The sequence below is a fragment of the Ostrea edulis genome, chromosome 10, assembly GCF_947568905.1.
Source record: "Ostrea edulis chromosome 10, xbOstEdul1.1, whole genome shotgun sequence".
Taxonomy (NCBI): domain Eukaryota; kingdom Metazoa; phylum Mollusca; class Bivalvia; order Ostreida; family Ostreidae; genus Ostrea; species Ostrea edulis.
In genome coordinates this window covers 33,989,543-34,126,269 of record NC_079173.1, presented here as the reverse complement: position 1 = coordinate 34,126,269, position 136,727 = coordinate 33,989,543, and the positions used below count along the sequence as shown (strand labels likewise).

Genomic DNA, 136,727 nt, shown 5'->3' with positions numbered 1-136,727 from the left:
GTTTAAGCCTATCTGATTTCGTATTCCTGCTGTTTTTTATGAAGGTGTCTCACTACATCAAGACTTATGAATTTTATAACACTGCGTCACAAGATGACGATTCAAATGTTTTGTAAAATTGATTATGTGGGCCGATTTCCTTGTGTATCTGCGAAGCTCATTTGATAAACAAGTATAAGAGAGAAATATATCGTGTTATTGATCCGCAGATCCCGAATTCAAATCCTCCACTGTCTTTTGTTTATAATTTCACCATCGAAAGAGTGATACAAGCTCTCGAGTATTTTATATAATTTTTTTGTGATTTATCCCGGAAGGATCAAAAAGGTGGTTTCTTTGCAAATAAGATAGGCCATGTCTGAAAGTTTGATTTTTTATGGTTATGAAACCAGAGCGCTGTTTGTTGGAACATTTCGATGGTCCCTAATTTTTTATTTATATACAAATGAATAAGTAGCGGTTTGTATCGCGGTGGTTCAGCGGCAAGAACATTCATTGGCTTTGTGACCGGAACCGTGCTTGTGCTTGTGCTTTGGCCGTATCAAACTCATGACCTAGTAATAACTGCTTCTTCACCAAACGCTCGGAATTTGGAAGTGAATGTCGCAGGTATTTTGGATTATACCTATAAAAAAACCCACAAAAAAACCAAGGTCCCATGTCACAACCGGCGGTGGTACAGTAAATAACTCACTACACTACGGCCTTGAACGCTACGCTAAAGTAGCGCTTTACCTACAGCTGATGACGTCTTGATATCGGTGAAAAATTCTGGACGGGGCGTAAAGCAAACAAACAAATTAAAACAAACAAGAAATCATTAGAACAAATATTTCCAATGCAGTTTTGACACTGGTTTCGTCTTACACCATTGAAAACTTAAAAAAAAAAATATGTACGTATATCTAAAAAAAATAATAGAACAATACTAGAAACCGGAAATGTTTTAATCTTTTGTTAAATTATCTAAGATTATAGCGATATTTTATTTCTATTTATAACAAATATACCCTTTTAGAATAAAATCGTGCTAGTTCCGTGTCTGTCCAAAAGAAGAAGAAAAATAACTCATTGATATCTCAACCAAGCAGATATAGGACATATTTCTTCTGTTTAGCCGTGAATGTAATAATAACGGTTTTAAAAAAAAGAAACATTACCCAGCTTTTTAAATATTATATCCGACACCGTATCTGAACTCTTTAAAGAAACAAGTTAATTTGTTTCCTTCGCTAGCGGTTTATGTTGGCAGTTTATAGCTATAAGAATACCTCGGACTAGCAGGACAGTTTACTTTGTGGGGATTTAATTAAAACAAAGACCCGAGATCTTGTCAGTCCAAGCGACACCTGAATTGACAAGAGTCATAAGACAGCTAGTATTGTGAGGATCGCGACAGGGGAATATAGTTTATTAATCAATACATGATTAAAAAAAAGTATATTTATAGGATTTTGTATGGGAAAACATGACGATCGAGGTTTTTGGCGCATAGACGGACCAAGCTTGCGACTGACCTAATTAGAGATGCTGGATATAAATCACTACCCTTCTGGAAACCTTGATTTTTATTTTTTTTTTTGTCTTTTAATAAATCTTCTCAAACTTGTCAATAACGACCTGAAAAACAGGAAATTGAACGTAAAACCACATCTTCATTAGCGGAGTACAATAATTATTTGGTCAGAGTGCCATGTATTGAGCGAACGGATTTTACATTCATGACTTGGAGAAGTGAAATTCTTGGGATAATTGTTTTGTGCTTCATTTTGCAAGGTAGGTCATTGTTTATACAGAATACTTATTCGTTAAAAACCTACGTGGTGTTACGACGAAATAATTGCCAAAGAAAATTATATATGGAATGGTAAACTCGATGCGTATTTTAAACTTGAATATGAAAGCAGAATAGTAATTATTTAATAAACACGATGAAAGATAGTATTACATTTGTATTTGTATGTTTAGGAAAATGATCTTGGCATCGCAACTATCTTTAAAATCTAATTCTAAATCCCTTCTTGTCCTCGTATTGTCAATTATGAATCATTAGTTTTCCAAATATAGAAATGGGGTCTCATTTCACTACAGAGAAAGATTAAAATCACACGATCGTTCGTTTCTTTACACATTAATATTGATTATATATTTTCATTATTTTAGAAATCGCATCCATTGACATGTACATGTAAGTACTTTTTGAAAATCCCGACTCCAGTACACAAATATACTGTAACGTACTACAGCGAAAATCCCAATGATTTCTTTCGTATAAAATACAAAATATTTGTTTTACGCACCATCGAGGAATTTTCACTCATATTTAGGTGAAGTACCACCACTACTTTAGACCTATGCTTAGCGCTCAGGGCCGTAGCAGTGCGGGTTCTTTAATATACATGTACCAAAGCCTGCTCCAATACGGGACTCTCATTTCTAAGGTCTTATGCGAAAGACCCGTGATCCTCACTTATACATGCCAAGCTTTCGGCGAAGGAACAATCATTAATTAGGTTAATTGACGAATACTCGACCATTTTAGTTTCCTTTAAACAGTCTTGGCTTATGATGAATATAGTGAAAATTAATCCTGATTGAAATATGACGGTATACAGCATCAATTTGATTTTCTAGATTTTCGATTGACACACGGTCTAGAATGTTGGAAATGTATCCAGCAGGACTGTCACGTGGACCCTAGCACCAATCAAAGAGCTGAAAAAGTCACGTGTGCTGCTGGTGAACACTGTTTGGTAAATGTCCATTAGATTTATGTCAAGTTTAAAGACTACCTGTAAAGTGCGAAACGAAACGAAATCTAACGAAACGAAACAAAAGGAAATCTAACGAAATAGAAGGGAATTACTTTATTATTACAAAATGCAGAACTCCTTTCAACATACCATTACATAAAATATATTCCGCGTTCCCTTCCGTTGCCCATTGTGCAACACCACAAATATATAGATGTTGTCTCTAGACTTGCTGCATATCAATAATGATTTCTAACCGAATTGTAATCATATAATCAGTGGCGGATTTAAGGGCTGGACGCACCCGGCGACCCCCCCCCCCCCTCACCCCCCCCCCCCCCCATTTTTCAAATTTAATTAAGGTCAATCATGACCTCTTGTTCAGAGAAAAAAAAATGGATAAAAGAAGCAATATTTTTCCCACTCTCAGAGAAATAAATGACAAGATCTTTTACTTTATTGAGTTAATTTCATTGGGGGAACTTGTATTTTTTCATATAAAAAAAACCCTTATAATTTGTGTCATTTTTAAAATTTCACATAATTAAAAATGTCAGAAAATGACTACACAGGGGACATATTTCAAGTCCTATAAAATCTGTAAAATCCTGGAGCTTACGGGAGCTTCACCCCCTGGACCCACAGAGAGTCGTATTGCTTAGGTTCAAATTACATGTACTCTTTAATAGTAATTCGAACCAAAAGCGATATAATTGCCTGTGCCTGGACCAACTGGGGACCTTAAGGGTGTCTTATGCCTTATGAAGTTGTGCCCCCTAAACTCAATTGCTGGATCCGCCCCGATAATATGGTACTATATAATTTTTTCCATAATTGAAAGTACTCGTACCGAAGCAGTTAAATATAAAAATAAGATGCTACATGTCTCCCAGCTTTTAAACTTTCTCAGATACCAGCTTCTTCAAACAATGTTTGATGCTAACAGATGGACCGCTTAAAATGTATCAGTCGATCCCAACAGATCACATAATAAATATATGTGATAACTTTTACAAGAACCACTTTTATTACAATTAACGAGTTCGGTTATACAGTTTCGTTTCCTTCTGTTTCGTTAAATTTCCTTTTGTTTCGTTTCGACAGGTTTAGTTTCGGTAGATTTCGTTTAGTTTAGTTTCGCACTTTACAGGTACCCCAAGTTTAAAATGTACTGAATAGTTTTATTTTAAACGTCACATTTATCATAACTCTTCAATTATGATACCCCTTTGAAAAATAATACAACAAATTTTCAAGCATGTTTTAAGAAATGTGCCCTTTGTTTCGACCCCACCCTTGTGTGTGTGTGTTTGTGTGTGTGATCAGCTCACTTTGAATTCTGCATCGTTAATCGATCAGTTCTGTCGGAGTTATAAGAACCTGACGTACACGTATTTGCAATGTTATGAGTTGAAGTGTCTGAGACAGACGTCCGTGTTTGTGACAGACGCAGATCTCAGTGCTTTCGTAATAAACGAAAGGCGTTCGATGTTATACATGAAAACACTGATTTCTTATTACTGAATCTTTCTAAGTAAAAGTGAATTACTTTTTCATTTACACTGTATGTCATAGCAAATATTTACAACGCTAAACGTCTTCCATACAAAAGAAGGAGGGTGGTTCAGTTCTCTTAGCTAGTTTAGTTTATTTCAGGGAATTTAAAACCTGACTATGAATACATTAACAAAATTGAAAAGTCATTTTAGTATTAAACAAACAAAACATCTATATAGTGACATTGTGATTTATACATTATTTATTTATCAAACTTTGCCCTGCACAATATAAAAAGCTTCCATCACGTTACAGAATTACTTCTAGAGAGCGAAACAACGGTCCGTCTACACACCCCAGTAGCGGGGCTTTACATTGCTTTAATAAGAACATTTGTCTTCGGTGCGGGAATCGATGAAGTCGTCAAAATTGTTCAGAAAATCACGAGGTTACCATAACGGGAAGTCATACACCAGTTTTACAATGTGTAATTACAACCACTTAGTTAAATGACAGGAAGTTACCAAAATACCATCATCATTATTGCTTGGTGTGGTTATTTTACGGGATCTTTGTTACTGAAGTGGGTTAATGAAATATCAAATACAGTACTTCAAGGTGTAAATTATATCGCGATATTTCATTGATTGTAAAAGAAAGAAACAAAATCTTTAAAGAGGTTCGCATCTGACGTTTGGAGTGATGTAAAAAAAATTTTGGGAAGTGTATTTTTAATTTCTACTTTGAAGGAGAATTGGGAAACTGAAAAGAAAAATTGGAGTCGCAACGCTTGTTATTGAGCTATAGTGTTTTAAACATGACCTTTTTGCACTTAAAATTCATTCAATTAAACTTGATTTGTCTGTTTGTGTCAACACAATATAGGCAACAGAAATCAATTATTGCATCAAATAGATATCAGGTCTTCTAACAATACAGATAAAAAAAAGTTTAGTACAAGTAATAGAAATAAATAATGACCTTTTTGCACTTAATATACAAAAAAATTCTTGAAGTTTAAAAAGACATATTAGGAGTAATGTCCATTTCTAAAATTTCACATAATTTTCAAGGTCTTGTCTTAAAATTTATAAATGGAACTTTAAAAAGTGGAAGTTCAAGACCACATTTTTTATTTATTGGCGAAAATATTGAATTTTTATACAAAATTTCGAGTAAATTGATTTAAACTATTAAGAATCGGTGTTCTATATCGAAAAAAATATCAACCAAATTAATAAATTCAAACATTTGATCTAGTTTCAAGTTTCTACTTGTATCATAAATCATAAAACTGAAATACACGTATAGGAGTATAAAAATAGAAGATATATTAGATGAACCAGAAACTGTAATATAACGCAGATTTAGAACTTTTTGATTAATGAATCCTTCCACCACAAAATATAGTCCCTGCCAAACCCTTTCAAAATTTGAATTGACACAAATTTTTTCAACTGGATATGTTTGCACCAATGGGATCAGTATTGAACCAGTAAATACTTATTTGCAGCATCCGGCGCAGTTGCGCTCAAAAGCTCAGGAGCTAACTTCCTTAATATTGACTGAAGCTTTATTTTGTTTTTGCAGAAAGTGCGTTATCAGATGTTTCACAATGATTCCAACACACGATACGACTCCGTTATACGCACGTGCTCGTCCTACAAATGTCCGCAGGTCACGGAGAAGGACTACGAAAGCTGTCTCGGCAACATGAGAAAATACATGTTTCAGGGCTGTTCACTTCGCAGCTGCTGCAATGATAGGGACTTCTGCAATACGGGAACCACTCCCGTGTCCTGGAGCTCTGCCACTGTGATCTTCCCACTGATCCTCCACAGCGTTATTCTACATTGTTGGCTTGATCTTGCCAATGAAAATATTTGATTTTGTGGGGGTTAGATGCAACTTTTCTGGAGATATATAATATATATAATATATATATATATATATATATATATTACTATTTTAAAATGTAACGCCTGAGGATTATGAAATGTAAGCGCTTGCGTTAAAATTTCAACTTTGTGTACTGTTTATTTTATTTCTTTTAATATATATATATATATATGACCTCGTATCTACTATTAGATCCGACACTTGGATGTTGAGTGTTGTTGGATTTTAGTGCTTTATATATGTATTATATAAAGGACTAAAATCCAACAACACTCAACATTCAAAGTGTCGGATCTAATATCAAATATTTTTCAAATCAAATATAAAAGGATATAAAAAGCACTAAAAATGACCAATAAACATAATCCAAATAGAAAGAGTTGATATCACACATTCAAAATAATCAAATCTTACAAATATTTCTATTCATCTGAAGATGGATGTTAACATCCAGAAAGTGTTAGAGATTTGAATATATTTTGAACTGCATATTCCTGCTCTTTTTTTTATTTCATTATATATATATATATATATATATATATATATATATATATATATATATTCACCTTGCATATATATTGGTGTCGGAAACAAATTGAAGGGGGGGGGGGACCCCAACAAAAAAGTTTCTACGTCGAACACACACACAAGCTACTTTCCTATTGTCTATTGAATTCATATACCAAATTATAACTGAAACTACAGTACTTGAGTGAGCTGCAGGAATTGGCTTATCAAAATGTCACAACTTCTCAGTTCTTTCATTACAATTTTCCAAAAACGGATAGTGTGTGTTCATTCTCACTAACAAATTCATTGCTACGCCCCGTAGATCCAGATTCCCCGTCTCTTCTTGATATACGTGAAGGGTCATCAGGTTATTTAGTCTAACTTGGGTCTTAGTTGATCGCAGATACGATTTGATGCGGCGCAGTGTGCTGAACATTCTTTCGTTGGTAGCATTTGTTGCTGGCATTACAAGGAGAAGTTCAATCTAAACTGCAATTTCGCTATGCAGTTTCTGTTTTGATGAATTCAGTTATTGTCTGAATGGAAAGAGTGATGTCTTTGGGGAGATTGCACCTGAGTGTTTGAAATTGAATTCTCAAATTTTTAGCATTGATGTCTGTACCGTAAAAGTTAGTGACCAACTCAAATTCTTTATCAAAATTTTCTCCTCTGGCCCCCTTCAACAATAACAATTCCAGCTGCATATATTTGGCATATCTTGGCTGATCAAAACGATTTCTAATGCCATTCACAAGTAAATCAATTGCATCAAAATATTTAACTCTGTACAAATCTTCGCAAGTGTCGTGGTGATACAGAGATCCTTCGTCAATTTTTTTCGGAGGACGTCTTCGACGAGGCACTGCAGGGCCATCAATATCAAAATCTGCGGCGCATTTCTTGGCATCCTCACAGAATGAGAGAAAAGCTTCGTCTGTTCTAAGAGACTCCAGAGTTTCCATCGTACTGAGAGCCATTTTCTGACCTTCTGTAGCAGACAAAGTGTTTGTCTGAAGGGTTTTTCTAAGAATATTGCTATGACGTAGCAACTATTCACCCAACAGACAACCATTCATTGTTCATGTAGGTCATAACCCCTCTTATTCTGCATCTCATGTCTGAAACTTTCACTTACTCTATCGATTCCTCCCATATCCCAATAATACTTTGTAGTTAAGTATTACACTCTGAAGAGCATCTGCTCGAACTGTCCACCTTGTTGGACACAAAACTCTTATTCCAGGTGATGAAGTCTCTAAATTCTCAGATTCTTTCAATGCTTCTCTTCCTGACGACTCTTTGATCAATGTTGTTATTTCAAGCGTTACTTCAAGGACATCTCTCATAATTGTTGATGATTGAACAACATCAGAGCATGTTAAGTTTAGAGCATGATTGCATAACCGTGCGAATAATGGTAATTGTAAAAATAATAGCCGAAAACTGGGAAAAAAACCTCTTCAGACCCGATATAGATGTCATTGACATTTGCAAACAAGTATTTTGTGAACGTAGATATCCCTTTGATTATATATCAAGTTGTTTAACATAAATATGTAGGGGTATTTACGAGATTTGGGGTTAAAACAGGATGTTTTTTCGTAAAAAAAAAAAAAAAAATCGCTGAAATTGGAAAACTTCTTCAGATCCTATATAGATACATGTAATATGGACCTTTGAAAACAATTATTTTCTGGCATAATAAAAATCCTTCCCTGCAAAAAGGCCGTAAGCACATATTATTTTACCAGTATAGAATATAATTCATTCATCTAATAATTTATAAATTAGTTCATTGTTTGTAATATGTCCGATTCTCAATAGTTGAGCCATTATTTATCAGGGGTTCCTCCATTTTTGCAGGTATACTCAAAAGTAACCCGTTAAACAATATTCAATCAATCAATTATCGTGCCACACCTGCTGTGACACGGGGCTTCAGTTTTTCCGGTCTCATGCTCCATAAGATACTTCTTACAACACGCAAGGGGATGCCGAAGACCTATTGTAGCCCGGATTCCCACGGGCCCCATTAAGTTGCCTCTTAGTTACGACACGCATAAGGATGCTGAGGACATATTCTAACCCAGTTCCTTACGGGCCGCACAATTTGAATGTTATACACTGGATATAAGAAATTGATTAATAACGGTCAACAATATTATCAACTTTATTTTCATACAGTTTAAATGAAATGGCTAATTCAACGAACAGTGATCAATGTCATAACTGAATACAAAATGAAATCAGAGAATTGGGCTAACTCTCTGCCAAAAATATTTGGGGGATAAGCCCCAATTTTCAATGCCTATATTATGTCTATCTTTGCAAAAAAGTTCCGACGGTTCCGATGCCTCTGATATATTGTTGACTACTTTTCATTAGTAATTTAGAAGTATACTAAAGTACATGTATATATGGACTATAATAATTTTCATCCACTGGTGAATGAGGTCTCTCTAAGTGGTTGCCTAAAGGTCTTTGTAACTGACGACACTTGCTATGTACAAAGAAACGTTTTTCTAAATAATGATGAAAATGAAATCCAAAATTTGAGGTCTTTTAAAAAGTAAAATGAATACAATTGACCACAATTTATTTTCATAATTTCTAAATAAAGTCCAAAAAGTGGGGAAAATTTGTACAGTTTTAATACAACCAATCGTAGAAGATATATGCAACTTCTAAGTCTATAGTCCCGTGGGGATCCGGGTTGTAGAATAGGTCCTCAGTATCCTTTGCTTGTCGTAATCTTCGGATAAGATCGCAAAAACAGCAGGTGTGGCACGATAAAGATCGCTCCCCTCCGTAAGCGCCGAGCAATAGGCCTAAATTTTGTAGCCCTTCACCGGCACTGGTGATGTCTCCATATGAGTGAAATATTCTCGAGAGGGACGTTAAACAATATTTGATCAATCAATCCAAGTATATATATATTGGTGATTTTCATTTCTTCGAAGCGCTATTCTGTGATGTCATCCGTGTGTGTCCTTCACTGTAAGGCAGTGCTGCACCAGATACGTGTAATTATATTTCACAGTAAAATATCAACATTTCCAATGTGTTTGCCTAAAGTTGATATCTTTACAAATTGTAACGCTAGCCATATCTTCATTAATGCGACGCAGTTGTAAACAATACGCGTATGAATATTGATCAATATAGTTCGTCCAATGTGAAAAAATAAATTTCAGTTTTGACAAGATTGCTATACGTAGCCGTGGGGAAAAAAAAGAAGCACAAAAGTCCTATAACTCCTGTGAAATTTGTGGAGAAATGGCGGCGCAATATGATCAACTGCATATGGTGACTAGCAATAAGATAAAATTTGAACAAAATCCGTTGAGCGGTTTCTAAGGAGTTTCGTTGCTTTTACATAATGTCCCTAAAGTGTATGGAGTGCAAAATTAACATAAACTCAAATAATTGAAGATATCTTCAATTATTTGAAGATATCAATTCATTTGATGCGCGCAACAATTCAATTAAAGGTCTCTTCAAATAATTAATGATATCTTCAATTCTGAATTATTGCGCGCATTAATTAATTGAATTGATGATAGCATTAATTCTTAAGCTGAATTGATGTGCGCTTTAATTGAATTAATGATATCTTCAAATGAATTAATGATATCAACAATCGAATTAATGCGCACTACAATTCAATTGAAGAGAGCAGTACTTGATATAATGCGCGCATTAAATGAATTGATGAGAGCAAGAGTTAAATTGATGCACGCATTAATTCATTTCATGAGAGCAATAATTGATTTAATGCGCGCATTAATTCAAGTATTGCTCTCTTCAATTGAATTAATGATATCTTTAATTCATTTGAAGAGAGCAATAATTCTTTTAGAGAGAGCAACTATATAATTAAAGATATCTTCAATTCAACATATCCACAATTGAATTATCTCTTAAATTGGATTGTTGCTCTCTTTAAAAGAATTGATGAGCTGTTACGGCACGTTTGGTTGCCTTGGCACGTTCGGTCGCCCGGCGACGATACGTGCGGTACATTTGGTCGCCGACGACCATTTGTGCCGCACATTTCGTCGCCAGCAACCAAACATGCCGCACGTATCGTCGCCCGAATGTGCCGTGAGGGTGAACACGAATGGTTGTCAATTTTAGACCATACCCGAGCACGAATAGTCGCCACCCAAGCCCCCTGTCCAAAACCCCAAATTTGCTTTTGTTTTGCAAAAACGGTGTGTGTGTTCGTTCGTGCGTGTCTGCGTGTATTTGAATGACGGTGTGAGTGTGTGCGCGCGGGTATGTGTGCATGCATGTACGTATATGTGCATGTGTGTATATATGTACGTGCGTATGTGTGTGCATTCATGTGTAATAAAGTTTGTTTTGCCATACACACACATACGTGCACACATCTGTGACACAAGCCAAGTACGATACAAAGCCAACAAACAAAAAACTTGGACATTTCTGGATGGAATTTGATGTGAATTTATTTTGCTAACACAGGAGTCGCAACATTTTAGCAACACAATACTCTTATATACCATCCTTATGGCACGACGTTTTTATATTTAATCCTCTTCAAAGATATCTCATAAATCTTATAGGACATCTAATAAAAGATATAAAATAGCCTAATATATACATGTGTATATATTACACGAGATATCTTATATAGTATACAATATATCTCATAAACATTATAAGATGTGTTATTAAGGTTTTTGATTTAAGATATCTCACTAACTCTTATAAGATGTTTTATAATTTTTTAATTTTAATTTTATAAAAGAAATTGTATAATATACCTCATATATTTTATGAGATATCTTGTAGAACATATAAGATCTTATGTGTTTTATAAGCTATTTCTTAAACTTTATAAGATATCTCATAAATGAATTTTTACAAGATACCTTATAAACCATATAAAGTATCATATTGTTGTGTAATACTTGCACTTGAGTGACACCTGTGACCTAGATTGTTCTAGAGTTCGATGTTTATCAGTAGATAGTCGAAATATGACGAACTGTGTGTTTCAAAAATGTACCAGAACATTTATTCTGATTATGAATACAATGTGAATTTAGCCGATGTTAAGTTCTGGTTAAACAAGCGCTTTAGGCATTTTTTATTATTCTATAACTGGGACTAGGATTTAGGAGTTTCGTTGGAAATTAACATCCGATTTATGATTCGTTTTGTATACAGATTCAGCTCGACACGGACACTGTTTATTGTTCACCTATTGTAAGCTAGTACTTTGTTAATATTATAATTTTTCTTTCAAGAATTGCAAATAAATGTTATTACTTGTTTGACTGCCGTTGTTAGTAAATTCTGCTGCTGGGTAATTCTGACCAATAATAACATGTATAAGATATCCCATAAAGTTGATGAGATATCTTATAAAAATTCATTTATGAGATATCTTCTTTAAAACATTAGGATAATTATATGATATATGTATATTTTATCATTTATAAGATATCTCATAAACTTTATAAGATATCTCGTTTGATATACAAGATATTTTATAAAGTTTATGATATATCTTATATAGTTTAAAAACATCTTATATATTTTATGAGATATATTATCATCTGTAAATTATATGAGACATCTTATGAAATTTATTAGATATCTGATTTAAAATAGAAGATATCTCATAGATGACATAAGATACCTTTATAAAGGAGTAAATATAAATATGTCGCGACATACATCCTGATAAGTAAGAGTGCGCAAACACGCATACAAATATTATATACATGAGCACACAGAGTGAAATACAAAGCAACTACTACCAATTGTCATGGTTTGACAAGAAAATAAAATCTTTGAATTCGACATAGACAACACTGCGTGTACAGTTTTAATTTTAGTGAACATAATATTCATAAACAACACTTTACCACTTACCATGTTAACATTGTAAAAAAAAAAATCCATTAGTACTATCATGATGAACAAAAAAAAAAGTCTACTACTGTACTAGCAATAAGCATGAAAGTAAAAGGTACGAAATATACTACTCAAAATTTGATAAGGATCATTAGGTTATATGTGTGTAATTTACCACTAACATAACAAAAGACATGAATTTGACTCAGAAACGTGTTTACTCAGGTTATGAATGAAAATTCATGAACGGCATGAACTTTTATCAATACGGAATGCTTGAAATCTGATAACAACACCAAAAGGCATTTCATTACAAAAGGTTAACAGCAAACCAGAGAAAGAATTACACAGTTTTTGGGGATAGTCCATCATTACACTTGGTCGATGAAGTGTCAATGCCGGGTATGGCCTCCCCTTGCATCAATGACGGCTTGACAACGTCGAGCCATGCTGTCAATAAGCACCCGGATGTTTCCAATGGGAAGGTTGTTCAACTCTTCCACGAGGGCGTTTCCGAGCTCTGCCAAAGTCGTGGGTTGTGCTCTACGGCGTGAAAGGGCAACCTGCAGCATGTTCCATACATGCTCAATCGGGTTCAAGTCCGGCGAGCGCGCTGGCCAGTCCATACGGACAATTGTCTCCTGCTGAAGGTACTGCTCCACCACCCTGGCGTGATGAGGACGGGTGTTATCATCCATCAGGATGAACTCAGGGCCAACAGCACCAGCGTAGGGTCTGACGTAAACATCGATGATCTCATCCTGGTACCGCACCCCCGTCATTGTTCCTCTCTCCAGGACATGAAGATCTGTTCTTCCATCCCTGCTGATTCCACCCCAGACCATGATCGAACCACCACCATAACGGTCATGTTCACTGATGTTGGCATCATGGAAACGTTCACGTTGTCGTCGCCACACTCGGTGCCTCCTGTCTGTAAAGTCCAAACAATACCTGGACTCATCAGGGAACAGAACTTGAACCCAATCGTTCTGTGTCCAAGTGACATGATCTTCAGCCCAGTCCAATCGCTCCCGCCGGTGTCGAACAATCAGAAGGACTCGAACACATGCCCTTCTCGAGTTGAGACCTGCATTGTGAAGCCGATTCCGTATCGTCTGAGTGGACATATTCACCCCCGAGGCGTTCAGGAGGTCGTTACGTAGGCTGGTTGCTGTCCAGAAGGGATGGCGTCGTGCCTGAAGAGCCACAAAATGGTCTTGGCGTTGGGTTGTCGACCTCTGACGACCACCCCCATGTCGGTGTGCTGTTGTACCAAAAGTTTGCTGTCGGTTCCAGGCCCTGTTTACAACGCTCTGACTGACGTTTAGTGCATTTGCAACGTGACGTTGTGAATAGCCAGCGTCAAGCATTCCAATACATCTGCCCAGTTGTTCTGTCGTCAGGCGACGCCTTACACGTTGAGGGGGCATTGTGTTGATAAACGTAGTGTAAACACTCAAGTGAGTTTTAGAAAATTTTAGAAAGAATCAGACACCGATGCCTGAGTGAAAATCGTGCAATGGTAGCAAAAGCATAAACTGTGATGAGAAACGCATTTCCCATGGCATGAAATGCACGTGCAAGTTGGTTGAAGACGTTTTTGATTTCACTTGTACACAATATTGCCAGTTATGCAGTTATTAATTTTTTAAACAGAAAAATATCTATGATCCTTATCAAATTTTGAGTAGTATAGTTACAAAATTGGTACTTTTACAAAGTACGCATCAAATTGAACAGGTGGAGTAAGCAAACATATAAATTGAAACTTCATAGGTATGAAGATCTTTTCATACATGAAATTGGCTGTTTTAAAATAGAGCCATTATTTGTTAAAGTATTTAGCATAAACACAGTTGTCTTTCTCTCTGTTATTGAATTTGGCGTGGGAGAGAGAGAGAGAGAGAGAGAGAGAGAGATTACATGGAGATGATTGGAGGGCAGCGCGGAGATAGCTGTGACTTGTTAAAGAGTAGGCGTCTATGGAGGAATACTACATTTTGTGGGTATATCCATGCCATGTTTTGTGCAATTCTCTTCTCTTGTAGACCTACCTTTTCACGCCCCATTGATTAGGCCTATTCTCTGCATACTTGAAACATGTCGAAGGTTTGAAGAGCTGTTTCGAATCGGAATAAGATGTGCTGTGATTCTTATGGGGGGGGGGGGGGGGGGGGGGGCGGTCGGTCCATTAGCATCCGATTGTTAATTGAAGGCTTCTAGAAAACGCCACATCTCCCTTAGCTATTACCCGCCAATTCAAAAGCGTTGTTCGGTTTGATCAAACCGGAAGAAATTGAAGAATTTGGAGAAGGGGGAGGATTAGAAGGGACAAAAAGAATGGAGGGGAGTAGGTGCTGGAGGAGAAGGAGAAAGCAAAGTTGGGAGTGGGAGGTTGGGTGACGACCATTCGTGCTCGGGTATAACCTAAATTTGGCGAACAATCGGGTCCACCCTCGCGGCACGTTCGGTCGCCCGGCGACGATACGTGTGGAACAAATGGTCGCCGGCGACCAAACGTTAAATTCTGAAACGACCAAACGTGCCGTAACAATGCGCGCATTAATTCCTTGTACAATAGCATTGTAAATAATTAAAGATATCTTCAATTGAATTAAAGAGACCATCAAATTATTTATACCGAGCTCTAAATTAATTATTGCGAGCAATATTTCTACGAAATTGATGCTCTCAATTGAATTGAAGAGAGCAAAAATTGAATTAATGCGCGCGTCAAATCTATTATTGCTCTCATCAATTCAATTGATGCTCTCAGATGTTTTAGCCTGATTACTTCGAGTTCTCATAAAATTGGTGGAATTGTGTGCATCGGGGAAATGCAACAGTGATTCACGTTACCCAGAAAGGATACTATAGAAGTAATGTTTATCCCATTTCCAAACCCAAAATCACATAAAGATTAATGTTTACGTTGGATAAAGGCGTGCGGTAGGCCCACAGTAAGAGCAGAATGGACCGGCACACAAAGTAAGTTAGTCTTAGCAGACAATTATGCATTAGTTAATAGTAATAGTTAAATCAGGGACTGATAATAATACATGCCCATGTCATGTGTATACATGTACTAAGAGCTACAGGTGCTTGGGTTAAGACACCCCCCCCCCCCATTCTCCCGAATTGGCCGAATAACCTGCACGACTTGATTTAAATTATTTCTTGTTGAAAATCCTACTAATGGATGTCAACAATGTCATGCATACCCAAAAATAGCTCTTTTTAAGAATTTCCCCCATTGAATATAACAATTCGTGTAGCTAGGTTATTCAAGGGAGGGGGAGGGGGTGTCATGAACCCAAGCACCTGTGCTAAGAGCTACACAATACTATTTTTTTTTTACTATAATATTATCTATTAAAAAGAATCCCATATCTAAACTAGTTTCATATCTAGGGTCAATTCATTTAATGTTTACACCAATAAATATGCAGTTTCTGGTCTGGTGTCTTAAATTTTCCCTGCTCAGCCATACATATCATAACATGACTGTAAGAGCGCCATATTCAAAGTTTTCGTTCCATGATTCCTACAATAGATCATACCAGGGGATAAAGTTCTAAAGTTTCAGTAATCAGACTAATTCCGTGGTCAAAGTTTTTAAATATCAATAGAATTTATGTCCATATATATTTGTAATAAATGGTTTTAAATTCGAATTTAGATTTCATAATAATTCGAGCAAACTGAAATTTTATAAGTAGCTAATAAATTGTTGGGTGTAATATATGCATAGGATCTTTCATGTAATAGGTCAGGTCACCTTTTAACATTCCATGGCCCCTCTCAGCAACTATGTTTTACTTCCAAATGCTAAAAAAATTGTTTTTGTTTCTTTATAGATTCATTGGATATACTTGTAACAGCAGCACAAGTTAGAGAATTTACAAGCAGGGCCGTAAATTAACCTTCAATTTGGAGGAGGCAGGAAATTAGGCGGGGGTCTGGGGGCCGCCCATGTGACGTTCGTTGTCATCGGTGGGCGGGGCGTGGAATAGTGAATTGAATGGAAGCGCGCATTAAATCATTTGATTAGAGCAATAATTGATTTAATGCGCGCATTAATTCAATTAAAGAGGGCAATAATTGAATTGATGGTATCTTCAATTAATTGAAGATATCTTCAATTATTTGAGTTTATGTTAATTTGGCGCTCCATAAAAGTGTAGCATGTATAAATTCAACAAAGCTCCATAACTCTTGTGAAATTTGTCGAATCAAAATGGCGGCGCAAAATGATCAGCTACATAATTATGGCGACTAATCATCCTACAAAATGTGAACAAAGCCGTTGAGCAGTTTCCGAGTTGCGTCCACAGTGTTCATATAGTGAAGCATATACAAATTCAACAAAGTCCCATAACTCCTGTAAAATTTGTCCAATCAAATGGCGGCGCAATATGATTTACTTATAGTGACATACAATCCTACAAAAATCCGTCGAGCTTTCTCGTCGGAGTTGCGTCCACATAGTGTTCCTATAGTGTAGCATGTACAAATTCAACAAAGCCCTATAATTCATGTAAAATTTGACCGCCGCGGTGGTGGTCTTGGGGTTAGATCGTTCGCCACGCATGCGGAAGGCCAGGCTTCGAATCCCGGCCGCAACACACCTACATATGTAAGTCGTTAAAACAGGTAGTGACAGTTCCATCGCCAAACGCTCGGCATCAGGTGTGAATATCACGGGTCCTCAGAGATGACCTTTAAAACGGATGTTCCGTGTCACAGTAGGTGTGGCACGCTAAAGAACCCCCACTGCTCAATGCCGTAAGCGCCGAGCAAAGGCCTAAGTTTGAAGTCTTGATGACGTTTCCATCTCGAGAGAGACGTTAAGCAAGATACAATCAATCAATCAACAATCAAATCAAAATGGCGATGCACTATAATCAACTACATTATGGTGACTAACAAACCTACAAATTTGAACAAAATCCACCGAGCAGTTTCGTCGGAGTTGGGTCCACAAAGTCAAGTGGGAGAGACGACCACCGCTATTGTTATGTCCCCTTCCGCGTTGCGGCGGGGGACAAAAATACACTGCAACACTTAATGAAGTATGGCGGCGTGATGCTTCACAGTCCATACCCTCATGCATTTTCAAACATGAATCTTTTTCTTACATAAAACTATTTGCTAAACATTCAACGTCATCAATGTACCAAAATGCTTGAGGGCATTTACTGATAAGCTTTGTACAACGTAACTGGAATTTTCTTTTATGACGACAACCAATTCGCAGCAAAGATTCTTTATTTCAAAACGCAATGTCTAATCAAATAACAAAAAAAAAAAAAAATTAATTAAAATCACATTACGTGCAAATATCGATTACTTGTTTTATAATGCCACAATGAATAACTCAACGATTTCGTGGCCTAAAAAACTCTGATGAAAACATTAAAGTGTTTTTTTTTTGTGGTTTTTTTTTGAGTGAACTGGATTACATTTCCATGTTTCCGGTAGATATAATTATCAAATCAAAGAAACCAAAATTTTTGGATTTGTACACTATACAATCATTGCATGTCATTTGTTATCGACTGTGCTTAACCACTAGAATTCACACAAATAGGATTTTAAAATTCGATGCGCCCATCAAACTGGTTGCCAAACCACTTAAACATTATTTGGATACACATATATATACACAAGTGTACTACGACTTTTCTTGGTACAGGTATGTTGGTAGACAGGTATTAACTCTAAGGGTTCTTGTTTAAAGTCCATAATGAGATGAACATTTAGAACTGAAATCGAATTCTGACTGTATAACCATAATTGATTATATGCACATATTGATTAAGTGATCATTCTATCCCCTCAATGAGTTTGGCAATTTCCTTTTGTTCCTCTGACAGTTTCGGTTCCTTTGGTAGGACTGGTTGACTTTTTTTGACCTCAGAGCTAGAAATTCTTTTGTTTCGCAGGTTGTAACCTTTCTTGTGCTTCACCGTGAAATGATCACGCAGTTGCATCAATGATCCCAATGACTTTCCGCATTCTTTACATACAAACTGCTTCTTTTCTTCCTCGTCACCTTCATGTTCAGACTTCAAGTCTTTATTTTCATCAAGCGGTTTCTCCACAACCCACGTCGCGTTTTCTATTGGATTTTCGGATGACGATTTTTTAATGTCCTCTTCCATTGGAATGTCAAATATTGGCAGGTCTTTTTGAACCGTTTCATACGACACGTCATTAGATTTGTCGTCTTCTTCTTTATCCCATATCTCATCTTTAACAATCATCTTCGCACTGATTTTCCTTTCCCATTCGGTTTCGTCATCATCTCCATCAACATCATTAGAGGGACTGTCCTGTGCATTTGACGAGCTGTTGTTAAGTCTATCATGTTCCATATTTCCCGACTCATCTTTCGCATACTTGTCTACCGAATCAACGTATCCACGATCTTTACAATGGCTGCCATAATCACGGTCATTGTCATTAGACATCGATCTTCGTTTCCTGTCGTACTCTTTTTCTCGAGATCGGGATCGACTTCTCTTGTCGTTGTGGTATCGCCGAGACGAGGATTTATCACGTGATCCGCCTTTCTCACTACGAGATGACCTACGATCTCGAGCATCATGGGATCTTGATCGAGATCTGTGATAATCGTTTGACCTGTCCCTTTGTCTTGAACGGTGATGATCATCTCTTGAATCGCGCCTTCCGAGTGGAGATCGAGATGAAGAGTGTCCCTCATCTCGACTTGTGTTTTCATCTTCAACAGGCGCTGCTTCTTTAATGTCGATATTTTGTTTTGGCGATGATTGTCTGTAGTTCTCGTCTCCAGGTGGATATATATCCTCCTCTTCATCCCTTGTGGGAGTAGCGCCGCTACTTGATGGAATGCTCGAATCATCTTGAGATCTGGACCTCTCAATTTCTTTGCTTGTTTGCCTCTCTACTTCCTTTCTGGTAGGAGAATCGTCAGGGACCGACTTCTCCTTTTTACGTTGTTCATCTCTGGTTGAACTTTTTCGAGATTTGGAAGAACTTCTTCTTGACCTTGATGAACTTCTACGAGATCTTCGCCGAGATGATCGACGATCTGGGGATCTTGAAGAAGAACGATAGCGATGGCGTTTCTTGTGGTCATTTCTTATGTGTTTATCCAAATGATAACTATCTTTGAAAACATCTCCACAGTAGTCACATTTACGCATTTCTAATTTGTGCATTTCACAATGTTCCTTAAAAATTAGTTCATCAATCTGTTTTTCACATCTGTAGCACGTAATTTTTTTGGAGTGTTTTATCAAGCGATGAGTTTGAAGCTTTTCACTCGATTCAAATGCCCGCTGACAAATATCACAATGATATTTAGGTGGAGCATGAACATCATCAGCGTGGCGGTCTAGATCCCGTTGATGCCAGAAAGGCTCTCCACACAATGGGCAAGGATACTGAGCTGAGTGAATAAGATGCACATACTTGATGTGGCGCATGGCGTCCTCATCTGTCTGTGATATAATATAGCAGCCTTTACATCTCCAACCATGTTGAACCGGAAAAGCCGGTGATGGTGGTAAAACCGTGCATGGTTTCGGCATGTTTATACTTCCCATAAAGCCATGAGAAGGAGCATACGCCATGTGCATTTTCCACTCCTGCTTGCTCCGAAACATTTCATGACAGGGTGGACATCGGTATGGATCAAGATGAAACTCTCGACCATGCTTAGTGTCCAAAATATGTTCCGTCCATTTTGTTAGATTTTCAAATGTTTTGTCACAGATGAGGCACCGATGGCTATAATTCCACTCCATTAAATCATCGAAATACTTACTGATATTATCAACATTCAATTTTGGATTATCGTATGGATTAATCAAAACTGGTTGCGCTGGTTCCAATATACGCGGTTCTTGGCGAGGTGGAGAGAGATTTGAAACTTTCTCGTCTTTCCTCTTTTCCTTAGCATCATGACTAGATGAAGAATCATTCCTTGTCCTGCTTGGACTTCTCTTCTTAACTAAGTTTACCTCAACATCTCTGTCTTCACTTTGTTCATCCCGACGAATGGGAGAAAGGCTTTCATCAGACCAATTTGAATCGTCCTTTTTCTCCACTGTTATTGATCGAGCCCATGTTTCGCCATTATCTTCGAACTCATGGTCCACATGTTTATACAAGTGATTTTCGGTTTTGTCATCAGGCTCAGCATGATACTGAGGGCAGTCATTAAACCTCTTTTCCGTCAACATGTGATCCTCTGATCTGAAATTCTGAGATGATACTGAATCATGTGCATTCCGAGATTTATCGAAACTCCCTTCGTGAAAAATCGGGTAGTGATCTTTTCCTCTGTCGCATTTTTCGTTTACGGTTTCTCCTAAAAAGGCTTTTCCCTCTTCTAGGACTTTTCTGGATTGCATTAGAACGTCTTCGTATAGAAAGTCATCGTTAAAATCATCTGTTTTTTCCGTGCTTTTCTTACTCTCTGCAAGATTTCCACTCAATATATCATCAAACAAATCATCATTTTTCTCCTCGGATTTCGGAGCGTGTTCAAGAAGGGAGCTATCAGTGACGGGATCATCGTCTTTGTATTTCCACCAAAAGTCATTCCCTCTAGGTTTTTCTTCGGTACAAGCTTCTTCCATCTCCTGAGAATTCGAATATATATCTATTTTCGATTTCGGTGTTTTTCTATTGTACTTATCTTCATCGTCAGAAGAGTCACTCGCCCGTGTCCAGTGAGATGTGTTCCATTTGTTTTCGGATTTTAACTTCTTCCAACCCGATTCTGCGCTCTGATACTTATCCGGTTTTGAAATCTCTGCGGCCTTCTCTGATTTGTACTGTTTCCACCTTGCCCCAGCACTCTCGTATGAATTAGCGCGAGATGCATGATCAATCTCTCTTCCGATGTCCCGAACTTTACGATTATACACCGGTTCGTAGTGGATACTTGCTTCGTCAGTTTGTGGCAATGCTCTGAATTCTCGATTTTCTACGTTTCTTGAGTGAAGTCTAGGGTCCCTTGACTCATTAGTTTTGGGTTGCAGTCTTGGATCCCTATTTCTGCTTTCTAGCCTCGGGTCTCTCGGATGCCCGGCTATCTTTCCTACTTTATTTTTATATACTGGCGTATACTGCACATTGTCCTGTTTTGGTCGTGACTTTTTGATGTAGTGTAACGGATCGTTGTCATCATCCGAGTCTGGATAGCTTACAATTGACGAACTCTTCCAGGCCATCTTTAGATCTTTGTGCTGTTTGTGTTTTGTTACTTTCCAACACGTTTACCCATTCTAGAAAATAAAATATAACAACATAAAAAGTATATCACACCATCGCCAACTGAACAAGTAAGCCGGTTCATTACACCCAAAATTTATTTCATGACTTGTTGAAGCACCTTATATGAAGTATGATTTCATCATCGAAAGAGTGATACAAGCTCTCAGTTATCTTATATGATTTTTTTTTCTCTCTCTCTGTTTTGCACGATCAACGCACATGATATGCCTGTCAGATGTTTATTATGAGTAAGCATGGGATAAAATCATGTTAACATTGGTAAAACAATTGACTTCTCAATATATCTCTTGAATTCTTCAAATAACTACAATTCAAAATATACTTCATTTTATTGCATATATTTAGATTTCTTTCATTCGGTATCCATGTACTTACTAAACAATTTTGGGTTGTAAAAGAAATGCTCCATAATTAATAATTATATATAGTAGTATTTGAGTTATGAGCCGGACACGCAAAAGCTAACGGACAGACGGAAGGACACGATCGCCATACCATAATTAGACGGACGTAAAAAGGGTGATTTGTTTCCGAGATTTTAGAGTTCAAAAGTTGCTATGATTTGATTAATCTAATATATGAATAGCTAATAAAACATGCCTAAAAGTCTCAGACGTTCTGAATTTTTAATTGGTTCTTGGATATTTTAGCCATAGATTTAAGAAATATTAACAAATGACTGTCGTAATTCTCATAAATAGTTTTATTTAACGATCAGAACATCTACATCTGTCATTTTGACAGGTTTTATTAAATATCCATATCATCCGTCGCGAAGTTTGGATTTTAAAATCTTGTATTTGCAAAAACATTTTGAAAACAAAGGAATCATACATAATAATCAGAGCTTGTATCACTCTTTCGGTGGTGACATCATACTTTATACATGTATACGCACGGTGCTTTAACAAGTCAAAGAATAAAATTTTGGTGTAATGAGTCACCTTAAGGAGCATGCACTACCAAATTTAAGTTTAATTCTTTCAACCACAGACACAAGTGGCCCACAGGCCTTATCGGTCACCTTATCGGAGTATTAGTTAGAAGTACCACTTGCCCCAAGAGCTGTGAAATCTTTAAAAATTCCTGTTCTGCATTTAACATATCAATTGTTAGACTGTTCTTTACACACTGATTTTCACTACGGATTATTCCGTTTATCCGATCAAGATATAGGCTCTCGGTGGGTGTGACCGGTCGACAGGGGATGCTTACTCCAAGACACCTGATCTCTGGTATGTCATGGGATCTGTGTTTGCCCAACTCTTAATTTTGTATTCCCTTCTAGGAGTCATGAGATTGATCACTATTCATTATCTTCACTTTTTCATTCAAAAGCACAAATACAGTACCCACGAAAGTTACCACACTGATGAATGACTTTACATAACATATGTTATACTAAAGGGGCATGGGCACGATTGAGCTGAAAATTTTATTTTTCCATTTCTATTGTTTACACTGCTTAACTAAAGTATTTCTAATGGTCAACCAAAATTTGAATATCAATTTTTGAGTTACAAGTGATAAGCAGTAGAATCTACTCCATATTTTTGTTTTTATATATGTTGCTGAATAGAAAATAACATGTTTAAAACAACAAGAAATGTTTGTAAAACAAAATTGGAAAGGGTTATACACACATATCATTGAATTGATAGTGTTATCATCAATTCAAAATATTGAGCAGACAATATCTTCCCATGTCAATAGTGAATTGACCATGTGACCTAAAAATCAATAGGGATCATCTACTCCTCATGCTGTACCAGTGAACCAAAATTAGTGTCAATCAAGCAAATAATTCTTAAAATATATGAGACAATATATTACTATGTCCAGTTCAACCACTGACCTTTGACCATGTGACCTTAAATCAACAGGGGTAATCTTTTCCTGAAGATGTACCAGTCTACTAAGTTTGATATCTGTTAAGCAAAGGGTTCTCAAGATATTGAGTGGACAATATATCACTATGTCCAGTTTGTCCTTTGATCATGTGACCTCAAAATCAAGTGTGTTCTCAAGATATTGAGCTGACAGTATATTCCTATGTTCAGTTTGACCCTTGACCTTTGACCATGTGACCTCAAAATGAATAGAGGACATCTTCATCTGAAGATGTACCAGTGTACTAAGTTTGATGTCTGTCAAGCAAAGGGTTCTCAAGATATATTGACCCTTGACATTTGAATCAATAGGGGTTATCTTCTCCTGAAGGGTTGTCTAGATATTCTTATGTCCAGTTTGACCCTTGACCATGCAACCTCAAAATCAATAGGCGTCATCTACTCCTTAGCATATTACAGTGTACCAAGTTTGATGTCTGTCAAGCAAAGGGTTCTCAAGATATTGAGCGGACAGTATATTTCTATGTCCAGAGTAGATTAACCCTTAACCTTTGACATGAAAAACAATAGGGGTCCTCTTCTACTCATAACCAACCCACATATGATATATCATTATGATCAAGTGAGTGGTTCTCAAGATATTGAGCGGACATGTGGTCTACCGACCGACCGACAGGTGCAAAGCAATATGCCCCTCTTCTTTGAAAAGGGGGGGGGGGCATAAAAATGATATGTGCTAAACACTAGAAACTATTTAGAATTAACTTGAAAGTTGAAAAAAAAATCTGCTTCAAACGAACTTTAGCTAGTATATTTAACCTATGTATAAAAAAAAAAAAAAAAAAAAGACACGAGCCTTGTTTACATAACAAAGAATTGTGTGCTCTGCATCTCCCTTACACCGCGACAACTAACATTCAAATTTTTGATGACCATTAGAAATACCTTAGTTAAGCAATCTGAACATTAAAAAATGGCAATTTAAAATTTAAAAATGTTCAGCTCAAATTGTGTCCATGCCCCTTTAACACTATATGCTTATTTTTGACATGAAGTCCGCAATTTTGGTACATCCCTTTCTAGAAAGTAAAATTAACGAAGTCATTCAAATGATAAAAGCAAAGTCACAATGACTATTTTGGCACTACCTGAAACCAAAATCCCTACCCCGAGGATCATGAAATTTACAATTTGCTAGAGGGCTACTTACTCAATTTAGTATCAATAGCATTAAAGATTGATTGTATCTTGTTTAACGTCTCTCCCGAGAATTTTCAATCACGTGGAGAATTCATCAATACCGGTGAAGGGCTTCAAATTTAGGCCTATGGTCGGCGCTTACGGCCATTGAGCAGTGAGGGTTCTTTAGTGTACCACACCTACTGTGACACGGGACATCCGTTTTTAAGGTCATCTCCGAGAACCCGTGACATTCACACCTGATGCTGAGCATTCGGTGATGGAACTGTCACTACCTGTTTTAATGACTTAGGTCTGTCGCGGCCAGGATTCGAACCATACACCTTCCGCATGCGGGCCGAACGCTCTACCTTTAGACAACTGCAATGGTTCATAAAATTAAAGAAGATGTTATCTAAATGTTTTACACATGAACATTATCTGCAAAATTCGAAGATAACGAACAGTGATCAATCTCATAACTCCTATAAGCAATACAAAATAGAGAGTCGGGCAAACACGGACCCCTGGATATACCAGAGGTGGAATCAGGTGCCTAGGAGAAGTAAGCATCCCCTGTAGACCGGTCACATCCGCCATGAGCCCTGTATCTTGATCAGGCAAACGGAGTTAAATCAGTGTGCCAAGAACGGCCTAACAATCGGTATGAAACACGTCAGAGAGCATTTGACCTGAAGATAGGTTGTACTGGCATACTAGATCGTTATAACGTCAACAGAATTTGAAAAATGCTGATTTTAAACGAGACTGTTGGCACCCCTGCACCATCAATTTGTTTGTCAGTAGCCTGCTTCGATTAAAAAACTGACCATACACAGAACAAACTCTTGCGTATCAAATCAGTTGAGAGATGTAAACACCATATGCATGTGATAATGGAATATCGCTACAAAAATATGGGAAGTTGACGATGGAGAAGTTGGTCATAAAGTTGAGTTGTTAGTTTGCCGTTAATATCTACTTTCAATAAAATATCTAAGTATGAAGACGAAGTGGACGACTCTGTGGTATCTTTTATTTCGAGTTCACAGGGATATATTGAATCGACATATGAATGAAAATCATTATTGTTAATAGATAATACATCGTCGATATATCTAAATGTCGAATGGAAGGCCACAGCAAGATATTTTTTCTTCTTGTGTAGAAGCTTCTGAATAAATTCTGCTCATAGGAATATAAAAACAGGTAAGCTAACAAAGGAGCACAATTCATGCCCACGTTTGAAGTTTCTCCTTCACAGCTGTTAACATGTTCGTGAGGAGCAACGATAGGGGCTTGGTAGAACATTTACTGGATCCAGCAATGTATCTTTGTTTGTAAGGGTTTTTATGAAGTTTAGGAATTCAGTATAAGTACGGTAACTCATACTCATCCGACCCATTGACTGGGATATTAAATGTGTCTAAAACTGAAGCATGGTTTTGAAGAATTTCGTCTTTCGATAGGGCAGTTGGAGTATAGGCACGATTACCAAAAGTGGAAGTAATGCAAAGTTCGTTTAAAATACAGTTGTAATAATGAGCCTTACAAACAAAGGCGATATTTACAAGCTTTGTCACCTGGAACCAAAACATATTCCTCATGTAACCTATCTAATTCTTTTATCACTTCTGGTTTACTAAACACAGAAGGATAGATGGTATTTACTTTTGTTTTCATATGTCTAATGCGGGATTTTAATATTCCTCTTATACTTTTAGTCCCGTGGGGATCCGGGTTAGAATAGGTCCTCAGTACCCCTTGCTTGTCGCTGAAGGCGAATAAATGGGGCGGACCTTATGATAAGATCGCAGAAACCGAGGTCCCGTATCACGTGTGTGGCACGATAAAGATCCCTCCCTGCTCAAAGGCCATAAGCGCCGAGCATAGGCCCAAATTTTGCAGCCCTTCCCCGACAGTGGTGACGTCTCCATATGAGTGAAATATTCTCGTGAGCGACGTAAAACAATATTCAATCAATCAATCAATAATCCTCCACAGAATTCATGATAGAAATGAAGTTCTGTACATATAAAATACAAAACATTCCTATACCCGTTCTATATTATACTACTTATACGCATGTAACTACATGTTGATGACACTACTCAATTCATATGTAATATTGTTTAAAAATATGAATTGTGTAAAATATCAAAACAGAAATATTTTGATAACAGTAACGAGCCAAAGTGGCCCCCATGTTTTATCCCGAAACACCAAAACTTTATTATCCACCAAATTAAAACAATCTAACACAGATCTCCAGAAATCCATAACTCGGTCAGACAAACCTCATTAATTACCACGGACCTCGCTATCCTTATCTATCTTGGAAGCTTTCATTGACAGAAATATGTTGGAGATAAACCATTAGAAGATATTTCACGAGCAGATCTCAACAAATCATTTGTTTCCCGGTGTTGATGAAAAATTCCTATCAAAGTAATTTTTGTAAAGCATCATTAATTCAACTTCCTATTATCATGGGGACCTTGAGGCCGTAATATCAGATTTCTTAAACTGCCAAGTCCTGATTAGAGGTTGTGTTATTGTTTGTATGTATGTACATGCATGTTGATATACGTTCCATTCGAAAATTGCTACTCGCATAGATCCGTCACCAACGTTTTAAATGAAGTGCCACAACATCTGATATATGCATAGAGCCGTATATTTTTAAAGATTTCCCCCATCTTACCCCTGATTTCAACCACTTTGAATCTGCACTACCTGATATTTGACTATTAACATGACTATTCATGGCCTAGCTGTTCAAAAGAAGAAACAACTTTAAAGACAATTTACTATATATATATATATATATATATATATATATAGAAAGAGAGAGAAAAGTTTGAGTATTGGATTTTATTTTTTGACTTTATATATATATATATATATATATATATATATATATATATATATATATAAATGCTTCAACTCTTTACACGACCATTCCTCACGATAAATTAAAGACTAAACTTTTTGGTATCACAGGTGAGCTAAAACAATAACTTTCTTCCTCAAATTTATCAAGCTTGAAGCATTTATGAAATATGTTTTATCTGACTCAGACAGACCACTGACAGATTAACACCCATTATGTTTAATTATGTGTATCAGGCTTGATTATAATAACCCTATTAGTACTCCTTTCATCTCTGTCCTGTAAATATGACCTTGATAACAAAAGGCTAAAAATATTCACGTAGTACTACGTTTGGTGACCATTGCCTTATAAGTACTGTTTTATCTGATCCACAATGTGCTTACAGACATATAAGGAATAAAATCTGTTTATATCATGAGGTATGAAAATGAAGCAGGAGGCAATTTGCAGCATTGGCTGCTCATAACAAACTGTATCTTTGAAAACGAATTTGACAATATAACAGAAATCACGGCAAACAAGAATGAGTTCTGGGCATAATTGTAGAAACCCATATCTTAGTTTGAAATTAAGAATATCAGTAAAACTGATGGATACTCCCCGAACAGCATCTAACCGATGAACTACTTCACAAGACGAATGACTCGCACAATGATCAATAAGTGCTGAACTATTGTTGAAATGAAAGCTTTTCTAAATATATCAATATAACTAAAAGGTGTATGTTCTGAGTGACCTTGACTTTTCAAAATGACCTTGGTCCAAAAGTCCCTAATTAAAACGCGACATGTTCGTGCATGGTTCACTTGATTTTCTGCATAAAAATTAGTTAATTTACATTATGTAGTTAAAGGCATAAAATGTGTATTTAAATGAATTTGTAAAATTTCGATGCGAGCCTTACATTATCCACTGGTATCTTCCCGATATAGCAGTCCTAAAACGCTGCTTGTTTTACGTCGCGTCGAAAATATATCACTCATATTGAGAGGTCATCAGCTGTAGGTAAATAAAAGTACCACAAATTTAGACCTATACTTAACACTCAGGTCCGTAGCAATGGGTTCTTTAACGTGTCAACACCTGCCGCGTCTTAAGGTCATATCCGAAAGATCCGCGATTCTCACTCTAAATATCGAGAGTTTGACGAAGGAGCAATCACTACATGTACCTATGTATGATACGGCCATCATGGCACGAGCGGGGCTAGAACTCATGACCTCACGGTTACGAAGCGAACGCTCTACCACTAGGTAACCGCGACCAGTGTTTAAGGACAAGAGATCACTTTTTCATTACTATTTAATTGTTTTACATCCAATTTGAGAATTTTTCACTCGTATCGAGACGTGAAGTGCCAATTTTTTTTTTAACCACCTAAGCCGTAGCAGTGGGGGTCCCTTATCGTGACACGGACACTCAGTTTTCTGGTCATTTCTGAAAGACCTGTGACTTTCAGTTCTAAGTTGAGCACTTGGCAAAGGAATGGACACTATCTACGTTAAACTTCGTACATATCAGCTAAGACCGATTGTATTTCATCTGAAGTTGACATTCTACTGGACTGAATAGCTTGGGTCAAGGCTCCTACAGTACTATCATAACTGTATGTATCTAAGTTTTGGAACTTGTATCCAATCCTTTGTTTAATTGGCGATGCAACATCGTAAAATCAATCAATGTAGCAATGTAAAGTTCGCTAATGATGGAAGATGACAATAATAACAGTCGCACACCGTCTAATTACGATAGATCAACACGCCAGATAGAAAATAATAAAGTGCACCGCCACAGAAAATAGTACGCCCGTCAGATGTCTATTTATCATGAATATAGATGAGTGTGCATGTGACGAAATCAAGTTAACCTTGGTACAAAGAATTAAACTAAAACCTATTTAACATGTTAAGCTCCTAGCTAGTTAGATGTGAAAGTCGCAGATCTTTCCGATAGAAATTAACGAGGGTACCGTAAACAGTGCATAATACACCCATGATATAGTTAGAATGAGAAAGTTATTAGTTATAGTGAGAAAGTGGCATAGTTAGAGTGAGAAAGTTATTAGTTATAGTGAGAAAGTGTCATAGTTATAGTGAGAAAGTTATTAGTTATAGTGAGAAAGTGGCATAGTTAGAGTGAGAAAGTTATTAGTTATAGTGAGAAAGTGGCATAGTTATAGTGAGAAAGTTATTAGTTATAGTGAGAAAGTGGCATAGTTATAGTGAGAAAGTTATTAGTTATAGTGAGAAAGTGGCATAGTTAGAGTGAGAAAGTTATTAGTTATAGTGAGAAAGTTATTAGTTATAGCGAGAAAGTTATTAGTTATAGTGAGAAAGTGGCATAGTTATAGGAGGAAGTTATTAGTTATAGTGAGAAAGTGGCATAGTTATAGTGAGAAAGTGGCATAGTTATAGTGAGGAAGTTATTAGTTATAGTGAGAAAGTTATTAGTTATAGCGAGAAAGTGGCATAGTTATAGCGAGAAAGTTATTAGTTATAGTGAGAAAGTGGCATAGTTATAGTGAGAAAGTTATTAGTTATAGTGAGAAAGTTATTAGTTATAGCGAGAAAGTGGCATAGTTATAGTGAGAAAGTTATTAGTTATAGTGAGAAAGTTATTAGTTATAGCGAGAAAGTTATTAGTTATAGTGAGAAAGTGGCATAGTTATAGGAGGAAGTTATTAGTTATAGTGAGAAAGTGGCATAGTTATAGTGAGAAAGTGGCATAGTTATAGTGAGGAAGTTATTAGTTATAGTGAGAAAGTTATTAGTTATAGCGAGAAAGTGGCATAGTTATAGTGAGAAAGTTATTAGTTATAGCGAGAAAGTGGCATAGTTATAGTGAGAAAGTTATTAGTTATAGTGAGAAAGTTATTAGTTATAGCGAGAAAGTGGCATAGTTATAGTGAGAAAGTTATTAGTTATAGTGAGAAAGTTATTAGTTATAGTGAGGACGTTATTAGTTATAGTGAGGAAGTTATTAGTTATAGTGAGGACGTTATTAGTTATAGTGAGAAAGTTATTAGTTATAGTGAGAAAGTGGCATAGTTATAGCGAGGAGGTTATTAGTTATAGTGAGAAAGTTATTAGTTATAGCGAGAAAGTGGCATAGTTATAGTGAGAAAGTTATTAGTTATAGTGAGATAGTGAGAAAGTTATTAGTTATAGTGAGGAAGTTATTAGTTATAGTGAGAAAGTTATTAGTTATAGCGAGAAAGTGGCATAGTTATAGTGAGGAAGTTATTAGTTACAGTGAGAAAGTTATTAGTTATAGGGAGAAAGTGGCATAGTTATAGCGAGGAAGTTATTAGTTATAGCGAGAAAGTGGCATAGTTATAGTGAGGAAGTTATTAGTTATAGTGAGAAAGTTATTAGTTATAGTGAGGACGTTATTAGTTATAGTGAGAAAGTTATTAGTTATAGTGAGGAAGTTATTAGTTGTAGTGAGAAAGTGGCATAGTTATAGTGAGGAAGTTATTAGTTATAGTGAGAAAGTTATTAGTTATAGCGAGAAAGTGGCATAGTTATAGTGAGAAAGTTATTAGTTATAGTGAGAAAGTGGCATAGTTATAGTGAGGAAGTTATTAGTTACAGTGAGAAAGTTATTAGTTATAGGGAGAAAGTGGCATAGTTATAGCGAGGAAGTTATTAGTTATAGCGAGAAAGTGGCATAGTTATAGTGAGGAAGTTATTAGTTATAGTGAGAAAGTTATTAGTTATAGTGAGGACGTTATTAGTTATAGTGAGAAAGTTATTAGTTATAGTGAGGAAGTTATTAGTTGTAGTGAGAAAGTGGCATAGTTATAGCGAGGAAGTTATTAGTTATAGTGAGAAAGTTATTAGTTATAGTGAGAAAGTTATTAGTTGTAGTGAGAAAGTGGCATAGTTATAGCGAGGAAGTTATTAGTTATAGTGAGAAAGTTATTAGTTATAGTGAGAAAGTTATTAGTTATAGGGAGAAAGTGGAATAGTTATAGTGAGGAAGTTATTAGTTATAGTGAGGAAGTTATTAGTTGTAGTGAGAAAGTGGCATAGTTATAGCGAGGAAGTTATTAGTTATAGTGAGAAAGTTATTAGTTATAGGGAGAAAGTGGCATAGCTATAGTGAGAAAGTTATTAGTTATAGTGAGGACGTTATTAGTTATAGTGAGGAAGTTATTAGTTATAGTGAGAAAGTGACATAGTTATAGCGAGGAAGTTATTAGTTATAATGAGAAAGTTTTAAGTTAAAGGGAGAAAGTGGCATAGTTATAGTGAGGACGTTATTAGTTATAATGAGAAAGTGGCATAGTTATAGTGAGAAAGTTATTAGTTATAGTGAGGAAGTTATTAGTTATAGCGAGAAAGTGGCATAGTTATAGTGAGGAAGTTATTAGTTATAGTGAGAAAGTTATTAGTTATAGTGAGAAAGTGGCATAGTTATAGTGAGGAAGTTATTAGTTATAGTGAGAAAGTGGCATAGTTATAGTGAGAAAGTTATTAGTTATAGTGAGAAAGTTATTAGTTATAGTTAAAAAGTTATTAGTTATAGTGAGAAAGTGGCACAGTTATAGTGAGAAAGTTATTAGTTATAGTGAGAAAGTGGCATAGTTATAGTGAGAAAGTTATTAGTTATAGTTAAAAAGTTATTAGTTATAGTGAGAAAGTGGCACAGTTATAGTGAGAAAGTTATTAGTTATAGTGAGGAAGTTATTAGTTATAGTGAGGAAGTGGCATAGTTATAGTGAGGAAGTTATTAGTTATAGTGAGAAAATTACATAGTTATAGTGAGAACGTTATTAGTTAGAGCGAGAAAGTTCTTGGTAATAGTGAGGAGGTGACATAGTTATAGTGAAAAAGTTGTATAGGGTATTATAAGATGTTTGCTTAGTGATATCGATTAACAAATATGACAAAAATGCTTATGGTAGTATCAGCCATCATCAAGCTGGGACATAGGGTCAGCAATCAGCTCGTCTTGCAATCTGATTCAGATCATTTGATCCGCTGACGTTGATAAAAAGGTTCTTGGATAGAAAATTGAAATTGACCGACGAAAGAAAACAGATGATTAGCATCACTCTAAACCTCAGCATCGTTGAAGGTACCGGTAAAGATGTGTGCCAGAAATGCTTTAGGTCGATACAAAAGATTCAAGAATCCTCAAGAGTTAAAAGACAGGGTGAAAAGGTGTCTTTATCCATTGGCATCAATACCTGGTGAGGAAAAGATTTTGCAAACACCACATCAGTCTTCTTGACAACTATTCAAATCGCACCCATTATTATTCATACATGAATCGTAATTAAAAATTAACAAAATTTTGTTGTATTTTATCTCGTGCATTTTGTTGTTTATGTGAACCGAATAAATTGAGCATTATTGCGAAAGTTTTGAAAATCCTTAAGCGAGTACATCCAGTTTGATAGTGCAAAATAAACACTACGAATTAATTGGGACGTCATTATCGGTATGGCGCAATCTGACTGACTAGTTCTCATTAATATTCCAAAACGAAAGGTCATACGAACGTGACCCTTTATTGGGTTACTTCAGATCCCTGTATAACGATCCACATGACCGGATCAACGGATTTTAATCAGATTTCTGGTCTTTTAAATTTTCATATTTATTCAGGGTAGCTTATTCGATATATGGATTAACCTATAAATCTGTTGATTACAAGTTTGAATCTTGCAGAATTTGATATTTCTTTAAATTTAACAATAAAATGTACTTTTGCAAGAAATTTTACAAAATCTATTACCATGCATCAGCTCAATATGATATGAATTAATACGTTCCTTTTATTACAGACTATGGAATTTTGGGGTTCTCATTCTTTATTGCACAATAAAGAACCCTCACTGCTTCGGCCCAGTGTAGGTCGAAATTTTAAAAACCTTGGCGAGGTCAACATACGGTCAAGTAAAAGTTTCGCATACTAGTAATCATTTCACGTTTATATCCTGGTCAATTAGAGCTGTTCTAATGAGACTTAGTACACACACACACTCTTCCCTAATGAACTCGCGACATGTGAATCTACAAGTACAACTAATTTGGAAATGCTGCAGTTTTTAAACTTTAGTCCCGTTGGGATCCGGGTTAGAATAGGTCCTCAGTACCCCCTTGCTTGTCGTAAAAGGCGACTAAATTGGACGGTCTTTTGGATGAGACCGCAAAAACCGAGGTCCCGTGTCACGGCAGGTGTGGCACGATAAAGATCCCTCCCTGCTCAATGGCCATAAGCGCCGAGCATAGGCCTAAATTTTGAATTCCTTCACCGGCAGTGGTGACGTCTCCATATGAGTGAAATATTCTCGAGAGGGACGTAAAACAATATTCAATCAATCAAGCATCCAATCATTTGATAACCTTGATGGCTCCCTGTGTATAGCATCTTTTTAATAGACAGACTTGGGCGACATATTTTTAAAAATATTTCTCCGAGCTTCCTCGATATCGACGTTGTAAGTTTAAGATCTTCTAAGGCGCACCTGCTGATTTTAAAACGATTTATTTCATGTTATGCAATTTTAAGCGAACACATTCAATGTTTAAACCCCAAATATTAGTATTTTACATAAATGATAGTATATTAATGGGTTTTTTAAATACTGAAATTAAAATGTCTCTTGATTTTGTTTCCTCATATTTTAAATAAGTTTCATATTGCAATTTATGTGCGTTTCTTTGAAACTAATTTCGAATATCTAAATTTTAGCGGCATCGACTCGATGCTTTGGATCAAAATTATCTTAATTTTATATTTTTATGTCCCCGAGATCGAAGATGGGGGGGTTGGGGGGGGGGGGGGGTTATTGTTTGTGTCCTGTCTGTCTGAAAGTTTAAAGTAGACCTATACTCGGCCTACGTCACCATCAAATGTAAATGCGGAACCACGCTTCCGTTTTCCGAAATGTGATATTTTAACGATATCCATTTGCTTTTTACATGGCGATACGAGATATGAATATCCGATATCAATTACTTCCTGGTTGTTCTTATCATCTTATCAGTCAAATTTTAAATTGAGATTTTGTGGGTTTTAATTAAAAAAGGGGGGGGGGGATAGAGATGATTATAGCTTTAGAAAAACATCGGTTGGAGAACAAACAACATTTTGGTGGATGGGGGTGTGTCAATTACATTGTACATGTCTGTGAGGCATTCATTGTACATTGACTATTCATGTATGTAAAAGTTTTACTATAATCCAAATGTTCAACATATGGAATTAAGGGGCATCAGAAAGTAGGGGAGACAGATGGGGAAGTCACACCAATTCAGATTTCCACGAGCATCGTGATATTTCTTTTGTGAGGATCTGGGTTAGAATAGGTTCCAAATTATCATCAACAAATACATGGTACGCTCGTGTAAAAAAGAAAACTTAACATTTCGCTGCTCCAGTGACCACATATATCGTAGTTGTGTTCGCTGCTACAATGTTACAGATATTGACACAAGCTTCAAAGAATTTGTTTTATTTCACCGACCGTCATGAATTTGTCATTTTTTCCTCATCCTCTCTCCTTTTTTTAAAATTATTAGGGCGGCATCTATTAGTTCCTTATTGAGATTGCATCTACTTAGACCGGTGTAAGTGGTGTACATGTAACATGTATTCATTTTAAGTACATGTAAATGATTTCATGACCTGTAGAGATTCATATAAAACTTTGTCTCAGGATATAAGATATATCACACATTACACGTATGCATTAATCATATAAGCAAAATCATCAAAATTCAGTTTGTTACTTTCGTTTTACATTTACATTGTGCAAAGCCTTCTCTATAATTTTTTTTTCAGACAAAATGTAAAATTTAATTGTAAACCACATGTATCTTATAATAGTTATAGTTTAGCATAGTTCAAATTATTATCCAAGGTTGTAAATATGCTCAAACTTCACGTCTTACGATGATATGATAATGTATAATTTTTCAAGATTTTAGGGGTGGTGGGGTGTACTTGTTGTAGAGCTGATAGCTTTTAAAATAATACATCAACATATGATTTTCTTACTGAAATCCTTATTTTAAGATAATAATCTGTAAATTAAAACCAATGAATTCAAGGTTTAGTCCATAAAAAATAGGGAAAAGACCAATATTGACGTCAAATGGTATTTCCTACAGTATATCTTTTAACATGTTTGGGCTCACAAAGTGTACATTATGAAAATATTTATTTTCGAATTTATTAGAATAAATGTTTACATACCATTAAATAAAGGGTATATAGTCTATGTTGCTTATTACAGCCCATTTGTTTGGGAAAATAATAATTATTAAGAAAAATAAAGAAGGAGGAGTGCATTTTCCTTAATGTTGATGGGGTGCTTACTTTTGAGAAGCAATAACAATGAAAATAGCATGTCAACATATATGTTTTTCAATGTCTATCTATTACTGGAATATATATTAATCTTGTAAAGGCAATTTTTTCATGATTGAGTCCATTTAAGGCCGAGTATAGATCTACATTAACCTTGTTAATAACTTTTGAACAGCAAGTGCTAGAGCTTTGATATTTCACACGAATATTCCTTGTGACAAGACCTTGGGTACCAACATTTTTAACCCTTTGATCTTGGAGTTTGACCTACTTTTTGAAAACTTTAACCTTGTCAATAACTTTTGAACAGCAAGTGATAGAGCTTTTTATTTCACATGAGTATTCTTTATGACAAGACCTTTCCGTTGGTACTAAACCTTTTGACCTTGGACCTACTTTTAAAAAATTGACATTGGTCATAACTTCTAAATGGTAAATATTAGAGCTTTCATATTGCACATGAGCATTTCTTGCAACAAAATCTTTCTACTGGTACCAAGATGTTTGTCCTTGCGACCTTGGCCGTCTTCGGGGACATTTGTGTTTCACAAACACATCTTCTTTCATTCTGTGTTTTAGCAACACTTGGATGGCACTGGGGATTGCAGAATTTCTTTTCGGAGATGCTTACTTTTAAGCCTAACTTTGAAATCTTACAACGCATCTATGAATTATCCTTCCAGTGATTTTTAACTCTTTACAAGAAAACTTGAGACATAAAGACTGTGCATTTTAAAGCGAGCAATCAATCCTGCGAAAGCAATAAAAATCTAATCAGAAACACACTTTAGAATTTGTGCATCATGAACATCCACTTATAGTGTCCTTGACCTTTCACTTCAACCAGAAATCGAGATCTTAATAATTAATGCCAAACACCATCATAATACAGCTTATGCATTGTGTACAACCACCATGTGAACAAACTAACAAGTTTCTCTATCCTCAACCTTAAAATGACTCTTTCGCAAGGGAATTAAATTGCTTTTACAGTACCGTATCCTGCGACATCTCTCTTTGTCTGAACATTAAGGCACTTCTTGACCATAAGCGAACTTTGGAAACAGCCATTGAAACGTAAAAATAGAGGTTTAGAGCAGCATTCAGACCGCACAGCATCCCGAAATCTAACCACAATCACAGATGTATACAACATATGTCACGTGCAGCATCCGTATAAAACATAGGTCACGTGCAGCATCTAGATAAGGCAGTATTCAGAACCCTCACCACAATCAAGGATGCGTAAAATGTAGGTCAGCTAAAGAATCCGGACCAGACCGAGCTTTACTCAGAACCTTACCCACAATCATGATGCGTAAAATGTAGGTCAGCTAAAGAATCCGGACCAGACCGAGCTTTACTCAGAACCTTACCCACAATCATGACGCGTAAAATGTAAGTCGGGTACAGCAACAAGACCTGCAGTACTCAGAACTTAAAGGACACAACGCATGTTTCTAAACTTTTTCATTTTCTCAGCAAAATTAATAAAGCAATGAAATTCAAATCTTGCGATACGCATATTTACTTTCGCGCCATTCAGTGTGACGTCATTGCGCCCTCGGGTTTGAAAACATCTATTAGCCATTTCATAAACAGATTAGATTTAATCGACAAAAAACCGAGTATCATGTTAACGGCTTGTAAATAATATTGCATTAAGATGTTTTGTACCGTGCTCGGGTGAACTAGTTGTCGGTAGAAAGGATTTAGACCGAGTATTTTTCAAAAAAAGGTACAAGAAAAAAGATGTAGATAATTTTTTGTTGGAGCAAGAACTTTACCTTAAGAGCAAACACCCAGTCACCTTTTCAAAAACCGCTTGGACAGAGACCCCGATAAACTGTGAGAAAATGGTTAATCGAAGCTATAGGCACTGGTAGGCCTACAGCATACATTCTGTTTTAGTCCTCAACACTCGGATCAACTGACCTTCACCTTGTACCAACATATACAATGTAACTTGTGCTCTCAGTTTCTATTAACTGGTAGATTTACAAAAAATTAAAATATAAAAAATAATTTAACTTTTAATTATACAAATAATAGAATATTGTATTTCCTAACTTTAAATTGAATCATAAAATCATTTCCTTATTAACTCGTAACATCTTGAGTGCGTCAGTATAACGCCGTGTTCACACTTCCTAACGACGTGCAGATCACAAATTCAAAAATAATAATAAGATTGTTTTATCAAAATAAAATGTGATTTCCACTTTAAATTTGATTATTTTTGTTGATTTTTATGGGTAAAAGTAACTATCAGGTACAGTACCTAGACCAGGCTTGTAGTACTCAGAACTTAATAACCACAATCACCAACAAAAAATAATCTATCTGGTGCAGCAACAAGACTAGGCCTGCAGTACTCAGAACTCACCGACAAAAAATAAACTATCTGATGCAGCAACAAGACTAGGCCTGTAGTACTCAGAACTCACCGACAAAAAATAAACTATCTGATGCAGCAACAAGACTAGGCCTGCAGTACTCAGAACTCACCGACAAAAAATAAACTATCTGGTGCAGCAACAAGACTAGGCCTGTAGTACTCAGAACTTAATAACCACAATCACCAACAAAAAATAATCTATCAGGTACAGCACCAAGACGAAGGCTCTATGTGAAGCACACTAATCACACTTGTCTATATATGTCATACGAGTAAGGCTGATTTATATACTGTACATGTTTCATGCAGCCAGGTGTGGACAGACATGAAACAATAGAAACAATCAAAGCAGCTGGCATCAAGAGAGGCAAACTTCCACAGACGTCCGTCAAATTTCCTACAGACGTCCGTCAAACTTCCCCTACAGACGTCCATGAAACTTCCTACAAACGTCCATCAAACTTCCTACAGACGTCCATCAAACTTCCTATACAAAACGTCCATCAAACCTCCTACAAATATCCATGAAACTTCCTACAGACGTCCATCAAACTTCCTACAGACGTCCATCAAACTTCCTACAAACATCCATCAAACTTCCTACAGACGTCCATCAAACTTCCTATACAAAACGTCCATCAAACCTCCTACAAATATCCATGAAACTTCCTACAGACGTCCATCAAACTTCCTACAGACGTCCATCAAACTTCCTACAAACATCCATCAAACTTCCTACAGACGTCCATCAAACTTCCTACAAACGTCCATCAAACTTACTACAGACGTCCATCAAACTTCCTATACAAAACGTCCATCAAACCTCCTACAAATATCCATGAAACTTCCTACAGACGTCCATCAAACTTCCTACAAACATCCATCAAACTTCCTACAAACGTCCATCAAACTTCCTACAGACGTCCATCAAACTTCCTACAAACATCCATCAAACTTCCTACAGACGTCCATCAAACTTCCTACAGACGTTCGTCACAATCACTCAAGATGAAAGTTACTTTAGCATCCATTATTGGCAGCAAGTGTAGATTTTATGCATGTAGGCAACTACTCCACAATGTTGACTGTTCAACAAAATTTGCATCATTTAAATTAAGATTAATTGCAATCTAATTAAAATCACTCCAGCGCAACAGTTAGAGAAGATTCGATTTTAATTAGATTGGATTACTCACTGCATTTACACAATAGATGTATAACTATATTGAAATGATGTTTCAAGAGCAACAGATATCATAACCATTATATTGTTTGCCTTTAGAGGCTATGTGATCTCTTTCAGCAGCTGTTCCAAACTTTGTTAAATTATTTTCCAAATCATATCAGAGGTTACAGCAGTAAATCATTACTGTGCACTTCTGTATATTGTTAAAAATTTATTAAGAATTTTTTTCTTATCTTGAAACTTAAATGGTTTGACTCCACAATCTATATGTGTGTGACTTATTTTGACATTCCTCTGCTGATTCTCCTTTCTTTCAGGATTGGTTTCCATTATACTCCACATTCTCCATGTACACGATATACGGTATTCATGTCCAATTTATGTTGAAGATCAACATGATTCAGAGCTAACCATTTACCAAACACATGCTCCATTGTCTCCAGGGCACTGCTATTGTTAAAGGAAAACCAGTCAAGAGTACCTGCTGTCCTCCACTTTACACCAATTTAATACGAAAACTTATTTTCTGTTTTTGCAATTTTTTTTAATTTAACAATGGCTGAAAAAAGCCTCCTTTCACAATTTAAATATCATAAAAATCATAATCTGTTCTCTCATTTGATTTGAATAATATAAAATTCATAATCAGCTGTTCTCATATTTACTTTCATAATGTGTCACAAAGCTCCAAAAGGTAAATCCATTACACGACCCAAAGTAACTAAACATAACTTATTTATATTTACAACTAAAGTAAAATTGTAAGGTTTAATCAGAGAGTGCTCTCCATTCAGGAAATAGTTCATGAAAACTACAACTACAGCTGTATGTGTGCGTGATACCGGTACTTCACCACATAGTATCATTTCATTTTTGAGCATACAGCATATAGTTGAAAACTGTCCATATGTATTTGCAGTAAGGGGAAGAGGGGTTGGTGTCAATAAAATTGTTCTGATACCCATTAGATTTCAAGAGAGACTAAATTGACATTCTCTCCTCGCTGTGGAGTAACTATGTGTATCAAAGCTATTTTCATAAGGGGTAATTTCAATAATCTAAAAGCTTTTCAGAAACCAAAATTTAAAAAAAAAGAATAATTGATAACACCTCCCCCATACCCAAATTGAAGTTTTTGTTTTCTGCACATTTTTCTTTTAACAAGCATCAAGTGCATATGTCTCTAACACTAACTACAAGCCAATAAACAAAGGATTGTATTGATTAACAATTTTGTATGGTGTGTATTACATCATGTATATAGAGATCATGAAGCATCTTTTGTATTATATTGATTACTTATGTAAGAAAGAAATATTTATACACAAGACGGTTTGTTTCAGGTTCTACCTAAGACAAAAGGGCTTGACTTCTATGAAGTGCAACTCTCTGCAATATGTCAACATCATATGAAAATCGCACAGGCACTCAACATCTTAAATATATATAATTTTAAAAACAATCGTAGTTTGTTTACAGGAAGACAATTTTTTTTATTATATATATCTAAAAAGTTGAGTGCCTGTGGTACAGCGAAATGTTTGCCTTCCGTTCATGATTAAAAAAAAACAAAAAACAGCAGTGAGCAGATAGACAAGTTGCAAAGGGTTAAACTTTGGGCAAGAACATAGAAAATAAATCAAGCCAGTTTGATTTTTGCAGTGTTTGATATAACTGTGTGCCCAACCACCCAAGATGCTTCAATTTTGCCAGGGGTGAACAAATTTCTTTGTAGGGACGCCCGATCAAACATGTTAAAATCTCCACTAAAAATTTTTTTTAATATACACATATCAAATCTACTAAAGTCAAAGGGCTTTATAAAATTATATATTATTAGGATGAAAATTATGAAAATCACAAAACTGCTTTGATAAAAGATACTTATAGGATTAATTTAAGTAATCTAAAAAATTGCAGTTATTTCCCCAGGGCTAGCTCGTTTTTGGCAGGGCTTACACTTTTTACAAGTCAGCCCTGCATGTCTAGCAAATTCTACAGTGAGTTTCAAAGACTTGACTCCAGTGAGAACCTTAATGCAAAAGACTGACTCCGGTGAGAACCTTAATGCAAAAGACTGACTCCGGTGAGAACCTTAATGCAAAAGACACCTAAAAATGAACAAAACTGAGAAAAGTTTGACAGGAATGGAGTGGCTACTTCAAAGTTTCACAGTGTTATTCATATTTACAGGTTGGCCTTAATTGCATTAAGTATTCACACCATCTTTCCCCTTGTCACATACCAATACAAATACTATTATAGAAATTTTTTATTATTGTTTCATTACTGAATTAAATTAATTCTGTATTACAACAGAAATTTACGGACATGTGCATCATATACAGTAAAAACTAGAAATCATAATATCACTCGCTACAGGTGATGTCAATTAAAAGTTTGCTGTTGTAATAACTTTTGAAAGGTTATTATTGTCACCCATGTTCTTTAACTCTTGTTTCCAAGGGAAGACAACTCCTAGTATCTTAGAGTAATCGAAATTTCATACAAAATATTGTAAAATATTAGTTAATCGAGCAATCATGCGAGTTCAAATCCCCCTAAACTCTTATTCTTCAATTTTTCTTCACATCATGTATATTATCAGATAATAAAATAAACCCAAACTTCCCGAGAATGCGAAAATTAAAAATATTAAATTCCAACAACTTTCATAACAACCTGGGTACTTATAACAGCTGATACATTTTTCTAATTTGTAGCTAACTTTGAAAAGACTAAGAGTCGTTAGACAGAGCTATCAAATGAAACATTTCACTTTTCATGATAATTAAAGTTTAATTTAAAATCTGTTTTTCTGAACTGTACATGATCCACAGCCCTATAATGTTAACCAATATGTCACTACATCCCAATCAAATGGATTTCAACAAACCTCTTTGTACAAAAATGTCAGAATCTTTATATTTTATGAAAACAAATATTTACAGAATTCTTCTCACTTTTTTCTATCTTCTTTATTCTTCACTCTTCATCTGTGTCTGTCTTTTGTTCTTCACTCTTACTCTTCACTGATTGTTCCTACAAACTGTGAAACAAGATTAGGTTATCTTTCAAGATCGTGAAGGATGTTGAACATCTCAGGACCACCACTACATAGAGTGATAGGTCTTCCTATTCATCATACAGTAAATGCCTACTAACTACTCCAATATATGCATGTCTACGTAAACGGGCGTTATCAGGCACACACAAAATAATAGTCCACAAAAATTATTGCTGAAGTTAATAATTTTCAACTTTTCCCTCTACAATGTTTTTGAGCATGTTCAAAGTTGCTCCACGACCATAAAGACCTTACTACCTTCTAACTACGACGTACCCGATCGCACTACGATCATCAATTTTTACATGGTCGTAGTGCGAACGTGGCCTAGTGTGATGGGGGTATAAGCAAGATACATGCACCTATAGCAAATGAAGAAAAGAAACTTCCTTTGCACATTGTTTAAAGGTCACATCTCGTGTTTTCAAAGTATACAGAATTATATGTATTTTGTCCTCCTCATGCTTATAGAAATTAATTGTAATAGTTCGTTCGCTAAAGTATTGCGATAATTAGCCACAATACGGACTTAAATCTAAGCCCTGATTTCAAAAAGCCTAGTTAATTAGATAGGTAGTCACGTGGTACAGTGACGTCATATGTGACCTTCGTCGATCAACTTGTTGTAAAAGTAGTGTTAGATGTGTTTAAAAACTCGGGTTTTAGGGGCCTAATTTATTTACCATGGATAACATTTATTTCGATGTTGACAAATTCCCCGAATCTTATATCTTTTAGCCACCAGTGCATACAAATAGCGACCCAAGTGTAGCGAGGAAAGCGAGTATGAAATCTGTATAGATTTGCGAGTAAATGATGTTTACATGGGATCACTGTCTAAACACTATTTGGTATTGCCATTTCTGTAAACAACTGTAATTAGCGTTGTTACTTTTCTGAAATAAACAGTGTAATTATTATTAAATTTATTTTTGGAGAAGTTAGATAGGCCTAAATTATGATAAATGACAAATTTCTATTAATTTTGTCAGAAATGAAATAAATGCTATGTCAAATTCGAAGACTACGGGGTTAGATGCTATTTCTGTAAAGCTGTTGAAAATTAGCTCGGGTGTGATTGGTGAAATTTTAACATATCTGTTAAACATGTCTATAAAAAGTGGTGTGGTTGCATCCGAATGGAAAAAAGCTAGAGTTACCCCTCTTTTTAAATCTGGTGACAATTTTATGGTGAACAATTATCGACCCGTGTCAGTTTTAGCAATCGTGAGCAAAATTATAGAAAGGCATGTTTTTAACTCATTTTACGAGTATTTGGATAAAAACAATCTTAACGGAACATCAATCCGGTTTTAGACCAAATCATTTGTGTATGTATGTGTGTATATGTATGTGTATGTATGTATATATATATATATATATATATATATATATATGTGTGTGTGTATGTATGTATATATATATATGTGTGTGTATATGTTTATTTTCCCCCCAGTGATATCGTGTGTGTATTTTATGTATATATTTTATATTGTGTTATCTATTTTTCTATTCTCTCATTTATCTGTCTGTGAATATGTTTTATACAGGACCACAATGTAAACTAGTCATTTGTACTAATTGTGCTATCCTGTCTAAATAAAAGAATTTATTATTATACGATTACGTATCATTGACAACTAGGCCTACTGTCACGAGTGCATTTCGGAAAAAAAATATAATAATAAAAATGATCAAACTTGTTGTGAAAATCACAATACTTTTAAATTATTTTATTCAAGCAATTTTATTAATCATTATTATTTTTTATCTACTTAGGAAGTGGGAGCGCGGCGTGTTGTTGTTGTAAACACACGTGTACGCGTTCCTTTAAAAAAAATGAAAGCATTGTATAATTCAATTCAAAGTTGGGAAATATCATATTTTATTATTTATAATTGAAAATTCAATTATCTTTTATCTTTAAATTTTTTTTAAACTACCAGTTGGTAGACACTGCTAGCAAAGTTCTGCCTATATGTTGTTACAAGGTGAAGGTCAGTTGGTGCGAGTGTGTATTGAATTTGAGAGCAGAACGGAAAGCATATGCCGTAGGCCTATATGTAACAGTGCGTAGCTTCGATAGAACCTTTTTTTCGCAGTTTATCTACGTCTTTGTCCAAGTGCTTGTTTGAAAAAGTACAAAGACAAATTCTACTGGGCTTTTTTTATGGCAAAGTCGTTGTGCCAACAAAAAATATTCACGTCTTGTCCCTCATACCTTCCTTCGAAAATTGAAAAAAACACAGTCCAAATCCTCTCTACTGACAGCAAGTACACCCTTAAACGGCACAAAACACCCTAATACAGTGTTATTTACAAGCCGATAATGTGATAATTGTTTGTTTGTCAATTAAATCTAATCTGTTTATGAAATGGCTAACAACTGTTTTCAAATCTTCTCGCTCGAGGTCGCATATGACGTCACAGATAATGGCACGTAAAATATCGAAGAAAATATGCATATCGCAAGATTTGAATTTCATCGCTTTCAAACTAGAAAACTATGCAAACTGTTTCATTTAAAACACATGTAAAGTAGTTTTAGGCATGAAATGAATTAATTTTGCTGAAAAAATTAAAAAGTTTAAAAACATGCGATGTGTCCTTTAACACACTGAAATGGTATGATTCCTATGTAAATAATACACAAGTCTTCTATGATAAGTTGTCTACAGTGAAATCCATGTTCAATTTAAAGTTTCAGGAGGTGCAAGTACCTTATCGAAACTCAAACCAGAAGATTCACTTTATTTTTTTCACGCTTTGTCACACTGGTGACTAAATACAATCTTATCTTCATCATGTGACAGTTACACTCGGAAATCAATCCAAATGTATAAATGTATATTGTTTTTGTGGAAACCCGTAACCTTTTTTAATTTATAACTATCTTGTACATTTATTATTTTGCTTAAATCCCTTTATAATAGAGCAAATTTCAAAATTGGAGAGAAAAAAAACACACCAAAACCCATTTACATTTCAGGATCTGACACCTAACTTTTTAAAGGCGGTATTCAAGGACACCCACCCACCCCGAATCACCAAAGCATTTCTTGATATAACATGTTGCCCATGTGATTTTCATCCTGTCCATCAATATTTCCAGTAGCCTGGGACTACAGGAGTATTATTAGTGTTTAATCCCGCCTTCCAGTTGATTCACTTTATTTTTTTTACGCTTTCTCTAACACCGAATTCATTAGATACTTATAACAAAGACAATCTCACATAAAGCTTCGTATATCCAGCTACTGCCCTCTTGTTCCACTGTGTCAATGGACTTTTTCTTCCTGCAAAGAGAAAATCATCAAAATACACTTTTTGCAAAGGTGGCAGTCCAAATACTGCATCCTGACAAATAGAGGGTCAGACTAAAAATTAAAAATAAATTAGTTACCATGGTTACAGTGCTGTACAATGTTTATACCAGAAAAGCAGAAGACATGTTGCCTTCTGTATTGTTATTGATTGTATATATGTACACACGTACATGCGTGTGTACATGTGCACATGTGTTAAAGGAATCAATGTTTAGTCTGTTGGGTATAGTGAGGTGACTAACTTAAAATGGAAAACATGATAATTTGCAAAATGGCAAAATCATTATGCATAAATTATCACATTTTCCATCATAGTTAATCACCTCAAAAACTCTACACACTAAATAGTGATTTCTTATATTTACATCTGATATATACAAGAGACCCATCATACACAATTGATAATATGGACCATGAGCCCTATTTTGATCAGTCTGTGAATGCCTCTGTGCAGTGAGTTTTCCAGAATTTTTTGTCTATCCCAGTAATTATTGATTTTATATTGTTTAACATCTCTCTCAAGAATTTTTCATTCACATGGAGACTTCACCGGTGAAGGGTCTGCAAAATATTGGCCTAAGCTTGGCGCTTATGGACTTTGAGCAGGGAGGGATCTTTATCGTGCCACACCAGTTGTGACACGGGGCCTTGGTTTTTGTGGTCTCATCCAAAGGACTGTACCATTAAATTTAGTCACCTCTTACAACAAGCCTCTTACAACAAGCAAGGGGTACTGAGGACCTACAGGTATTCTAACCTGGATCTATTGATTTGAAAATTTATACATGAAATCAATGAAATCTTATTTTCAACACGATACATCTTATAAAAGAAGCAAATGATAATTAAAGATTTAATTCAGAAGATTCCCAGTCACAATTTTTTAAAAGCAAATTGAATCCAAACTGCTGTCAGACTGGTAAGATGCGGACGGCCTCTGTAGCTTAAACTGTTTAAGTTCATTATTGTTTGCATCACTCATCCATGACAACAACCTAAAGTTCTTGGCAGCCATTTTGTCCCTAGTGCAATTAAAAATAACAAGCATTCTGTAAGTATTGCATAGCAATGTGTATCCTCTACCAGTCCCAATTTAAGTCAAGTTGTTCACATAATAATGTGTGTGTGGTCCCTTTGAAATTACAGTTGTTGATTTGTGTTACTATTTGCATTTTCTTTAATTTTCATATTCAAAACTTGTCAACGATCATCTGCAAACAAAGATGTCTTTATCGTCACATCAAACAGCACCTTCAACATTCACAACTTTCTACCAGTGTTTCTGTTGCCACATGATGCCTATATCTCTTGTGTGTTTTAAATTAAACTAGAGATTGTTTTTATGAAAAACAACTGTCTCCCCAGCTCCCCAAATTGGAAGTGCTCCAAATAAAACCTCCTTCCCTTAGTGTACCGCATGGTAAGGAGGAGAAAGCATGAGCAGAGGCATAGCCATTATGAACTCTGATAAGCCACATAGTAGAAGTGTTCACAAACTATTTTACACCCTCCACCCCTCAGATCCACTATAACTTTTAGGATAACGATTGGATCCTCCCATCCCTACAATATGTACATCTGCAAATGGCTTTGAAGAGTTGTACAAAATGTCACGTCTATCAGATAAGTCATATATGAGGAGAAGCGTTCATACGTTACTTTAACATCCTCCACTCCTCTTGGATCCACTATAACTTTTAGAAAAATAATTGGATCCTCCTGTTCCGAAAATATGCACATCTAACAATGGCAATGAAGCATTGTACAAAGTTTCAAATCTATCTGATAAAGCCACATAGGAGAAGTGTTCATAAGGTATTTTACATCCTCCACCCCTCTAAGATTCACTATTAACTTTTACGAAAATAATTGGATCCTCCTGTCCTGACAATATGCACATCTACAAATGGCAATGAAGCATTATATAGGAGGAGAAGTGTTCACAAACTATTTTACATCCTCCATCCCTATTAGATCCACTATGCAACTTGCAGGAAAACGATTGGATCCTCCTGTCCCACCAATATGCACATCTACAAATGGCAATGAAGCATTGTATAAAGTTCAAATCTATCAGATAAGCCATATAGGAGAAGTGTTCAAAAGCTATTTTACATCCTCCACAAAGTTCCAAGTGTATTTGACAAGCCATATAGGAGAAGCGTTCACAAGATTTTGTGACAGACAGATGGATAGACAGAGACACAAAGTACAGAAACAATATGTCTCCCCCTGAAAGAGAGGAGACATAATCTAATAAATCTATAATAAGATATATTTGGACGATTGGACAGACTACCAAAAAATATTTCATTGTGTTGTGAATACATGTAAGGTATCAGACAAGCTCGGTTACAAATTGGTATGCCTTATAGATCTCACACAATAAAAAAATACAGAGAAGTAGACAGAGTACAAGAATTAATTCCATCAACCATGAGACTAAGTTTCATAAATTTTGGTAGAATAATTCAACTGTAATAAAAGTGAAACTTGATGTATATCTACCGAGTCTACTCATTCAATAACCACATGTTATGAATTACAGTATATCAAATTTCAGTGGTTCCTAAGTTATGGCATTGTAAAGAAAAGTCTGGAAAATTACATTCGGCACAAAGTCCTATAAATCTCATAAAATTGTGATGAAACTTAAACTTGATCTGTAAACAGGCAATTGTGTCGCTTGGGTTCATATTTATACTTTTGAATTTAGAATTTACTATTGAAGAATAAAGGTATAGAACTCTAAATATAGGGTAACCAAGATAGGCAGTGTAAAAACAACTAGAACCAAGCTCGTTGCAAAGCAACAAGATGTCTTCCATCGGAGCTGTATGACATAAAAACCTTAAACTTGACCATATGTCCTTGGGTCAGGTCCTAATGCAGCCTAGTTAACATGAAAATACAGGAACTGTACATGAGTATGTGTGTGTGGGATCTAACTATCGCCTTCATTCCCTCTTGATATGTTATACGCAACATCACCCCGGGAAAAATTATTTGAAATACTTATCCAGTGATTTTACAAAAGACGAATACAAGTTAAGTTTTTAGAAAGAAAATAATCAACAGCTGTGACAGGAAGATAAGTACTGTAACGATATAAGTAGTTTGGCTATGCTGGCGATTCTGACTTCTCGTATGTACTTATGAAATAGTTTGAGAATTTAATATCTATCATTGAAATGAAGCTTTAAAAGTGTACTATAAATTTTTATCGTTAGGTGTTTAATAAATTTATACTACTCAAGTACATGCGTGTATGATCTCATTCCAAGAATCAGTCTTTTGAGGCGCGCGTGTTTGTGGGATTAAATTCTTTCAGCATTTAACTTTTCAGTCCCAATAATGAAGAAAAAATTAATATTTAAATTTATGAAATTTATGGCTCAGGGCATACAATAAAGGTTTATAGCTGTTACCAATATTTTATCATACAACAAAATTATAATAGCATAATATTCAGACTGAAGAGAATGATTCATTGAGTTTGAATTATTTATACATACAAATCAAATAAATTGCTCTCAAATCGTGAATATTTTATTAAACTTTAAATATCTATCTGCGTAAATACATGTAGGTATATTATGTATACAGTGCGCACAGAAGTCGCGTATGAATTTCACGCCAGGGGCACGTGCCGAAGTAAGTTATACGCATATTTTTCCCCCTTCACCTACCTAATGATACGGTTACCTGTTTGCGGGTCAAGCTTTTTACTCATATATAACACAATACTTGAGCAAAATATCATGTTTATGAGATCAATAAGATGTTAAAGAACAACTTTTCCAGCGAAAGCCATATCGAAATATTTACCGTTTATGAGTTATAAAGCGAAAACTTTGAAGATCCCCAGATCCCTAATTTAAGGAACCACCCCCTTTTTAGGGATATCAAAAGAAAGCTCTTAACATTTTGTACAACTTTTGTTCTACACGTCTTAACAAAATATTTTTAGTTTAAAAGATACAAAGGAAAATATGTGTAATTTTTTGCTCCTTTAGGCGTCCTAATTTTTTAACCCTGTCAACCACCATTTTGAACGCTGTAATCAAAAAACAAAAAACAATGTGCACAACTACAATGCTCCTACTTTTCATTTTCAGTGCATTTTCTGCTCAAGCTTATACAGTCTCGGAGCCTTTGTCTGGAAACCAAAGCCCCTAAAATTTCGTTCAAAGGGGAATCACTCGTGAACAGAAGGGAATTTCTGAAATGTAGTACATGGTTTTAAAATTGTTCTGTAAAGTTTATAAACCCTGAAAATTTGAGCAAAATCCATGCAGAAATGAGCGAAATATGAAGCTTCAAAGTTGGCGTTTAGGAAAAAGAAGAAAAAAAAGAATAATAAGAATAATATTAACCAGCACAATCAGTAGAAGGTCTTCCGTTGTTACGGAAGACCTTAATAAACCAAATGGTATACAATTCTACATAATCAATATACATTACTACCAAAGTTCATCCCGAAATTCTGTATACTTCCCAAGATATGCAGTTCTAAAATGAATTTGGATAAATCATAAAATGCCTATTATCTTTTGGTCGACCTTCACATCTCCCACCATTTTGATTGTTTGTTTTTGATCAGGTTTGACATACAGAAAAAGTTGAAGTGATTTCCAGATTCTGTTTGGTTAACGATGTCGGCGACTTTTATTTTGTAATCGATTAGTAGCATCATAAGTCTCTGAACAACCGACAATCGATCATCAGCGACAATCATTTCATCACTATCTGACAATCTCATGTCGGTGATGAAATTCATAAAAATCTGACCTGCTGAATATCAGAATCAGCCATGTGAGCTGTGCCACGCTAATTCTCGAAATACTTGTCAGGCCACACGGTATTGTAAACTTTATGTATAAATACCAAGTGGAACAGCCCTTTCTTTTTCCTGATGCTATGTCCCTGTGTTATTTGGAATTTAATCGTCAAAGAATACACATTTGAACATTCTCTCTCATTCAATATCAGGCATTTGGCCTATTTTATCCACTTAAAGCTGTATGAGCCTAAGTTCATGTATCAGTTGTTAATTTTCCCTTGAAAACAGCATATAAAAGAAAACATTTATAAAGTAAATATATCTAGAGAGAACACCTATACCTATAGGCATCTATAATTAGCCCTACGCGCATCAGGGGATTTTAACAAGTTCAGATTGTATAAATAGAACATTGTTGTGGGATTTGAATATCACGAATAAAGGAAAGCTGTATCAATTCAGGTAATAATTCTAGAGTTTTCAGGCTGAGGGCATAGCCAATTAAAACGTAGTTTTCTAACTATATCTTCCAATATCCCAAGGGAGAAGGAATGTAAACATACTGAATATACATTAGTGTTTAATATTCATCATCCAGTATAATAGATAAATCATTTTTTCTTTAATAAGAGGGGTGGTAAAAAGGGACCACAAGCTACAGCTGAAGTGGGGAGGCCCTTTATCTTCAGGCCTTGAGAGGGCTTTGCCCTATAATATTAATTAATCACTCCAACATGTCCTATTTACATTAATTCATTGTCATATTGAGGTTGGGTTGTAGTGATGACATGAGTGCACTGCTCACCGCGTAGATGATTCAGCGCTCGAAATTAAATAGCGAGAAATACTCGCAAAATGCAAGTACATTTGAAAAATAGCGAGTAACAATAGTGGACACTCGAAAATCTTAGAGTGGTGAACTGGTGATTTACAAACCCTGATCACATTGTATCCATTTTATACAATGATGTGCTATTCACTTTTCTTAAACTTGCACTCAGAATCATACAAACGCTTACATGAACGATCAATTTCAACAACCAAATTTATCCAGATTTTTTTAAGATACTCGGAGTCAAACAAATGCTTTAAAAATCCGACATGGCATTATGATGAATAGATACAGATATTGGTCATGAATCCTGTTCACTTACAGGGGTGATTAAACTGAATTCCAAGTATGAAGTATAAGGTTTTTGTTAGGCCAAAAAAATAATGTTTGTTTCAGGTCGCCTCCGATTTTAAAAAAGGGTTGGTAGGTAGGTTTTTAATTTTTTTTTTTAATAATTTTTTTTTCTTTAAATAAATATGTGCCTTCAATGAAAATTTGATAGTTAAAGTTGTCTAATATAGATAAAAATTGGTTCAGAGCACAATGTTTAATTGACAAAATGCACAGTGTGTGATTGAGTTTTGATATACATTTACAATAAATGTCTTAGCATATTAAAATTGTCAGACATCATATATGGAGCAGAAACCATACACATTTTTAAAGGTGGTACAGATTATGCTAAATAGTTGTACACACTTTCCTACCTGTATTTATTCATAAACATTGTCATTTGTTTGTAATCAATGTGTCAGCTACTTCTACCCAAAACACAGTATTCAACCACATATATACAATAAATTTGACAAAAAACATTGCATAGTATATAGTTCATACAATGTTTATTAGGCTAAAGACTACCCTTGCACTTGGTTTGAGTGACTTTGTACATGTACATATTCTCGTGGAAGTTCTATTCTTCCACCAAATAGTTCTTTTATAATTACTTACTTGCTTTGACATACTACAAGTAATATATAAACATATAGCTTAGACATTCAGTTAATTTCGTTTTTGAATAAATGATTCGTGGCTTTGAACACTCTGTACAAGTTACCAGTGAAGGGATTTTTTTACCCCTTGAATCCAGGGGCCAGGGCCTTCAAGTTTGGGGAAAATAGCGATATTTGATTGAAATTAGAAAATTTGTTTCAAACAAACAAATAAGAAAAACAAGCAAAAAGTTAACTATTTGATATTTTGCAACAGAGTGGCACTGAGGTTGGATGGCCCCTCATGGTATATTCTCATTAAACCATCCATCATTTGGGAATTTTTTGGCATCATTTTGGGAAAAACATCTACTTTTCAGCATTGCCCATGATTGGGAATGGGCAGAATTTCAGCCCTCTATAGACCCTTAAAAAAATTCCCTGCATTGCATGGGCGTTTTGGGTTGAAAGGAGTGATGGATCATTAAATTTACTTCATATGTCGCAGGAACTGCTACTGGATCAAGTGTGAGATAAAAAATAAAATAAAAACGTTCTACTACGAACGGGTTCCTCACTTCACATTCACACGGAAACTGTCCACCTTAAAATCTGCAGATGATGCGCCTTGAATAGGTCGCTTAATATCGATTTGTGCAGGACAGTTGTCATAATATTTATGGGGTTCTGATGCTGGCATTTATGTAACTTTCTTGCCGACACCGATTCTAAAAGATGTGCCGTCATTGTTGTCGTCGGTATTGTTAACTCGTACCAAAATGATTTCGGGTAATAGTTCGTACATCGATAAATTGAAAAAAATAATATGTAGGGTCGGTCGGGCGACCGGAAACAAACATATTTCTTATTTTGCCTTATTCATTTATCTGGGGGGGAAAAATCAGAGTCAATGTTTTATCAAGTCTTCCGGTAGTCATTCTTATCAAAGTAGAAAGTAGCATTGTTTGTTGATTAATAAATATTATTAATCACTCCAATATGTCCTATCTACATTAATTTATTGTCATATTGAGGTACGTTTGTAGTGATGACACAAGTGCCACCTGGGATTTATCTAGGTTGTTTTACTACCAGTAAAAGGCACCTTTCCCCTTGGCAACAAATGGATATTTCCCCTTCCACAGATAAAAAAAATCCCCTTCATTTGTAGAAACTTTACCAATTTGTATAAGAATTTTCAACAAAAATAATTTTTTTTAAATGTTCTATGTCATATTTTCTACAATTGCCAGACTTACAATATAGATAAAATGAGTAATCAATCACTTTATATGGCTGTTATAATCTGTGGATATCATATTCCATGGATGTCCCCCATCCCCATCCCCTGGAAGCTCATGACTACATTCTCAAAAATTCTCCTTAAATATAAAATGGGTAGTAACATCTAAATGCTGGATAAAACCCCAAGTGCACTGCTCACCGCATAGACGAATATCAAAGAAGTTCATGGGACTCGTGATAGTGCTGCTTATAAAACATGAGTCCAGGATTCGCTTTGAAAAATCATTAGTGACAACCCTGATGTGGCATGCAATTGGAAGACTTTAAATCTAGACCTGCAGTAAACAGGTTGTGGATTAGAGGTACGATGGTCAAGAGACCTAAACAATTGCACCATATGACTTACGTAACTTAGTGACTTGTCCAAACGTTGCCTGTTGACCCAGTAGGCTCAGTAATGATGGGAAAAATCATTGATTTAAAAAAAAAAACATATGAAAAAAAGAGCACTACTTCATTATTTTTATTTTAGCTTGTAGGTTTTCATTTTAGACTGTGAATTTTAAAAAGAAAACGTTAATTTCAACCACTGCGATTATAAAAAAAGTTCAAGGGACTCGTGATCATGACCATGAGTCCGGGATTCGCTTTAAAAAAATCACAAGTGACAGCCCTGATGTGGCATGAAATTGGAAGACTTTGGATCTAGACCTGCGGTAAACAGGTTGTGGATTAGGCCTTAGAGCCTGTGGTAGAAAAAGTTAATTTCGACCCCTGAGTAGTTCATGGCATGTAGATCATTTACTTGTTGAGCATGTTTTTATTTGTAATTATATGTCACATAATTCCAAATATATACAAAATATATTGAAAAAGAGCAGTTTAAGACACCATAAACTCGAAGGATTTGGTTTCAATAAGTAATTCTTATGAGAGGATAAAACCAATTTCCGACCAGTGGTAAAGCAGTGTCAGTCTATGTGAAAGACAGTGGACCGTCTGACCTGACCGATGTGCTGTACCTCTGGTCTGATGTGTCATTTTTTACACCGGACCGGAATGTCCGATGTCTCAGTGTCCGGTTTTGAACTTTACTATTTTGACGCTGATCAGTCATTTAAATGTTTGTTATAAATAAAAAATATCGTACAAATCCAAATACGTAAATGAATGTGATTAAAACCGCATGGACCGTCTAAAGTATTATGTGGAAGCGATCCCCGGTAAAAGAAAAGCTGTTAGGCCAGCGAGAGCAGTCTATGCGAAAGACATCGGACCGTCGGACCTGACCGATGTGCAGTGCCTCAGGTCCGATGTGTCATTTTTTACACCGGACCGGAATGTCCGATGTCTCAGTATTCGGTTTTAAGCTTTATTATTTTGACGCGGAGTCAATTAAATGTTTGTTATAAGTAAAAAATATCACACAAATCCAAATACGTAAATGAATGTGATTAAACCGCATGGACCGTCTAAAGTATTATGCGGGAGGGATCCCTGGTATAGTATTACTAGTATAATAAATAAGATTTCCTTGGTTTTGCATTTCCACGTGTTTCTCTTTTTTACATTAGGTTTTTCGGTCTGACAAAATTTGGTTCGGTCCGGTGTGTTCATTGATTACACAGGACCGAATGTCCTGTGTGGTCCAAAAAACTTTCGTATAGACTGCGAGAGAAGATTCAATACGTACGGTTTGGACAAATGGCCGACCATGACATTTTCATGTGTTTCACTTTATTACATTAGGTTTTTCGGACTGACAAAATTTGGTTTGGTCCTGTGTGTTCATTGATTACACAGGACCGAATGTCCTGTGTGGTCCAAAAAACATTCGCATAGACTGCAGTATTGGCTCCGCAGATCAAGAAAAATCATCTCCATTCTCTCAGTAATCATGTTTGTTTAATCAAAACACTAGCAAGTACATTTGAATATATTGACTTTTATCGATAATGGATATGTTTGAACTAATATTGATTTTTAAAATAACCACTACTGAATGACAATAAATGAAACCTCAACATTAAAGCAATACAAGCTGTAACTGACGGTTTGGGCATTTTTATCATACAATTAGTAACTTGAAAAGATTGAGAGTAGAAAAAAGGAAAGTAGCGGCAGTCGACTGCTGAGAGCATACATTTCAGGTGTCAAGAGAAATGAATGAAATGTATATGTAACATAAAAATATTTCAATCACATTAATGTATACATGGTTTAATGATTTTTAATATAAAACCCTGGGAGCAGAGCTTCAGATAATTTTTTACCACAAAGAGCATTTTCTTCCTGATTTTCAAATCAATGAGTATTTTGCTTTTCAGAAAAATTCAAAAGTGTATTTTATTAATTTACTGATTATCTTTGCTCTTTTGCACAGTAGATGTCACCAGATAAACGATACTTCTTCCGTTAAACTTTAACTTAAAGTAGATCTATACTAAATTGCCGCTCCAGCTATTTACAAGGAAAATCCTTTGTAGTTCTTTTTATTAAAACTATTCATTGTCATTGGGAATTTGATATTTATGATTGATGCATTAAATTTGAATATGTCAGACACTCAGTCACATGATTATGATCCAATTCTGTATATCATTCGTCCATGATTGATAATACAAGTTTTTTTCCCTGTACTTTCAACCGCACAATAACTCTTTTAAGAAAGAAAGTATAACAAGTAGGCCTATGCAATAGAGTTTTGAGTTAACTTTTCCAATTTTTCAAAATTGTGATTGTCATCAAAACGTGTTTCATAGCGCTAAATATCATGTATGATCAAGCCCTGGGCTAACCTCAATTCATATGAATAGATAATTCATATCTATATCATACTACATGTATCACAAATACGTGGACTAATTAATACGCATTACTTTGGGAGTGTGAAGCGTATTTACATTCACTAATGCGTAATTGTATGCATGATTTTCAACTTAAATGCGTATTTGGTAAAATTTAATGAGTATTTACGCTGATACGCACCTTATCTGGAGCTCTGCGGGAGAAAACTAAACATGAAGCTGCGCTCGCTCAAACGGTAGCACCGTCAACATATTAAAATTACCAGATAGATATAATGTTAAAAAATTCTTAATGTTGAATGTACATGCATTCAATATATTTTTTTTTAAACAGATCCTTGACAAAGATTTTACTATGAATATAGCTATAGCATGTTTTGACAATGCTCTTCAAATTTTCCAGAACAGTTTTCCCATTCTACATAATCTGGGCCCAGTGTGTTCTTTGCAATACTTTCTATACTATCTGTAGGCTTGTATATCATTATACAGGGCTAAATGGGAATTGTAACACCAGGCAAGTCACCTTGACCTTTACTTAATCCGTTGAAAATCCAACATGCAGTTTATCTCTTCAAATATAAAAGAAGACAACGGTGAACCTGCAGTGTTAAGACTTGTTATTCACTTCAAAACAAATCATGCATACCTTGTATAAACCTAGAATGGTTGCGCAGACACTGGACGAAAACAGTAGTAACACGCGGCTGCATTATAAAATACCATATGCCACCAAAAAAAAACAGACGTTAAAACGTGAAGATACATTCAATATACATGATTGTTCATACTACTTACTAAAAACATATACATACCTGAAAATGAATGATATTTTTGGTGGAAAAACTAATCAAATATGATGAACCTAGGATATTTAGAATGTCAGAATGTTGAATTACCGTTCTTTGCACACCAGCCGGATGTCCGATCATTTCAGAAAGTTCAAGGCGAACCTGTGCAGATCTTGTTTTTCCGGATAAATAAAATTTAAAAATAAATTTCTCTATCTTTGATTTTTGTTATTTTTTAAGTATAAATTGATACGTCGTCGTTTTTGACGTCCACGTTGACATGCTTTGTCCAAGTTTTCTCAGAATATGGTTTAAGGATGTTTTTAGAAATGGAAATCTTATATATATCATTTCACAACTACATGTAAGGCCAACACAGATTCCGTATTTGACCGCGCTCACCCCGCGGTGTGTTAATCCTTCCCGCGCTATCCCTCTGCGGGATTTCATTACGGGGCAGATTTACACCCCCGTGGTGTGAAGTAACGTTATTAGGGTGTTGCTAAAAGGCGGAACGGAAAACGGAACTGAATTTAAGAATTAGAATGATTATTGTAAGATAACACCAAAAAATCGGAACGAAATACTTTAATATGATTAAAATCAAACTTTTGGGAATTTGTTTACAAGCGGTAAAACAATTTTATTTTAAAATTTTGCATCATAAATTGATTAAGTGAAGTTAAACGTTTGTATAAGAATTTACAAAGAGTTTTACAAGAATTTTGAAATGTCAGCTTTGACAGATGTGTTGGCGAACAGCGAAATATATGGGTAGAGAATGCAAAGAACACAATACTTTAAATGCCCCCCCCCCCCCCCACCCGTGGCAAAACATCATTAACGCACATTTGTAAACATGTTTTACACACAACAGGGAGTGTGGTATGTATATAACAACGAAAATTCATGATCTTATTAAGTCAGCAATTTAAGTCAGTTAAACATCTTGTGTTTGATATATTATTTTTTGAACTAACAGAGACTTTGTCACCGCAGCACTCCAATCCTAAATACTAGTAGAGCGGACTTCTAGCAGTTGATTTCTAAACTAAATATTTATATTTAGATTAATAATGAGATGATGTTCCGCGTTTTAGCAACACCCGTAAAATTAGGACAAACTACCTGTGCAATAGCTATTTTATTCGTCGGCAGAAAATGAGTACAGTTTGCTTATGCAGGCCCGTAGGCAGGATTTTTCAAGGGGGGGGGGGGTTTACATAGACTCGCAACGCGAGTCTATCACCTCGCACCGCGAGGTGCCACTACGGCAGGGGGTCTGGGGTATTTGGTGCAAAATCCTGCAATCTAGCAATTTCCTGGCACTTAATTTGAATTTTGGAATCATGCCTTTTTTACTATGAATTTTCATGATTTTCATAAAAAATCCCGACTTTAATAGTCACAATTCAAACAAAATGCCGACTTTAATAGTGCTTAGTAGTTTTCAAGGGGGGGTTCGTATGACCCCCCCCCCCCCCTGGCTACGGGTGTGTTATGGACAGCTATCTCGCATTACATACCGGTAATCATTTAAGAAAAAATAAAATCAGGGACCTATATTGGTCCCTACTAAAACCAGATATAATTAGGATTTAGCATATTTAATACATCTCCAATTTTTTTTATTTTATAAAAAAAAAATAATAATAATAATAATAAAAGCATTTAATTTCGGTTTTAGTGTTTTTATGCTACATATAATGATAATGTATCTCGGATAAGAAGTTGTGTCCTAATAATTTTTACAGTGAAAAAATAATACAAATAGCGAGAATTGGTTCAAAAATTTATCAATAACGAAATATTATTGTGCATTTTTAAGGAATAAAATAAATGCAAATTTTATATTATGCTAAAAGAAATATTTTGTTTTCCCATTTCAATCGAACTTCGTTTATATGTACACCTGTACTATGTTGGGTCCATGCTGCGCGTGTTCTTAAAACAACACACAGGGGGGTGGATGTATATGTTGAACGCGTCGCACACCATACAGGATGTCAAAATTGTAATGTCTCTACTCCAGGGCATGCAATCTACTTATCAGCATACAATTACCTATACCCAACAAATTTAACCAGTATTAAACTAGGTTTTTCCCCCAATTCCCTCGTCAAGTGCTGGTTTCCTCGCTTATAACTTACTAATTTTTTTATTACGGTACATGTGAATGTCAGCATCATCAAAAATACTCTTTAATTGCATGTTCAATCAAAATCCACCATTCTTTGTAGAGTAATCGCACATGCATGAGGCCAAATATATACTACAGTGGGGCGTATACCCCAAAAGTGCGTTTTACTTGTTATTTACTTTGTGTTACATGTATCATATTACCTCCCTTGAAATATGCAATGCCTTGTAATCTCTCTCTCTCTCTCTCTCTCTCTCTCTCTCTCTCAGAGAGATATTCAAAAACCCCAAAATGTAATTAAAATTTGACAATTTGATATTTGGATTCGATTAAATATTTGACTTTCACGGATAGAGCGTGCGCTGACCGAGGTCTGGGGCGTTATGAAGCACACGGTAAGTTTAGATAGTATACTCTCTCTCTCTCTCTCTCTCTCTCTCTCTAGACGATGAAACCTGTTAAGTGAGGACGTCTTCACAATGTCTAGAAGAGAATACACGCATGTTATTGTAAAGGCAAAATGTACTGTGTTAGGCATAGCTATAGGGATACCTATCTAATACATTTTTTGTACTTTCTTACGAATTGTGAAGAAAAAAATGGTTTTGAAAGAGAATATTACATGTAATGAGCACATGGCCCCACACCACTTGTCCCCACAGACACTCGACGTTTTAAATATCTATAATTAAAAAAAATTGTCTTCCTGTAAACAAATATTCACGTGAATATTATATTTACAGGAAGACAACTTTTTTTTTAATTATAGATATTTAAAACGTCGAGTGTCCCCTCTAATATAATATTTAGGGCTTTCCACCTATCTGTGGAAAGTCCTATTGTTATTGTTCTGTTTATTATTATTTTCCTGCCGTCAAAAAAAAATTGTCTTAAGACCTATCGAAAGACTTTATAGTTCATCATATTGTACTTTTTGAGAAACGATTACATATCACCCTGTGTGATTGAACTTTGACTCCTTACGGAGTTATTGGACTTTACGTAAAAATCCGTGTGAGCACTACTCCTCTAAACGTAAATGCAATGAATATCAAACCTTTACCGAACTATAGAGGTCATTTAGTAGAATTGATAGGTACATTAAACAAAAGGATTTAATTACCCTTTATTAGAGTTATTGCCCCTTACGTTTTACGATTTCTACATAAAATATGTCAAACTCAAGAACGATTGGTCGTAGAGGCATGTGACAATCCGAAATGGAGTAAGGGAACTTTGACCTTGAAGAATCGGTCAAGGTCAAAGGTCATCTGAAAATACAAGAAAATGGCATGTTTTATACCCTCTCTCCTGCAGGAGATACCCTTAAAATATGATTTGCATTAGTATCAACATCTTAATTGGTTTCAATGTAACTGATTAAAATTCTGAAACTGACCCTTCTCTGAATGACAATGGCTCGAGTTAAAAAAAACTTGTTAGCACTAATCCTTCTAAACCAAAAATCTTAGAGACACAAAACCTTCGCCGATGAATTCGTATACTGTGGATCACGTTTATGGGGACGTAACTTGGAGGTCAGAATTTTGTCAAATGGTTAAAGAGTGTGGTTGCGGGCCTATGTTCCCCAGGGAACACAGGGGATTAATAAGAAGACTTTAATATTTATGTTATCCATGTGTTTTGGGGGTTTTTTTTGTTTGTTTTTTTGGTTTTTTTGTTTTTTGGGGTTTTTTTTGTGTTGAAATATTTGTACAAATACATTGTATAGAATTAAATTCCTTAAAAACAATTTATGAAACCACCAATCTGTGATTGATACTGACAGGGATAATCAGTTTTCGTGAAGTTACCTTTGCTGTTTTACGGGTACAGCGTATATATATGCACTTGTATATATGGTCATCTTCCGACGATGGTATAGGGTAATCTAACCCTTTATTGAATGTATGGTTCAATAAAGCTAACATGAGAAGATTCTGTAAAATGTGTTTTTACAAGCGATGCATGCACACGTATTATATGGCAATCGATATATTTGATATAACTTGATGAACAGAGATCTGTTTTCAATTTATGATTTTTACGTTAACGGGAGATAACTCGCGTTTGTTGATGGTACTAATCATCTGTACAGGTGAGACCGCGGCGAGGACAGCGGGACCGCGGGAGGGGGGGGGGGGTATGCAGGGTTACCTGAGATATACCGCGGTAGCTCTATCCCGTGGGGGGAGCGTGGAAAATACGGGATCCGCGTTGGCCGTACTGTACATGTAGGCCTAAAATTTCCAGCCCTTCACCGGCAATCGCAATGTTTCCATAAGAGTGAAAAATTATCGAACGGGACAATATAAAATCAACCAATCAAATAGATCCTTTACGTATAAAATCCCTTTTTTCAATTTCTTCCAATTTTTCGAGACCATGATTAATATATCACTCCAAAACATCTATCGTCGCAAACCACGTGCGGTTGAAACGTACGCTCCGTGAAAAGAGAGAGGAGCGCTCCGTGAAAAGAGAGAGAGAGGAGCGCTCCGTGAAGAGAGAGAGAGAGGAGCGGAAGACATCAGACTCTTTCATTTGTAATTTTCACATCGTATAAAGTTTCATATCTTTTTATAAGGGGTCCAAGTAAAATTCCCTCTGTTTAAGTCGAACTCGAGGCATGCACTACTTTTTGATTAATTAAACCATCTGAGCCAGGGGACTTATTATTTTTCATTTGTTTTATACAGCATGTTCACATTCAGTAATCTCGCGGGGATCCGGGTTAGATTAGGTCCTCAGTATCCCCTTGCTTGTTGTAAGAGGCGACTAAATGGGGCGGTCCTTTGGATGAGACCGCCAAAACCGAGGTCCCGTGTCACAGCAGGTGTGGCACGATAAATACCCCCTCCCTGCTCAATGGCCATAAGCGCCGAGCATAGGCCTAAATTTTGCAGCCCTTCACCGGCAGTGGTGACGTCTCCATATGAGTGAAATATTCTCGAGAGAGACGTTAAACAATATTTAATTAATCCCATTCAGTAAACGGATTACAGAGTTGTCTTTCTAGGGTTAATAGATCATCGTTTAAGATTATTACTTGCATATATAGCGCTTTCTAGAATTCACATAATTTGTTCATTATATCGCTAGTTTCATTAACTGTTTCATTATTTCCTGTCTTTATCTCGTGTATGATTGTGTTTGCCGTTCTAATCTTAAGAAATAAGGCGTGTTCTTTTCGCTTAAATTTTCGATCCAATTTGACTTTGATCTTACATATCCGGTATTCCTGTACCTATCAAAAATTCCTGTACATACCATCTCTCTGTGTCTCTAGTTGATGTTTTCGTTTAATATCGACCACATTTGAATTCATTACAGTGTAGTATTATGTTTTTCTCCTTCTACATGTATCAGCTGGATACCTCGTTTTGTTCCAAGACTTTTATGTAGCGAAAATTGCATTGAAAAAGTTTTAAAATAACTATTGTTTTCCCACTTGAATTGATCATCTAAAAATGTTATCATTATTTTCGGCCGCTTTTTCATGTGTGATTGCTTCGCAAAGACATTGTTTAGTCTCGGGATCATCCGAATGGTCTCGGGATAATTGGCGGACCAATCACACAGCTAGTCTGGTCCCCACCCCCGCCACTCTTTGATCACTCGTTTTGGGTGATCAAAGAGTGGCGGGGGCCAGACTATCACACAGCGCGTACCGTACAATAAATTCGTACTCTGTGACCTCCTTTTTGGCTGCCAGTGGAAGAGATGAAGCCCTGTCCGATCAATGCACGCAAGATTGTGACAAATAAAAGAGATGAGATGGGCTTTGAGTTGAAGAGACTTGTAGTATGACATCTCCCATCGTCGAAAACCCATGCACGGTTGATTACGCTTCGTTCCTCTTTCCATCACCCGTGGGTCCATTCATTCCTACTCGCTCGTTCTCATAAATAAATATTTTAAAATATCGTCCAATCAAAGTAACCGTTATAGTAATGGGACTCTTGTTTTTAAAGGTAGCACTATCACAGCAATTGTATACCGAAATTGGACTGAAAGCGTATTTTTGATTGGACAAATTTGCTTAGGGTTTTCCATGAGCGCCCAATCAAATTGCCTCATTAATCATTCATGAGAAAGCGAGTAGGAATGAATGGACGGACCCACGGGTGACCGTGGGTTTCCGATGATGGACATCTCCCTGACCTGCCGCTCGCCAAAATTCCTTAGGTAACGCTGTAATTACTTGGAAAATGTGCCCCGAAACGAGGACCCCCTGTTTGTTTACAAATTGTTGTTTCATACCTTGTGTATTTTATCATATACCGGTAGAAGGCCAATCTCTAAAGTTTACAAAAAGCGTGAAACGATTACATAAATCGAAAGAGGGATGAGATAGACAGAGAATTCACAGATTTCAGAGAAATTATTGCCACAAAAAAAAGAGGGGGTGTAGTAATATCCATACTTCAGGTGCCTGTGGTAAAGCCTGGATTGGTTTACATATTTCCCATGCATGTATCGCGCCGATATCCTTTTGACGAGTGGTGGACAAAAGCGCCAGATCGTTTTTTATTTTTCGGCCTTTTCTTTAGGTCGGTAGCCACTGGCAGATTTCGAGGCGGCGTGGGGGGGGGGGGGGGGGGGGTATTTTCAAAGTTTAGGTTACAAATCAATGCGTACAATAAAAAGAGGAAAAATCAAATCATATCTATAATAATTGATTCTAAAAAGTGAATGTCAAAATATATAAAGTCCATAACTTCGTATTTCACATAAGTATGAGAAATAAGCATTCTATCTTGCTCTAATATTGTACACACATAAATGAATAACTGTATAGAGATTCCGAGTTGATTATATTTTTTCAATAGAAATACTAGTATGCGTTTCTTGAGAATTGGTTATATATACCATGATTTAATTTTTTGCAGTCCCTCGATCCCTCCCTCCCCAAAATCATGCATTAATTTTTTATGGGATATGATATATATACATGTATATATTTTTTAATCTACTTCTTATTTCAAAAACGAGAAACATCTGTTGAGGCAAGAGGCGTAACATGTGATGAAAAGGTGAAAGGGCGGATCCAGAGGGGTCCCCTTTTAGCGGACCAAAAAATAAAAGTTATTCGATTTTAACGAGAATTTGAGTCGAAATAATATGAAAGGTGGATACTTGAATGTAATAGCATCATTCAAATTTATCAACACCAGTATATCATTAATTCCACGATGAATAAGACGAAACACTGATATATATTTACGATATTTTCGTCAGATACAAGTATCACTTAAAATTCTTAAAAAGTATATGTACATGTAACATAAAAGTTTTGTTTAAGAAGCAGACAATTTAAAAGTAAAAAAAAAAGTGCCAGGAAATACTCAGAATGTAGGATTTTGCACCTTTTACCACAGAGTTTCTGGGGGCCTAGGCGGCCCCAAGATCCCTGGCCTATTGGGAGTAACCTTTAAATCAGCTTTTTTTTTTTTTTTATAAAGATTTAAAATCAGATCTGAATATAGGGATAAAAATTACTAGAACGTGAGAAAAAAGAGGTAGAAACGAAATCATTTGCGTGTATAAACTGTCTCAAGATCTCCCTAAAATGTTATGTACACAATCAAAAAAGGTGTAAATGGGTGGGGTTGGAGATTGTGAAAAGTAGCTAAAACATCGATCAAGTGCTAGACCCCTCATTTAACTAATTCGCCTATGAGGTGTGTGTAGGGGAGATTCATTTCCAAGAAATACAAATAGATGGACTCAAATCACAGCTACGAGCAAATAAGTTTGACTAGAAAGAAATTTTTGCCTCATTTGAGTAGTGTTGATAAAGGTGTGTTTCTGTTTGTAAGAGGGGATGTAACTTCACCTATGGAGGCTAATTACATACATGGTTAAATTTTAGTCTTAAAATCACTCAAATTCAGACCCCCCTGCCTCCACAGGCACCTGAAGTATGGATATTACTACCCCCCCCCTTTTTCATAATTTTTTTTTTGGTGGCAATAATTTCTCTGAAATGTATGAATTCCCAGTCTATCTCATCCCTCTTTCGATTCATGTAATCGTTTCACGCTTTTTGTAAGCTTTAAAGATTGGCCTTCTACCGGTATAATAAAATACACAAGGTAAGAAACAAAAATTTGTAAACAAACAGGGGGTCCCCGTTTCCGGGCACATTTTCCAAGTAATTACAGCGTTACTTAAGGAATTTTGACGAGCGGCAGGTCGGGGAGATGTCATACTACAAGTCTCTTCAACTCAAAACCCATCTCATCTCTTTTATTTGACACAATCTTGCGTGCATTGATCGGACAGGGCTTCATCTCTTCCACTGGCAGCCAAAAAGGAGGTCACAGAGTACGAATTTGTTGTACGCGCCGTGTGATTGGTTCGCAAAGACATTGCTTAGTCTCGGGATCATCCGAAGGGTCTCGGGATTATTCGCGGACCAATCATACGACACGTTATAAATGCTCAGCTGATTGATGGATCATTATTACAAAGGAAGGATGTTGTTAAAAGTATTTTGGGCAAGCCCTCCATTTGCACACATGCGTAAAATGTAGGTTAGTCCAGCTTATGCACTGCATATGGTGTTTATGTCTCTCAATTGAGTCAATACGCAAGAGGTTGTTCTGCGTAACATCAGTTTTTAAATCGAGGCAGGCTATTGACAAACACGTTAATGTTACAGGGTTTTCAACAGTCTAGTTTAAAGTCAACATTTCGCAAATTCTATGGTCGTTGTAATGATCTGGTTTGCCAATACAACCTATCATTGGGTCTCGAATGCTGCCTGATGTATTTCATACCGATTGTTAGGGCGTTCTTGGCACAATTATTTTGACTGCGGATTACTCCGTTTACCTGATCAAGACAGGGCTCACACCGGATGTGACCGGTCTACAGGGGATGCTTACTTCTCCTAGGCACCTGATCCCACCTCTGTGTTACACTAAAACAATTGAACACAATTACATGTAAATAATTTCCATCAATTTATTCCATGAGTGTACCATTGAAAGATTGTTGGAAGACTGACTAAAATTTCCTTACAATACTCTATATAGTGCAATTTTACAAAGTTCCCATGGACAGAATGTGAGTCGATTAACTTTAACATTGATAAGGTGACAAGCTCATAATTATACAGAGACAAAAGCTACAGAGTTTCAGATGAGAATAACAAATTGGGGAGTGAGCTATCAGAGTGAATCATGTGCAAGTGATTCAATGTATCATTGCTAAACATTCAGGAATTTGATTGAACTTTAACCATAATAGATATTAATGAAAAAGTACTCTGACCACTCTGGTATATCCAGGGGTCCGTGTTTGTCCAACTCTTTATTTTGCATTGCTTACAGGAATTATGATTGAAATAATTGAAATGATATTGATAACAGTTCGTTTTCTTCGCCTTTCATGCAGGTGATAATGGAATATTACTGCATATGACCTTAATGTTTTGCTACTGCTGTCCAACATCTTTAATACATGCGTTATGGCACTTTAAGAAATGTTATTCGAAGGAAACTGTAGGGATATCTTTCCAGATAAAACGCAAAAGATGAATGCCGAACTCGTTTGAGGAGTTTTCCTCTGCAAGAATCGCAATGGAATTTTACATAAAGAACACAGAATGTGCCTTTAGACATGAATAACAAAGTCATTATCGTACAGCAACTACAAAAGTCGCCACACAGCAAATACCATCACCTGTGTAGCACCAAATGGTGCTCTGGGGTATTGTTCTGAACTCTATATTCTGGATCCACTTCTGATGATGTCATTTCACTTTGTCAGTCCATAATCATTATAGCTATCAAAGCACTAAACACACTTCTTTTCGTATCTATAGGATGTAACATACGTATCGGTATTAAACCCCTGTGTTTTATTTCTGTTCAGTTTTTATTTTTGTTTTCATCCCAAAAGATTTCATGTAGCTAGACCAATTCTATTGACATCTGCAGTTATAATATGTGATGTATTGGGCATGTTGAAGACAGGTGACATGCTATTATTCTTGTAGATAAGGGATTTGATATATTTGATGAACTTCCGCCATGAATGACATTGAACATATCACCTTTCTTTTCATCAAAATCTCATTTCACTAATCAAAAGAGGAAGCACAGCTTTGTTATAAGATCAGCAGGCAAATTTATGTGAAGTCTGTAAATGAAAGAATCAGGAACAGCCATATTCACTGAAGTTCACTAATAAGTAGCATTTGATATACCCGTCATTTTTCTGAGACTACCAACTAAAACCTGTTGGGATTAATATTGCAGTACAAAGTTTTCATCACAAGAGTTCTCGAAAATATATAGTCCTTTACCACAATGTTCATTTTTACTGCAAATTCGGTCTCAATGTACGGATATTCATATGTTCGTTACTGTCGCCGTTGCCGAAATCATATCAATGCATGTTACACCCCAAATCGTCGATCGTCCCAAATCGTCGCCGGCGACGATTTGGGGTTTGTTATGTAGCACCCCGAATTGTCGCCCGTCCAAAAATCGTCACCGGCGATGATTTGGGTATGTATACTCACATCCCAAATTCTCGTCCCCCTTGCTGCAGGTATTTTGAAACATCATCTACATACAAACTAGCCTTGTTTGTTAACTTCTTTTCTCCTCCCCATTCTTCTTCTGTGGTTCAGCTACATCTCTCTCTCTCTCTCTCTCTCTCTCTCTCTCTCTCTCTGACATCTCATGGCACTTTGAGTTCGCGGTCAAGAGATTTCAAGTTACGGGAAGCACATGCCAGGAACACATGTAACAACATATCGGTTCACAAACACCAGGGATGTTGTAGAGTTGCTGAAAATTGTAAACAGCTCGCGGCACTTTAAGGTTCTCATTCCAGAATTCTCATTTTTGGGAAGGCGTGGCAGAGGGTAACTTGTATTCTACATACAAAATGTCAACCCAATAGCTTAGATAGGTCGACAAACACCAAGGGCCCGTTTTACAAAAAGGCGTACGACCAGACGTTAGCTTAGTTGGGCGTAAAACAGGACTAAATCATAAAACCGGACTAAGTTGCGTTTCATAATACAGACTACGTTTGCACCCGACTAAATTTATGGCTTAAATTTAGGCCTGCTCATGACTAGGTGTAACGCTTAGTCTGTAAACAACTAAACGAATGATGGCGACGGTGTTGATTTTGAAGCAACGCAGACAGTGGAAGATAAGAAGAGAAGGGGTTTTCAGAGACCGGTCAAATTGACTCTGAATCAAACTATGATTAAAAAAAAGATCCATATCAGAAATATCTAATTCCCATCGCTATAAACTTTTAAAAAATTCTGCTCAAAAGTGGAATCCATTGTATTGATTTATTGTAAAACATAAAGTCGCACCTGCTATTTGAAAAATTGCTGTTTTGTATGAAATACGGTATTTAGCGAAAAATGTTTCTGCGAAAAAAAACCTTATGGGCAACTACTGTACATGTATATCTGATGAAAATATTGGAATCTTTCCTTTTGAAATTTTTTTATTTGACTTTCATTTATACAAAAAATCATGGAACGTAATACGTTACATGTATATTTTAGAATAATTCTATTTTACAATCAAAGAACACTAATGTTGACCGTCTATAATTAGAATATCAAAGTGAATTCTGAAAAATGATGAATGGATTTTTCTGTGTTAAATGATTTATCATAGTGACGTGTTAGATACAATGACAACATGAAAATACATATGAAACATGAATTCAAACACCCGATCCATCAGGTCTATATGTCACTTTTAACAGAGCATCATCCAATGAAAATACACTGGCATTTCACACCGTGTTTACTACATAAGATAGACTGTCTATAAATATATGCTAAGTATATGTATTCTGCAGTTTGTCTAGGAAATTGTAATAAGAGAAATGTGGTTTTGTTTAAATCTGACAGATTGTTTTCAGTGGGGTCAATCAAATATCGTTAAAAAATAGGATTGCTCTAAGATTCAAATATACGGTACAATGCAGCAAAAAAAAAAAAAAAAAAAAAAAAAAATGGCATTAATCTTCTACACTATTTGAAGACAATACACAATATATCAGATAAAGCCCCCATCCTGTTTCAATTCTTATGGGTAGCATACATCTAAGTTCCACAAATATAGAACGATGGCGTTTTGGAATATCCATAGCAACATTTTTTTGTGAAAGTCGCTTTTTGCAATTCGGTAAGTTCTTATTTTAGGGAAGTTTTGGAGTTCTTCTTTCCAGCCATTTACAAATTCCCGACGAAGTTTTTCTTCCACGGTGTTTAAGTTGCATACCATTCAATTAAAAGAAATAGACAGAGTTTGACTTAATGTGACCAATTGGTGTTGTTTGATTGTTTCAGATCCCACGGGAAAATTTTCATAGTAAGACTGTCGTCCGGCATTGTAAGGAGTCGATTCCACAGTCTTGTAATATTCACTTGACGATAAAAATATAACCATTTTCTCTTTCATTATCCTATTGCTTTATTCGTTTGTATTTTGAATATAATCGTTCCTAATGCAGGTCCACCCGATCTCACAATATTTTTGCTGTTCTTCTTGAAGGAGGAAAATTTATCAAACCGAGATAATTATAAAATGATGAATATTTAAAGCGCTCTTCTATTTTGAATACATGATCACTTCTTCGCTGTTTCATCTGAAAATGGACAACTTCCCTTACCAAAATATAAGCCCTCTGGCACACAGTTGCTGCAAATTTGCAGCGCATTTGCGGCAAGTTTGCCGCAACTAGTTGCGGCACATTTGCCGCAAGTATACTTTTCGTATGCAAATTTTTCCTCTGGCACACAGTTTGTGGCACAGTTGCGGCACACACTTGCTGCACACTTCTGGCACAGTGTGCGGCATATTTGCCGCAAGTATACTTTTCGTATGCAAATTTTCCTCTGGCACACAGTTTGCAGCAAACTTGCGGCACACACTTGCTGCACACTTCTGGCACACAGTGTGCGGCATATTTGCCGCAAGTATACTTTTCGTATGCAAATTTTCCTCTGGCACACAGTTTGCAGCAAACTTGCGGCACACACTTGCTGCACACTTCTGGCACACAGTGTGCGGCATATTTGCCGCAAGTATACTTTTCGTATGCAAATTTTTCCTCTGGCACACAGTTTGCGGCAAACTTGCGGCACACTCTTGCTGCAGACTTCTGGCACACAGTTTGCGGCAAACTTGCGGCACACTTCTGGCACTGTCTGCTCGAAATTAAGGGATGCTATATAAACTGTCATTACAAAACAAAAACACAATAACAATTCAATTAATATAATTTCAAGAACAATGACATATCAAGTAATTAACATATTCAAAAATACTAATTAAAATTTTTTTATTCAAAAACAGAAATGACCGGGTTCTTGTAAAATATGTTCTCTATCATAGGAACAACAGTAGAAACATATACTGGGAAAATGACAAATTAAAGGTAGAATTTTTCAACAACAAAAAAGAGAGAGAGAAAAAAAAAAGAGAAGCATTTTTAAAATGTTACATGAATATCTTCAATGTTTTTAAAACATCTATAATGTACAGGGTCTGGAAAATGTTAAGTAAAAGCTGAGTTGGTTACATAACGTACCATGCTTAAAAAAATGACTAAGTTCAACTTCACCATGCACATGTAAATTTTTCAAAGAATGCCTGATCACTTCTGAAAAGACACATGCACATTTACAATGCTTCCATAACAGCTGTTCAAGGTCTGAAGAATGTCAAATAAATGCTGTAAGAGGAGTTGATTACAAAAAATAAGTACCATCTATTCAGGAAATGCTTAAAAAATGACAAAGTTCAACTAAATGTAATTTTTTTGAAAAAAGTCTGATCACTTTCAAAAAGACACATGCACATCTTCAATGTGTCCATAACTACTGTACAAAGTTTGAGGAATATCAATTTAGATGTGCACGAGTTGATCACAAAAAATAGGTACCATCTATTCAAGAAATGCATAAAAATGACCAAGTTCAACTACACATAATTTTTTTTTTTTTTAAAAGTCTAATCATTTTCAAAAAGATGCATGCACATCTTCAATGTGTTCATAACAACTGTACAAAGTTTAAGGAATGTCAAGTTAGAGGTGCATGAAGATTTGATTACACAAAATAGTTACCATCTATTCAAGAAATGCTTAAAAATGACTAAGTTCAACTACATATACATTTTTTTTTAAATGTCTGATCACTTTCAAAAACACATATGCACATTTTCAATGTGTTCAAAACAAATGTACACAGTTTGAGGAATGTCAAGTTAGAGGTATACGAGGAGTTGATTACACAAAATAGGTACTGTCGATTAAAGAAATGCTTAAAAATGACGAAGTTCAACTACATGTAAATTTTTCAAAAAATGTCTGATCACTTTCAAAAAGGCACATGCACATCTTCAATGTATCCCTAACAACTGTACAAAGTTTAAGGAACATCAAGTGAGAGGTATGAAAGGAGTTGATTACACAAAGTAGGTACTATTACAGGGACGCTACTGTCGCTTGCCCACCACTGAGTCATTCACCATTTTATAAACTGTTTGCACATTGTGCAACCCAACCAAAAATATAAAATATAATTATAACAAGATGTGAGAGAAAACTTAAAGAAACTGCAACAACTTCTAATCTACAAATATTGCATTGTGCAATGTTAAAAAGTTCTCAGTGAAGTCCCACCCTGGCCATGAGAGTACATTTTATTTGGAAACTGCTGCATAAAGAATTTCTTTCAAGATCCAAGAGAAAAATATCAACCCACAGTGGCACTTTTCTGACATAAGGTCAGGTTGTGATTTAAATAGATTTGTGAATTTTGGCCGTTTTAGATCAATCATGTCAAATGAAAGCTTTTAGAAAATAAAATCCTTCTTAAGCTAGCAAGTGCTATATAAATGATGCTATAAATGCTAGAATTGTGTATACAATTAAGACAAAGGAGTTGACATGATCTTCTGTACATGTAGTTAAGAAGGTCTATCATTTGCATAACATGACTGTGCATCAATAACAACAGATTTCGGCAACATTTGCAGACAAGAATGAAATATATTCAAAATTCACACATGTAAACTATGCACTTTTCCTCAGAAAAATCTGGAGACAATCTACATTAATTTTAAAATCAGTACTGTGAAGGACTTTATATTCTGATAAATTAATACAGACTTGTGGGCACTTAATTATTAGGGAGAACACTAAACATTTACACAAGTTTCTCCATCATAGATGAACGGGAGAATAATAGGACTATCTCCATGCTGTGTGCACCTTAGAATCAAAAACATGATTGAATTCTGGACCTTCTTCTAATCTTCCACTTGTTCAGTACTTGGTCATCACAATCACATATTGTCCGCAACAGCTCTACTGTCCCATCCATTTGTTGTGATAAACTGTAAATAGTTTTTCGGTTAAGACAGAGTGCCTTTACTCACAAATACATGTAGCAGTCTCATCAGATTCACTTGGCAAGTGTGTATAAATTGAAATGTCATTCTTTTTTTCATTAGTGATTTATACACATTAATCCAGGCCTGCATGTTGGAACTCTAAGATATGGCAAGTTGAAGACAGCCTATCAACACACCATCACAACTTCTGAATCTGCATGACTATCATGAAATATATTCTGAAAAAGATATAAAATTTTAAATAATTACGAGATACCATTGGCCCTCCTATATATAAGTTTGCAAGGCATTTAACATAGGAGGAATCATTCTGGGGTGTGTACATGTAATTACCGTCACCCGACACCTGGGGCCACCGATTTTCAAAGCCGAGCAATAATCAATGTTGTGTTACAGCCCATTGGGCTAATAAATGCAATATCTGATGTACAACTGTTAATATCATGCTGACCCAACTTTACGTACAAATTAACTTTATTGCCAAGACAAGACCTTCAATCCATTTTAATAACGTATTAAATGCATTGATGTAGAGACAAAATTGAGATTCCGGAGGTCACATCCCTGATCATAATGCAGTTTAATTTTTCTAACTGGACATCTGGGTTCAAATCATAAGCATTTGAATAATAAAAAATAATAATCAACCATTCATTAAAAAACACAATTTACTTAATAAACTAATTAAGTTTTGCAAATATCACCCGAGTAGAAAGTAAACAAAAAATAGCATAAGTATTACGGAAATAGGCCTAATTATTTGTTTGTTTTCCGGCCTTCCCCCTCTCTCTCCATTTTTTTAAAAGTGCCTATAGATCTATGGTCCTGTCCAAATGTATAAGAAAAAAATCCGCGAGGGCTACGATAATGCAACTAGAAGGAGTCTAATCTCATACAAAAGAAATTTAAAAAAAAATAATTCCACATAATTTCAAAGAATTGAATGAAGCATGTAAATTTATGAACATAAACACCGACTTGCAAGATTTGACGCAACAACATACAATATGAGCGATGGTCAGTTTCGTTTTGAACAATATATTAGAGAGTTTATAACTATAAGATACACAGTAATTCACTTACTCAATGACTGGAAGATTCTCCTCAGAATATCTGCATCAACTGATTCAACTCCTGTTCTCGATTCATGTTCAAAATGTTGTTTACCGGTATAACATTATGGCGCCTGTCAATAGGGTCTGTAAGTCTCGTCATGTGATTGCCGAGATTTAGCGAGATTATTAACTTCCGGGTACATCAACATCTCAGATTACACTGTGTAGAGAGTGGTATACATAGATATAGCGTTATCAATCGATTATGTGGAGGTTTTAACGAGATAAACATGGGAATTGAAGCATTAGTGGAGTGGTCGAGGATTCTTCGCTTCGTGCTTGACGAATTACGTATTAACCGCCAGTGTACAAGCATCGACGAGGCCGGGTACGTCTTGCAGAAAGAGCAGGTTGGTAAAAGCATAATCTATGAACTAGAGAGATGTACGATACGTTTTTATATTCTCAAATCATTCCAATTGAAAGTATATTAATACTTGAAAATAAAAACGGATTATGCATAAAACTTGCTTTGTATTTATACGAACGTACTGGGGAGATCGGAAGGGTGGGGGGGGGGTGAACAACGAAACTACATTTACGCACCTGCAGTGTACAGTTGTATATTCAATAATAAAGCGCATTAAATATGCCTATCTATATCAGTTACATCACAGATGGGTTAAGATTGTTTAATATTTTTAAAATATTTTATAGATATGCCTTGAATCTGAGGATAAAGGTGTTGTGCATTGTGCATTCATCATTAATGTGGATGTCTGATGCCAGTATGCCCATAATGGGGCAATATAAGTGTCGATCTTCATATGACAGCAAATTTTCAAAGGCAGGTACACAATTTAAAGATAAAATGATGTCAATACATGTTTGGATCTATATCTATTATGATTATAATAATTATAAGTTTATATGTTGTAAACTTTCTTTCTTTTTAGAAATTTCTTTCTTTATAAACTGTCTTGCTGTTATGCCCTCTGGGCCCAAAATTGGAATAATTTATCTTATCTATACCCAAAGTAGGTAATAAATGGGTTCGAACTGTGAAGATAAAATTTTTACATGTAGATATATTGGAATTTTTCAGATATAAGAAGGCAAATAAAACTGTTCAATGTAAAATACGCCAGTAGTTGGATAAAACATCCAAAGTCGACACAGTCAAAGTTCATAACAACAATGAAGGAATTAACTGCATCCTCATTCCGCAGGGCAACAGGCCATTTTCAGCAACCCCTGAAATTCTTAATTGAGGCTAAGTGCCCATTTTCAGCTTGAACAATGACAATTAAAGAGGCCTGTGCAAATGTTGGGATTTCCCTCTTGGTAAGTCAGCATTATAGATTGAACAATTATGTGTATGTGTACCCAATACTTGTACATAAGCTGTACATATATGTATTCGTATATATCATTATGGATGTATCCAAGTTTATTATAACTTTAAAGTAACATTTTATGAATGAAATACAAATACTACTTAGGCTTCATTGTGATATTGAACTGCTAATGTTCTTTATAAACTTTACTTGCATCAAATTTTGAATACTGCAGTACATCTATGTCAAAATAAGTATGCATATTACAGTATAATACTTTCACCACTAATCAGAGCACTTGTAAATCATGTATATTTTATCAATACATGTAATGACATTTGCCATTTTAGAAAGTGATGCAAGGGATGGTTCGCTGCACCTCAAAACAAAATATGAATATTGGCATCAAATTCAAGGACAACAACACCTGAAAGACACCCAATGCTGTGATTTGCTAGTGTGGATTCCTAGTGACACTCAAATAATTCACATCGACAAAGATGTATTATGTCAACCTTTCAAGCGGGATAGAGTTTAATTATAATAATGAATTATTTTTGCAGTCTAAAACACACACACATAACCACATGTACATATACTTTATTATGATATCAGTGGTGCATCTATCAAAATTATGTAATTACATGTATATTTATTGAATAAACATTATAGACAGAGTTTTTCTTATTTTAGATGAACCAAAATACATGTATGTATAGACACAGTGTCCAGCTTTACAAAAATCATTCAATTACATGCATTTACTAAAACAATGGATTTTACTTCTTTTTTAATAATGCAGATTTGAAAACCTTCAGAATGAGAACAAAAGGCTTTATGTTTGATTGTATATTGTTTAACATTCCTCTCGAGAATATTTCATTCTGATGGAGACGTTCCAAAGGGCTTTATATTCATATGAATATAAAAGGCTTTATATTTATATAAATATGTAGAAAAGTTATATTGCATATATGGTATTCATTACTTTTAACTTTAAAAATTCAATGTGGCAGGTATGTGCAGATTTAAGGTATATATATACATGCAATTAATCTAATAAGTTTGTAGGATTTATCTGCAATCTCCTTCAAAAGGGGAACCTGCAAATTCACATGATCCACACATATCTGCAATATTTTGTCAGATCAATATCTTGACTATGATAAAATATGGCTAAGGAATTTAAAAAAAAAAATTATTCTCTCATTTTCCCATCCAACATGGATTCTGCATCTGGAAATTTTATAGCAAAGTTGTGCATCCTCTTTTGAGAAGTAGGATTTATTTGTAAGAAAGAATGGGATATTAAGTGTCATGTCATTTGGAAGTTTGTCAAATATACAAAATCCTTTGTCCGCCAGGAATATATCACCAACTTGCAACTTCTCTAAAATGCCACAATGGTTCACAATTGCCAAATTAGATTTGTATCCAGCATACAGATTGGAAATAAGCTGCATTAGGTGTAATACACATTAAGGTATTTTCTTTGTGGCGACTCTTGTCATTACTGCAAGCGAAAAACTGGCTATTCATATCAATTTGGTCATATTAGGTCACTTCTGTTGCATCCATTGCAATCTTCAATTCTTCTGACTTTTATATTTCAGTTGAATGGACACTCCCAACAGTGTTCATGATCCCTTCAAACAAAATTTCAAGAATATATGAAAAATATCCACAGAAAATGGTGTATACAGCAACATTTATACCCCCCTAAAATTACTAGGTAATTGAATACTGTGAAATCTGCTCTGACCTGTGAAATTGATAACTAGTCAGTGTATAGAAAGTGCATTGTTCATTTTTCCTTAACGAACCGCTAAAACATACCTTTCCAGGGTCTTTCAATTATGATGTTCCCAATTGTCAAGGATGGTTTCCTTTAATTAAGCAGGTATATTTCTCACTGCAAGTTTACAACCTCATAGTCTTCAAGGGAAGCTGTAAGAACAAAAGCAATACCATTATAGTATTTGGTGTGCATATTAATTTAGATAACACTGAAATGAGAATGAAGAAAATACAGAAAAAGCACCTGACACTAAACTTAACAACCGTTGTAACTTCCTGGTTTGATGTACTAGAATACTTGTATCGTACACTGTACCTTTTTAAATGTTGAGGGTTTGGTGCTGTATACTCGTGATCATGTAGATGCACTTCATTGATGTCTGGTACAGATATATTGGTAGCAGTATCAACTTCGGTTCCTACATGTACGTTTGAAGCAGATGCTTCTGCTTCAGCAGGTTTCGTAACTTTGTGTCTATGAAAAAAAGTAATATACCATAAGTTGCTGTTTTTATTGACTTAAAGTGGCTCACTTATACACAACAAAGTTGTAGTTTCTGAAATAAGCACAGAATATGAGTGTTACAATCATTCTTTTCAAGGCCATGCGTCACTTTTACATAATTATACAATAAAGATATATGCCAGTTCTCTTGAAACACAATACAAAATTTAATCATGCAGGAGCCTATATAAAGGCAAGTAGTATCAAGAGTGTCCTGTCAACCCTTTCCCCTTTTCCTAGCAAGGTTATTTTTCTATATTGATGCAAGGTGAAGATAACGAACAGTGATCAATCTCATAACTCCTACAAGCAATACAAAATAAATAGTTGGGCAAACACGGACCCCTGGACACACCACAGGTGGGATCAGGTGCCTAGGAGGAGTAAGCATCCCAATAAATAAGTGTTCCTTGCCCTCTTCAGACAGAAGGGAATTATGTAGTAAAAGATGTTAATAAATGTTGAAATCGATAACGAAGAAAAACTTACCCCCCCCCCCTATTTATGAAATTGTAGTGTAACAGTGTGTTTTAACTTGTATATATTATATGATACCATATTTTAATAAACATGAATAGTGCATATGAATTAAAAGCGCATTTTATGATTTAAGTCAAATTCCCAGATCCACCCCTTTATTTACTTAGTGTAATAGGTGAGTGAAAAGGTTCACAGGTCTTGGTATTTCATTGGCTGTAGAACTGAGTTTTATTCAGTTAGAATCTAGAGAGTTTTTGGTCAGGTTGGTCGTGGCTTGCTTTTAAGCAGTTTTAGTATCTTTTTGCTGATTTGGCATTTTGGTTTTGACAAAGACATTATTAGACCTTCAAATCCAGACCTGACAGTAAGTACTAATTTTATTAACATTTATCTTCATAATATGTATATATAACTAATATCACTGTTTGAGAGAAGAGTGAAAGTTTAAATATTATGAAGAACAGTAAATATCAATTTAAAGTTATTTCCTCTCAGTATATGCTTATATTATATCTATAGTTATTATAGTGTATATAGTACTGTAATGATATATTTGTTATAAATAGATTAGAAGCATCCAGGCAGCATTTTGATGTTTGCATGCATTGGGCCTTGTCCCATAGATAGGTAATTAAAAGATATTACCTTTTATTATATTTAAAACACGTAATTTCATAGTGTTACATTATTTGTAATGCAACTGTAAATATTTGAGTAAAGTATATTTTACTATATTTGAATTAAGGGAGATAACTCTTAAGGTTTGTAGTGTCGGACTATTACATGTACGAATTGTTTAATATGCATGTATGTTCGAGTACGAGTTAATAAAATCCTAGTTAGTGTTGTGAGAACACGTGTGTGTACTGTTTTGATTAAATTCGGGATTACACAGAAAATCCAACGATTCTACATCTGGCGACGAGGATCAAAAAAACTTTACATGACTGTTTAGCGAAATGGCAACGGCCATAATGACGGATTTAGGTGGAATACCTACATTTGATTGCCACGGGGATCAAACTACAGTCGGTGTGCGATGGACAAAATGGCGGCGCGCATTCGAACTTTTCATAGCAGGAAAAGGCGTGAAGGATGCTGCACAGAAGAAAGCATTACTGTTACATTGTGGTGGGATGGAGATGCAGGACATTTTCTTTACGTTTACACTGGAAGATCCAGGGGAAAATCAGACTGTGTACGATGTCGCGATGAAGAAATTAGACGACCATTTCAAACCACAGGTAAATGATGCATATGAGAGACATTTATTTCGCGCTATGAAACAGTCCCAAAATGAAACAATAGATCAATTTGTTACAAGACTGAGACAAAAAGCTGAATTTTGTGGATATGGCACGAAAACGGATGAGAGTATCAGAGACCAGGTCATTGAAAAATGTAGCTCCTCTGTTCTGAGACGTAAACTTTTAGAAAGGGGTAAGGATCTCACACTCGAAAAATTACAAACAATCGCTAGAGCTCTTGAAGCAAGTGAAACACAGGCGTTTACCATGGAAAACATAAAATCTGAAGTGAATCACGTGCAAGTTAAGGGGTCACGTTCATGTAAAGCGTCAGTAACAAAGAAACCAAGTTCAGATAAACGATGCTATAGATGCGATCGAGAAGGACATAACCAATCAAGTGACAGATGTCCAGCAAAAGGGAAAGAGTGTCACAAGTGTGGACGTACAGGTCATTTTGCCAAATGTTGTAAGTCTGGAACTGTGAATAAACCAACTAAGGGGCGCAGTAGGGACCACAATCAAAGGAATTCACACGTTAGATTTGTAGACACTGCTGGGAACCAGGAAGATGACCATGATGATGAATACGCATTTTCGGTGACAGAATTTTCAAAGCAGCCAAGTATCACTGTACAGCTGGGAGGAGTGAGTGCAGAAATGATTATAGACTCAGGCGCAAGCTGTAACGTTATAGACAAGTCTACATGGGAAATCCTGAAAAACAAAAGAATCCAGTGTCAATCACAGCGATCAAGTAAGAGATTATTTTCCTATGGGAGTCAAACACCGATGAATGTCATTGGAACTTTTCTTGCAACTATCTCTGTGGGGTCTAAGTCCGAAGAAGCGGAGTTCATTGTCGTTGAAGAGAAAGGGCAAGCACTCTTGGGACGCGAAACAGCTCTGAAATTAGGCGTTCTGAAACTAGGACCAGATGTTCAAGTGAATACAGTGAGTGACAGTATATTTACAGCGATGTATTTCAGGGATTAGGAAAATTGAAAGATTTCCAATTAGAAATACCGATTGACAAAGAAGTCACACCAGTAGCACAACCTTTGAGGAGAGCACCTTTCAATCTGAGGAGTCTCATAGAGAAGAAACTGGATGAATTGGAGAACCTGGATGTGATCGAGAAAGCAAGCGGACCTACTCCATGGATATCACCTGTAGTCGTGGTACCTAAGAAGAATGACATCAGACTTTGCATTGATATGAGGCAAGCCAATTCTGCGATCATTCGTGAGAGACACCCGATTCCTACAGTCGATGAGGTTCTTCATGTTTTGAATCAGAGTACCATTTTCTCGAAACTGGACATAAAATGGGCGTTCCATCAAGTAGAGCTCTGTAAAGAATCGAGACCAATCACAACTTTTGTAACACATAAAGGATTGTATCGATATAAGAGACTCATGTTTGGAATAAGTTGTGCTCCTGAAATGTATCAAAGAGTGATACAACAAGCTCTCGAAGGATGCGAAGGAGTTAGAAATATATTTGACGACATTGTTGTGCACGGAACATCTGTGGAGGAACATGACGCTAGGCTTAGAAAACTTCTGGACAGGATTAGGGAGAAGGGACTCACCTTAAACAAAGAAAAGTGTAAATTTCGGATGTCAGAAATTGTGTTCATGGGACATTTACTGTCTGCCAGGGGTATAGGACCTGCGAAATCGAAGGTGACAGCTGTAAACGATGCTAGACAACCGGAAACAGCATCTGAAATTCGAGGATTTCTGGGGCTAGTCAATTACAGCTCAAGATTCATCCCAGATCTGGCAACGTTATCCGAGCCGTTGCGTAGGTTAACGAGGAAGGGAGTTCACTTCAATTGGGGCCAGGAACAGGAACATGCTTTCGAGGAATTGAAACGCAGACTCACAAATGCACAGACTTTAGGATACTATGATCCAAAGGCAGAAACAATAGTTATCACCGACGCAAGTCCTGTTGGCTTAGGCGCAGTCCTTGTACAGAAACAAAATGGAGATGAGCGTGTGATATGTTACGCAAGTAGGACTCTATCGGATGTTGAAAAAAGATACTCGCAAACGGAAAAGGAGGCATTGGGCATAGTCTGGGCATGCGAGAGATTTCACATGTACTTATATGGAACAGAATTCGAATTACGCACTGACCATAAACCTTTGGAATTCATCTATTCCAAGAAGTCAAAACCTTGTGCTAGAATTGAAAGATGGGTGTTGAGACTACAAACCTATACCTTCAAAGTGAAGCACATACCTGGAAAACAGAACATCGCAGATTGTTTGTCTCGTATGCCATCCAAAGAAGTTGATCCATTTTTTGTTGAAGACTCTGAGACACATGTAAAATTTGTTGCGGAGACATCTACACCAAATGCAATGTCTACAAGACAAATCGAGCGGGAATCGGATAAGGATCCAGAACTGGTAGATGTTCGCGAGTGTATTCAGACTGGCAAATGGCATAACATACAGGAAAAATTGTATTTGACTGTGCGTGAAGAATTGTGTTGCATTGGAAAACTAATTCTCCGAGGGACCCGAATTGTTATTCCGACTGAATTGCGAACACACGTTTTGGAATTAGCTCACGAAGGTCACCCAGGCATTGTAGTCATGAAGAGGAGATTACGAGCGAAAGTTTGGTGGCCAGGCATAGATCGTGAAGTGGAGAAGTTTGTCAAAACCTGTCATTCATGTCAACTGGTTAGTCAACCACAAGTACCTGAACCGATCAAAACTACGGAATTACCAAATGGACCATGGCAACATATTGCTGTTGACCTCATGACACCATCGTTACCATCAGGAGATCATCTTTTTGTTGCAGTGGACTATTACAGCAGATACATTGAGGTGGAACACATGAAAAGTACAACTACAGACAAGATCATAAGGAGTCTGAAGAGGATGTTCTTAACGCATGGACTACCGTTAAGCATCTCAAGTGATAATGGTCCTCAGTTCATATCTCATGAATTCAAGGAGTTTATGACTGAAAATGATATCTATCACCGGAAAACCACACCTCTTTGGCCACAAGCTAACGGGGAGATTGAACGGCAGAACCGCTCATTGTTAAAACGTATCAAAATCGCGCAAATCGAGAAGAAGGATTGGAAGGAGGAATTATCGTCCTACCTAATGATGTACAGAACAACACCACACAGTATAACAGGAGTCAGTCCTTCGGAACTTCTATTTCGACGGAAAATTCGTACTCGTCTTCCAGGCATTGAAGATTATTCAACTATGACAGACGACCAGGATGTTCGGGATCGCGACTCCGAGAAAAAGGAGAAAGGGAAAATGTATATAGACAATAAACGTGGAGCTAAGGAGAGTGACATAGCTGTTGGAGATTCTGTGTTGTTGAAACAGAAGCCAGGAAACAAGCTCACACCTACGTTTGAAGCAGAACCGTACCATGTTACAGAGAAAACAGGAAACAGTGTGACCGTTGAATCACCAAGTGGAGTTTGCTACAAGAGGAATACCACTCATCTTAAGAAATTTCATGAGCGAGCGAATACGTTTACGAAATCCACAGTTGACGATAAAATTGATGGAAAACGGATCGAAACAAACATTCCGAACTGTGAAACGGCGACAAGAATTTGTGACACCAGTGCTTATACTACGCGTCCGACCGAAGTTCGTGACACAAGTGTTCAAATTACGCGTCCGATCCGAGAACGCAAACTTCCAGACAGGCTTAAAGAATACGAAGTGTCATTTCAGTGAATAGTGATCAAGTGTATTGATGATTCATTGATGTGTACATATGTTTTGCTATTATGTGTTTTCATAACATTTTACAAGTGTTCACAATGTTAATGAAATCAAGTTTCTTTTGACTGTTTTGGTAATTATACAATTTGAAACTATCTCAGTAAGTGGAGAACTGTTTTGACTTTGAGATAATATTTTCTAGTCAGTTCTAGTCAATTGTTTGTGTACTTTCATTCCAAAGAAAAGGAGGGATGTAGTGTCGGACTATTACATGTACGAATTGTTTAATATGCATGTATGTTCGAGTACGAGTTAATAAAATCCTAGTTAGTGTTGTGAGAACACGTGTGTGTACTGTTTTGATTAAATTCGGGATTACACAGAAAATCCAACGATTCTACAAGGTTGAAATGTACTCTCTATTGATTGTAAATTGCTGTGATATTCATTGTTACTATTTTGTCTTTTAGGGCCATTTATTTTTGTAATCAACATTATGTAATCATCGTCATCATCCTTATTCGTTTTACCGTACAATAAATGACTGCATTGTGAACCCTAAGCCAGGAGTTGGTTATTTCTACATTACAAACCACCACCCCTGCAACAGTAGTACATGTAATTTTTTGCTCTTATTATTTTATTTTTATCAGTTCGTCTGTCAAAATCTTTTGTAGGCCTACCCCCTCTGAAATATCTAAACAACACATCCAGTATATTCTGTCAGTTTATACACACGTGTGTTAATTTGACATGATTATTCGTTGAATTGTGATAATATTACGTACCTACATCTTTATATCCACCGCTTCCTTACTGTAGCATCGACTAGGAACCTAAATAAACTACATGGCAGGGTTTTTCCAGTCTCATGTATGCAGCCGATCGCTTAACAATACACCAAATTACATATTGGCGCCGATTCTCTGTTACGACTTTATATATTCCACATGTTGTTGTACCCGGAAGTAGTAAAACCGAAAGTGAAACCAAACGAGACTTACAGACCCTATATCAACTTTCGCGCTCAGCATATATTGTGTGAATCCCACACCCGACGCATTGAACCCGATCTCTATTTACGATGCATAGAGCCGTAAAGCCCCATGAAGACCTACTTTGGTATACAGCTTAGATTATTCTAACTTAGTATAAATTAGCATTCCACAAACCAGAATAACGTACCTGGATAAAATCCTGATATGTAAATTATACATATAAAGGTGGATTTTTACCACTCTCATTTGATTAATTTCAACTCACAAACCCAGTATCTGAACTGTAATCAACAGATATACATGTAAATAAAGAAAAGAAATCTCTCTCTCTCTCTCTCTCTCTCTCTCTCTCTCTCTCTCTCTCTCTCTCTCTCTCTCTCTCTCTTCATTTATTTAGATATAAAAAAAAAATTTCTTCACATTTTTTTTCTAATTAACTATTACCCTTTGAACATCTACAATTCACACGATGCTATATCAAAGGAAAACCATTGTAAAGTACTATGCAACCCTGTCAATGTAGTTCATGCTAGAAGGTTTTTTGAATTTTTACATGAATGTTTTGAATTGCGCACCAAAAGTAGAGTGCTATAACTACATTTAATTTTTCCATGAATGTTTTGAATTGCGCACCAAAAGTAGAGTGCTATAACTACATTTAATTTATGTAATATGCAATACTAAATTGTATACATAGTCTAATATCACAGGTACATATCAAATATATACTTGTATTTACATATATGTAAATGAACTGTTAGTAATTAGTTTATTGTCATTATATATCTCATATTGTGTAACATGATTGTATGCCAACATGCTTGGTGAATCAATAAATAATTGAAATAATTAGATTAAAATTCAGATACCTGTGCACTTACATCTTACTTTAAAGGGGCATTAGCTGTGAAAGTGATGGCAACTATTTTTCTCTCAAAATCTCTCGATGATATTGAAATACATATTGATGACTAATAAGAACATTTATTTTTTATTATGTACAAAAACAAGAAAATTAATCCTAATAAAACTATGTTAGATAACCGCTTTTAATGTAAAGAAATATATATACGGAAGAAGTATTCACTGCACCCCAATTAAATCATTTCTCAAATATAAACAAAAACAACAAATACATTTTGCTGACAGCATGCAAAGGTAACTAGAGAATAATTATACTGTCTCGCAAGACAATAATATTCAATCACCAAAATCACATATTCTTTTTCAAGATGTTAAAAGGTGTTTGAAATAATTAAATACAAGTGTAATTATTACTTTAATATATAATATCTATTATAGGGCAACTTTCATTGAATTCAATATTTGGTGACAAAATGACCGCTAATTCCCATTAAGACAAGAAGATCGATTGAAGGGGGTGCGAGAAATGTTGCATATGTTCTATTATAGAAAATGTTGTGATGGATATATTGATATGGCTCTTTTATTCTAAATATTCAAGAAAAAGTCGTGAACTTTGGTACCCTTACTGTTTCAGTTCTAAAATTTTAAGAAAAAAGTTGTGAACTTCTGGCACACGATTCTGAAAACCAAAGAAAAAGTTGTGGTGCACTTCTGGCACACAGTTTTGATTCTGAATACCAAAGAAAAAGTTGTGGTGCACTTCTGGCACACTGTTTCATTTAGGAAAAGTTGTGGTGCACTTCTGGCACACTGTGCCACTAGTGGCACACTGTGTACTGCTAGTGGCACACTGTATGCCGCTAGCGGCATTAGCTGCACACTTCTGGCAAACAGCTCTGACACACTGATTTGTTTGCCGCAAACTTGCAGCAAACTTGCGGCAAATTTGCAGCAAACTTTACATTTTGGTAAGGGTTTAGATTTGTTACAGTTTATGCACAGCCTCCACTTCAACATCAGCTTCAAATATTATTGAGCATTGCGTCCATGTCGGCCGCATTCTGTGCAATTAACGCTATGTCGTCTGCGTAAAGAAGAACATTCAATTTTACAGCAATACCGTTGAAGACTACGGCGAGCAGTGTCGGCGAGCGATTATTTCCCTGTCTTCCGATTTACAGCCAAACTAGTCGGTACAATAGTTATCTAAATGAACACAGGACTCTGTACTTCGATACAAGGCTTTCACCGTTTGGTAGAAATATCCATACACCTTAATCAAATCCTATTCCAATAACTCTCTAGCTACCATATTAAATGCTCTTTTAAATCGATGAAAGTAAGAAACGTAGAGTTTCTGGGCTTTTTTTATCATGCTGATTAAAGTGAACATGAGGTGAAGATAACAAACAGTGATCAATCTCATAACTTTTATAAGGAATACAAAATAGATAGTTGGGCAAACACGGACCCCTGGACATTTCAGAGGTGGGTGTCAGGTACCTAGGAGGACTAAGCATCCCCTGTTGACCGGTCACACCCGCCGTGAGCCCTATATCTTGATCAGGTAAAAGGAGTAACATATGATCCAAACATGATCTATGTATCGATATCTTAAGTAAATCCCCCATCAATGTGATAACTCTCAGTAGGATATCTGAAGTAAATTCCCCATCAATGTGATAACTCTCAGTAGGATTTCTCAAGTAAATTCCCCATCAATGTAATAACTCTCAGTAGGATTTCTCAAGTAAATTCCCCATCAATGTGATAACTCTCAGTAGGATATCTGAAGTAAATTCCCCATCAATGTGATAACTCTCAGTAGGATTTCTCAAGTAAATTCCCCATCAATGTGATAACTCTCAGTAGGATTTCTCAAGTAAATTCCCCATCAATGTGATAACTCTCAGTAGGATATCTGAAGTAAATTCTCCATCAATGTGATAACTCTCAGTAGGATTTCTCAAGTAAATTCCCCATCAATGTGATAACTCTCAGTAGGATTTCTCAAGTAAATTCCCCATCAATGGGATAACTCTCAGTAGGATACTTGGCTTTACGTTGAGGTGCAATTTTTAAAAAACATCTCAGAACTATTTTAGATCATGTGAACATACTGATTCAATGTTTAGCGGCAAATCTTTCTTGTTTTCTTTCATAAAATCGAATTCGCTTATCCAAGGTATTTTGTGATTCTTTGTAACTATGCTATGTGTTTGTTTAAAGCGTTTTTATTGGATCACACTTTAAAAACTTTTTTTCTTCAATTTCTCGCATGTGCCTACATAATATGTATTCCAATAGGGCTAGTATAAATTTTGGTATAGATTTGTTCCTGTGAAAATCCTCAAATGTTGATATAAGTCATGTGACAATTCGTTACTGATAAAGGTGTTTCTTATTTGTTTGAATTTTCCCTTCTGTTGACTTTCGTCATCATATTTATCGAATACTAGGTCATGCTAAAGTCACGTGATTCGCCATCATGTAGGCAGGTCTAACTACGTCACTGTCACTGAAGCAGAATCAGCTTTGATATATGATAATTGTTCAGTAAAATAACAAATACATGTATCTGTGCAACTAATACAAGTATTCTAAATATTTACCTATTTTGAATTTCTTTCTTTTGCCTCTGAAAAAAGATAACTCTTCCAAATGTTTTCTCTAAACGTGAATGTGTATTTTAGTAGTTTTCTTTCCTTTACATATCGTGATATTCTTTGATTTGGTTTCCATATAAAAGAAACTTCTCTCTCAACGATTTTATTCCAGTGACAGACTGATAACTTAGCTTTAGCACTGCACTGGTTATTTGAAAACGGTATTCTTTTACCATAGTAAATATTTACAACGTAATTAAATCTTTCTACAAAATATGTGTCCTTACATATTCTGTAACCATATTTGAATATATCAGCATTTCTTAAAACATCTAACAGCAGTTTTTCAGCCTTTGGATCTGTTATAACCTTTCTGAAAATTTAATAATCAGGGTCTTTCTTGCACCTTGAGGATTTATGGTGATTGTTTTTATAATGTTCAACAATGTTCAGAAGGGCTGATGGTAACATTCCCGGGTTTTCCTCGCATTCCCTGATAGCCCAATGAAAATGTGTGGATATCGGTTTCACTTTATTATCTAATTGGGGTGACCAGGATTATTCTTCTAAATATTATAGTCCTGATGATATTTTTTCAGAGCTGATTTCATGGATTTTACCGCATACCAGGTGTCAAGCTCTCCGATTCACATTCCTAACTGATGAAATTGTGTCTTGACCATGAACCCCGATATTGACTTCCTGATTTTTCAGATGTTTTCGGTCCCAATCTTTTTATGTCTTTGGAAAATATCATCAGCCTTTGTAACATGCTGACATAAAAGTACTTTATGAGACATTTCACCAATTGCAAGAACACTCGTGCATTTTTGCTCCATCCATGTCTAACATCAGAAAAAAATATAAATTGTCCCAAGTTTTCCATTTCGTATGAAGCAACTCCTTCTAATGTTGCTGTATCAGCGAATTCTCATATTCGTTCTGTATGCATTATATCTCAGGTCAACAGACAATTATGGTGGCTTGTGGAATGTGAACAAGCAAATAGGAATAATTCGAATCGACAGAAGGAGAAATATTAACGGACAATGTTGTTTCATAGTCATGTTTGGTATAAAGATCGGGAATGCGTGGTAGAATTAGTGAGGACATGGTTGCCAAATCTAAATGATCAGGCTTACATGTGGGAATGATGACAAATCAAACATCATAAGATTTAAATGAATATTCTGTAATAGTTCAATGTCTGGAGTAGTGTATAGGGAAGGATTCTAATCAATAGGTGTGTAAAAATGCCAGGATGAGTCCGAGCCCGTAGCTAAAGACACGTACTCTGTAAACAAACATAAGATACATGTAGCTCCGCCTTCAATGTCAATCACTAATGTGGAACTCAAACTTTAGATACATGTAGCTCCGCCTTCAATGTCAATCACTAATGTGGAACTCAAACTTTAGATACATGTAGCTCCACCTTCAATGTCAATCACTAGTGTGGAACTCAAATTTTAGATACATGTACATGTAGCTCCGCCTTCAATGTCAAACACTAGTGTGGAACTCTAAATTTAGAGCTGCTTCAGAACTCTATGTACTAAATTCTATTTAGATGATTTTTTGTTAGTTCTAATTTTTAAGCCATTTGTTCATTGCCATGGTAGCTTTCTCCATACCAAAACCTAGAATTTATCATATATAAACAATACATATATTTTCAATTAATTCTTTATTATCCGATAACTGAAAAGAATTGAATTCCTCCTCATTTTGTGATTGATTTTTATTTATACCCGGTTCCCGGAATCAAAGTTTTACATAGGAATATATATACGAAACTTTAAAAAATATTTTTCAAGATTAGCAGTGCAACACTAACACATATCAATATACAAACGTTCTAAATTCAGGCGGTCTCTCTCTCTCTCTCTCTCTTTTTTTTTTTTTTTATACATGAACCTTGGAGTAAGGAGGTGGAGCTAAAATCAGGGATCGAATTTTTCATTATATATATATAAAGCACAAAAATAACAATGAACTCTTAAATGAACATAACTGCCCTAAGTGAAGAAATATTTAATATAAAGCACAGAAAATTTCACTTTATTAGAATACCCACTTCCGCCCCTACCCGGGGTTGAACTCACGACCTGTGGAACCAAATCTCCTAGCAGCATGTGACCAGCGTGCGAGACCGCTAGACCATCTAGGCATATATACATATATATATATATATATATATATATATAAATGTGGTAGTATCGGTCTATATTATCTCCATTTCATTATTTTCTACTTACTTGTCTACGTAAATTCCTATCTTCGTATTCGAGTTGTTTATTTCATGAAACAGGAAGAGAGTCATCTTTTATTTTCAAACGTATTTCATTACAAAACTTCTCATTGGTTACTTCTAGATTTATTATCAAATCACTTTACAGGTAACTTTTACTTTCATTCTTTTGTCAAGAATAGTATTTAAACCCGAGCACAACCGTACTCGGGGCTTCTTCTGAGCCAAACCTTGCAACAAGGTAAATATCAGGAGTTGCCGCACCCTGTATTTTTGATTATTGTTTCTTTATTTTTCCTATTTAGTTACATTTTTCTCTCAAGCCACATTCATTCCCCTGGATTATTATTTTGGTATTTATCATACAATTGTTGAACTTTATTAAAGGTTTAAAACTTTATTTATTATTTTATTACTAGCCTCACTCTAGGCGGACTCAAACTTACCTGGAAATATCTAAAGGGTTGAATACTTTATATAACACATATCATCATTAAAAAAAAAACACAACGCGAAGTAAAAAGAACATATCAATAGTAGTGGCAGAATGTCCAACTACTACAGTGGTGGCGTTTGAACCAGGGTTTGAGTCAAGTTTAAATGTTAAACTTAAGGTGAAGTTTTAATTTGTTTGAAAATGGCAACAGGTGTGTCTGGTCCTTCGGGTAAGGGCAAACATGATGAATCAAATCGCGATTTTGAAAAGTATGTTGACGACATATTAAAACAATCAAAAGGCAAAAGCGACAGAAAATTCCCCTTTGACTCTGATTACAGTTCTGTCAGCGGTGCTAGACCGAAAATTGAAAAGACGCCTTCGAATGCGTCCGAAAATAGAGACCTGTCAAACAGGTTTGTTGGTCAGTGAGATCGACATCGTTTTGATGACAATAGCCATTTTGTAGATCCGCCACGACGCGGTATTATTTCGGATAGAACTCGGCACGAGGAATGCAACACTCCCAGACAAACTTATGAATATTCTTCAATGATAACAATGGTTTTGTAGATCCGCTACGACGCGGTATTGATCGGCACGTGGAGTATAATACTCCAATTCATTTTTAGTTGTGAGGCATGTCAACAGGCTCTTGACTTTATATGTGTAAAACAGTTGATGTTTATGAATATATGTAACTTATTTTATTTCCATATAAATAGTTTTTGTAGATGGACGTCCTGGAAATAGAGGTGGACAGTCAGGAACTGCAACAGTTCCATGAACTTGAATCCGCAGATAGAGAACATAAGGAACTGTCACAGTTCCCAGAAGAAAATGATTTAAGGAAGCAGTGGTGTGCCCTGGGAATGGAGTGCCAGGTTCCGGAATGTCAACCACTGGGGGAAATTCTATAATTTTTGGAAGTATATGGCCCATTGGGCAAAAGTCCATCGGAAATACGTTCCACTATTCAAATGTACCTTATGTGGCAAACCCCGTTAGCAGAGGAAAATAGGACCAACTGCAGACATGAAGTAATGGACATTTTCCCTGGCAAAACCAGTGACAGTACTCTAGTGATTAAATGTTTGTTGGATAACGAAAACAGGAAGATGCGTGCACAATAATGGACGAAACGTGCACCATTCCAGATTTTGTGTTATGATTTACATGGACTTTAAAATTGATCTACTGTATATTATTATTATCTATTGTCAGAAATTCTATTATATTCAATTATATATTTTTATAAATAAAAATATAGTAATTGTCGAAGGGGGGAAGAATGTGGTAGTATCGGTCTATATTATCTCCATTTCATTATTTTCTACTTACTTGTCTACGTAAATTCCTATCTTCGTATTCGAGTTGTTTATTTCATGAAACAGGAAGAGAGTCATCTTTTATTTTCAAACGTATTTTATTACAAAACTTCTCATTGGTTACTTCTAGATTTATTATCAAATCACATTACAGGTAACTTTTACTTTCATTCTTTTGTTAAGAATAGTATTTAAACCCGAGCACAACCGTGCTCGGGGCTTCTTCTGAGCCATTCCTTGCAACAAGGTAAATATCAGGAGTTGCCTCACCCTGTATTTTTGATTATTGTTTCTTTATTTTTCCTATTTAGTTATATTTTTCTCTCAAGCCACATTCATTCCCCTGGATTATTATTTTGGTATTTATCATACAATTGTTGAACTTTATTAAAGGTTTAAAACTTTATTTATTATTTTATTGCTAGCCTCACTCTAGGCGGACTCAAACTTACCTGGAAATATCTAAAGGGTTGAATACTTTATATAACACATATCATCATTAAAAAAAACACAACGCGAAGTAAAAAGAACATATCAATAGTAGTGGCAGAATGCCCAACTACTACATATATATATATATGTGTGTGTGTGTGTGTGTGTGTGTGTGACATATCTTTAGAATATCAACTTCTCCAGAATACTCGCATCCCCATTTTGTGAGGATTCAATACAAATTAAGTCACAACCCAATTAATTAAGAACAGCAGGGCCAAGGGAGAATATAATGGCCCATGAATCTCTTGTCTAATTTTTGCATGTTTTGAAGACAGGGAAGGAATTAAGCGCTCGCACCACGACCTCGCTGGCAGTCTAGCACAGGGTGATGAACTTTGTTCAGAGTCCACAAGAGAACAAAACAAAATGTCAGAGGAGAAGCATCAGCGTATGAACCATCTCAATGCAAGTTATAAAGACAAAGGACAGACGGCAAACCTGTCCTTTCTGTCAGGAAAATACAAGAAAGATGCTATTCTTAAAGGACTGGAAAAAAGACTTGAAAACTCACTACAAAACGAGAGTATTACAGGGGTTAACAAGGGAAGTAAGATATGTCGCTCACGCACATTGGACCTTGTGAATTCCAACAGCCTGCTAACACACATTCCATTGTAAAGCTTAAGTCAAGGTTTTCAAGGCTGTGGCAACAGAAACCAATTCTAGGTCTAGTGCAAGTTTACTTACTAGTAAATCGTCTTAGAATATCATAAAAGTTAATCATTATATTAATTTAGACAACAACTATAATCATATTTCGCATTTTACAAATTAATGTAGACATGTTAAGACTATCCGAGCCGGGTATTTGCAAAATATCCCAAAGATGAGTTGTGGACAAAATTGCTTTAACAGCCTGAAGGAAGATGTGAAAATAATATTTATCAATTATCCTAGTATCGATTTTGAAATTTTTGGTATCCCATACATGTACCACACATAAAAAGTGTTTGAAATTCTTTTTGTTGTTTGTAATGTGAATGTTATAGTCCTTGTCCTTTTAGGGACGTAGGAGTAGGGCTAAAACATCTTGAAATAGCACAATTTAAAAAAACATTCTTTATTCCTACACAGTTATATTGATCAAGAATCATTCATTGCAACTATTGTGAAACCAAGGCCATTCACGACGTTTCGTGACATTTCACGTAGAATTTACTACCATTCTATTTCGTTTCTACAAAAATCTAGGAATATATTACCATTTGTTTTAAAACATAGTTTGATAGTTCCTGGTTGTTGCAAACAAAAATGTAAATTTAACTCTCAGAAACTACAGTAAATTGTATAAATGGACATTACTGTATCAAAGAAGGAGAGAAAAAAGCTTTGGAACAATCTGGTATCAAGCCCGGGACTCTTGCATTAAAGGGATGTGAACACAATTTGAGCCGAACATTTTCAAATTTTATTTTTCCATTTTTAATGTTTAGAATGCTTAACTAAGGTATTTCTAACGGTTAGCAAAAATTTGAATGTCAGTTGTCAAGGTACATGAGAGATACAGAGCTCACAATTCCTTGTTATGTAAAGAAGGCTCGTGCCATGTTTTTATTTACATAAATATACAAATAAAGAAGGCCCGTGTCATGTTTTTATTTACATAAATATACAAGTAAAAGTTCGTTTAAAGCATTTTTTTTCAATTCACAATTTAATTCTGAATACAATTGAATAGTTTCTAATGTTTGACACATCTCATTTTCTTTTAAACATGCCATTTTCTATTAAGCGATCTACATGAGTGTACATGTAAACAAAAGCATGACACGAGCCTTGTTTACGTTTTAAAGAATTGCGAGTGCTGTATTTTGCTTGTAATTCAACAAGTGATATTCAGACTTTGGTTGATCTTAATATTCTGAAACATTGTAAACAATAGAAATGGAAAAATAAAATTTGAAAATGTTCAGGTCAAATCGTGTTCATGCCCCTTTAATAGTTAGGTGACGATTAACCATGGTGCTAGCCAGACCTTTGCACAAATTAAAGTCTTGTATGTATAAAATTTGAAACTTAAATCTATTTCGGAAATCATACATGACCTCTTCATAACAAAGGGAGATGAAAACAGAATTTCAGGGAAGTCAGAAACATGTATGTCTTTAATTATATTCCGCAAACAAATTAGAGCTAGTTACCCATGGATTTGCACGTGAAGCTCCTCGATCGAGTAGCTGTGAAACGTAGCGGAATGATTCGAGGATTACTGATTGATGGTTTGGGGTTCAAGCCTAAGGGTGGGGCTACATGTATTTAATAATGAAATACATTAAGTGTTTAATTATTCAAATATCTTTATTTTTACTCCTGTACATCTAGGAGACAAATTATGCAGAAGTTATATTGCGCATCTACCAAAATTGTGAAATGCATAGCTCATGTGTACACAAAAGTTTCACACATTGAAAATGTATGAAATGTTTAAAAATCTCCTCTATTTTGGAGTATCTGAGAAACAAAACAGGTATATACATGTAGTTACATGATGTATATTAAAATTGTATGGTCCGAATTTCGACAAATGTTGTTCACCTTGTAAAAACACTGTTAAATCATAGCACCTACGTACAGTATTGTTGTGAAGCGTTGTAAGCAGATAGGTAAATAAGAAGTTAGAAAAGGTGAGGGATAACTAAAAGTTAAAAGTTGTGGACACTGGAAAGAACAGGATGGTACGTATTCGTTCAGGGTATGAGTACAACTAACAGCTGTTACGTATCTATTTATCAATCTGATTCCGGAACCTGAACATAATTACACTACATTCCTCCCCATTTTGATTAAATTTCATCATATGACATAAATCAGAATATCTCACAAATCAAGAATTAACATATATACAACATGTACCATTATATACAGATTTTAGAATATATATTTACATTCTTCTTTCCTTACACTGTTTGTAAAAAGTCTTTAAAGGCCGCAAGTAAAATATCATTCCTTTGTCTGTCAGATGTATTCTGTCTCCCCTGAACAGTGTTTCATCTCTCCACTACACTCTTGCGAGTTATCATTTTCCCTCCCTTTTCTTCATAAATAATTCTATTTCTTTATCTATTTGTAATTTCTTGTTTCCTCCCTCCCACTCTTCAATGCTACCTCAAACTCTTCTAGACAATAATTCAGAAAAGATGAAAAGAGTATCTGAATATTTTCCCATGAATAAATTAATATCATTTTTCATTTTGTTAATGAGGGGGGACTGCAGAAGGAGCTGACAATGGACCCCACGTGTATGATAAGAATACCTGGAATTGAGTCTTTTTGTCTGAAAATTGAGCGTTTCTGTAAAATAAAACCATTTCATACCCCTAACAGCATGTTAAATTTCATGACAGTTTTGTAGTTCAAGATCTGTCGAATTCACAGCAATTGCTCTTTGATGCACCCAATAGAAAACAGATGAACCTATCAAAGGGATATTCTTGTTTGTCTATTGATTCATATGCTGTTGAACATTTGTATGAATGCCAGTAATGTTTAAAAGAATGCTTAATATTTTCCAATGAAACAAGCTAGTGAAATTTTGAACTGGATATGGTATATTTGGTACTGCATGAGGTTGATTGGTACTATTCAAATAAAATCTTGTATGTACAAGGTCATCCTCTTACCAAACTGCTACTTGACAGATTGAAAATCTATCATCATCATTGATAAATGATTCTAGGTTCATGTTGTTAAATTTCTTGATGAGTATCGATACCTTTTCAATCCACATTTGACTATGGGTGTTAGGATCATACCTGCAATATGAAGACTCATCAGATTTATAAGCAGAGAGACGTAGCAGGTGTTAGTTTTTTCTTATACCCTGTACGAAGACCGACCCCCCTGTCCCTTCCAGAGTTCACAGCTTAGGTAGGTTGTGACTTTTAGTTACCCTCACCATTACTAACTTACTATTTCCTTATCTGCAAACAGCACTTCACAACATTGCCATTGTCAGTAGGATCGTTTTTAGTCGATGAAGTGCGAAGTTACATATTTATTCCAATTCAAAATGCAACTAAAAAAAGTGGGGGTTGGAGATCAATTTTTTTTTAATTATTGGCGAAAATACCGAATTTTTACACAAAATTTCGAGTAAATTAATTAAAACTTTCTTAAGAATCGGTGTTCTGTTTGGAAAAATATATCAACCAAGTTGATAAATTACAACATTTGAACTAGTTTCAAGTCCCAACTACCTGTATCATAAATTATAAAACTGAAATACACGTATAGGGGTTTGAAAATAGACAATACATTGGAGAAACAGAAACTGTAATATCATGCAGAATTAGAACTTTTTGATTAGTGAATCCTTCCGCCACAAAATATAGTCCCTGTCAAACCCTTTCAAAATTTGAATTGACACAAATTTTTTAAACTGGATAAGGTTCAGCAATAGATGTGTAATATATTTACACCAATGGGATCAATATTGAACCAGCGGATACTTAGTTGTAGCTAAAACATCCTGCGCAGTTGTACTCAAAAGCTAACTTCCTTAATTCGCTTAATCAATTTCTGATGCAAAATTTTAAGATAAAATTGTTTTATCGCTTGTCAACATTTCCCAAATTGTTGATTTCAATCAAAATGAATGATTTCCCCCCAATTTTTGGAGTAATCTTATCTACATTAATCATTCTAATTCTAAAATTCCATTCCGTTTTCCGTTCCGCGTTTTAGCAAAACCCCTACAATTACGTAAAAAAATTCAATTGGGTACTGACATTACCAGCGATGATTATGAAATAATGAAAAATTTAGAAAGTTAAAGTAATTTAAATATCTAGATTGTATCAATAATGAGATAAAGCATTAGCTTTATCAAACTGGCGTTTGATAAAGCTAGTGATAACTAGCTTTATCACACGCCAGTTTGATAAAGCACTTCCGGTCCGAACTACTTTTGACACTGTCCCCGCTTGGATGACCTATTGTGTGTTTATGCATATCGATGCATGGAATAAAGTGTATGACCTGTTACTCTGTAGTTTTTTTTATAATTTCTTTTATAACAAAATTAAAATGATATTGCCCCCACTGTCATAATGCAAGTTAACGATCATAGAAATGTCAACTCTATCAATAACTAGAAATAGAATCTACTCAAGAATTACGATCAGAAAACAAAAGAGACGTCCACACTAAGTCTATTATCATCGACAAGGAATCAACCACCAACTGGAAGGCCTAATCAAAAGTACCTCGACATGCTGCGGTATCAAGCATTCACAAGCGCAGTCTCTTTTCTCTGGAGCCACAGGCCAATTGAATGTAATAAATCTCAACAGCTTTACTTACTACAGTGCCTCAAGAATTCCTCTCGCCCTCAGATCCAAAGAAACCACGTGAATAAAATCCAAATACACAAACACTTCTACTTTTCATTGTAAACTGTTGAACATTCTAATAACGCTGCATTAAAATATTACTTTCATTGATCGTTGTTACACATGTTTATTTAAAAAAGACGGCGACATCAAACTTTCGCAGAAGGTCAGGTCTACGTCAGAAAATAAATACTCGGTCAATACAGTTGTTTTACCAGTTCCGAATTTTGACCAGTTCCGAATAGTTAAATTAGTAAAACATATAAACATAATTAAAACAGAAGAGTAAAAATGTATCGATAGCCCTGTTATGAAGGTGGGTAATTGGTCGTTTAAGGTGGCAGGGGACAGTTTCTTTGGTTTTGAAACATGTGGATAGGGGGTATACACCAAAGTCAGATTATGACAGACTAATGAAAAATCATATTTCCCTTTTATGTCAATACTTGTATTTCATATTAGTGTAGTTAATAAATTATGACCCTAAATTACATGTAATCTATAAATACTGGTGCTGGTGCACAAAACATGCTCTGAGCAAGTTCCCCTTTTTTGCTTTGATTTTCCCTCATTTGGGCTAATCCGAACCACCCCCACACCATCACAGTACCAAACATGGGGATTTAGACACTGTGCACAATCAAGAACCCTATCTGCCCTTCTCAAAAATCTACCTCTCATATGGGGCCATCCACCTTCCCTCACAGCTACAGACCTTTTGCTAGACCCTGCATGTTTTCACCGGAATTTCTTCAGCAACTGACCACGTGTCTTAGTTTCGTATTTGCACCCATCTATATGCTAGGAATCATGGTGACACCTACATGTTGTATATCAACATTTTTACTAAGCACTCAGCTACATTTGACATGCATCCTAAAATTATTGTATACATTTTTACACATGTAATATCACTTCAAATACGGGGTAATTCCATTTTTTGAAAAAGTTGACCGGGCCTATAGTGCGAAACTGTCCCCTGCTACCTAAGCAACATGATTTGCTTGACTTTCTTCGATCAGGTCTGTTGGATTCGGACTATTTTTAGAAATGACCCACTTTCGTTTTATATATATCCTAGTCACTGCAACACTTGTGCGGGAAGAATATATCAGACGCGCGTGTTTTTGAAGCAGATTACGTGAAGTTTACACCAGCAAAAGTGAGTATCAAATCAGCCCTTTCAATCCCCAGATTCACAAAAGAAAAAGAATTGACTTATATAATCAATATTGGATTAATTTTGGCTTGTCATTTATGAGTTCCGAATAACGACACGAATATCCAATGAATTTTTTCTGGGATATGATTAGCAACTTTGACATACATGCAGATTGTATCCTTGTGTCTGACACATAAACAAACTTTAATTAAGAGGTATGAGTTGTAAAAATAAAATAGTATATGATGATGAAAGACGATAGTTGTATGTAAGGGGGAGGGGGTCAGTTCATGTATGGGCTACAGTTTTCACAAATGCAGAAATATCTAACCCCAGTTTTAGTACTTAAAGCGAACAAATAATTAGGTTTCTACATGAGGTTACATCAAGATACACTGACATAAAAGATTTAGTTATTTTTATTTTATTTTAGGAGTAGTTAACTTGCAATGGGGAAAAACTAAATCTGTGAAGCCAAAGGAAAGTCCAGTTGTTCGTTCAGCTAGCATGGTTAAAAAGAAGTAAAGAAGAGGTTTTCCTTGTTCACCAACCAGGAATACAAGGGCTAAAAAGGCTCTATTTGAGGTACAAACAGGGAAGAGTATAAGTAAAACTGCTGCAAAAAAGAGAAGCGCAAGAACATGTTTAAAGATAGTAGACCAAGCTATGCTTGGTATTATGGCTTTATGGCTAGGCATACTGACAAACTGGAAAAGCGGAAAGAGACACTTCTAGAGGCTTCTCGTTCAAAAGTAACCAAAGACGTTGTAGATAAGTGGTTTGACCAATACACAGCATTGCTGTCGGAGCAGGACATGTTGGACACGCCCCACCGCATATTCAATGCAGACGAGACTGGGTTTACTATGGGGAGCAAAGCTAGTTCTGTTATTGGTCCATGTAGACAAAAGTATTCAGGTGATATTCCACACCTGTCAGGAGGGTCCATAAAGCAAAGGCTGACAGTAATGTACTGTGCTAATGCAGAGGGAGCAGTGTTACCCCCATTTTGTGTGTATCCAGGGCCTAAACCAACTGCCTATGACCCTTTGAATGGGGCGAAAAGAGGAACAGTCATACACCACACTCAAAAGGGATGGATGGATTTAAACACTTTTTCTGCATTCATTGACCACTTTGATGAAAATGTGAGTAAAGCTGATCGGCCAGTGGTTTTACTAATTGACAGTGTTAGTTCTCATATCAATATGGATATATTTACCAAAGCAGCAACCAAGCAAATTGAGATCTACAGGTTAGTGCCTAACGCTACTCACCTTTTGCAACCTTTAGACAAGGGTGTATTTGGTTCGTTCAAAAAGGAATGGTATACAGTACTACAGTCCGAAAAAAACCCACTAGATTAAACCCTGACAAACCTATTACCAAAAAGAACTTTGCAGCAAAGTTAAATGAAGCATACCTTTCATTTTATAGGCCAAGTATTGTCATTGGAGCTTTCAAAGGCTCTGGCATATACCCTGTATGCAGACAGGCCATATCAAATGACAAACTTTAGCCATCTAAAACATTCACTGTCACAGATGAAGATAAAGAGGAGGAAGGACCTATAACATCCAGCAACACGGAGGAGAATAGGGTTCCAGAGAAAAAATCCGTAGCAGCAACAGAAGCTTTTGGGATGTATAGCGATGCTATAGGAACACCAACCAGGGAACGGTACGAGAGGAGAATTGAAGAAGGTTGGGATCTTGAAACTCTTTCTCCAGGCTTCAGTGTTTATAAAAAATTGAAAGAGAAAACACACTTTTCTGTCTTGTCTGTGACAAGTCCAATAGATACTTCAATTACACCCAAGGAGACAGCTAGTGTATCCCATGATGGTCAGGATATGGAACAGCAAACACCAAACTTTGGACTGGACGTGCTTGCTTCTGCTGCTCTGGAAAGTGGCCCTGAAGAAAGACAGAATGCTGGAATGATTAGTTCTCCAGAGAATACTGATTCAGGAGTAGATGTTTCACCAGCCTTGTTAGAAGTAACCAGACTACCAAAAGCAACGGGGACTGATGCAAAATGTAAACCCAGAAAACTGTTAAGTTCTCTGCCATACAGCTTGACATCAGCTGATGCCATAAGAGAAATGGCTTTGCATAAACTTGATTTTGCCAGAAAGAAAGCAGAAAAAGAAAGAAATGCAAGGAAACACTATTCACAGAAGAAAGCAAGAGAGGGTAAATCCAAGTCAGCTGTAGTTACATGTACCAAACGTCAAAGCCAAGTTAAAGTAAAGTGTTCAGCAAGAATTGCACAGGCAACAAAAAGGAAGAACAATAAGAAAGCTGCAGCAGCTAACTCTGGTACATCTGAAACAATATGTCCCATATGCTCTGGTAGCTTTGAAGAAGAAAATTTGCTTCAAATGGGAACAACATGGGTGGAATGTGATTCCTGTCAAAAATGGATGCACAAGGATTGTATTCCAATAGGTTATTCTGATGAAATGACATTCAATCCAGGCACTGCAGCTGTGGACTTTATCTGTCATCTTTGTGCCACTGAGGCGTCTTCATGTAATTAAGTTAATAAGATACAGAATGGTTTCTTTCCAATAAAAGTTTTGATCTTGTAAAAATAGGGGATACCTGCAATAGTAATTAAAAACAAATTTAAAAACATTAAGACATATAAAAATTTTATGTGAATAACATTTCTTTAGGATTTTCTACATATTATATACTCTTATTATTTTATAATCTGTAATTTGAATTTTAATCTGTCATTTTTTCAGAAAGCCAAAACAGGACATGTAGAGATTGGTGAAAGTGCAGAAATATGGATTAAGAATTCAGTTATTAAAGGTTACCATGTGTATGAAATTCGACCACCTACTGTTGCCATGTCAACAAACCGGCTTATGGTTGACTTAGAGTATATAAATATTGTTGATCCTCATGTATCCCTTGTTTGGGTACCAGAGATATCTACATTTCCTAATGAGCTGCATGAAATAACAACAGATGCTAAAAGACATCTTCAGTTAAAATATATTGCAGGTTTGCCAATAGGACTTGCCCCAAGAGGATTAGGTTTTGTTTTTCGACAATTAATAGAGAGGGGATGCAGAGTAGAGGCTATTGCACTGGGGGATCCGTGTTCCAGTTCCCCCCCTTGGCCTCCAGTTATGGGGAAGGGAGGTGGTGTTGTCATACCATGTGATTATATTATTTCGTCAGTGTCTAAAGATTATTTGAATGAAGCCAAAGAACTCATACACAGTGCACTAAGTAACATTCCTGAGCGAGAAGCTATGGCAGTAGACATTGTATTTACTTAAGTTTCTAAATAGTGAGCATTTTGTGTTGTATATTGAAGGTTTCAAGACACTTAATTATGTATTTTTTTCTTAACCAAAACAGGATTTTAAATACCAAAGAATTCGTCAACTTTGGCGCCATGTTGCAAGTTGAGTCACGTGAAAATTCCGTCATAAGTGTGAATATAAACAGGGCTCGTGTCTTGTTTTGAAAAGTGAAAGTGCAGACACCTCAAATACATCTTTGCATCAGTTTAGCGAAGTTTTGGATTTTTTTCTGTTTTACACAGTCATATCAAGTACTTTTATATTATTCATAAAATATCGATTTTTTTCCCCATGGAAACCGTGTCCATGTCCCTGTAAAGAAGTCCTTCAAATCATTATAATAATTTTACACCACCTAGAAACCACACCTTTACCCCTAGGATCATGAAATTTACAATTTTGGTAAAAAACTACTTCTTCTAAATATTCATTTAGTTTCAATTAACTTTTAGTATCAATAGCATTAAAGCAGGTATCATTCATGTGTTTTGAATTTATACCTTATCCATATCAAGTTTGGCCCTGCCCTGGGGGTCAGAACCTCTACCCCGGGAATTCTAAAAATTAAGATTTTGGTAGAGGCCTTCCTTTTCTACATTAATATGCATTTAGTTTTTCTTAAAGATATGCAGGTTAGAGAAGATTTTTGAATATTGGTCAAGTTGAAAGGTTTTGCAACACCTCTAAGGTCCCAGGGGTGCAATAGTCCTGAAATTTACAGTTGATGTCCCCCTTATCCCAAAGATGCTTCATACCAAATTTGAAAAGAATTGGAAACGTACCTATCAAGAAGTAAAATTTTTTATTGTTCACACATCTAATAACTGACCATTTTGTCACACCTTAATACCACAACCCCTACCCCTGGGATTATTAAATTTACAATCTTGGTAAAGGATTACCTGCTCTTTCTAAATATCTATTTAGTTTCAATCTAGTATCAATAGCACTAAAGAAGATGTTATTTAAATGTTTTACACATAAACAAGTTTGGCCCCGTTCTGAGGTCTGAACCATTAACCCGAGGATCATGAAATTTACAATTTTGGTAGACACCTTCCTGCTCTACATCACTGTACATTTAGTTTTTAGTTTTTGTTACAGATGTGCGGTTGTAAGAATATTTCTAAAAATGGGTCAAAGACTCAATTGGCCGGGTTGCAATATCTAGAGTAAATAATTTGGGTAGGGATTTATTTGGTGGTAGTTATCTGGAGGACTGATATGATTTGTTATGGCCTTAGTGTTGAAGGAGGCAGAATTGTAAAGTAAATTATCAAAACGAGTTTTGACGAGTGGAAAAAATGTTAGTTCCGTATTGGTAACGTGAGCGGACACGATTGTTTCCGGATACAGGTACGGATTTTTATTTTGTAAAAATGCCGATATATATATAAAAAAAACCCACATCACATATTGCCGCAGGACTTTTATTGATTAATAAAAAAAACCATGATATATGTAATATTAAGTAATAATAACTAAAATGAACAATAACTTCAGGTGCTTGAATTGTATATGATAAAGAAACAGAATTTCTCTATTTATATTGCAAATTTACAACTCATGCCCAGAAAATTTGACATTCATATATAATTGAATTTTTCCTCAGAGGTAGTGCAACTAAATTTAACCACAAAAGATAATCTCACTTACCTTTTTCAAGTTGAACTCTATTTTTAGTAACAACTTTTTGCTGTAGCGCCCATATTCGACAAAGGTCAGACTTCAAAAAACCTAGTGCATAACTTCAATATATATACTTACTTTCTGCAAAGTTTCAAGGTTGTACATAAAAAACTGTAGGAGGAGTTGATTTCACAAAATTTCCCCAACCGCCCGCCCGCTCGCACTTCACCATACTATAGACCGGATTTGCACTTCGTGCAACCCGGCCAAAAATTGGTCAATTTTGGCAGTTTTTGCCCCGCCCCTAAAGCCCCAGGGGTGCAGAAGTCCTGAAATTTACAATTTATGCCCCACTTGTTCTAAAGATGCTTCATACAAAGTTTGAAAATATTTGGAATAGTAGTTATCAAGACGAGATTAACAATGTTCAATTCTGAATGCACGACGAACGACAACCAATTGCAATAGGTCACCTGAGTTTACTAAGAAAAAAACCCTATAATAAATAATTTTGCCGTAGTTTATTGAATTCGGATTAGATTTAAAAAATTTCTTTTAAAAAACCCTCTCCATTTTTTAGCATACTGTCTGTATATATACCGTTGGTTTTTCTGTACTGTCATATCTCTTCTGAGTGAATCGTGAACTGTCTGGGTAGCAGACGGTTTCCTCAAACCCAAGCGCCGCCATCTTGTGCATGACCTCTAACCTGTATATGACGTCAACAATGATGGAAATGTCAATCCGAAAAAACCCGGAGAACGGCGAATCCAAATCGGAGACAATGTAACACAGCATGCTGATGGAAAAAAGTGTCAATGTGCACATAATCAGTTCCATGCGATAAGACGATGCCTGGATCATCAATACTCCATAAAGTGAGAAAAATCCCAATGAGATCAGAAAAACCCACCTGTTTGTGAAACAAATATTGATAGTTGAAAATAGTTTGCTCCTAAGTAAGTCCTGATTGAATAATTGCTAGCTGAATAATAACGAGGCTTATCACAGACCATAAGATAAAACTCCACTACTATAAAGACTAGCAAAGTACATAGTACATTAGAATCAGTAAGCAATAAATGTACAAATTTGGAGTACGACTTATTCACATCTAAATCAACATGTCAATACATAAAATAAATGTCTTGTTAACATGCAAAAAACAAAAAACAAAAAATAAAAAATAAAAAAACACCAAAAAAAAAAAAAAAAAACCAAAAAAACAAAACCCACCAGCAACTAATTTACTCCAATCTATATGTATTACTGTTGTTCTTCATTATGCTTCTTCAACAAAATTGGAAAATGATCAGTCATAACAAAAACCTGTTACACACCAGAGTGATTCCACGCACAAGTACCCTGAGGTTGAAATAAAAAAATATCCTTCCTATGAGACCACAAAAACTGAGGCCCTGTGTCGCATCATGTGTGGCACGAAAAAGATCCTTCCCTGCTCAAAGGCGGTAAGCGCCGAGAATATACCTAAATTTGGCAGCCCTTTGCCAACATTGGTGACGTCTCCACTCTCCATATGTGTGAAACATTCTAGAGTGGGATGTTAAACAATATGAAATCAATCAATCAACCGATTCGAACTCTACTATTTCAATCTAATGTTTTCACGGTCGTCCGCGCTGAATCGTAACTGTCCTTTTCACGTTTAGAATATAACAGATAAAGAACACGGTGTATATTTCAAATATTTCCAGATGATTACCCGCATAGCGTAAAAGTTAAGTTCCTGAACCCGCAGGCGATTTTAAAATTTCACTAATGCCAATCATCCTTATTGGGTCTAACGTCGCTAATCACGCTTACTGAGTCCAAGAGTACTTACATCTTTGTATGATCAGCGAATCCCCCGATTTTCATGAATATTTCTGATATGATACAATCATTTGACCAATCGAAGTCACAATGACAGATTTTGATACTATAATGACCCTACCCACAGGTAAACTGTATAGCGTTTGTTAACAAATGATAACCAAAGATATCACTCTTTTAGAAAATAGTCAAACATATAGCTAACTGTAGCCCGTCTTAACAAAATTCTGTTTGTCAGTTTTTGCGAATGCGCAATCCTCGGATTATTTCGCAACAAGCCATGCCATGATCCCCGAGTGTGTGTGGGTTTTTTTTTCATAAAAAAATTAGGGAACTTCCCAAATTGGTTGAAATATGATCATCAATATTCATAAAGACGAAGATTTTCTTAATCATACAATGCAAACACTGCTAAAACGGAGACAATAGGCGTGGTTTGCGACGATGTATTGGGTCATGTGAATTCAAAATAAATCAAAATTGGTGATTTTTCCTTTTCTCCATTTATGGGCAGCGTGATATCTGGTGATCAATACATACTTTTTATAGTATTTTTGTATATCACTGTAACGTATTGGATATATTGCTTTCGTGTACGACTTCAATTATGTACGACTTGTCTCAGGTGTGAGACACATGAATGTTGACTTCCCGTCTGAAATAAAGGTACTGAATTATTATCAGCGTGTTATCCTCCATCATCAGCCCCAAACAAAGGCAACACACGTAACATGGTGACAGCCGTTTAACTGTAGAATCAGACGTGTAAATCTGTATTAATCATGGATAAACTGAATGCACCGGAAACGCTGAGTTTTGATGTCACAAATTTAGCGCACACATGGAAAAAGTGGAAAGTAGACTTTTCGCTTTATGTGACCTAGCAATGGATGATAAAGACGAGAAACAAAAGGTGAGAATGTATAAATATCTTTTTGGAACACGAGGACGAAAAGTGTTTGACATTCACAGAGACGGGGGAAATCGCACTTTGACAATGATTATTATGAAGAATGAAACTGTCGAGCGATACAAGTTTAATTCGAGAAATCAACAAAACGGGGAAACGGTTTACAGATATGTGACAGAACTCACTCAAAATTTTATCTGTACATTGAGGATTTGGTGAACTAGAGGAATCGTTAATTCGTGACCACATTGTATGTGGAATAAGGGACTCTCACGTTCGTGAAAGACTCTTGAGAGAAGCAACTCTTACTCTAAAAAGTTGTCTTGATATCTGTAGAGTGTCAGAATTGTCAAAGAGCGAATGAAGGAAATTGAGACTCTTTCAGCAGCAGCAGTAGAAGTTCATGCAGTTAAAGAGAATGGTGCTAGACCAAAGACTAATCAGCGGAATAATCATATGAAACCGGAACAGTTAGCAAAAAACCGGTTGTATTGCGGCCGGAAACATGAAGCAAACAAACTGAAGTGTTCTGCTTATGGAGAAACGTGCCACAAATGTAAGAAAGACCACTTCAAATCTATGTGTGGACGACACACTCAGAAAGTGCAAAATTCTGGAAGGACCAGTAAACTACACAAAGTATCAGATTCAGACTCCTATGGTTATTATGACACCATTCAAAGCGGAACCTAGGAAACATGGAACGCCCATTTGAATTCAAGTCGACAGTGGAACAAGTTGCAATGTCATTCCAGCAAGCAAGTTGGATGAGTGTGGAATTCTATATAAACTGTCCAGGTGAAGCACACATTGCATGACAAGTCCAGGATCAAGCCACTTGGAAAAACAACAAAGGCAATAAACAATCACGACGTCATAAATTAACGTCATTATAACTTTCTTCAATTGATCGCAATTAAAACAGCCTAAAATCGTAGGGTATCTTTCAAAATTTGTATAGAGCACAACTTGTGATTTGATTTTAGAATATGCTTATCAATAGAACAGGTTTTTTTTTTTTTACACTACTTAAATACACATTTAATTTTAGACCGAAGGCTGTGCTCATATACAGTATACAAAGTCTGACATTTCTCCATAAACATCAGAATAGATTGATTGTATATTGTATAACGTTCCTATCGAGAATTTTTCACTCATATGGAGACGTCACCATTGCCGACGAAGGGCTGCAAAATTCAGTCATATGAACGGCGCTTACGGCCTTTGAGCAGGGAGGTATCTTTATCGTACCACACTTGCTGTGACACGGGGCCTCGGATTTTGCGGTTTCATCCGAAGGATCGTCCCATATAGTCGCCTCTTACGACAAGCAAGGAGTATTGAGAACCTATTCTAGCCCGGATCCTTATGGGACTAAAAATCAGGAACTTTGATCTGTTCTCCAATGCTATATGTAGTAAGTGAAGTCCATTGAAGAAATGCTAAGTTCTTCATAGCTTATTAAAGTGGGAAGATTATAATTGAAAATTTTTAAAAGAGACTTTGCCTCGCCTACCACTTTTGTGGAAGTGAGTAAAATATTTACAAGCAACTGTCCATCGAATCATTCATAAACCGCGAAACTGCACGATAAAGGTATTGGCTTTATGAAGTTGGGTTTCACTTGCAGATAACATACTTACATTAACCAGTGCGTCCTTGAATGCAAGACGCTGATATCATCAGAACAAACATTGTTGAGCTTGGATATGTAATCAATGAGGTATCTCTTCATTATGTCATCGACGTAGTGGTCTTCAACTGGATGGTTTTCATTTTGAAGCAGAGTAAGAACCTCCCATATTGCAGCTGTCAAGATATTCAAAAACTACAAACTTAATTCTCAATGTCACGTGCATAAATATCGCGTGACAAAAAAACACCTACCGCGATGGCTGTAAAAACAGCAATTGACGAAAATTCTAACGCACTTAGATATTCCGTATCGTCTGTCTTGGTAGTGTTCTTCTGTTTCGGAGGTACATTAAGTGGTAATTTAAGGTAACTCTAAACTCGTATTATTATCGGATAAAAGTTTAAAATGTGTAATTATTTCAATTTATTTAATGATATCAAATAAAATATATAGGTCATCATACTTATTAAGATGAAACACATACATATACAAAATCATATACCAACAGCAGAAAATTGCAATTTTCCTTCAACAGCTTTATCAAAATTTCACAAAAACTGGATAAAACGATATAATAGTATTCATGATAATTTCATGAAATTGTTTCTTTACAAAACTACTCAACATTTCTGTAAAGTACATGTATCAATAAAAGCTATCGCGCAATGAATAAAAAAATTAATGAAAACAGTTATTGCCATTGGATTCCATAATTTGAAATATATCATTTATACATGTATGTGATTTTGACTTTTTAAAAATATATATTTTGTGTTTAACAATATTTTTTCAATAACCATTTGAATAGACTCCAACAATATTTATGGTAATATCACACATAAATTTTAAATAAAACATTGATTTTGTGGAGTTTTATGTCGTCACAGGAGGGTGGAACTACTTTAAATGCCAGAGTGGGACAACAAACATCTTGCTTCAATGACGAGGACGATTTGAAAAAAGTCTTCTGTTGAACCGATATAAATGCTTTGTTGGGGAAAACATTTAAAAACAATGCAGCTGTTTGTTCCTATCCTACCTAGGGAACTAACTAGCAAGAAAATGACAGAGATAGAATCTTCCGGAATTGCTTGAATAGACTGAAGCAGAAACCAAATTGTGTTGCTTTAAAATCAAGAACATCAGTAAAACTGATGGATTCTCCCCGAAATGCATCTAACCAATGAACTATTTCATATGACGAATGATTCGCATAATGAATGACTGTTGAAGTATTGTTGAAGTGGAGCTTTATTTTACATACACATATATAAGGTAGATGTTAAGACGTTAACCTTTACAAAATGACATTGAGTGACCTTTGTCTGAAGGTTATTTGCCTATTACTTATTTGTGTGATACATGTACAGTATATGATTTATCCCTTTTCAAAAACTGTTGATATATAGAACTTTTTAGTAAACTCAGGTAACCTATTGCATTCGGTTGTTGTCCGTCAACAATTGAACATTTTTAACTTCTTCTTAATAACTACCATTGGGACAGGGGGGGGGGGGGGCATAAATTGTAAATTTCAGGACTCCAGTACCCCCGGGGCCCTAGGGGCGGGACAAAAACTGCCCAAAATTGACTAATTTTCAAAAATCTTCTAAAAAAAAACCACACACGTGTAAGAGAAACTAAATGCATAGTGATGTAGAGCAGGAAGGCTTCTACCCAAATTGTAAATTTCATGACCCCGGGGTAAGGGTTCTGACCCTAGGGCGGGGCCAAACTTGGTATATAGTGCTTATATGTAAAACACTTAAATAACATCTTCTTTAGTGTTATTGATACTAAATGGATAGAGCAGGTAGTCTTTTGCCAAAATTGTAAATTTGATGATCACCAGAGTATGGGTTCTGACCCCTGGGTGGGGCAAAACTTAGTAAATGCTATTTATTTAATATAAACGGTATTTCATTATGATAATTCATAATGGGATTGGACAGCAGGCACTGCTTATATAAGTCCTCTCCATAAATAGTATTCATGTGTAAATTTGCCGATACTGTATAAAATCTAAATGCATAGTTACGAATTAAGCAGAAAATGATGAACAAAAATGGTGAATTTCACAACTCAGGGTTATGACTTTAGGATGGGTCCAAATTAGTCATATCTTTTGATGTTTTAATGTTAATACACCTATTATTCAAAGCCTTTCATCAGTGTATGCACTTTAGAGGGCAGTGAAGTTTTAAGAACACATGTAAATCTTGTTTTATACTGTTGCTGAAAATTAGAATTTAGCTTAAATATTCGGAACAGGAATTTGTTTCTAGATTTCATAGCCCTTGGGGGTAGTGATAGTTCTTCACTAGTATTCAGGTGACCGATAAGGCCTGTGGGCCTCTTGTTACTTATATAAAGTATATCTCCTGAGTGACTTTGACCTTTTCAAAAGCTCCAGGATCTTACAACTTGGTACATTTGATCACCATCATGAGTGGAAGATGCCTATTGTTTTTCAGGGTCATAAGTCAAGATCGCAGTATTAATTCACAGGAAAACATTGTAGGCAAGATACAGACCGCACCATTGGGGATGGGACTGTCAAACTTGGTACATACACTTATCATGTCCAGTGGAAGACTTAGTAGGGAAAACTTTGGAGGCAGGATACAGACCAAACCGTAAGCGTTAGACTCTTACAACTTGGTACATTGGATCACAATGAAAAGAGAAAGATGCCTATTGTTTTTCAAGGTCAAAGGTCGCTGTATTAGTTAATAAGACAACCTTGTCGGCAGAATACAGACCTAATTTTTTTTAAGGCTAGGATCGTCAAACTTGGTACACATACTCCTCCTGCGAAGTGAAGTATGCCTTTCGTACTTCAAGGTCAAAGTCGTAGTATCACGTAGTAGTTTGAAAAATGTATTTATTTCCATTCATTAGAGTTAAAACTAACAAATTATCAAATAAAGTACATAGGTCATCACACTTTTTAAGATGTGAGATGTACATAAACAGAATCATATATCACCGTCAGAAAATTGCAATTTTCCTTCAACAACGCTATCGAAATTTCATACAAACTGGTTATGACGATATAGTAGCATTCATAACAATTTCATGAAACTGTATCTTCACAAAAATATACAAAATATCTGTAAAAATTAAAGGAAATCTATCGCATAATAGACGATAAAGAGATCAATAGAAACAGAGTTATTGCCCTTGGATTCAATATTTTGAAACGTATCATTGATTATTCATCTGTAACTTAGACTTTTAAAATAGTTTATTTTGAACAAGATTTTTTACAATAACTATCGGAAAAGACTCCAACAAAATATATGTTCCTATCACGCATAAATCTAAATAAATCATTGATTTTGCAAAATCTGATGACATCCCAGGAGGGTGGAATTACTTTCTTAAAGTCATCATTTTGCAAATTCTATGGTCGTTATAACGATCTAGTTTGCCAATACAACCTATCATCGGGTCAAATACTGTCTGACGTGTTTCATACCTATTGTTATACCGTTCTTGGCATACTGATTTTGGCAACGGATCACTCCGTTTACCTGATCCCTTACGCTCGTCTGAGAGGAATGGGGACAGGGTCAGGCTAATGATAGCCGCGTAGCCGTGAGTTTACCTATTCAAAGAATTTAGCTTCTGACATTTTGAGCACAATTGCGCAGGTAGTCCGAAATATCTGACGTTTTCTTGGCTTTTTATGATTTTAATGTTTACCGTGCCAGGAAAACGTCTGAACTGGCGCCATTTTAAATATTTGCGAGCCGAATTCAATGTTAAACTCACAACTAATCAATACAGCGATGTTTCTTGTACTTACTAATATCGATCAAAAGAAAATATCACTCCAAAATTCGATAACAGAAGCACACAATTGTAGTCAACGTCATTTGAGCGAACGAGTCACGTAACTCAAAACAAACCTCGAAATTCTAATTGTATTCAGTTTTCTACTTACTTTTGACATCTACAGTGGGGCGTTTAGTGAAGTTGGTCGGCCGCTTATTCTCAATTTGCAGAATCATGTAGATAGCTTCACATTTGATGGCATGGTAGATCTCCATCCTGACGTCACTGTTCATTTTAAGCTTACTAGCCAGAGTAGCAGCTTGGTCTAGAAAACTGATTTCTTCTGTCACCTTATTCAAAATGTCACTCTGTTTATTAAGAGCTGAGGAGAAGGCAAATCCAAACGATATGGCGTACACAAGTCCTGCGGGGGTCAAGAAACAGGACACGCACTGGTTGTTGTTGGGGAGTTGTGGATACTTCTCCTTTGGCCAAAAAAATTCAGTGGTTGAATGATAGAATATCATGGCGATGGGTCCCAAACATATGGTTACTAAAGCAGGTATACCAATCTTTAATAATTCTGAAGGCTTGTTAGAAAAGTTTTGAAGAAATTGCAGTACCTCCAAGTCGAACTCGGTGAGAAAGTAGAGACAGGACGTGTTGTTGCAATGTTTCGATTTGTTGAATTGTTCTTTATGTCCAGAAAATGTTTCTAAGTGATAGACCTCAAAATCCAGACTGGAAATGCGGTTTGATTTCATTCTTTTCACAAATTTATCGAAGCGACAGATCAGCATTATGCAAATTCCTAAAAAAAAAAAAAAAAAAAAATCAGTAGCATCTATACTTATAAATTAACAATTTTTGCTAATAAAGTCCGAAACGCTTACTCCAGAGTTAATGCTTGCAACTTTAATGTTGTTTCATATGTGAGGTGAAGTCCGTAAGCTACAATCTGCAATAGTAAGGTGGCGGATCTAAGCCAGTTTTTCTTCTCTCTATAATACGACATGAAATACATCCGTTGTTTATCGATGCCTCATTTTGTAAGTGATCAGCACAAAATTATATAGGTGTTCAGTGTTAGTTGTACTTATAATAGTTTTGACTAGGCCCATATTTATCATATGATGAAGATTTATAATTATATTACTTATATATACACTTCATTCAACGAAGGACACCCCTCCCGAGACTAACGATCTGGCACATCGATAAAATGATATTCATCTGATCTGTTCCTGCAATCATATAGTGCATTATGTTTTTCGATTATTGCGTTTGACGAGAAGAAACCACGTGTATTCATAATTTTGCCCTTAAATTGTCACACTGGACAAAAAACTGATCTGGACAAAAACTGCCACTATTAACACATTCACAATATTGAGTTTGATTTTGAAATTATGAACGACCGTTCATTTCGTCTTTGGTCAATTATCGGCATAATGGATTATAATTGCATTCGCAAAAACATTATCCAAATTCAACACGGAGAGAGATCATTTATGTTACATAAAGAACATTCAATTTGGATCTCCAAGTGACTTCCTAATAATCAGGTTTTATTTACTGTATATGATATCAATAAATTAACATAACTAATGCACACAATTCAAAAATTGTTCTTAAATTCATTTGAATTAAAGATATCGTTCATTCAATTTATGTGCGCAGCAAATTCAAAATTAATATGACAACTCCTCTTTACTTTATTTGGCTTTAGACCTTAAAGCCAAAATTTAAAAAAAGGAATAAAAATAAACCATTTATATAAACAAAAAAGTAGCAAAATATAAATTACTTTCTACATAAGTTTACAAAAATAAAATCTTTTTTTTTAACAAACTATGAAATTGGTATAATGATAACTATGAAAAGTTTCATGACAACGATTTTGAATTTACTGGTTGTGTGTAAATCCAAAATTTATTATATGACATGTGGCACAATAAAGATCCCTCCCTGCTCAAAGGCCGTAAGCACCGAGCATAGGCCTAAATTTTGAAGCCCTTCACCGGCAATGGTGATATCTCCATATGCGTGAAAAATTCTCGAGAGGGACGTTAAACAATATACAATCAATGAAATACATGTTCAGCGATCATCATTTAAGTTTACATGTTACACACTTTTTCATTGGTTGAATAATTATTGGAATATCTCATTCAACGAAAAAAAAATCGACGAAACTATTGGGTTGTTGGGGATTCCTCTAGATGCTTCGTATTTATAGATCTATCAATAGATAGGGAATCCTGAAAAGAAAAACGTAACAATTCTATCGATCTATATTACTCTATTCAGCAAAAGCAAAAAGTATCAAATATAAATAATCAATTATGCAAAATGAAATAAACATGGCTATTTGAGGACACCCCCCCCCCCATCTCATGACCGTACGGTCAGTGAAAATGTAGGCGGAGCCAAATCTAAACAGATGTTATTTACCTGGAGTGGCCAGGGTGTACCAAGGTGTTAATTTCTATACCCCATGGCACTTGAAGAAATACACAGAGATAAAAGGTGGTAGAAATCTACCTGTCCTGCTTTTTTTTTTTTTAAATAGTTTTGATATACACAGGACCTGTCTCAGTGACCTCTGCAGAGTTTCTGTGGCCATAGTGTTTGAATAATGGTTGTATTCCTAAGGGTAGCTGACACACATTCTACACCCTCACCCTCTCTCTCTCTCTCTCTCTCTCTCTCTCTCTCTGTCATTGACTCGATGAATAATTTCTGTTATAAATATAGAGGTATAATAAATTGATGACATAAATTATTTCAATAGGTTACAAGTTTTAAAAATTATTGTGCAAATCATTGTTTGATTTCTCATTGTGTAATCTATAATACATGTACAGGTATATAGAAGGGGGGAAATTACAATTATATTAAAATTGCATTGTTCAGGGGCCTTTTTAAAAGCAATTGAATTACAAGAAAATGGTAGTTGTGGACAGGTCATTGCTATCAAAACGTATACTGGGCTTCCTCAAGATCTAAAGAATGCCTGTAGATGCTGGCTGTTATTGTTATCAAATCACCTCTCTGGGGTAGCCCCAGACCACAGTGTCTACAGATGTCACTCCACCTGAAATCTATTGTTAAATGTTTGATTGACAGGCAGCTTACAATTTGGGGGTGTCAACTTAAAATTGGGTCTTTAAGGCACAGTATATCTTCATTATATAATTTTAATATGCATCTAATCAAAGGATTGAAATGAACTTGATTTCAATCTATAAATGTATGTCTATGATTAACAAACAGGAATTGATTTATAACATATACATCAATAGAAGCAAGTGCATTTGACGGACATTTAAATGCTTTGATAGAGATTCTCATTTTTAAAAAATCATTGGTAGTGTCTGGACAATGATCTGTGTATAACTTGTATATTCCATGCAAATTCCGAGGGTCTTTGCCACAATAGAACTTAGCTAATCCGTGTATTTGAAATTACAGAAGTGTTTGACTTCTTGCGGAAGTGTGAAATTGGGTCGGCGCAAGATACCCGTGATCTAAATCTGCTACCGCGCCGAGTAATGGTTATCTTCTAGCATTCGAGTAATACTCACATTGTCAAATAGATGGGCGGTCCTTCTGTCACGAGTGCGCGGAGCGCACCAGTGAGAGAACGACCGCCCATCTCTTTGATAATGTGAATTTTACGAGGATGCTAGAAGATGACCGACTTGTCACATATTTCAAAAGCTTCTCATTTTACATTTATTGAACCATACATTCAATACAATGGTAGATTGTCATATTCCATCGTCGGACGATGCATGTGTATATAAAATTTAATACGCTTTATCCGTAAAACAGCAAAACTAACTTAACGAAAATTGATTATCCCTGTCAGTATCAATCACATATTGGTGGCTTCATAAATATTTTTTCAGGAATTGAATTCTATACATGTATTTGTACCAATGTTTTAAGAAAACATGTATAACACAAATATTAAAGTAGGAAAAGGATTAAAGACTTGCATTAGCAAACTCTTTATAAAATGAGAGAGAGAGAGAGAGAGAGAGAGAGAGAGAGAGAGAGCTATTTAACATTGCCACATATTTACAGTGATTTTCTTTTGTTGTTCAGGAATTGTATCTGGTTATCATCAACAGGGTATTTATCGCATATGTGATAAAACGAGCTCCTCCCACCTTGTTATCGCATGGGCGGTACTAACATCAGAATTACACAATAGAAACAAGACAGGGATAATTCAGCTTTCGTGAAGTTACTTTTGCTGTTTCACGGGTAATTGTTTCAATTGTTTTTAAAAAGGCCCCTGAACAATGCAATTTCAATAAATTTCCCCCCTCTATATACCTGTACATGTATTACAAATTACACAATCAGAAATCAAACAATAATTAACGCAATAAGTTTTAAAACTTGTAACCTATTGAAATAATTTATGTTATCAATTTATGATACCTCTATATTTATAACAGAAATTATTCATTGAGTCAATGACAGAGAGAGGGAAAGAGGGGTGGGTGTAGAATGTGTGTCACCTACCCTTAGGAATACAACCATTATTCAAACACTATGACCACAGAAACTCTGCAGAGGTCCCTGAGACAGGTCCTGTGTATATCAAAACTATATAAAAAAAAAAAAGAAAAAAAAAAAAAAAAAAGCATGGGCTGGTAGATTTCTACCATGTTCTGCCTCTGTGTATTTCTTTGAGTGCCATGGGATATAGCAATTAACACCTTGGTAGACCCTGGCCACTCCAGGTAAGTAACATCTGTTTAGATTAGGATCCGCCTACATTTTCACTGACCGTACGGTTTAGGAAAAAAAGTCACAGGAAAATAAGTCACAGGAAAAAAAGTCACAATAATACATTTTGTATAAAAATCACATAGATGTAGGGTGGGGGGGGGGGGGGGGGGGGGGGGGGAGTCGGGAGTCACAATGTATATTTTGTATAAAAATCATAGATGTAGGGAAAAAAGTCACAATATATATTTTGTATAAAAATCACATAGATGTAGGGAAAAAAGTCACAATATATATTATATTATATGTATAGGGAAAAATTCATAGTATATATTTTGATTAAAAAAAAAAAGGTCACATATACAAAGGGGGAGAAAGTCACAGTATATATATTTTGAAAGAAAACTACATGAATATATAGAAAAAAGTCAAATATTATATAAGGAGAAAAGTTTTACTTAAATTTGATTCAAAGTTAGAAGATTCCATGTTTGTTTTAATCATTTGCAACAGCATTTATATATTTTATTGTTAAAACAAACAAATAACTCCAATAAAAAGTAATTAACTTTTAAGTATTTACAACAGTTGTTGACAGGGACTGTTGAGATTAATTAGTGGCTTCACAAGGCACCTTTCCCCTTTTCTAGACAGTGTATTTCCTGTATAAGTAGACAAAATGGCATCAATTTACAATCTTTGAAGCCATACATAAGATGAAGGAAAAATATGGGGTTTTTTTTTTAGCAAAATGTATGCCAGAACCAACAATGTGTGACATCAAACAAATTGTGACTTTTTTCCTAGGTGTGGTCATAGGCAATCTTTATACATATTGTGACTTTTTTTCCTGTGACTTTTTTTCCGTTTACCGCTTTTGTTCGTTTGTTGTTAGAGAGAGAGAGAGAGAGAGAGAGAGAGAGAGAAAGAGAAAGAGAGAGAGATTAGAATGTGGATGCTTTTCATTCACTGAATACTATTTCACATTTCAAAACACGAATTACCTGCATTACTCCTTGGTATTATTAAACAATGAATTTAAGAATATCTTTAATGAAGAAATTATGGATGGGATTAAAATGAAAATGTTCAAAACCAGGTTTCCTCAGAAACATAGATGGTGTTTGGTACTGTTGTAATTCTCTGAAAAACAAGATGACTATCGTGAAAAATTGAAAAACATTAAAAACCACCTAAAATAACCAGGTTTATTTTGCCCAAGGTCGATTTTCACACCTCCTGCAAATATATAGACCAATCCAAACCGCGTTTATATTTATAAACCAGCACTGCACAGTACCCACAATTGGTACCTCGTGTGTTTAATGAAATAATTTTATACTTGATACAGCTAAATGAATACGTACGAATTAAAGAAACACAAACATCGCATCATTGAAATGTATTAGTAACTATCAGCATTTCTCAGCACCAACATGATACATGTATATATATACTCCACATTACACACAAGCCAACTGTAGCAATTTTCTAGAGGTAGAACGTTGTCCGGCATACGGGAGGTCGGGGTTCGAATCCCGGCCGCGACAGACCTAAGTCGTTAAAACAGGTCGTGACAGTTTCATCGCCAAACGCTCGGCATCAGGTGTGAATGTCACGGGTCCTCGGAGATGATGTCCAGTGTCACAGTAGGTGTGGCACGCTAAAGAACCCTCACTGCTCAATGGCCGTAAGCGCCGGTCATAGGCCTAAAAGCCCTTTACCGATCTTGGTGACGTCTCCACATGAGTGAAAAATTCTCGAGAGGGACGTTAAGCAAGATACAATCGATCAATTATACACATAAGCCTCGTGACATCTATTGTGGAGGTGTTTATAAAATATCGCTACACGTACTACATCGATACGTGTATCTTACCTGACGTACAAACAATCAAAATACACGCAGGTGGTATAACTATTTCCATAATGCTCGGAACGGTTTGTGATGCTGTGGACGTAGTATTTACTGCAAAACACACAGAGAAAACACTTCCCAACATAAATAGGAAAAGGATTCTCTCTTCCACCCTCAATCCCATTGTCTTCATTTTTCAATTTTGTTTTCTATTACTTTAACGCCTGGTAACTATGCCAAACACAAGATCTCTACTTCAAAAGACACATGACGATGGTACTTGTGTTGGGAGTCTATCACGTTTGCGCATATTTCCCTGTAAATCCGACATGTTTCATTATACTGCTTTTTTTTGTCTAAATAGTTCGCTCCGATATGATACGAAATGAAATGAAACATTGACTTTCACATTGAAAATTATATAGAACTTGTTTTTTGATTAAATAATAGAAGGAATTGTCCTTAAATAATTATTGCTCTCGCCGGACAGATTCAATAATGACAGGAGTTAAACATACATTACCTCTTAATTAATCGATAGATCGTTACTGTTCAATGATCAAGTTCACATACCTCGATAATTGCACACCTAGGACGTATAAAATCACTGAAATGTTACTAAAGACCTGGATATTGTGGTGAAGAGTAGTTTTCATTTCAAGTAACGATGTTTACTCAGTTCCATGTTAAAATAAATTTGTTATTTTAATAGCCTCTTAATTAAACTGTATAGCAAATTCGTCGATAACATTCAAATGGAAAAGTCGTCAAAATTGATATATTGTAAAATTCCTAGCTGAGTCATGGAGTACTTCACTAAAACATTGATTAACGTACACATGATGGTCTTTAATGAAAATTATTAGTTCCTAATCAATACAGGGCAACAAAATGGACCGCGAGTGACATTGGATCATTATGAAAAGGTGAAATAACGATCAATCTCATAACTCCTATGAAGAATAGAAAATTAAGACTTGGGCAAACACGGACCCCTGGACATACCAGAGGTGGGATAAGGTACCTAGGAGGAGTAAGCATCCCCTGTCGACCGGTCACACCCGTCGTGAATCTATATTTTGATCAATTAAACAATTTGACAGGTAATATAGTGGTCTTTTCCTGGTAAAATCAACACTGCAATATAAGAAAATATCCTAACTATTTTTTCCATGTTGATAAGATATTACAGTAATCTTACACGTACTAAACATCCAAGCGTTTAAACAAGCATGGTGCTGGTTCTACACCACATGTGGTATTTACATATAATAATGACAGAGCGCTCGCATCGTAACTGAGAAGTCATGAATTCGAGCCCCGGTCGTGTCATGGCCGCGTCAAACTTAATACGTTACAATAGGCAATGATTGCTCCTTCGCCAAAAGCCCGACATTTAGAAGTGAGAGTCGCGGGTCTTTCAGGTATGACCTTTAAAACGGAGGTCCCGTGTCGTATCAGGCGTTGGCACGTTAAAGAAACTGCTACAGCCCTGAGCACTGAACATTGATTTGAATTTGTGGTACTTCACCTACAGCTGGCAACGTCTCAATATGAAAAATTAAACAATCAATCAATCTTGGTGCAGCTATCTAGTTGTGAAGACGATTATTACCATTATGAAGTATATCTTTGTAATCAGAACGCCTTATCGCGACCTCACCAGTGGCGGATTTAAAGGGGGCGCAGCCGGCGCCCCCCCCCTCCCCCTAAACATTTCAAATTTAAGGTAAATCGCGGTATCTTGTTTCGGAAAATGTACTGAACAATAAAAGAAGCAATAATTTCTTCCACTCCCGGAGAAATGAATGACAAAATCCTTTGATTTTTTGAATTACTTTATTGGGAGAACTTAATTTTTTCCAAAAAACCCTTAAAATTTGGGTCATTTTATGAATTTCACTTTATTAAAATGATAGAAAATAGTACAAATAACTTAATAGAAGAAATATTTCAAGCCCCATAAAATCTGGGAAATCCAGGAGCTTCCGGGGGTTTTGCCCTCTGGAAAATATGTTATGTGTGATTGATACGGCAGGGATAGTCAGTTTTCGTGAAGTTTCTTTTATTGTTTCACGGGTAAAGCATGCGCTGCTCGATTTCTGGGACGTTGAAGCAGACGGGAAGTGTTATATAACAGATATATGTAATTGTACACAATCTCTACCCAGAGTTATCGTTCCTTACACTCACTGAATGGCACGTACGCTCAAATAAAGTATGGTTTTGGCTTCCGTTACAAAAAAATATACGTAAATAAATAAATATTGAGCAGATGTCAAGTCTTTTTGTGACACAAGAAGCATTGATTTGGGTTGAATCGTGGATATTGGGTAGTTCTCTTGCACCAGGCCTATACATACATGTAGGTACATGAAGAATAAATTATAGTAATGGAAAAAAATCTACAAATAGTTGCGTGTCCTATATTTTCTCGACATTTTATAAAATAGTTCTTAGTTTTATTAGCCGTAAAAAAATTGGATTTACATGTGGAATAACATTGCTTATTTTAAGACGTTAACAGAGGTGTAAGTGAGAGCAAGGAACGACAACTGTGGGTAGAGATTGATATACACATACATGAACCTGTGACCTCTCTCTCTCTCTCTCTCTCTCTCATATTATAAAGAGTTTGCTAATGCAAATCCTTTTCCTACTTTAATATTTGTGTTATACATGTTGTTTTTTTTAAATATTTGTACAAATACAAATATAGAATTAAATGCCTGAATGATAATTTATGAAACCACTAATATATGATTGATACTGACAGGGATAATCAGTTTTCGTGAAATTACTTTCGTTGTTTTGTGGGTAAAGCGTATACATATGCGCACGCACCTTCTGACGATGATATATGGTAATCTAACCTTATATGGTTCAATAAATGTAAAATGAGAAGCTTTCGTAATATGTGACAAGTCGGTCATCTTCTAGCATCCTCGTAAAATTCACGTTATCAAAGACATGGTGAGAGTGCTTGCTATTTGTAAAATGGTGAGAGAAGAACCTTCTCTCACTCGTGCGCTCCGCGCACTCGGATGCCAATCTGTTTAAAATAAGATCTTTGATCCGCTCCGTTATTGTATAACGGATCAAAGATCTTATTTTAATCAGATTGCTCGGATGCTAGAATATACTCATTATATAATGATGTGAACAAATGTTAAAACACAACATTAATATATACACTTGTGAATCATAATTTGACCTACTGGAATGGTTTTCTGTTTCATGTATAGGCCATTAAACTGTTAAAAGTCAAATGTGACTCAGTCCTGTAACAAGTGCTTATCAACACTTCCAAAAGAAAAGATGAAGTATATAAATGTACATTTGTATGTATTCAACTGGTGTATATCTGTGGTGCATATGTCTAAAACGGTGAATCCTAAAACAACGTGTGTCGCCCAACATGTAGGTAGAAGCAAATATCGCTCATTATTGATTTCAGCATAGATTATTTATCTATTGAGTTTACAATACATGTATGTCCATTGATGTCTACACTTTCTTTTAAAATTCCTGTAATGAAAAGAAAAACATGTAACGCAAATGAAGCAAAGGTTCGTTTTATTTCCTTTCTTATTGAAGAAAAATATCTGGCTACGCGGTTCAGTGTGTAAAATAAATATGTAATACACTTTAAATATGAAATGTTATACGCAAATGATAAAATTCCCCAAGACGGTTTAATTATTTTTTCCATTAGCAAGCACTTCTTGCTCCACTTCCGGTGACATTGATTTCTCCCTAAGCACTTCCTGTGACATTGATTTCTCCTTAAGCACTTCCTGTGACATTGATTTCTCCTTAAACACTTTCGTTACACCGTGTGTCCAGCGGCAGTCTTAATTGAACGAATCCTCTGTCATTTATAGATGGAAAAGTTGCAGATATTTATTTTTTAAAATTTGTTTCTAAATGACGATGAAGTATATGGTAACGAATTAAACTGTAATTTGTGTATGGTATTTCAGCATGCGAGGGAAATTGCACTGCTTGAATTGTATAAAGAACAGAATCTGATGACTTTCAGTTTGAATTTATAAAAAGAGCAATAGAAATCTGTCAATTATTTTTTTTATTATGAGAAAGTGGTATATAAAATTAGTAATACGCTGTAGATATTTAACAAAATAGAGATGTAGCTTTCCATACGTCACAGACGGGTTCTATTATGGTATAAAGATGTGCTTTGTATTTTGCCGACTTCACACAATAGGTGTAAAGTTTTATTTTATTTCTGTTGAAAATATCCTAGAATAATAACATACGATCTGGTCATATTGTCTTTTGATTGCAGTTTATGTGAAAACGACCAGAAAAGTAACAAATTGAAGATTTTCTGTCAGACACATAAGTCTAAAGTATACATTAACTCTAATGTTTTACAAGTATAACGTTTTTTCAAAAAAAAAAATAAAAAAATAATAAGTTCGTGTAAAACATGTTAACACAAGGATGCAGTCTGCTCTCTGTCACACACAAGTGTAAGTTACAAAAATCGCAAAAACTACGACTAACCTATATAATGAATATTTACTAACGTATCTAATGAATACGTATTCACCTATATAATCAATACGTACTAACCTATATAATCAATACGTACTAACCTATATAATCAATACGTACTAACCTCTATAATGAATACGTACTAACCTCTATAATGAATACGTACTAACCTCTATAATGAATACGTACTAACCTCTATAATGAATACGTACTAACCTATATAATGAATACGTACTAACCTATATAATGAATACGTACTAACCTATATAATGAATACGTACTAACCTATATAATGAATACGTACTAACCTCTATAATGAATACGTACTAACGTATATAATGAATACGTACTAACCTATATAATGAATACGTAGTAATGTATGTACTGATGTAGTTAAACAATCAAAGGTCACATACAGAAACCTTCAATTTCATAAATTGTGATAAATAATGTACTTGCCTAACTAGATGCTGTCATGAGATAGTAATACCCGCACGCAAGTGTTTGCCTTTAAATATACTCTCCGTCCAATTGGGGGATCCCGGGGATTAGACTTTCTGTCTTTCTTTCTGCGGGACATCTTTGTATTTTAAAAAAAAATATATGATACTTCTAATATTTGTGGGTAATTATTTTTAATGTACAAGTTAAATTAAATATTAACTAACACTGGATGCTTCCTAGCAAGTCAAGGTTACTCTCTACAGAGAGTGCGTAATCACAAAACCTGGACTTGTGAGGATGTACTGAATGATACACGTATATTTATTTATTTTTATCGATCTATATTTTGGATTTCTAGAACACCCCCGTGTTTTATATCGCTGAATCCTATAATTAATATGTGTAACTAGCAAAGAAGCCAATGAGTGATTTGGCTAAGTTGTTGCACCCTCAGTTCCAAAAGGGAATGAAGAATCTGAATTTGACTCAGTAATTTGACAACTAGGCCTAAATCTATTAAAATAAAGTACGTACTTAAAGCCAAACCTCAATATACCAAATCTTAAGAACATGACTTAATTCATCGTTTAAACTTACATTTTCACTACATACCGTTTCGACTGCCTACCATGAGAGAGAGAGAGAGAGAGAGAGAGAGAGAGAGAGAGAGAGAGGGTGTGTCATTAAATCAAACTTCTATACCATTTCAAAAGAAATAAAGTGCATTTATATTCTCCCTCACTTTGTTCGTCCGAATATAAATTAATTAGATGCTAATTACCAAAAAACAAGAAACTATATAGTATAAGTAGGATGGCAGCTCGCTAGCACTTTATTCATCACTCGTAATGTCCTTAAGAAATATATCGCAAACAAAACTACTCATGTTAATACACATCAATATATACACAGATTAATGTCATCTGATAAATGGTTACTATCCGCCATAGAAATATTGTAAAATTTACCTGTACGTAGAACTAGCGAGCGTGCTTAGAATGCCGCACAAACACATGTTCGCCTATTTATATGCCTTCACCACGTGACCAATACAAATGATATTCGAACCCGACTACCTATAAAACACCCGCATATAATTATAATTATATTCTCCCTCACTTTGTTCGTCCGAATATAAATTAATTAGATGCTAATTACCAAAAAACAAGAAACTATATAGTATAAGTAGGATGGCAGCTCGCTAGCACTTAGAAAAACAAAGAGAGAAAAATCTAATGGCGGAAGTAACACATTTGTTATTAATTATATAAACAAAAGTGAACAATATATAAACCTTTCATATGTTCAAATTTTTGGTAACATGAAGTTGCTTTTGCACACAATCTTTAATGTAGTTGTCCCTTGAAAAATCCGATTTCCATCGACCATGAATTTTTAACAACCTGTCACTTACGCCGCTTGAAGCCGCTGAAGTAGCGCCGCCACTTCGTAGACTGTGTAAACCAAACAACTTTGAATTCAAACCAATGGACGATAAAGCACTAAGTAGTATTTCTCGTGCTCTAGTATAAGAAATGGGTTTGTTAATCTCACAAAGCTTATAACGTTTTGATGACTTGTAAAAACGTATAGATCGAAAGATGAAATCGTCAGGTTTTTCAGTAATACCTGCAAGTTGTAAATAGTGCTTTAACCAAAAAACAGGACAGGTTGATTTACCTGTGCTTGCAATTAAAACATCATTACCTCGTCTATATACGTCTGTCTTGCTACTTTCAAGATGAACAGACATAAATAATGCATGAAAAGATATATTTCTAACACGTAAATTTGAAAGTTCGTTAAATCTGAAAAAACCCGCAAAACCCAACAATACCATTGTACAAACTCTCACATTAGACAAGTCATTTTTACAACTATCATTGCCGTATTTGCTTATAATCTGCTCTAAAATTTCAGGCGTTATTGGATCCTTCTTCTGAATCGGTTTCGAAAGAATTCGTTTTCCTCCTTCCATGAGCATATGGAGAATTTTTTGATCACACGGGTTAGAGCACATATTGCAATCATGATACCACTTGATACTGTAGAAATATGTTGATAACACAGATTCGGAAACCGATTGCTGTACAAGACCGCTTAGAAATACTGCCACAGTACTCACTGCTGCGGATAAATAGGAAACATCGTGAGCCGAACACCAGCCTTTAAATTTTTGGAAATAAGTGTCGTATTTTCTATTAGAGTTGTCGCTCTTTCCTTTCCGTAGAATGTAATGAATGTGTGATGCTGCCGATGCAAACCTGCTGTCTTTTTTCATTTCCTGGATTTCCGACAGAATGTTATTGTGTACCTATAAAAAAGACAGATTTTATCAATGCAAAGTTGTCCCACAACTTTCCACCTTGAGACTTAAGATATAGTTCATGCATGCCCCATTCAATTACATTTGATTTTCTGAAAACGCACATGGTGCCTTATCTCTAATTCATATTTAGCTCACAAAATCCCACTTCGTTTCAATTCAAAATTCTCTTAGTATACACAAGAAAACGCACATGGTGCTTTGTTTACAATTTCATATGTAGCTCATAAGGTATATGCACATGGTGCTCAAAATACTGCTCTAGAATTCATTATGCACATGGTGCCATGCAAGATATGCCATGTGGTTCATGGAACCTTGTTGATCATCCATATGATCTATCTAAAATCAACTCTCAGCACTAGAACATTACTAGCAAACTTATATGCCGCAAAAATACTGTTTATATCTGATCCAGCTTTGAAAAAATTTTTTGGATTATTATACTCAATAAATCCTTTTACAAAATAATGAAAATTGTTTTGCTTTGCATTCCAAATCAGAGGCCAAAACATTGAAGATTTCCATTTTGGAATAATTAGTGTACCAAAAGCTTTACATATCTGCAAGTGCGTAAGTACTCGACAAATCAACACGGGTGGAGGTACTATCCAACAGTTTTCATCTGACCAATTTTGCGCAAAAGCATCAACTCCAGAAGTGTCGGGTGTCCAAAATTTTGAAAAGAATTTTTTGCATTTTTTGTTTTTACTGTCTGCAAATAAATCACATGTAAACTTTCCCCACGTTTTATCCAAAATTTCAAAAATCCTGTCTGAAACACCCCAGTCATCAAAATCGTAAATTTTGCTTAACTCATCTGCTAACGAGTTCATATTTCTAGGAATCCATTCCACTTCCAATTTTACTGAATGTGTTACACACAATCCAAACATTTCCAAAGCGAGCTGATGCAGCTCAAAATTCATACTTCCTTTACATGCAATCAGTACAACATTTTGATTATCTGTATATACTTTCACAAGTTTCCCTGATAGATAACTGTGTAAACTCTCAATAAGAATACAGATAGTTTTTAACTCTCGCCACGTAGAACAAAAAAGTCATTTGGCGCGAAATTGCCTCTCCGTTTGTCGTAGGGCTTGCTTCGATAGGAGCGTTTCCTAGCAGCACGACTAACAGCGTAACGAAGCTTAGTAGCATCTTCGGTGTCGTCCGCTAAGGGGTCGTCAAGGTATTCACTCACGGTATCCCATCCGTGCCGGTCTGCAATCTTTAAAATCTTGTTTCTTTGAAGTATTGCTGCTTGTTCCTCTTTTACGATGTCTGCTGCTTTCTGAAAATCACACTCCTGAATCAACTTTCCTAGCTCTGACAACTTGGAATATCTTGCTTGATTAAAGTTAAACTGAATCTTGTGTCCCTCGTGTTTGAATTCGAATCCTGGTGACCCGTTAACTGAAACTGTTGGTTCCTCCACGTGCGGCACGTTTTTCCCCGCGTTGCTTTTTGTCAACTTTTCTGTAAGGCCCGTTATAGTGCTCACAATAACATTGCTCTGCCTTTCTAAAGCTTTGTTCAGTGAAGAACTGAATAAAGAAACGGCCTCTTCATTAGATAAACCAAATTCTTCTCCCGGAGTTTCCATGCAATGGTCACTTTCAGCCATAGAGTTTTTGTAGTGTATAAAATTTACCTGTACGTAGAACTAGCGAGCGTGCTTAGAATGCCGCACAAACACATGTTCGCCTATTTATATGCCTTCACCACGTGACCAATACAAATGATATTCGAACCCGACTACCTATAAAACACCCGCATATAATTATAATGTCCATAAACCTGACGGGGCTGATATTACTTCGCATTGGGATGATTTTAAAGGGCAAGTGACTGTAATCGATATAGAATATCGCAAATGAAACTTGAGTTCCTAGCAGAAACAACACCTAAGACATTGACGGATCCAGAAGGGGGTCTAGGGCGTCTGGACCCCCCCCCCCCTTCCCTCTTTTTGAGAACCAAAAAGTTTAAGAATTATTCAATTTTAACGAGACTTTGAGTCCAAATGATATGAAAGATAGATACTTACATGTACATGTACTACTAATTGCTTCATTCAAATATACCAACACCAGTATATCATTTAATTCTAGGATAAATAAGATGAAACACTGATCTATTATATTTACGCTATTTTCGTCAGATGCAAGTATAGCTTTTAAAAAAGAATTCTTAAAAAGTATGTGTACAATTGTAACATAAAAGTTTTTCTTTAAGAAGTACTTATACTTAAACAATTTGAAAATGAAAAGAAAGTGCCAGAAAATGCTCAGAATGCAGGATTTTGCACCATTTACCCCAGAGCTTCTGGGGGCCTACTGGGAGTAACCTTTAATTCTCTCTCTCTCTCTCTCTCTCTCTCTCTCTCTCTCTCTCTCTCTCTCATTTGACTTGGCATGACGTTTATTGGGAAAAACATCAATTTACGAAAGTAATGTGAAAAGGGTTAGAATACTAGATGATTCAAAGACAAGAAATAATAGACTAGAGTTTGAATGATTTCAATGTTGTTTATTTGTGTTTGAATGCATGATGGTGATCATTGTACATTGATACAGTGGCTTTTTTGTAGGATCCAAAACAGGGACATGTGAGAGAGTTGGTTAGCGGGGATTTCTACTTTCACTTTTACGACAGGACGGGAAGCTGCGCTTTTGCTAGTTGGATGATTTGTGTAACATGTGTGGACGTGGGTGTCATTTCAGTGAGTTCACTGGGTTAAGAGGCTGAGCAAAGGCACAAAGAAAATGTTTCCTGAGTAAAGAGTCTGAACGAAGGATATTGCATCATTCCTGATCAGGCAAGTTTACATTGTTTTTTTTTATTTATCTTTTTTTTTTTTTGTAATTTATTTTTATTTATTTATTGGTTTATAGTATTACAGACGGTGAAATGTCCATGAGTTCATTTAGATAATATTTAACTCTTCCTGTATATGTGTTTGGTTTTTTGGGGGGGTGGGGGTGGGGGTGGAGGAGGGGTATTATCAGTTTGTGTTGATGTAGGCAGGAAATGGAATTTGGCTTGGCATTTCAAAAATGCAAATTTAATGGGAATGCTTTACAAGAGAGTAAAAAATATTCTGGTTAGAAGTTGAAAATTGTGCAGAGTGTCAATTTGGTTCATGCAGTCCTCCGTGACTTGTAACATAGTTTGGCGTGCTTTCTTTTGTTAAAAGTGTGGATTATCTGTATATAACCCACACTTTTCTTCAAACCCCGCCCACATTCTCGAAAAAAAAAAAACACCCCATCACTGTCCACTGTATGAAGTTCCTCCAGATTAAAACTGCACATATCAAACACGGATAACTGACTCGGACTAAGTTCTCCAAATACATTATAGATATTCGCACTGAATCTCATTTAAACCTTGATACAAGATAAAATCGTCAATGGTCTCGTCCCAAAGACTTTAGTCGAGAGAATACGGGTATCATTTATTAAGAGTTTTATAAAAAGACCCAGTCACGTGATAAGAACGCATTTGAGAGATAAACTTGTTTGTCACATATTTACCAGGGGCGGATCCAGGAATTGTGGTTAGGGGGGGGGGGGGCACTTTATGAGGCAGTGTGTCCAGGACGAAGCCCTGTTGGAGGTACAGGGGGCAAAGCCCCCGGAAGCTCTTGGATTTTACAGATTTTATGGGGCTTGAAATATTTCTCCTATTAAGTCATTTGTACTATTTTCTATCATTTTAATCAGGTGAAATTAATCAAATGGCCCAAATTTTAAGGGTTTTTTTGGAAAAAATTAAGTTCTCCCAATAAAGTTATTCAAGAAACCAAAGAATTTTATCATTTATTTCTCCGGGAATAGAAGAAATTATTGCTTCTTTTATCGTTTAGTACATTTTCCGAAACAAGATACCGCGATTTACCTTAAATTATGCGCCCCCCTTTAAATCCGCCACTGTTTACAGTGATTTTCTTTTGTTGTTCAGGAATTGTATCTGGTTATCATCAACAGGTTTTTTTTTTATCGCATATGTGATAAAACGAGCTCCTCCCACCTTATTATCGCATGGGCGGTACTAACATCAGAATTACACAATAGAAACAAGACAGGGATAATTCAGTTTTCGTGAAGTTACTTTTGCTGTTTCACGGGTAAAGCGTGCGTCGATCGATGTCTGGGGCGTTGAAACAGACGAGAAGTGTTATGTAACAAATACATGTATATATTTACATTTGCCAATGCACTTCCTTATATGACAGTACTAATGAAATTGATGTTCAATTTCGTGTGACATGAAATTGGTCATGTGATCAGTTTGTTCTTGCGCATGAATACAATCACCGCTTCAAAAGTCAGTTCCTGTATTTTCACCTGGCTTCTTGCTTATGCAATGCAGTGGGGGATTTAGACCCCCCCCCCCCCCTCTCGCCACAAATTGAAATAATAGAAATAGTGTGAGTAAAATTCCAGATTAGTAAAATTCCAGATTGGCACCCAAAATAGCTAAGCATTTTGGCTAATACTTGACTTTCACACACACCCTTTCGTAAACCCTGGATCCGCCACTGCAATGACATCATAACAGAAATAAACGGAGCAGGATATTTATACAGTTTATTTTGTAAAAAATAAGAATTTCATCAATTTATAAAAGAGAAACATTAAACATATATCCTTCTGTTGTTTCATTTTATACAGATTTAAATACCGTCTGCAACTTCTGCATGGCGAATTTATAAACTAAAGTTCTATGATATTGGAAGCATACCTACCTGCACTTGGTCTAAATCTGTCCTACTGTCTTGAATCGTCTCCTGCATGGCTACAACCGCGAGTCCTAACGATGAACATACCGTTGTTTCTTTCCAAAAATCTGACTAAGAGCTTAACGTTAACTTGACCCATCATATCCACCATCAATTCTCTCAGATCCTTTGAATTTTTGTCGAAATCTGTGATCAACAATTGCGTTTTCAACTTAGTAAGCTAGACCGACGCCAGTTTCTCCATCGCTGATCGCGACCAAATCACACCACGGATGTAGTTTACTTCGCTCTTCTTGTCATTTCAGTTAACTTTACCCTCAAAATTACCTTTATTTTTACACATGTTTCGTCTTTTTTAAAAACATTTTCAATTAAATATCTATATTTTATATTCTCTTTGATATTGTTCCTAATTTTTTATTCGATAAAACTCTTACAAACTATATTTTGTGTTCTACGATCGTTATTTTGGTCATCTGCTACATAATCATGGAAGCTCGGTAAGAACACAAATCAAAATAGAAAATATAAATATAAGAAATAAGATATCATTTTTGAATGTTATTGGGATATGACATGAAGTTGGTACGTGATCAAATCTACTATAACGCCCTTCGGGCGTTATAGGATTTGATCACGTGACCAACTTCATGTCATATCCCAACAACATTCAAAAATGATATCTTATTTCTTAAACACATACATGTGACCGTTTTTGCAGTACGTAATGTAAATAGTTCTCTCTCTCTCTCTCTCTCTCTCTCTCTCTCTCTCTCTCTCTCATTTTATAAAGAGTTTGCTTATGCAAGTCTTTAATCCGTTTCCCACTTTAATATGTGTGTTATACAGCCACCAATATGTGATAGTATGATACTGCCAGGGATAATCAGTGAAGTTAGTTTTGCTGTTTTACGGGTAAAGCGTGCGCCGATTGATGATGGGGTTGAAGCAGACAGGAATTGTTATCTAACAGATATACACATACCAGTGACCGGGTTTTTTTTCCAGTCAGTAATGTTAAATAGTTTTCTCTCTCTCTCTCTCATTTTAAAAAGAGTTTGCTAATGCAAGTCTTTAATCCTTTTCCTACTTTAATATTTGTGTTATACATGTTTTATTAAAACATTTGTACAAATACATGTATAGAATTAAATTCCTGAAAAATTATTTATGAACCCACCAATATGTGATTGATACTGACAGGGATAATCAATTTTCGTTGAGTTAGTTTTGCTGTTTTACGGATAAAGCGTATTAAATTTTATATACAATAGCATTAAAACCTGACTTTTCAACACTATACACGACCATTCCTCACGATAAATTAAAGACTAGACTTTTTGACATCATAGACAGTTGCTTCTTCAACAAAAACGGAAATATTCATATCTAGTGATCAGTCATTCAAAAACTTACTTTGTTAAACACCACTCTGATTCCACGCACAAGTACTCTGAAGTTGAAATAAAAAAATATGCTAGAGTTCCTCATTGACAATATCTTCGTGGTCTTTGGTGATCAGGTCTTCCAACAGTCTGTTGGAATTCCCATGGGCACGAATTATGCTCCTTTGTTAGCTGACCTGTTTTTATATTCATATGAAGCAGAATTTATTCAAAAACTTCTGCGTGAGAAGAAAAAATCTCTCGCTGTGACCTTCAATTCGACTTTTAGATATATCGATGACGTTTTGTCTATTAACAATGATAGCTTTTATTCGTATGTCGATTTGATGTGTCCCTGTGGGCTCGAGGTAAAGGACACCACAGAGTCGTCCACTTCTGCTTCATACTTAGATATTTTATTGAAAGTAGACATTGGCGGCAAACTGACAACTCAACTGTATGACAAACGGGATGATTTCAGCTTCTCCATCGTCAACTTTCCACATTTATGTAGCAATATTCCATTATCACCTGCATATGGTATTTATATATCTCAACTGATTCGATATGCAAGAGCTTGTTCTGGGTATAGTCAGTTTTTAAATCGAGGTAAGCTACTGACAAACAAGTTGATGGTACAGGGATTTCAACAGTCTCGATTGAAGTCAGTATTTCGCAAATTCTATGGTCGTTATAACGATCTAGTTCGTCAATACAACCTCGCATTGGGTCAAATGCTGTCTGACGTGTTTCATACCGATTGTTAAGCCGTTCTTGGCACACTGATTTGACTGCGGATAACTCCGTTTACCTGATCAGGATATGGGGCTCACGGCGGGTGTGACCGGTCAACAGGGGATGCTTATTCCTCCTAGGCACCTGATCCCACCTCTGGTGTGTCCAGGGGTCTGTGTTTGCCCAACTATCTATTTTGTATTGCTTGTAGGAGGTATGAGATTGATCACTGTTCGTTATCTTCACCTTGCATACACATGCATCGTCCGCCGATGTTATATGACAATCTACCATTGTATTGAATGTATGGTTCAATAAATGTAAAATGAGAAGCTTTTAAAATATGTGACAAGTCGGTCATCTTCTAGCATCCTCGTAAAATTCACATTATCAAAGAGATGGGCGGTCCTTCTCTCACTGGTGCGCTCCGCGCACTCGTGACAGAAGGACCGCCCATCTATTTGATAATGTGAATATTACTCGGATGCTAGAAGATAACCATTACTTAACGGACAGAGTGAATCAGACTTGTGTTTCTTTTAGGGTTTCACGTCTTACAATTCTTAATTATTATTTTCTCTTTTGTTTCACCATTTTTTTAATCTATTGTATATATATATAAATGTTTTTCAAGCCAATTTAGTCAAAATATGTATTAGAATGAAGGATATCAAATAGGATTTTCAAAAGAGTAACCACCATCATCAGTTGAATATATTGCTAAATTTTTAAACAGAAAAATGCACGAATATGGGTTCTTAGAATTTTAATTGTATTTTTAAATTTCAATTCTTTAAAGCCAATACCGGTACTAAAAGTCGAAGAATGCGTAAATGTTAAATAAAAATATCAAAACCAACAGTCCAAACATTTATATGCACTTTAAAAACGGCTTTTTCAAAACAATTAATGAACATCAATTTTTCGGTGATAGAAAGTCATTATGATAGAAATATATGGTGTACAAAGTTTAATGTAAAGACATAAAAATTGGCTTCATATTGTAAACAGGCGATCACGCTTCCGAAAGCTATAATAACATATAATGAATAATAGTAAACTATGGTACAAGTCACTTACCCCATATAATATTGTTGATTATGTTGAGATACCCGATGGGCGTGGTCATAATGACACTCGGGAGGTACGCTCCCTCGTGTCATTATGACCACACCCATCCGGTATCTGCACATAACCAACAATATTATATGGGGTAACTACTACATAGACCGAGCTTTCCCACGGATACTGTTTCTCCAAGTAATGCGTAGAGTGTCGGTCATCTGTCTGTGTCTCGCAAGTACTTGATGTAGACAGCTACATTGTATTATGCTAGCGCTGGATCACGTGAAGGAAGGGGATATAGACTTCCTTTGGAACGGCGTACATACTCAATATTGCGTCGCTTGTGGAGACCTACATCTTAAAGTGACCTTGACTTTTGACCTTGACCCCATTTAAGGTCAACCACCTAACACCTTGTAGATAACAAAGTATGATCTTGACCTTGACCCACTTTCAAGGTCATTCAAGGTCAACAATCCTGGAATATCATGTGACTACTTCTACAGGTGTAGATGGAGCTTTATGAGAGAAAACGTCATTTCCGGCCCCTATTTGTCCCCTGGGGGAATATGAAAATTCCGAAACCTTATTGCACATCTACAGTCTACAGGACATTACTATTCAGCTCCTAGAATATCATGTGACTACTCCTAAAGATGTAGATGGAGTTTAAGTGACAAGCTTTGTGATAGAAAACGTAATTTTCAGCCCCTATTTGCCCCCTGGGACCAATATGAAAATTCCGAAACCTTGTTGTACATCTACAGGACATTACTACTCAGCTCCTAGAATATCATATGATTACTCCTACAGGTATAGATGGAGTTCAAGTGACAATCTTTGTGTTAGAAAACGTCATTTTTGGGCACCATTTGCCCCCTTGGGCCAATATGAAAATTCCGAAACCTTATTGCACATCTACTGGACATTACTATTCAGCTCCTAGAATATCATTTGGATTGCGCAATAAATGTGGACACAGGTTTAGTGACAACAACCGGGACGGACGGACGGACCGGGATAATAACAATATACCTGAACTTTCTTTAGAGAGTGCGGGTATAATAATCTAATGTGAGATATAATGTTACAATATATACTACTCAAAATTTGATAAGGATCACTAGGTTATATGTGTGTAATTTACCACTAACATAACAAAAGACATAAATTTGACTCAGAAACGTGTTTACTCAGGTTATGAATGAAAATTCATGAACGGCATGAACTTTTATCAATACGGAATGTTTGAAATCTGATAACAACACCAAAAGGCATTTCATTACAACAAGTTAACAGCAAACCAGAGAAAGAATTACAGTTTTTGGGGATTGTCCATCATTACACTTAGTCGATGAAGTGTCAATACCGGGTATGGCCTCCCCTTGCATCAATGACGGCTTGACAATGTCGAGCCATGCTGTCAATAAGCACCCGGATGTTTCCAATGGGAAGGTTGTTCCACTCTTCCACGAGGGCGTTTCCGAGCTCTGCCAAAGTCGTGGGTTGTGCTCTACGGCGTGAAAGGGCAACCTGCAGCATGTTCCATACATGCTCAATCGGGTTCAAGTCCGGCGAGCGCGCTGGCCAGTCCATACGGACAATTGTCTCCTGCTGAAGGTACTGCTCCACCACCCTGGCGCGATGAGGACGGGCGTTATCATCCATCAGGATGAACTCAGAGTCAACAGCACCAGCGTAGGGTCTGACGTAAACATCGAGGATCTCATCCTGGTACCGCACCCCCGTCATTGTTCCTCTCTCCAGGACATGAAGATCTGTTCTTCCATCCCTGCTGAATCCACCCCAGACCATGATGGAACCACCACCATAACGGTCATGTTCACTGATGTTGGCATCATGGAAACGTTCACGTTGTCGTCGCCACACTCGGTGCCTCCTGTTTGTAAAGTCCAAACAATACCTGGACTCATCGGTGAACAGAACTTGAACCCAATCGTTCTATGTCCAAGTGACATGATCTTCAGCCCAGTCCAATCGCTCCCGCCGGTGTCGAATAGTCAGAGGGACTCAAACACATGCCCTTCTTGAGTTGAGACCTGCATTGTGAAGCCGATTCCGTATCGTCTGAGTGGACATATTCACCCCCGAGGCGTTCAGGAGGTCGTTACGTAGGCTGGTTGCTGTCCAGAAGGGATGGCGTCGTGCCTGAAGAGCCAGAAAATGGTCTTGGCGTTGGGTTGTCGACCTCTGACGATCACCCCCATGTCAGTGTGCTGCTGATCTAAAAGTTTGCTGTCGGTTCCAGGCCCTGTTTATACAACGCTCTGGCTGACGTTTAGTGCATTTGCAACGTCACGTTGTGAATAGCCAGCGTCAAGCATTCCAATACATCTGCCCAGTTGTTCTGTCGTCAGGCGACGCCTTACACGTTGAGGGGGCATTGTGTTGATAAACGTAGTGTAAACACTCAAGTGAGTTTGAAATTTTAGAAAGAATCAGACACCGATGCCTGAGTGAAAATCGTGCAATGGTAGCAAAAGCATAAACTGTGATGAGAAACGCATTTCCCATGGCATGAAATGCACGTGCAAGTTTGTTGAAGACGTTTATGATTTCACTTGGACTCATTATTGCCAGTTATGCAGTTATTAATTTTTAAACAGAAAAATATCTATGATCCTTATCAAATTTTGAGTAGTATATATCAAGACACTTGAGAGTCAAAATCAGTAAGCATCCAGCATTTCATGGAAAGTCAAACACTTTGTTTTTCAAAAGTTGCTGATATATATATTTGATTTTATCCCATTTAATAAAAAAACAAACTTACCTGGTAATGAGTTTGGACAAATTACGGTTCTGGTATCCAAGGACATTCATTTCCTACGGAAGCCGATAGGTGCCAGGGCATAGAATTAATATTTATTTAACTGGCGGTCGCCACTTAATTTAACTTAATTTAACTGGCGGCCGCCACTTATTAACTGGCGGCCGCCACTTAATTTATCTGGCGGTCGCCACTTAATTTATGTGGCGGCCGCCACTTAGTTTAACTGGCGGCTGCCACTTATTATCTGGCGCCGCCAGTTAATTTATATGGCGGCTGCCAGTTAATAACTGACGGCCGCCAGATAAATTAAGTGGTGGCCGCCAGTAAATAAATATCAATTCTCTACCT

General features: G+C 35.9%; 5 protein-coding genes and 2 long non-coding RNA genes across 17 annotated transcripts in view; 3 read left to right on the top strand and 4 right to left on the bottom strand.

Annotated features, from left to right (window-relative positions):
* Positions 1-6,638, top strand: part of LOC125665871 (uncharacterized) — a 6,814-nt gene extending 176 nt beyond the window's left edge. The window contains exons 1-3 of the mRNA XM_048898789.2: positions 1-1,776; positions 2,635-2,753; positions 5,841-6,638. The exon at positions 1-1,776 is cut by the window's left edge and continues 176 nt beyond it. Coding sequence (XP_048754746.1) covers positions 1,722-1,776; positions 2,635-2,753; positions 5,841-6,137 — 471 coding nt within the window. The 5' untranslated portion in view covers positions 1-1,721 and the 3' untranslated portion in view covers positions 6,138-6,638. The remainder of the gene's footprint in view (positions 1,777-2,634; positions 2,754-5,840) is intronic.
* An 11,163-nt stretch (positions 6,639-17,801) lies between these two features.
* Positions 17,802-57,620, bottom strand: LOC125665870 (uncharacterized). Of its 10 annotated transcripts, none has more exons than XM_048898782.2 (6): positions 57,484-57,612; positions 50,175-50,291; positions 48,018-48,102; positions 45,978-46,039; positions 42,640-42,725; positions 17,802-21,832 (listed from the first exon to the last, which is right to left on the bottom strand). In XM_048898782.2, the coding sequence occupies exon 6, from the start codon at positions 21,776-21,778 to the stop codon at positions 18,377-18,379; it is 3,402 nt and encodes a 1,133-aa protein (XP_048754739.1). In that variant the 5' UTR covers positions 21,779-21,832; positions 42,640-42,725; positions 45,978-46,039; positions 48,018-48,102; positions 50,175-50,291; positions 57,484-57,612; the 3' UTR covers positions 17,802-18,376. The 10 variants fall into 10 exon arrangements, with proteins under 10 accessions (XP_048754739.1, XP_048754742.1, XP_048754738.1 ...); XM_048898785.2 differs by having other exon boundaries at positions 48,026-48,102; XM_048898781.1 differs by lacking the exons at positions 48,018-48,102; positions 50,175-50,291 and adding an exon at positions 28,672-28,766 and having other exon boundaries at positions 57,484-57,616.
* A 13,239-nt stretch (positions 57,621-70,859) lies between these two features.
* LOC130050744 (uncharacterized) lies at positions 70,860-74,212 on the bottom strand. The gene is made up of 2 exons (XR_008798998.1): positions 74,101-74,212; positions 70,860-73,235 (listed from the first exon to the last, which is right to left on the bottom strand). It is a non-coding gene; the product is annotated as an uncharacterized LOC130050744 (long non-coding RNA).
* A 2-nt stretch (positions 74,213-74,214) lies between these two features.
* LOC125665869 (uncharacterized) lies at positions 74,215-76,089 on the top strand. 2 transcript variants are annotated; one of them, XR_007366406.2, is made up of 4 exons: positions 74,215-74,482; positions 74,790-74,923; positions 75,178-75,416; positions 75,760-76,089. It is a non-coding gene; the product is annotated as an uncharacterized LOC125665869 (long non-coding RNA). The 2 variants fall into 2 exon arrangements; XR_008798997.1 differs by lacking the exon at positions 74,790-74,923.
* Positions 76,090-79,150: 3,061 nt separating this feature from the next.
* On the top strand, positions 79,151-83,178 carry LOC125665376 (uncharacterized protein K02A2.6-like). Its single transcript, XM_048898019.2, has 2 exons — positions 79,151-80,383; positions 80,428-83,178. Exons 1-2 carry the CDS (start codon positions 79,151-79,153, stop codon positions 83,176-83,178), a joined length of 3,984 nt encoding a protein of 1,327 aa, XP_048753976.2.
* Positions 83,179-103,974: 20,796 nt separating this feature from the next.
* LOC125665868 (uncharacterized) lies at positions 103,975-112,960 on the bottom strand. Its single transcript, XM_048898778.2, has 3 exons — positions 111,925-112,960; positions 107,983-108,148; positions 103,975-104,506 (listed from the first exon to the last, which is right to left on the bottom strand). Exons 1-3 carry the CDS (start codon positions 112,553-112,555, stop codon positions 104,170-104,172), a joined length of 1,134 nt encoding a protein of 377 aa, XP_048754735.2. The 5' UTR covers positions 112,556-112,960; the 3' UTR covers positions 103,975-104,169.
* Positions 112,961-124,127: 11,167 nt separating this feature from the next.
* On the bottom strand, positions 124,128-127,280 carry LOC130046294 (uncharacterized). The gene is made up of 2 exons (XM_056151068.1): positions 126,708-127,280; positions 124,128-126,068 (listed from the first exon to the last, which is right to left on the bottom strand). Exons 1-2 carry the CDS (start codon positions 127,278-127,280, stop codon positions 126,054-126,056), a joined length of 588 nt encoding a protein of 195 aa, XP_056007043.1. The 3' UTR covers positions 124,128-126,053.
* Positions 127,281-136,727: the final 9,447 nt, after the last annotated feature.

Coding starts and splice junctions, on each gene's coding strand:
- LOC125665868 (XM_048898778.2), bottom strand. CDS start 112,555: ATGCTGATCTGTCGCTTCGATAAATTTGTGAAAAGAATGAAATCAAAC. Junction 108,149..111,924: donor CCCCACTGTAGATGTCAAAA/GTAAGTAGAAAA, acceptor ATATCTTGACAG/CTGCAATATGGGAGGTTCTT. Junction 104,507..107,982: donor TCAAGGACGCACTGGTTAAT/GTAAGTATGTTA, acceptor TTTCACAAACAG/GTGGGTTTTTCTGATCTCAT.
- LOC130046294 (XM_056151068.1), bottom strand. CDS start 127,280: ATGGCTGAAAGTGACCATTGCATGGAAACTCCGGGAGAAGAATTTGGT.
- LOC125665376 (XM_048898019.2), top strand. CDS start 79,151: ATGGCAACGGCCATAATGACGGATTTAGGTGGAATACCTACATTTGAT. Junction 80,384..80,427: donor AACTAGGACCAGATGTTCAA/GTGAATACAGTG, acceptor GATGTATTTCAG/GGATTAGGAAAATTGAAAGA.
- LOC125665870 (XM_048898787.2), bottom strand. CDS start 21,778: ATGGCCTGGAAGAGTTCGTCAATTGTAAGCTATCCAGACTCGGATGAT.